We start from the raw sequence: 144,179 nt of genomic DNA, 5'->3' as shown, positions 1-144,179 counted from the left end.
TGTTTTGTTGCATTTTTACCGAGAATCGGGGCAAAACACAATAAAATCGCAGCCCTGCTGATGCACTGGGAACTGCGGAAGCAGGGCAGAGACCGCAACCTAAGGGTTTCATTTATTGTAGAAGGGGGGGGGGGGAGCCAAAACACTTATTGTACCAGGGCAGCACTTTCCAAGAGAAATTCCCCAAACTGCCAGCAAGGGAAGGACACAAAAAAGGTGCAGGGTGTGCTCCAAAAGGGGTATAAGGAGGCAGTGTGACACGTGTCCCAATAAACCAGTACTATGTATGCAGAACTGTTTTAGAATCTATCACACCTCCCTGGATGTATAATTTCTTTATTTTCCTGATGCACTCTCCACAGCTTATATATCATGCTGCATGCCGCACCTTCCCTTCTGAGCCCTGCGTGTGCCCACCCTGTAAATTATCGCTTTATATAGGGTATTCCCGTACCCAGGAGAAGCAGCATTAGGATTTTGGGGGTGTTTGTCTCCCATGGCAGGAGCTAGGCACAAGATGACATAATGGATATTTTGTACTATGCACCATCAATTATGCCTTAACCCTGGGGGCCCCTGTGGGGTTAAAATGCTCACTACACCCCTAGATTAATGGAGATTCATGGAGGGGTGTAGTTTCCAAAATAGGTTCAGTTTTCAGGGATTTCTACTGTACGGATCTCTAGGGGCATCTACAAATGTTTCATGATGCCAAAAAGTATGTATAATATCTGTGCTCCAAATGCCAGTTATTCTCTTCCGAGCACTGCTGTCTCCATCTTCTAGATCAGTGATGGCAAACCTTTTAGAGACCGAGTGCCCAAACTACAACAAAGATCTGCTTATTTATCGCAAAGTGCCAACACAGAAATTTAATTTGTGATTTATACTCGCTTCTCTGTCACAGTTTTCATTGATACCAGCACCTGAGGACACCAATAAAGCAGAAAATAGTCCAAGGTAGAGCTGTCACTTTAAAATAGCTCTGTGCACAGCAAGTCCTGGGCTTTCTGGGACTGCAGGACGATACCTGGAGTCATCTCTGGTGATGGCCTGAGTGCCCACAGAAAGGGCTCTGAGTGCCACCTCTGGCACCAGTGCCATAGGTTAGCCATCACTGTTCTAGATTATTGCCATACCTGTAATAACCCACAGAATTATTTTTGGGATGTTTATCCACAGTGGCATGAATTGGTCTGAATACATTTCTCACTACAATGGCACATTTGAGACAATGCAATGTTTACGCTGCCCAATTCACTTTGTATTACATTTAGGTAGATAAATTCTTTAACCCCTTAACGACCTGGCCCTTTTTAGTTTTTTCACTTCCATTTTTAACTCACCACCTTCAAAAATCTATAACTTTTTTATTTTTCCACATAAAGAGCTCTGTGATGGCTTTTTTTGCATACCGAATTGCACTTCATAGTGACTGTATTTAATATTCCATGCTGTGTACTGGGAAGCGGGAAAAAAATTCCAAATGCTGTGAAAATGGTGAAAAAACGCATTTGCGCCGTATTCTTGTTGACTTGGATTTTACAGCTTTCACTGTGCACCACAAATAACATGTCTACTTCATTCTTTGGGTCAGTCAATCATGGGGATACAAAATTTGTATAGGTTTTATAATGTTTTCATACATTTACAAAAATTAAAACCTCCTGTACAAAATTTTTTTTTTATTTTGCCATCTTCTGGCACCAATAACTTTTTCATTCTTTGGTGTACGGAGCTGTGGGTGGTGCCATTTTTTGCCACTTTTGATGGTGTTTTCATTGCTATAATTTTTAGGACTGTGTGATGTGGTGGATGTAAGTCGTGCAAGTACATTAGAACTGGAAACACGTTTAGAAGCACGAACACTGGAAGGATCTTTAACATAAAACATTTTTCCAACTGCAAGACAATGGGGGTGATTTATCTAATCACATGCATCTGTTCGGCACAATACGTGGGACAAACCACGAGACAAGCAAGAAGACGCTTTAGAGAATACATCAACAATGTGAAGAACAGGGATGATACAACAGTATCTAGACATGTGTGGCAAGAACACCAGGGGGACCACAAAACCTTGCATTTCCAAATCATTGAGGTGGTGGAGCCCTCACCTAGAGGTGGGGACTTTGAGAGAAAACTGTCCCAACGGGAATCCAGATGGATTTTCAATCTTGGGACCCTACAGCCCGAAGGGCTTAATGAGCACATAGCATACTCTTGCTTTCTGTCGTCTCTCTGCTGAGTTGATGAGATCACAGACATGTGCATGTAGATATATCAAAATCATATGTCCCCCCGTCACGGCCCCCCGTCATAATCATCTATGACGGGGGCGTGGTTTGGCCATGGAAGCGTGAGGCTGTGTCTCCTGAGAGCTCCCGCGCTAGGCCCAGAGAAACCGGCATAAAACCACCCACATCACCCCAAATCTTACCTCCTGCATGGGTGCTAAGAGGAGGAGAGGTGCCAGGGCTGCTTCTACCCCGCTATCCCGGCCAGCGACTCGTCACATCGCGACCTACATGACGGGCCGCTCCTCCACTGCAGCTGCGGCCGGCGCCCCGGCTATGGCGGCGGACCTAATTGATCTTGCCACATCGGAGGCAGGGACCACTGCGCGGCCAGGAGCTCCAGAGGCCCCGCAATCTGAACGCTCCATCCTGGACTCACCTAACCCGGGTCGGGGAACACGGCCGCTAACGCCCGCTACACCTGGCGCTTCAGGATCTCCACGTGGCACAGCCAAGATGGCGCCACAGAGCGCCGAAGAGCGCGACAGTCGCGCGCCTCAAGATGGGACCGGGAGTGCTGGCGCACGATCCCCTGCACCAACAAGCAGCCGGGTAAGAGACTCAGCCCTGGCTATTACAGAGGCTGCAACCTCTGACAGGTCTCCCAGGGACACAGTGCAGATAGCCACATCATCCGCAGCACTGTGCTCCCCACGGGCAGTTGGGCAGCTACCCTCACCATGCCAATCACTGGCTTTATCACCCCACTGGGGATCCTCACAGGATTCGCTCTCTCCCCCTGTGGATGGGGTGCCCCCGAATATGTGGCCCATGTCACCTCAGGGACTGAACCCGCTGGCTCCTGCGTGGTCAGGACAACAAGCCAACTATGAGGTGTCCTTGCCCTCTCCAGCTTCGTGCCCTTCCTCAACGCATGCTGCAGGCTCCATTTCAACTACCCCAGTACAGTGTGGCATTCCTGTAATTGATCAAGCGTCCCAACATCATATGTATCCTCAGAGAATCTCATTGGATATGGAAGTGTTGGCTGACATTAGAGCCCTGCGAGCACACATCCGCACCATACCTACTAGAGAGGACATGGAGTCCTATGTCTCCAGGCTCGAACAATCCTACAGATCTGAAATATCTACCCTCAGAGACGAAGTACATCATATTGAAGAAAGAGTGTCCACAGCAGAGACTTCCCAACGTAATGTTGAAGAAAGGCTGGCTGCTCACTCGGCACAGCTGGCTTCTCAATCCTCCCAGCTTCAGGCGTTATCTGACCATCTTGATGACCTGGAAAATCGTGGCCGGAGGAATAATATTAGGATCAGGGGTCTCCCCGAATCCATTGAACCCTCTGCTATACATTCAAGCTTGCAAGAGCTCTTTAATGTGGTCCTGGGCGTCCCAACAGATACACCATTAGAGCTTGATCGTGCACACAGGTCCCTTGGCCCTAAATCCCCTGACCCGAATAGACCACGGGACATAATCTGCAGGGTCCATCGATACCAACTCAAGGAGTCCATTATGAACTGTGCCAGGGAACAAGGGGAAATACGCTTTAAAGGTTCGGTGGTGCAGTTTCTCCCTGATCTATCCAGGCTAACCTTGATGAAGCGCAAAGCATTGCGTCCTGTGTTGGACTCTCTCCGACAGAAAGCACTTCAATATTCTTGGGGATTCCCCTTTCGCCTACAAGTCCGTCATAATGGCCAGCTGCATGTTCTTCGCCATCCTAGCGATATGCCGGCTTTTACTGAGGCCTTGGGTCTCCCTCCCGTCAACATTTCAGATTGGCCGGTTGAAACCTGGGGGGCACCACCCCCGAGACCCCAGAGGAACCCACGGCGAAGACAACGTAGGAGATCCATGGACCACCGGGATAATCGTCAAGCGGGCCCAGACCCGCAACCTCCAAGATGAGGCTTCTTCTGGTAAGAGTTGGAGTTACTTTCTTCTGGCCTCTTGGCCCCTACATCCAGATGACCCATCCTGCTTCAGCTATGGACGTTGTAAGTTGTTTCACAGTGTTGTTAATGGCTGATTTATTTACTGTTCCTTACTTCCATGGCGGGTTTCGGGTATTGGACTGTCTTTGATGATACCTTCTCGAGAGGTTCTATTTCTGCCTTTGTATTTGATGGTGTTTATTCTCTTTAAATGTCTTTATAATTTGCATGTATAATAACTGATGTTGGGTATAGATACCTGGTTATTTTTGGGTGATGACTAACTAAGAAGGGGGGAGAGGGGGGGACGATTATTTCTTCCTCACTTATCTCCTTCCTGTGTTCTTCCAAGATATACGGGCTGGTGGCTTCTGGGCCCCGGGAGCACCTTCCGTGGAAACTCACCGTCCCTTAGGGGTGTTACGAGCAGCTGGTCTGATCGTGACGTAAATTACTGCTACCCCGATTTCTCTGTACTTAGGTGCAGATTTATACTTTTCCCCTCCCCCTACCTTCTGTTTATCTCTGTGTCTCTGTCTCCTTTATTTCATCCCTTTCCCTCCCTTTTCTTGCAAACTTTACCCCCCCCCTTTTTTTTTTTTTTTTTTTTTTTTTCTCTTCTTTCTTTCCCTCCCTTCTATCCTCCTGTCTCTGTAGCAAGTGATCCTTTGTGACCCAATACCTTGGTAGTAGAAAAACACCGCATGGCTACATTAAAGGTGGGGTCCCTCAATGTTAGGGGGTTCAATGTCCCGCAGAAAAGATCGCAAATCTTATACGGGATGCATAAGCAACGGGTGCAGATACTCTTCCTTCAGGAGACCCACTTTAAAGTGGGGCACATTCCCACCATGCGCGACCGGTATTTCACAAGCTGGTATCACAGTGCCAATCCAGACGCTCGCTCTAAAGGCGTATCAATTGGCCTTCATAGGTCTCTTCAGCACACAGTCGTGGACACTAGAATAGACCCCAACGGGAGGTACGTCTTTATTAAATTGGGCATTCAAAATACGACTTTCACAGTGGCCAACTGGTATCTGCCAAACGCCCAGGCCATACCTGCCTGTCGATCTATCCTGCGTTGTCTGTCAGAATTCGCTGAGGGCACACTCATTACAGGGGGAGACTTTAATTTCCCAATGGATCCCATCTTAGATACTTCGTCGGGGCGTAGTAATGTCTCTGCTAGGCATATGCACTCCTTGAAACGAGACCTTCACGCTCTACGTCTCATAGATGTGTGGCGTATCCTACACCCTGTAGACAGAAACTACTCTTTTTACTCCTCTGCTCATGGTTCATATAGTAGAATTGATGCATTTCTAGTTAGCCACAGAGTGCTGGAATGGCAGCCCACTGCGACAATAGGCAACATAGTTCTCTCCGACCACGCTCCCATCTTCTTCACGGTGTCACTGCCTAATTCAATGCGCCGTTCTTGGAACTGGCGACTTAATGATAACTTGCTAAAGGATCCTCTATGTGTTGCCGAACTTAAGTCCTCTATGGATAATTTTCTAGCAACACATTCGGATGACTCAATACCTCTTCCCTTGGTGTGGGAAACCCTTAAAGGGGAATTTCGCGGTGTATTCATTAGGCATGGCACCCGTTTGAAGAGGGAAAAGGCTGCAAAAATTACATCCCTAGCACAGGAGATCAGTGAGTTGGAATCCCGCCATAAATCCTCCCTGGCTCATGACCTCCTGGCGCAACTTACAGGGAAGAGGGAGACATTGAGGGGCCTCCTTGACCAGGCCCACCTTCATCATAGAACTCAATTTTCCCGCTATTTGTATGAATATGCCGACAAATGTGGGCGGCCACTGGCGAGGCTCCTGCATCCGCGCAGCGCGGCAACATTTATGCCTAAAATAAAGACCTCTAATGGGGGGCTCACATATAACCCAAGGGAGATTGTAGAGACCTTTCGTAGCTATTATGATGAGTTATACAACATCCGGCCACAGTTTGCAGATATGGGAGAGGGGGCCCTTCTAGACCGCATGCAGGATTATATTTCAGATACCGCGCTACCGGTGATCACTAGTGAGTCTACTGAATCATTGGAGCAACCTATAGAGGAGGGGGAGGTGCATCATGCTATCAGGGAAACCCCTTCAGGCAAGAGTCCTGGGCCAGATGGGTTCACGCCTGCCTTTTACAAACTCATGAGAGAATCCCTCACCCCCTTTCTCACCAGGGTGTTTAACTCTATATCTACTGGCACCCCCTTTGCCCCTCAGTCATTGGAGGCTCATATAAGTGTATTACCAAAGCCGGGCAAAGACCCTACGGCCCCTAGTAGCTACAGGCCCATCTCTTTGATAAATGTGGACATCAAATTATACTCCAAGATCCTGGCCAACAGACTAGGCCCACTTCTGCCATCAGTAATACATAACGACCAAGTCGGCTTTGTGCCTGGGCGTGAAGCACGGGATAATCTCAATAAAACAGCCTTGCTGATCTCTTGGGCCAAAACATCTAAAACCCCATTATGCCTCTTGTCTATCGATGCTGAGAAGGCATTTGATAGGGTCCACTGGGGGTTCATGAACGAGGCACTAAAGCAAATGGGCCTAGGACCGGGATTTGTGGGCAAGGTAGCCGCTCTGTATACTAGTCCATCAGCCAGAGTTCGGGTTAATGGATCTCTTTCGGATCCTTTGTTAATTAACAATGGCACTAGACAGGGATGCCCATTATCCCCCTTGTTATACGCCATCGTGATGGAACATCTGGCGGTAGCAATAAGGAAGAACCCGAACATCCATGGCGCATGCATAGGGGACGCGCAGTACAAGGCGGCCCTATACGCCGATGACCTATTATTATACGTCTCACAGCCACGAATCACTCTCCCGGCCCTTCTCCATGAGTTTGAAAGGTACGGTCACTTGAGTAGCTTCAAGATAAACTACACTAAATCAGAAGCATTAAATATTTCTCTGCCGCCAGATGAAGCACAACATGTGGCTGATAGCTTCCCATTCCGATGGCGTACCGACCATATTACATACTTGGGAATACAGATCTCCCCTTCCTATGATGAGATATATAATCTTAACTACGCCCCCCTATTGGAGCGCACCCTGCGAGATCTTAATAATTATGATAAAAAGAGGCTATCCTGGTTTGGAAGGATAAATGCACTCAAAATGGATATTCTTCCTAGGTTTTTGTATCTCTTCCAGGGCGCCCCAATAGCACCCCCTTCTTCCTTTTTTAAGAAGTTGAGATCAGCTATGACTCGGTTTGTATGGGGAACCAGCAGACCAAGGATAGGGTGGCGGGTACTTACTAGGCCTAAATCGGCTGGGGGGGCAGGCCTCCCGGATCTACAGATATACCATTGGGCTGTTACTCTCCAACGCCTAGTGGATTGGCAATTTCATTCCAAGACAAAGCAGTGGGTCGCTTTAGAACAGAAATTCTCTTCAGTTCCCCTGGGATACCTTCCCTGGATAGGTAAACATGCACTTCAATCCCTAGCAAAACATGCAAGGTTTTCCCGTGTAGCAATTGAAGCCTGGCACAAAATTATACGCAAGGGCCTTTTGTCTCGTAATCGTGGTCCCCTCACACCACTTCTCCACAACCCCGCGTTCGCCCCGGGAAAGGATAGGGACTCCTTCTTACTTTGGCACTATGCAGATGATCCCCGTATGGGTAGCATAGTTGAGAACGGCTCCCTTCCGACGTTCGAGGCATTGCAGCTCAAATGTCCGGGTGCTCAGTTGTCCTGGTTCGAGTACACTCAGCTGCGATCGTTTGTCGACAGCGAACGGGGTGCATTCGACTCGAGCAAGACGCCTTTTGAGGATTTCCTCAGCTCACAGTCTCCCCAGCCCCACGCTATCTCACAAATTTATTCCCTATTACAGTCGGAGAGATTCACAGGCGACCCGGGGTATGTCGGCAGGTGGGAACGGGAGCTGGATACAGAGCTTACTCCCCAAGATACGGAAAAGATGTACACCTTCACACATAAACTCTCTGTTGCTTGTGCTGCACAAGAAAAAAACTACAAAATACTCACCCGATGGTATCGTGTACCTGAGACGCTGCATAGGTACTATCCTAGTGTTCCAGATGTCTGCTGGCGCTGCGGGAATGATGGTGGATCCATGCTTCACGTGTGGTGGGAGTGTGATAAAATTAAGCCTTATTGGGAGAGAGTATCTAGCACCTACACTGCGATCACTAAACGTACGGTCACTTTAACTCCTAAGATAGGTCTGTTGTCCATTCTTCCGGGAACTTTCCGGTCCCAAAAAAAGGGGCTTCTGCGCTTTTTTCTGACTGCGGCCCGCTCGGTTATTCCACGCTATTGGAGGTCTCCCCTTACCCCACCATTTGTTGATTGGGTGCGGGAGATGAGTCACATATGCCGTATGGAGGAACTCACCGCAGAAGTTAACCAGACAACAGGGAAGTTTGTGGAACTATGGCAGCCGTGGTTCCTTTTCAAAGATACCCCGGAGTATAATAATTTATTCATCTAATGACTGGGCCATTCCGTAATCTATGTCGCCTAGGTATTTGTCTGAGTCAACCCCCAGCCCTGGATGTGTGTCCCTGCCCCCCTCCTTCTCTCCACTCTTTTTTTTCCTTCTCCCAAACCTCTTCTTTATCCTTTCTTTTTTCCTTTCCTCTTCCCTCTTCTTTTTTCTTTTTCTTTTTCCAAAAGTTGTTTTACTGTGTGTTTATAGTTCTTACATATTTGTTGGCGTATCAAGGCCATGGGGGTTAATATCATTAGAAAGTAGCATAATGACTAGGGCCATATGACAATTTTACATATGGCTTCCTCCGCTGCTACCCACAACTTAGAAACAATGTTATTTCCCCGTTATGGCTTTAGTAATGAAAAATGTTTTAAATTCCGCATGTTTCAATGCCTCAATAACTCTTGTTAATCTTTAGGTCGGGAGTCAAGCTTGACCTCATATTCACAAATATACTATCCACAAATATCTCAGAACGGACCTGCGAGTCCGAAATAGGATATGTCTCCAATGTCTATATACTGTGTGGTCCTGCGCGACCCCGGACTCAGGGTTTTGTCTCTTCCTTATTACATGCTGAATACTTTCCTTTGCATAATTGTATATGTTTCCTATGTTGTTATAATCGGAAAAAAAAAAAAAAAAATCTAATAAAAATATTTTGAATATAATCATCTATGACATTTGAATCAGCCTTAATACAAACATCTGACTATTTGATCTGGATCAGCAACTTATGATCTATACTATATAGGTTTCCAGAAATAAGTTGGTGCATGCATAAGTATCTAGGTGACGGTGTTCACCAAATGTAAACATCTCTATGTCCAAATCTATGGAGACAGTGTACCTTACGTTCTTTGTTGACAGCTGCAACTATGACCCTCAGTTACCATGGTCGCGACGCAGCGACGCTTTGTGGGAGGCATTGTCCAATACATTGCAGGGATGGTTTCTTGGTCGAGCCCCCTGAGTCTGATTGGAACTCGGTGCAATGACGCATCAGAACCGTCTGCTGGTTAGGGAGTATCCATTGACCTGTGCCGCTCTGGGACTCCGCCCCTGTATACACCCCTCGGGGTGGTGCTTAATCTTGAAATAGACTCGGACGCCAGCGGCACACGCGGCTGTCATCAATGCCGGCGTGTGTGTGCATCACGAGAGGAGGCAGGTCCTCTGTATCATATAGCTAGCAGATTGGGAATCAATCCCTATAAGAATAGCTAGGGGCGGTAGCTCAATGACACTATAGGGCAGTGATGGCGAACCTTTTACAGATCGAGTGCCCAAACTACATCCAAAATCCATTTATTTACCGTGAAGTGCCAGCATGGAATTTTATACTTTAACTTGCTGCTACCTGTTCTTCCACATCTTTCAATTGTATCGGCCGCCTGAGGCCACCAATATAGTTGACAGAAGGAAGACAAATTTAGACTATTGTTGTAGCTTCTTTCCAGGGTCTCTCTGTACAGGAAGAAATGGTGGGTCCAGCAAGATGACCTCCAAAGATAATGCAGTTCTGTCAACACATTCTTACTTTCCCCGCAGTTGCAAACACCCAATAAAGTGTCACTTTAAAATAGCGCTGAGAGCAGCATCTCTTAAGTTGCAGATTCAGTGTTTGGTGAATTCTGTCCTTGGGCAATGCCCTGAGTGCCCGCAGAAAGGGCTCCGAGTGCCACCTCTGGCACCCGTGCCATAGGTTCACCATCACTGCTATAGGGTGATCCCTTAACTTAGCAATTGAGGGTTGAATCATTGTACACCATACTAACGAGGTGGATACCTACTGGGTTGAAAGCAGGGCCGATTCTAGCATATTTGCTGCCTGAGGCGAATATTAAAATGCTGCCCCCCCCCCCCGCTCCCTGTTAAGTAAATGCTGAAAACTTTACTAACAAGTAACAGTAACAAGTAACTGTGTGACTGACTACAGGATCTGAGAGGCATTAGTGGCATCTAGTACCTTATGGATGACAATCTCTTCCATCAGGAGGACTTTATTCCGGGTTCTCCAATCCATGACGTATCAAGGCTGAGTTCACGGCCGGATATCTTCAGCTCCGTGTAGCATCTCCACCCGGCGTTCCCTAAAAATACCACAGTCACTTACAGTATAAAGTCTCCTGGATAACAACACTGTGCTCCTAATTTATATATACCCCTCACAACACAACTGATCGCACGCTACCCCACTTATAAAACATCCCTTCATTATATATATTCTACTGGAATTATAGCATACACAGCACCAATCAATATACAACACCCCAATTTATTAATTCAGACCCCTAACATTTAGTTTAAATTATGCAAAGTAATCTATTGTATCCTATAACTAATATATCCCACCCTGTTATTACGTTACATGATTTTACATACAGTGCTCCCCTGACCAATGTGAATATATAGCACCCTCTAATATACAGCCCCCCCAGCTTATTTATATACTGTATCCTATACAGCCCCCTCCCAGCTTAGGAGTATACTGTATCCCATATACAGCCCCAGCTAAGTAATATACTGTATCCCGTATACATCCCCCAGCTTAGTAATATACTGTACCACATATACAGCCCTCCCAGCTTAGTAATATACTGTACCCCATATACAGTCCCCCAGCTTAGTAATATACTATATCCCATATACACCCCCCCAGCTTAGTAATATACTGTATCCCATATACAGCCCCCCAGCTGTAATATAATATATAGAGCACCCCCCCCCCCGCCCCAGTTTAAATGAATCTGGCCCCATATAATATATACTGCATCCCCCCAGTATAAAACAATTCTGGCCCCACAAAATATATACAGTACCCCCCCCCAGTATAAAACAATTCTGGCCCCATAAAATATATACAGTACCCCCCCCCAGTATAAAACAATTCTGGCCCCACAAAATATATACAGTACCCCCCCCCCCCATCCCAGTATAAAACAATTCTGTCCCCATAATACAATATATACAGTAACCCCCCCCCCCCCCCCCAGTATAAAACAATTCTGGCCCCATAATACAATATATACAGTAGAAGTATAAAACTATTCTGGCCCCATAATACAATATATACAGTAACCAAACCCCCCCAGTATAAAATAATTCTGGCCCCATAATACAATATATACAGTAACCCCCCCCCCCCAGTATAAAACAATTCTGGCCCCATAATACAATATATACAGTAACCAACCCCCCCCCCCCAGTATAAAATAATTCTGGACCCATACAATATATACAGTAACCCCCCCCCCCCAGTATAAAACAATTCTGGCCCCATAATACAATATATACAGTAACCAACCCCCCCCCCCCAGTATAAAATAATTCTGGACCCATACAATATATACAGTAACCCCCCCCCCCAGTATAAAACAATTCTGGCCCCATAATACAATATATACAGTAACCAACCCCCCCCCCCCCCCAGTATAAAATAATTCTGGACCCATACAATATATACAGTAACCAACCCCCCCCCCCCCCGCCCCCAGTATAAAACAATTCTGGCCCCATGTAATGTATACCCCCCCCCCACAGTATACATCAATTATGGCCACATATAATGTATACAGTACTCCCCCCCCCCCTCCCACGATAACGACACCTCCCCACTCCACCACATAAAATAAATGACAGTACATGAAAAATAATAAAATCACACTCACCTGCAGGCAGCTGCTCCCTCGGCGCGGGTCCCGTCTTCACTGTGGCGGCGTGACGTCATGACGCCTGTGTCACTAATTAGAACGGAGCGACGCAGCGCTCCGCATATAAATCGCGCCTGTGTCTTAAAGAGACAGGCCCGATTTATTTAGCTGGTGGGCGATTCGGGCGTAATGGACGCCCGAATCGCCCACTTTCACCGCCCTTTACAGGGACCCGCATTCTGCCGCCTGAGGCGAGATGAAAATCTCGCCTCAGATGCGGCCCTGGTTGAAAGTGTTAACAACCTTGGTAGTATATCCCCTCTACTTGTTGTCAAAACGAAACCTCTGATGAACCGCTGGATGAACTCCAGTGGGGAAACGAGTCAGGCATCTATTTGACAAAATGGCATTAGGCTAGTGAATGGTTCTCCAGTGAACAATAAACGGAGAAATCACTGGTGTACATACTTGTGGGTATAATGGAAAATATCTGAAAAATTATACTTGATCAGAAAAGCACCGTGTAGTATATATACAAAAAGTGACAGTACAGGTATAACAATTGAGATACAGTTACTGTCCACGCACGCTCATTTTGATCCCCAGAGGTTTTCCTACCCAGCCTGTAATTGAGTCTGACTATTTTTCATAGACAGCTCTGGAATCCCTGTTGTTTCTGTTTTAATGAAATACAAATAAAGTTATTTTGTTTTAAATGTCCCTACTTACAGGCAGTACTTTACATAACAATACGTGGACATAAACAAGAGCATTTTATATCAGTTTTTTGAGAAGTATCCTCTTAGTTACATTTTGATCAAATTGTATAAGCCCACCAACCACTTCACGGTGACCTTTTTATAGTGGGTCTCTACGCTATTATTTTGTTTTTCCTGGTACCAGCACTTCGCCCCATTCGACCTAGGTGTTTTTAAATTAGCAGGAGACTGCATATAGGGGCCGCCTACTTCCTCTGAGCTAGTGTCTGAGACCACATGGAACAGCGAGTATTCAACACATGGTGCGGTATTGCATGGCGTCCGCTGCTTCTGTGGTGCGGTGCTGGTGGGGACCCGGGGCCCGGAGCCATGGGGGCGATGTCGGCCAGTATGAGTGCTGGGGGCAACCGGGTCTTGGTCCCTGCCGGCGCTGTGCTGCAGCAGTGGCGGACGCCATGTGATGCTTCACACAATAGCGTAGGTCACCATGAAGTGGTTGGTGGGCTCATACAATTTGATCAAAATTTAACTAAGAACCTCGAGTTCGTTATATAATGTTACCTAACTGCAGTAGATCATTGTGTGATGTGTGGATGTGTGGTCCAGTTCTTTTTCTCTCCCCATGGTGGTAAATGGCAAAAAGGTTTTTTTAAAAAATTTTCCAAAATTATTGAATTTTTACCTCCCAAAAACCCTAACTTATCAGCAAAACTATACCACTAACATAGACTACAACGTTGCACAAGAAAATAAACACAAAATCACAGTGATATGTTAAGGGGGTTATCTGGTCACTATATGTACTATTTTTTTTTTTAATTATAGTTACACACACTTACCTCACCACCCTGGGCTGTATACTTTCTTTTCCTACACTTGTCACTTCACAGCTCACTGCTGCAGCTGCATCATTCCAAGATGGCTGCCCCCATTCTGCTAAAAGATTACATCTCCCACAATCCCGCTGGTCTTCATACAGAGGAAGGTGCAGCCACACCCCCACAGCTGGGAACAAGGAGATAACAGCACATGCCCAATTGGAGAGCAGAGAAAGTATACAGGTCGTTTCTGTGGAAACTGTAAGTGTAGAAGGAGCTGCCAGGGCACAAGGATGACTTTGATTTCATGAAAATGGGGCAGAATTTTTAATGACACTGAATTAGTGAAGTGATAAGTGTGGGGAGATAAGTTGTAGTGAGGTCAATCTTTGACCTGTGTCTTTTCGAGGGATTATCCAGTGATAATGGGCTGAGCCTTAAAGAGGACCTGTCACCCATAACAAAAGCACTTACTTTAGTAAACAGCTCCTAGCACCGTCTCCGATGCAGTAGTATTACCCTGCTAGCATTATCGGAACCCTCCAATAACAAACACTGTTGCAAAGAACGCCGGACCGCGCTCAAAGCAACAAACACTACTGCAAAGCGGTGAGTGAAGTCTGGCATATTCATGAGGGTACGGTCCCTCTTCCACGGACTGCCCTGCCCACTCCATAGGCTGGCGTATACTGCCGACCTTCATGCGGCAGTCACCGCCCCTAGCCCTGCACCCTCATAAATACGCTGGACTGTTTTGAGCGCATTTGTTAGCTCTATTGGAGGGTTTTGATTTAGCGGAAATAGCACTAGAAGCTGCTTACTTTAGTACATCCTTTAGGGCTACATCCTTAAAGGAAACCTACCACTTCGGATTGGGCTTATAAGCAGCACATGCCGTACACCAGCTCAAGGTGAGCTGGTACCGGTGCTTATCTTCGTTATGATTTTAAACTGTTTTAAAGCGTTTTAAAACTTTATTAATATTTATATCCGAACTAGCTTCCCCGCACCGAGGTCAGGGCTCTGCGCACCATGCGCGCTACCACTTCCTAGTTCGGATATAAACATTAATAAAGTGTTAAAATGCTTTAAAAAACATAACGAAGATAAACACTGGCGCCAGCTCACCCTGTGCTGGTGCACGGCATGTGCTGCTTATAAGCCCTATCCGAAGTGGTAGGTTTCCTTTAAGGGGTTAAAAGGAACCTACCACATTATTTACCACTACAAACTGCTGTTGTAACGGCTGGACATGTGAATCCAGTAGGGGGGATAGGTATCTGTACGTCACGGGTCAGCTGCAGGTGCTTGGAGAGGGCTCACAGGCTGAGCCCTTTCCATAGATGGTAAGTGTTGCTGCATATTCAAAACTCACCTTTCCAGTGCCCCACGCTATATACTGGCTGTGACCAATGCATTTCCCACCCTAGGCCTATATTCAAGTCAATAGGTTTCCCAGTTTTTTGTGGCAAAATAAGGGAGCTCGGCTTATATCTGGGTCGGCTTATACCAGATTATTTACGGTAGGTTTTATTAGGTTTTAATAGATTTTTAAAAATGTTATCTTTTGTACATAAAAAATATTCTCTATTTTGCCAAATTTTGAGGCAATAGCTTTTTCACACTTTGGTGTACGGACCTATGTAAGGTGTCATTTTCTGCGGTATGTTCATTGTCACAGTCTATGGGGATTAGTCCCTTAGGACTAAGTAAGTGGACTCCCTGGACCACCGCGGGAGATAACAACCTTAGCCACACCCGGGAGCGGAGTCTAAGTGAACTCCTGGTCTTCGCCAGAGCCCGCCGCAAAGCGGGATGGTCTTGCTGCGGCAGGGAGTCACCAGGTCGCTCCACGGGTGCGACTAGGCCCACGGTGGCAGCCAAGGTAGGGACACGGGGACCACGGATGGCAGGCGGGACCACGGGAAGGCAGGTAGGCAGGACCACGGGAAGGCAGGTAGGCAGGACCACGGGAAGGCAGGTAGGCAGGACCACGGGAAGGCAGGCAGGACCACGGGAAGGCAGGCAGGCAGGACCACGGGAAGGCAGGCAGGACCACGGGAAGGCAGGCAGGCCCCCTGAAGGACGGCAGGCAGGACCCCTGAAGGACGGCAGGCAGGACCCCTGGAGGACGGCAGGCAGGACCCCTGAAGGACGGCAGGCAGGACCCCTGAAGGACGGCAGGCTGGACCCCTGAAGGACGGCAGGCTGGACCCCTGAAGGATGGCAGGCTGGATCTCTGAAGGACACTAGGATACTGGACCGCCACAGGATTGCAGGACCGCCACAGGATTGCAGGACCGCCACAGGATTGCAGGACCGCCACAGGAATAACACAGAACAAGGGAACACAGGAACCAGGAACACGGGAATCACAGAATCCACAGAGGCGTCTGGAAACGCTCGTGAACACGGAGGACATGAAGATCCGGCAGGGGATGCTGGGAGTCGCCAGGCTATATAGCCGAGCCAGGAATGCCAGAGCCCAATAAGGAGGATGCTGGCCCTTTAAGGCTGGGAGAAGTCTGCGCGCGCCCCCTCTAGTGGCAGGAGCACGCGACTGCATGGAAACAGAGCAAGAGTGCAGGCCAGAGCCAGGAGAGGTAAGTGAGAGTTGGGGGAGCGGGGACCGCGGCAGCAGGCACTGGTACACCCTCAATCCGTACCGAGGATCGCGGGTGTAACCGTGACATTCATATATATTCATGGATGGAAAATGGGAAAAAGTGGCGATTTGTACATTTTGGCACTATTTTCCACTAAGGTGTTCAGGTCCAAGACCTAAGGTGTTCAGGTACCCTACCTATCATGTTTATTATTTTTACTGTTGATTTATTTTTAAATGTAATCTAGTGAAAGGGGGGATTTAAATGTTTACCTTTTTTACATATATTATATTACAAATGTTTTTAAAAAAAATGTACCATTATTTTAGGCCCTCCAGGGTACTTTAACCCTACAGGGTCTGATTGCCAATACTATATACTAATACTGCTGATCTCTAGTAGCCTACCATGGCTATTAGAGATCACTACACATGTCAAGCCTACGAGTCTCAATAAGACTGTAGATTGCCATGGCAACCGATATGGCGGCACCCATGAAATGGTAAGGTAGGAGCCATGGTCGTGCTCAACCGCGGCACTTAACAGATTAACTGTCGCAACCGGTGCCAGCATACATATTGGTGTATTATACAGCTGACACCCGCTGTGTATGGAGAGAGTTCAGCCCGTGAGCTCTCTCCATACACCCCCTGCAGCACCAGGATGTTATTGTACGTCCAGGTGCACAAAGGGGGTTAAAGGAAATCTACTATCAAAATCAAGAATGATAAACCAGGGATACTTACCTATTCACAAATCCAGGCACTGTGACGGTGGTAATCTTCTTATACGTGTTATCCATGGCACAGGGAGACGGAAGTTCTGACGGAGCAGGGGGGATACAGTATAACAGCCTATGAAGCTGCAGCATAGAAGGGTCCCCAGAGCCCTTCTGCCTCATAAGCATCATTTTAAAAGTTGATATTAGAATGAAGGAGCCCATGGATAATAACCTTAAGAAGATTACCACAGTCACTGACAAGGCTGCCCAAATGAGAGCCGCTGAAACATGAAGAAAACAGCTCACATAATGACCAGAAATGCTGTATAACTCAAGTACACACTATAATTCTTACTGATGCAAAATTTGTTAAGCATCTCACTTGCACAATGTATTTTATCTTTTAACAGAAAAACTTTCTTTTACCATAATAAGAAGCAGGTGAGTTGTCAATAAAATATTATGTGCCCTCACCAGCTTTGCTACCCAATTTTAAGCAAAACTGTAGTATTTGGAGCTTCACTGACAAATTGTTAAAATGTGCTTGTACTGTAAAACCAAAGGTAGCATGAGAAAAGTCAGCGCTTTTATGTAAATATGCACTTGTGGGATTGGCATGGGAAAAACGTGGGATTCAAAGTTGGCATGGTCAGGTCTAAATTTTTCTGTACACTTTCTCTAATAAAGTCCCTATTGTTTTCAAGGCTTACAGTGTAGACAGATGGACAACCCATATGTCTACTACACATGGATGTCTGTACTAACGAGGAAGGCAGATCTTGCAATAGGGATTTTTGGAACCTTGAAATGGATCACAAAGTGAGCATAAGTACACAAAACCAGCTGCAACAAAAAAACAACACATTTTATTTTTAAATATATTTTATAGTGTTTTTTTTGTCCTGACAACCAGCACAAGGGCCAAGGGATTACCTTCTTAGATTGTGCAGTAGCATTCCCTGGCTGTCTACAGTAACATCAGAATGAGGTGGGAAATTCCTATCACAAACCATAAGCTGTAACAGAATTGCCGAAAGTAGAAAATGACACCTAGCTACTAGCCCACAAAAATAAAGCACTTAACTAAATTACTTGACTACATCTTAAAATAATGCTTGCACATAACTTCTATTAAACTGGATATACATTGGCATTTCATGCACATTTGTAGCCAAAGCAAGAAGAGGATCCATATGGAAGAAGTTTAGACTTGGACTCAAAAACTTTATGCAAATGACATGTCCAAATTTAATCCTTAAAGGAAACCTACCATTTGATTTAATGCATTATGAAGCAAACATACCTTGAGAATGCTGTAGCTACACTGATGTAGAATCATATCTTGGTTAATCCCTGTTCTTAGGTGTTTTGCTGATAAAACAGATATATCATTATACTAATGAAGCTCTGTCGCTTCTATGGCTGCTTCAGCACTTCTCCTAGCACGTGATTTTTTCTCTACAGGAGAGGATGATGTAATCCCTGGGTTGTGCCCAAAGGCAGAATTATCAATTAGTGCACCATCTGCTGTGTATGAGTGATTCAGCTCAGGTTAATTAATCATGCTTCACTAACCTTCATTTGTAATTACAAGCTCGGTGTCTGATGTGTTAATCTAGGCAGCCAGCCTTACCCAGCTTTCCCAAGGTCCTGAATGTTATAATTGTTTTTTCAGCAAAACCACTCAGCTCAGGGATTAACCAAGATATTATCCTGCATCAGTGTAGCTACAGCATTCTCAAGGTATGTTTGCTTCTTAATGCATCAAATGAAATGGTAGGTTTCCTTTAAAGCCAGCCTGTCATCACCTTTAAGCCCTTAATGATTTTACCATTTAGCGCCTTCCTCACACAGAACATTTTTTCAAATCTGAGGTGTCACAAGTGGTTAGAACTTTGAAAGGCTTTGACATATCCAGGTGATTTTGAGATTATGTTACTTGAAAAATTCAGTTGATATTTTTTTGTATTGATTTTTTTTAATTAAAAATGTTCTAGTTTTCTGACACATAGTCATAACACCAAAAAAACTTGATACCTAATATTTATCAAATATCTGCTTTATGTTTGAATTCTTTTTTTAACCCCTTAACGCTCTGCGCCGTAGCTCTATGGCGCAGAGGTATAAGGAGTGTATGAAGAGGGCTCACGGGCTGAGTCCTCTTCATGCAAAGGTGGGGTTTTTTGCATTTTGCAGAAAACCCCCACCGCTAATAACTGCGGTCGGTGCTTGCACCGATCGCGGCTATTAACCCTGTCATTGCAGCGTGCGGGCGCCGCCATCTTTTTTACGATCGCCGCGCCCCCGAACGTCATAGGGGGGCGGCGATTGGTTGCCATGGTAGCCTCGGGTCTTCTTTTGACACGAGGCTACATGGCTTCTGCAGATTCGTTACAATGAGCCAGTGGCTCATTGTAATGAATGACCTGCAAAAATGCCATATATTGCAATACAGAAGTATTGCAGTATATGGTAGGAGCGATCTGACCATCTAGGGTTAATGTACCCTAGATGGTCTAAGAAATAGTGGGAAAAAAAGAAAAAAGTTTAAAAAATAAAAAAAATTAATAAAATATGAAAAATTCAAATCACCCCCTTTCCCTAGAACTGATGTAAAACATAATAAACAGTAAAAATCACAGACACATTAGGTATCGCTGCGTCCCAAAATGCCCGATCTATCAAAATATAAAAACGGTTACGGGCGGCGGTGACCTCCGAGGCGGGAAATGGCGCCCAAATTGCGACTTTTACACCTTTTTACATCACCTAACAAATGAAATAAAAAATGATCAAAATGTCGCACAGACCTCAGAATGGTAGCAATGAAAACGTCGCCTCATTTCGCAAAAAATGACACCTCACACATCTCCGTGCACCAAAGTATGAAAAAGTTATTAGTGTCAGAAGATGGAAATTTTTTTTTTTCTTTTTTGTACACATTCGTTTAATTTTTGAAAATGTATTAAAACACAATAAAACCTATATAAATTATCACCGCGATTGCACTGAACCAAAGAATATTTTGAGTGCACAGTCAAGGTCGAAAAAACGGAGCCCACAAGAACGTGACGCACGTGCGTTTTTTTTTCAATTTTTCCACATTTGGAATTTTTTTTCAGCTTTGCAGTACACGGCATGTTAAAATAAATAACATTACGGGAAAGTAAAATTTGTTACGCACAAAATAAGCCCTCACACAGGTCTGTACACTTAAAAATGAAAAAGTTATGGATTTTTGAAGTTGGAGAGCGAGAAATGAGCGGAAAAACCCTGCGTCCTTAAGGGGTTAAACACCTTATTTTTGTAGGATGTTATGAGGCTTAGAACTTAAGTACGATTTTTCACATTTTCATTCAAAAAGCAAAATTATACTTTAGAGGGACCTGTTCAGGATTCAAGTGAGTTTGAGAGGCCTATATAATAGAAACTACAACAGAAACTACAGCATATGTAAAACAACATTCTTGAAGTTTGTTAATCCTTTACATATTTACAGGGATTAAAAGAAAATGGAGATTCAATTTTGAAAATTTTTTGGGCGATATGAGAGCTTAATTTTTGAGGGATGAGATGTACTTTACAAATACTTCATTTTAGGACACTTTAGCCTATGTATGTAATCTCATTAACTCTTTCATTTGTGGAGAAAAAGAAAATCATCAATTCTTGTTTTGTATTTTTATCATTTAGCGGTGTGTGTGTGTGGGGGGGGGGGTCATTCATTGTGCTATAAAAATAATATATTATTTTTATTCTAAGGATCACTATGATTTAAATTTATATAGTTTTCTTTATATTTGTCCAATTTTACTGAAGAAAAACTAAGAAAGAGAAAATCACAATTGTTCTAGCATTGCCATTTTTTCAGACGCATAACATTATTAGTATTTTTTGGATGATAGAGCTGGTTGAGCAATTTTATTGCAGTCCGTTATGTAACTCACTGAGCATGCTGCACATGAGTTAGTCGGGTCCTGCCCGTAAGAAGGGCCTCATGTGCGTGGCCATCGGGCAGCCTCGGGGTCAGAGGATTCTGGCCCTCCCCTGGTAAGTAGCACGGATGGGTCCAATCCACATTGAGAATGGCCACATACCCTTTACATGCTGCGGTCAGAATCTCTGATCCATAACTTGGACCCAAAGTACTTTCCCTCCATGTCCACGAAGGTGTTAAACCTAATGGCATGTTGATGTTGCCACAATATTCAAATGGTTTATAAAGTTGTTTTTATCATTAAAAGTTTATATTCACATACAAAATACAAAAAAGGAACATGCACCCTGGCAAATCGATCACCCAGTCCAGTCCCTTAATAGAGCAAAGCCATGCACCTAATTTATGTTGATGTCTGCTCTTTGTCATGTAATAGTCACTCACTGCAGCGGGGTAGGGGAATATCAAGACAAACGCCAGTCTTGATATATCACTCCAGAGAATATTTATCCACTGTAGATACAACATTTAAGTATAGAGTAATACAATTATTTCTATCAAAACAATACTAACCACAATGTAGCCCAGACGGACCACATAATAAGTCAATGGGGTTTACTTATTACTGCTGGGGTCTATTATGTGAGGGTCCACACTCCCGCCATGGTTTTTGTAACCATGACAGCAGTGCAAACAAAGTATCATACATCCACATCTAATAATCACATTCACCTAACTATATACACAATTGTACATACACACACCTATTTATGTTCAATCAATTTTATTAGGCATATATATATACTGCCATATATATACACACATAATTTATTTACATATGCATATACTAGTACACATCATTCTCTTACAGTTTACACATATAACAAACCTAAACACACATATCATGCACTTATATACAGATATACAACCACACATATATGCACCTATAAATATCACTAACACACGCAAACACTCATACACATACACACACCATCCACTTACAGTTTGCACACTGAAGGGGGAAACAGTGTTGACCTGTACTTACTCCTTGCTCTTCATACAGAGCCTGTGCAGTGAGTGCTCCCCTCCCTCTCCATCACCACTGACAGCAGCAGGAGGAGGAGGGAGACTATTAGAGCCCTCTCTTGCTTCACAACCCTTCAGATTGTACTGCCTGCTTCTGCTCTGATACAATAGTGTTTCACATGGGTTAAAACAATATGGACCTGCGATTTAGTAACTTTAGAATTTTTTGGAAAATACATTCATTTAGGCTAAAAATGACACTTTCATAATGAATAAAATAATGAAATGCTCTGCAAAGTTTGATGCCCAACTTCTCCTGAGTGTACTGATACCCCATATGTGGTAGTAAACTTCTGTGCATGGGTGCATGGCGGGCATAGAATGGAAGCAGTGCCATTCACAGCAGATTTGTATTGTCACAATGTATTCGCTGTCACAACGTACATGCTGATCATGCTCAGTTACATACAGGCGGGTCCAGCCAGGAGGCGGAACCTGGCACGGAGAGGAGTCAGCCGCCTTGGGGCACTTGCCGAACGCCGGGGCTGCGGCAGGAGGGATTGCATCACCTGGTAAGCTCACCGGGGGTGGGGTGGGGGGGGTCCGATCCATGGGGGGCATACAAGTACAAGCATGACCGCGGCGTGTAAGGGGTTAAACACCCAGGATTGGGTGTATCACAGCTTAACACCGGCACCAGCGAGACCGATGTCTTCTTTTGATGCGCCGCCATAGAAATGTGTCGCGTCAGAAGATGTACCTTCAATGACCATCGTAGGATCCCGATCAATCTGAGACAGATCATAAATCAAGTTCACAATACCAATAAGACATAACCAAAAGACCTACATCAACCTCACACATTATTACCTACCCCCAAAAAGAAAGAAAAACTGATCATCTCATTCAACCCTCTTGGGGACCCTATACATCAGCGGTGGCAAACTTGTGGCCCGGTTGCCAGAGGTGGCAACCAGAGCCCTCATTGTGGGCACCCAGGTCTTCAGCATAGAGTTCATAAGACATAGACATAGAGTCTATGTCCAAGCAACACATCCTTGGCTGCCTGAGGCTGCAGAAGTGGAAAGACAGTGCTTAAAATTTGAGCTCCTGCCATGGGCCTTGCATTCTTCCTGTACAAGGGACTCTGGAGGACTGCTACAATAATAATCTGAATTTCTCCTCTTTCTACTGTATTGATGTCCTCAGAACGCCAATACGATTGAAAGCTTTGACAAAGCAGTAAGCAATAAGTTATTGCTTAAATTGCCATGTTGGCACTTTGTAATAAATAAATGGGTTTTTGCTGTCGTTTGGGCACTCGCTTTCTAAAAGGTTCGTCATCACTGCTTTACATGATACATATGCATTCTCTTTGGGCTAGACTTTGATCATTTCCACCACAGTTTCCCAAAGATATTGGGGTACATTTACTAAAACAGTGCAAACTGCACTATGTGTTTCCTGTGTAGTGTGCAAAGGGTGCCAAATTCAGGAATAGTGGTGCCCAGTCTTCATGAATCTGGCACCCTCTGCACTCACCCGACAGAGTGCACCACTTTTTTTTTTCTGCACCTTTAACATGGGGCATGTAACACACTTCTGACGTTCCAACTGAGCACCGGAATGGTCATTTCAGTGCAGAATTTTGTGTAGTATGAAGTATAGTGATGTGTGCGGCACAACTGTGTCCGAGACACTTCTTAAATACATGTGCAAGCAGTTTGCACAAGAAGGAACAAATTCCACCAGAAAACACAGTGCAGGAGCTTTAGTACATGTGGGGCATTTTGTCAATCCTCCAGAAGTTAAGAGGGTGCTAATTTTCTCTCTGGTGGAATGTGGTCAAGTGTCTAGGAATGTTTTTTAATTAGCAAATTTTATCTGCATCAATAAGTGCATTCTTGACACAATTCTCTCGATGTGAAGCCAATGTAAATCTATTGGCCAGGACATTGTGCATAGTACATGACATTAGGTATGTAACACATGATGTAGCATCTTAATTCATTTGGATGTTGATCAAATGACTGCTCTGTTGATTCCTTTTATCCCAAAGGAATTAGCCAGTTTGAATTGAATTGATTATTTAGCACATAAAAATGAATTGACAGGTGTGTCCTGACAGCGGTGCCAGTTGTTGGCAAAGCTGGCAAAGTCACGTCATCGGGGAGCAATGATAAATCACAATGATAGACTTGGGTCATTATAAGACCTGAGGACTTGTCATTGCTGAGGACCTATTACAATCTGCCAGTGGCACATGGTAACAGATCATGTGCAATATCCCCATATACTGCCATACTGTAGTATTCCAGTACAGGCGGTCCCCTACTTAAGGACACCCGACTTACAGACAACCCATAGTTACAGACGGACCCCTCAGCCCACTGTGACCTCTGGTGAAGCTCTCTGGAAGCTTTACTATAGTCCCGGGCTGCAATTATCAGCTGTAAGGTGTCTGTAATGAAGTTTTATTGATAATCCTTGGCTCCATTACAGCAAAAAATTTGGAAACTCCAATTGTCACTGGGACAAAAGAAAAAAATTTGTCTAGATCATCAATTATAAAATATACAGTTTCGACTTCCATACAAATTCAACTTAAGAACAAACCTCTGGACCCTATCTTGTATGTAACCCGGGGACAGCCTGTATATGGTAGGATCGATTAAACAACCTAGGGCTCAAGTTCGGCAGTGATTCAAAACCTTTACGATAATGAATGGCCAAACTACAAGAAAAAACAATGAAGTGCGAAGTGCCAACATTGCAAGTTAAGCAGTGACTTACTTCCTGTTTTGTCACAGCTTTCAAGCGTATTGGTGTCCAGAGGACACAGTAGAAAGAGGAGTTCTGTCTTGTAAACTCTATGCCGAGGTGACGGCCAAAGTGCCCTCAGAAAGGACTCTTAGTGCCTTCTCTGGCACCCTTGCCATAGGTTTCCAACTACTGCACTAGGAGGTCTGAAAAAAAGTAAAACAGCTAAATAGCACCCAAATGTCCGAATTGCCACTTTTTTGCAATTTTGCTAATTTTATAAAAAGTGATCAAAGGGTCATACAGTCCCATGAATGATATGAATTTAACCCCTTCGCGCTCCGCGGCGGATATATCCGCCACGGAGCGCAGTGACTTAGCGCTCAGTGGCGGATATATCCGCCACGGCTCCTATGCCGGCTCGGCTCTGGATCAGAGCCGAACCGGCATCGGGAAACACGGGGTGCCGGCTGTAACTAATAGCCGGCACCCCAGTGTAACACCCGCGATCGGAGTTGTCTCCGATCGCGGGTGCTTAACCCGTTAGATACCGCGGTCAGCGCGACCGCGGCATCTAACAAGTATCTGGGGGGTCTTTCCCCCACGATCGGCCCCCCGAACCGTTTTCGGGGGGCGCCGATCGTTGCTATAGTAACTCTGGGGTCCGATCTGGACCCCAGAGTTACTAGCAAGAATTGCCAGTAAGATGGCGTCTGTGACGTCATCTTACTGGCAAAGTGCCAGCCTATGCAAGTGCATAGGCTGACACTGATAATACTCTGCAATACATCAGTATTGCAGAATATTATCATGAACAAGCAATCAGAAGATTGCTTCTTCATGTCCCATGGTATAAAAGTGAAAAAGTAAAAAAAAAAGTTATTCAATAAAAAAATAAAGTCATAAATCACTAAAAATGCCCCAAACCCCCAAAACATATAAAGAGACATATAACTCAAAAAAAAAGTCTAAATCATAACACAAACCCCACATATATAGTATCACCGCGTCCGTAACAACCCGTAGAATAAAAGTAAATCATTATTGAACCCCCACGATAAACGCCGTAAAAAAAAACTGTTATAAACCCTCCAAAAATTATGATTTTTACCTTTTCAATCCCACAAAAAATGATATAAAATGCGACCAAAAAACCATATGTACTCAGACATGATACTGGTGCAAAGTACAACATGTCCCGCAAAAAACAAGCCATCAACCAGCTCCGTAGCCAAAAACGTAACAAAGTTATGCCACTTGGAAGATGGCAATACAAAAATTATAGATTTTTCCCCACATTAGGGTTTTGTTTGACAAATTTAGTAAAACGTAAGAAAATATATTCATGTCTGGTATCCCCGTAATCGTATCAACCCATAGAATAAAGATAACATGACTATTAGTCTATACGGTGAACACCAAAAAAAAAAAAGTCAAAAATCCAGTACAGAATTGATGCTTTTCTACTCCTGCCCTCAAAAAAAGTTCCTAAATTTTCAACAATAGGTGATACCAACCCCAAAATGGTAACAATGGAAAAAGCATCTCATCCCGCAAAAAAAATGCCGTCACATGGCCCCAATAACGAAAAAGCGAAAATTTTATAGCCTTCAAAAGGGGCCAATGAGGAAACTAAATTCCTGGCAGCTGCAGCGCCCTCCTTCCCTTCTGCGCCTCGCTGTGCCCCCATAAAACAAGTAACGGCCACATGTGGGGGGTCTTTGTACTCAGGAGAAATTGCAGAACAAATTGTATGGTGGGTTTTCTCTTTTTATATTTTGGAAATGTGTAAATTTTGGTGCTAAATGAACGTATAAGGGAACAATATGACCATTCTAAATTTCACCTCCATTTTGATTCAATTACTATGAAGATCTCAAGGGGTTAACAATCTTCGTAAAAGCTGTTTCTGATAGCTTGAGGGGTGCAGATTTGAAAATGGGTTGGTTATATAGGGGGTTTTGATGCTAAATATGTAAAATTTCATTCAAAACTGTATTTATCCCCAAAATAGTCAATTCTGAAAATCCGGAAAAGCGATATTCTATTTGCAAGCCGCGTAACATCAAAATAAATTATCCAGACATTTCAGAAATTATGAAAATGTAAAGTAGACAAATGGGAAATGTTATTCAGCAACTTATTTAGCTGGTAAATCTATCTGCCTGAAAACGTGATGATTTAGAATTTCGAAAATGGCAAATTTTTCAAAAAATTCATCACATTTTCTTTTTTTTGTAAATAAACGCAAAACTTATCTGCCAAAATTTACCACTAAAATGAAGTACAACATGTGGGGAAAAAACAATCTCAGAATCGTTTTGATAAGTAACAGTGTTCAAAAGTTATAACCATATAAAGCGAAGCAAGTCAGAATCCAAAAAATCGGGCTGAGCCTTAAGCTGTAAAATGGCTGCGTCCTTAAGGGGTTAAACATCATCACATCCTGCAAACAGTGATACCTTACACAGCTCCATATGCAAAAGTACGAAAAAGTTATTCACATTAGAACATGGTAAAATAAAGAATTTTAATTTTCTAAAACCGATTAACCCCTTCCCAATTCTTGATGTAATTGTACGTCATAAGGTGCGGGTAGTTACCACACTATGACGTATAGTTACATCATAGAGATTGCCCAGGCTCAAATGCTAAACCTGTGCGGTCTCTGCAGCTTGTCTGTGTGTGAAAGCCGGCCTCCCGCAGTAACAGCTGGGATCACCAGGCTGTTTATCCCTATAGACTCATGGTGACTGCAGTGTATATGGGGCAGCAGGGGGTACTTACCCGGCTCATTGGCACCCTCTGTGCCAAGCCACGGTCGTGCTTATCATCGTTTTCATGGCTGCTTTAACAGATGCCTGTTAGATTGTGCTTTTAGCATGATCTAACAGTGTGCATGTCAGCCTATACAGAAAGATCACATTCAGACAAAGTAAAATAGTTTTAAAAAAAAGTGCAAAAAATTTTTTTATAAAAAGAATGAACGTCCCTTAACCTTTATTTGACAGATGGTAATTGGTGCCTGAATGTCCAGATCCATTTTTGTTTTTCTGCTGTGGGCTTCTTTAAATGATGACATTTGTGGAAAAGCTTTACACATCATAACACAATTTTTACTTTGTTTTTTTCATGATATGGGAGACTTTAACATAATATAATAGTTTTATTACTAACATATTTTTTCCTTTATTATTAATTTTTTTTTAATAAGTAGTAGATTTTTCCAAAATATATTTAAAATAGGTACAGCATTATTCATTCAACCTTCCCCAGGTTGAGCTACAGTTACAGAGGATGCATGTACTTCTGCTTAGTGAAAGTATAAGACTCCTGCAGATGCAGGGCCGGTTCTAGACAAAGTGGGGCCCTGGGCAAAACTAAAAGTGCGGCCCCAAAATAAAACTATTTTATGACCAGTCAGTAAGAGGCTCCCTTTAGTATGGTAAAACAAACTGTAATATGGGAAAATGTTATAGGAGATAGATAGAAAAATAGATAGATGATAGTGACATTGATGGGTAGCACGGTGGCTCAGTGGTTAGCACTACAGCCTTGCAGCGCTGGTCATCTGCAAAGAGTTTGCATGTTCTCTCGGTGTTTGCGTGAGTTTCCTCTGGGTCCTCCGGTTTCCTCCCACACTCCAAAAATTACTTGTAGGTTGAATAGATTGTGAGCCCCATTGGGGACAGGGACTGATTTGGTAAGCTCTGTGCAGGGCTGTGTAATCCGTGTGCTCTATATAAATAAGGAATTATTAATTATAATTATTATGATAAAAGATAAATATGAAAGATGAAGAGAAATAGAAGATTGATTAATAAATAGAGAAAAATATGAAATATGTAAAGGGTCAGATTGTAGGAGATGATAACTAGACAGATGATAAGCATCTTCACCTGAGAATTCAACCAAGGGGTATTAACCCTTTCACCGCCCGGCATTTCTGGATATTTTGTCGCGTTATTGACCAGAGCAATTTTTACAATTTTGACGTTTAAAAATTAAAATTGAAATTACAGCAAATAGAATTAAAAGAAAAACCCAACAAAACACATAATTTGAAAGCAGACACTTGCCCCATTTTCAAAATTGAATTAAAGAGTTTATAGACATAGGCGCCTTCATGCAATTTTGAATCACACTGAAACATTTTATTAAAAAAACCTAAAATTTGACTTTGATGTAAAAAAAATGTGCTCCAAACAGAAAATTTATTTACCTTTACATCTCCTTTATGTTATAGATGGACATTTGTAGAGTTCACAAATGCTCCATATTGATATGTTCACATAAATAAATCCACATAATATCACTAAGTCTGAAATTAACTAGATATCTGCTTTTCAGCTAGAAATTTTAAGACGGTCAAAACCTGCAAAATATATCAATAAAGCAAATGAAAAAGTAAAGGCGCCATAAAACCTATATACCTTATATACTCGAGTATAAGCCTAGTTTATGTGCTGAAAAACTCAAACTCGGCTTATACTCGAGTCAAAAAATAAATAAATTAAAACTCGCCTTTCTGGCGGCACCCGTAGATCTTCTGTGCGATCCATCCGGTATTGTTGTGCTGCACAACGGGGAAGGGGGGGGCTATATACACTGGGGCAGGGGCTGGCAGGCTATATACACTGGGGCAGGGGCTGTCAGGCTATATACACGGGGGCAGGGGCTGGCAAGCTATATACACTGGGGCAGGGGCTGGCTACATACTGGAGAGGCTGTGACCAATGCATTTCCCACCCTCGGCTTATACTCGAGTCAATAGGTTTTCCCAGTTTTGTGGTAAAATTAGGGGCCTCGGCTTATACTCGGGTCGGCTTATACTCAAGTATATACGGTAATATTGAAAGCAGACAACCAGGCAATGAATTTGCAATTAACATGTAAAATTTCCTCTAAAATGTGTACAAATCCAGAATACTTATATAAAGAAAATATATTTTCCTAAAACAGCAAGATGTATATTCACCAAAATATGCAGCAAAGGGAATGTTAAATCCACAGGGGCACCAGAAAAGTCAGGAAAACTGATATATTAACTGTTAAAGGAAACCTACCACTTGAAGTGGCAGGTTTCAGATTGAAATACCGTGCACCAGCTCAGGGTGAGCTGGTGCCGGAGCTTATTCTTGTTAGTGTTTTAAACCGCGGTATAAAACACTTTTTAAACTTTATAGCCGGTGCAGGCAGTAGGAAGTGATGGCAGTAGTGATGCAAAAACAAGCAAGTTTCTCACCAATTGTGTTCTGTATTCTGCAAAACTAGTCACTCATAAAAAGCTATATAAATTGGGTATTGCCGTAATCCTGGAGCTCGATAGAATAAAGAAAACATATTATTTTTATTGCATGGTGAACATTCAACAGAAAAAAAACTAAAAACCCTAAACCAATGCTTTTCTTAACCCCCACCAAGAAAGACTTAATAAAATCTCAGCAATTAGTTATTGAATCCCCATAAATTATGTACCTGAAAAGTGGATCTCATTTCACACAAAATAAACCCCCATTTGTCCAAATCACAAAATTTTCTAAAATGTGACCATACAAATCTGTTCTGAAGGGTGCGCCTTTCATTCTAAGCCTGGCCGTGCACTCATACGGCAGTTTACCTACACATATGGGGGTATCAGCATACTCGGGAGAAATTGGGTATCAAACTTTGTGGAGCTTTTTGTGAATGTTTAATTTTTGGCCAAAACTAATCCATTATCTAAAACAATTACAATTGTACAATTGTAAATTGCACCTCCATTATGTTTTAACCCCTGTAAAGCACCTAAAGGGTTAACAAACTTCTTAAAGTAGTTTTTTCATACGTTGAGGGGGTAAGTTTCTACAATGGGGTAACTTAAGGGGTTTTACTATTATCTAGGCCTCTCAAAGTCAATTACAGCTCCACAAGTCCCTGTAAATCTAGTTCTGGGCGGTTTTCATAAAAATTTGAACAATTGCACCCAAATTTCTGTCAAAACCTAGCACAGATGCTTTCAAATGATTTAAATGAAAAGTTGTATTTTAATAATTAAATAGAGGTGCTGATCTTGAAGAACTACCTTACGTCTATAAAATCCCCATGTAGATCATAGGATCTCAAAAAAAGGAAAAAAAGAATTCTCTGGTACTCTCTTGGGCTAATCCGACTAAACAGGTATATCTTTAACAAAGCTGTGCCTGTAGTATTTGGGTTTGCCACTAGATGGAAGTATCACACTACTACTATTACAAAACTCTTAAACATGGCAGGTTTGAACTTGGTGCTCTAAAATAACCTCACGAAGCACAAAGGTGAATGTAGAAAGTGGTTGTGAAGTTAATTTATTTATTTTGCAACTCATATTTAACTCCCCCCAACTGAAAAAAACACAGCAAAATTGATGCCACTTTTATACTTATAATAAAATAAATGCATTGATAATTTCACAATGTTTCTAAAAATATATTTTTTAATAATATCATACTGGTGACTTATAGGTAAAATGATAACTTAAATTTGTATTGGATATCCAGGATTGCAAACAACAGTATGAGTAAGAACTGATTAACAAACTCCGAAACGCATAGGTCCACAGGGGGACCAAGTAATCTTTTGCTATTTTAATCAACATTAAATAAATGTTGATTTTGACTGCATGCACAGTACCCCTGGCTTTGCGGAACAGTGCGCACAGCTCCTTGTAGCTGAATCGCTGAAGATGTCTAGGTAGGGGGATCAAAGAGGCTACATATTGCCAGATTGGCAGCCAATTTGGTAAATTGATGCTCTTTTCCCTAGCAACTAAGTGTATATGTGCTTAAGGCCCGTTCCATGAACTCGCATCACACTCGCAACGCAAGCTCCCGGGAACGCACGGCCCGAACGCTGCACACCGGGAGTGAACTGACATGCTGAGTTCACTAAAGTGAAGCAGCGTTCGGGCCGTGCGTTCCCGGCAGCTTGCGTTGCGAGTGTGATGCGAGTTCATCGCATCACACTCGCAAGTGTGGAACGGGCCTTAGCTGATCAAATTGCCTGTCTGAGTTGGAGGTCTGTACTCCACCGTGGAAATATAAGCCGTCTGCCTCTCCGCAGTTGTCTACACCTTGTTTCCCTCAAGACGAGTGGTGACAAACTCCCAAAACACAACTGGAACCCGATAAGTCTGACACCAGGTTGCAGGTTTTTTCGGTATTGTTGGATATTAACAGGAAGGCTGTCGCCATTTAAAAGACAAACCCCTGAGACTGCGGTTCATATATCCCATGGTTCGCATCAGCATTAATGGGGTAAACATACCCGTTCTGGTCGATACTGGCTTCCAGGTGACTACTATTTGCAGCTTGACCTTGGAAAATTGTCAACAAGGAGTTCCGCTGTTACAGCCACCATAGGCTTACTTCAACATCATTGAAGCTATCATTAAAACTATCAAACCAACATGATTGGTGAAGGCATTTGAATGCCACTTGTACACCCAGTATAAAGTACCTCGGTCATGTGGTAAGCACTGATGGGATTAAGCTGGACCCATCAAGACTGAAGTCATACTTGACTGTGCCACTCCTACCTCCATCAGTCAAGAACTTCCTGGGATTCGCCAGCTACTACCAGAGATTTATTACAAAGTTTGCTCAGCTGCCATCCCTAGCTCTAGTGTGGGCCTTGTCATTCATGGTCTATTCCAGTGATGGCCAACCTTTTGGAGATAGAGTGCCCAAAGTACAACCAAAGCCCATTTATATGTTGCAAAGTGCCAACATGACAATTTAAGCAACCTGATGTTTTTCAACTGCTGACGATTCCACAAATCCAAGTTACTGTCTCCATGCCTGCAAGCCCACAATCTCAGGAGCTATTACCTATCTTCTTCGTTATAAAGGATAATCCTGTCCCTGAGCCTGAGGACCTGCCCAGCTCAGAGGTGCCTGAAACCATTAACTCTATGCCAATTCTTGACAATGAAAGAGATCTGTCACGGCTGTCCCTGCCATCCATGTCTCGGATCACAGGCACACCCGTGCCCCTCTCCATGGCGGCATGGCCCCCCCTGGCCCTCACTTACCTTCCCAAGAGGTGGCTCCCATCCAGCCTAGGCTGGTCCCAGGTATTGGCTAGTACCATTACAGGTGCTATGTTCCAGATTGACTGACTATTTTATTCTCCACAGGTTAAATAATCCCCTTTCTTTAGAAATCTTTATCAAGCATGATAATGGCTCTATGGATGAGCTGAAACGTTGCACCTTATTTTTCTATGGCTGAATAAAGATCACTTTTATACTTACTGGAGTGCTGCCTCATTGCATTTTTTGGATATCTGACCTTACAAACCGGTGTATCGGGTTTGTTGGAGGTGTGCACCCACCACTGAACTTGATCCATTATACTCGCTGTGCTGCTCTAGAATCGGACTGTTTGTTATATTTGTCAGGTGTAAATACACCACTGTAAGCCCAATAGCAGAAGATGCAGAGTTAAATGCATCACTACAATAGATTTATCATTGAGCATCACACAATGTAAAATATCTGCTGGACAGATTTATCAAAAGTGTTGTAGGTAATACAGTGCAGAGTTAGACTAGACAGTCTTATTCCGCACCAGGTTTATCACTGCACCTGATGCTGGATGATATATATGGTGAAGTGACTAGTCTTACTTTGCACCACCGATTGGTTAATTTAGTTTACGCCAGAAACCTGTGCCTAAATTTTGGCGCATAAACATTATTTTTGATGCATGAACTTTTTGAAACAAAGCCACAACACTATGCATAAGCTGCTCTACTTTGTCACACCAGACACAAAAGTGCCTGAAAACTGTTTAAAACCCTTGATAAATGTAGTGCAGACAGTCTTTTGCTGCAAATTACAACATAATTTTGTTGTAAACAGATTGATAAATCAGCCCCACCGCCATTTTACTGTTAGTAACTATGGTATTTTTAGGGTTACACTTTGGATATGTGCTGCCCCAATGGGGCCCGAAGTCTGCTATGGGCCTGCCTCTCCTTGTTACGCCACGGCACTTTTTCCCACTGTATTTTGAGATTTTGTTGAAATATTCATCCATGGAGTGATCTCCGCTTGTGGGGGTCAACACCACAGCCCCACTGGGTTCAAGCAGTTAACAGCCCTCGGTAGTACTTACACATCCCCCCTCTCCCCAATGCATTCTCCCTTCCTCCAGCAGCCTTTCTCACAGTGCTGCTCCTGTGATGATGTGTTATAGCTTATTTCTGCTTTCCCCTTTTGTTGCAGGAAATTTTGAGGAAGGTGTGTCTTTATTATGTTGTCTCCTGTGTTTGTGTTTAGTTGTGTGCTTGTCTGGTGTTGGTATGTCTACGGTACTCTCACTCTCATTACGGAATAACATGTGACAAAAGCATGTATACTGGTCCATATGATGTCTATTATTATGAGAACCTATACTTATTAAGTATGGTGCCTATTTGTCACAAATATGGTACTGTAGTCTGCTGTTTTATATCTAGTTATTTTTTTAATGTTGGGCAAAATTCCCAATGGGGCCGCCCCTCATTATACACTAAGCATTGAACCCTATATGCCCATTTCAGTTTTCTTTATAGTGCAATACTTTATAGAAGCCGGAGGGGGTCAGTTTTGCAACCTGTCATTGGCAAGTAAGGACCTTCTCTGTCTTTTGTGGCTCAGGCAGTCAGCTCATGCAGAGGATCATGGAATTCATGGCCATGTGCATAAGCCATAGAAAGTAGTAAGTCTATGTGTTAGCCACAGTCCCAAAATGTGTTTGTGTGTATGAGACCTTAGGTTGTGTCCTCATTTCTGTATTTCTGTACACTTTCTTAGTAAATGTTCCTTTCATTTGCCCTAGTGCATACAAACACTGATATGACAAAACTTGCTGCATAGAAACTATAACGTAACTTAATCATTACATCGGGAGAGAACCAGAACCAGTTTTACTACATAGATAAAACACCAGAACCAAGATTACTACATATAAACCACACCAGAACCAAGATTACTATACAGGCGATCCCCTACTTAAGAAGACCCGACTTACAGACGACCCCTAGTTACAAACGGATGTCTGTTAATTGGTAATTTACTGTACTTTAGTCCCAGGCTAAAATAAACAGCTATAACAGTTATTAAAGATGTCTGTAATTAAGCTTTATTGTTAATCCTGGTTCTTATGACAATCCAACATTTTAAAGATTTAATTGTCACAGAGACAACAAAAAAATTGTCTAGAGCTACAATTATAAAATATACAGTTCCGACTTACATAAAAATTCAACTTAAGAACAAACCTACAGAACCTATCTTGTGCGTAACCCGGGACTGCCTGTATAGATAAACTACCAGAATTAAGATTACTACATATATTGATTACCAGAACCAAGATTGTTACATAAATACACAAATTTAAACAGGATTACTACATAGAAACAGGACTTATATTACAGCAAATTTATCACATTGATGCTGGATGATAAATCTGGCGCTGTATAAGACTGTCCACAAGAAATTTCCCTCATAGGAGAAGATAACAGAGACTCATAGCACAAGGAATTGTGAGCTCATTAGAGATGGGCGAATTTGGCAAAATTCGATTCAACCAGGTTCGCCGAATCTTTCGAAAAAATTTGATTTGACCCGAATCGAATCATGACGAATCTTGTTAACAGGTATATCCTGGCTTCAGAGAGCCTGTAGGGTGTTGTAGAACGTTGTGCCATTCTGAAATATGCATAGAGAGCGTGATTTGGTCTTCAAAGAATGCTGTGTTTTAGTATGACACATACATGACAGCCGCCGCTGTCTCTCTCGCTTCACTCTTCAATTCCATGTGCACTTACAGGGGCCAACTTGACCAAATAAGTAAAGCGGGAACATAGCCTGACAAGGTAACGTCTGTGCCAGCTCGAAAGGACTGAGCTGAGGGAGAAGATCCTACTATAACATCAAAGAGTGCACTCTTTTTACACTGACATCAGCCGATTCCATAGATGACGACAGAACCTGTTCTGTTAAATGCGGATATATGTAGAAACCCCCCAAAAGAGTGTAGATTGTGTCGGCAGTAATTCTGCATTGACATCACTGATCATTTTTCCCTTCTTTTCATCCGTCAGTGTCCACTTTCAATCGGTCAACAATCCAACAGTATTGCTAAAGCCAAAAACAAACAGGACTTGATCCAGAACAGAGATGACCAGTAAATGGGATATTTTTATGTCCTCTGTGTTCTGTATCCACTCCTGCTTTTGGCTATCAATCGGAGGCTTTTCATTCCTTCAGACAATTGAAATGAAGGGGAAAACCAAACATAGTGGCAATGTCAGAGTGGAGGAGGGTGAAAACAGCATTATGGAAATCACAGAGTGTTCCAGGGAGACAGCGGTTAGTTGGTAGCAGCATGAGTTGGCCGCAGAGTGGCACAATGACAAATTATAGAGGTGGCAGCAACATCGTAGGCCACAGAGTGGCAAAATGACAAATTCTGGAGGTGGCAGCAGCAGCATGAGGTCAGATAGTGGCACAAAGACAAATTCTGGAGCTGGCAGCAACATGGTAGGCCACAGTATGGAGGTGGAGGTGCCGGCAGCAGCAGCAGGAGGTCAGAAAGTGGCACAATGACAGAGTGTTGAGGTGGGTGACAATTCCAGTCCCTGGAAAAGATGGTGGAAGGCAGATGGAGCAACTGGTAGCAGATGTGTGGCATCAGGAGGATGGCAGCATCAGAATAGTGGCTGAGGCAGGTAGTTAGAATCCAGACTCATTTCACGTTTGGGAGAGGCGTCATGGCTAAGCTAATCTGATGCATAAGGCATTGCTGTGTTGAAATCCTGGACAATCCACGCCTGATTCATCTTGACACAGGTCAGTCTCTCCATAAGCGGGTTCTCCTTGGGATAACGATGGCCCCGCCGCACTGAACACCCACACTGGTGGCTGGGCAGGACAGCTTCTCTACTGCAAACTCTGCAAGTTGCGGCCACACATCAAGTTTGGCTGCCCAGTAGTCCAGGGGATCCTCTACCTGGGGTGGTAGAGTGCTGTCCAAGTAGGCCACCACCTGCTGGTGCAGGGTCTGCTCCATGTCCTGCTTCTGGTGGCGGCTACCCTCCTCACTAGGCGGGTGAAGGAAGCTGCTCATTAAGGACTCCTGACTTAAGATGCTGCTGGTGGAGCTGCTACTGCTCCTACCCCAGCCCCCATCTCCCCACAGCAGCTGTGGCAGTAGTACTTGAGCAATGACTGCCAGGAATCCCATTTTGGACCTGGAGCGAGGGTCCAAGAGGGTGGAGAGCCAAAATTCATCCCTATACTGGATATTGACTAGTCACTAGTTAGGCAAAACAGCATGCTGCGGGCTATCTGCGCAAGTGACTCTGAGGGACTCCCGGCCTCCATCTCCACTGTATACTGCCACGGTGCTTCTGTGTCATCTGCCTTGTCTTCTACCTCCTCCAGATGCTCCTGCTCCTCCTCTCCTGTCACCTAAGTAGAAAAACCACTAATTTCACCAGACTCTGCTTGTGCTCCAATGTCCTCCTCCTCCTCCAGTTCATCCCCCACCGGACTCATGAGATGTAGTCGCCACTTCTCCAGTGCCCTGACCAGACAGATTTTGCAGCATGAGTTCCAGGACATGAAGCAGTGGAATGACATTATTCATCCCGCAGTCCTGGTGACTGACAAATAACGTGGACTCTTCAAAGGACTTGAGCAAACGGCAGGTGTCACGCATGAGTTGGCAGTGGCTTACATCAAGGTTACACAGGGGAGTACTCCTGTCTGCTTGCATCATCAAAAAATCATTAATGGATTTTCTCTGTTCATACAGGCGGTATAACATTTGGAGGCTGGAATTCCAACGGGTGGAAACATCGCATATCAGCCTATGTTGGGGGAGGACGTTCTTCCACTGCAACTCGAGGAGGGTGTGCTTGGCTTTGTAAGAATGGCTGAAGTGCATGCACAGTTTCCTGGGCATTTTTAGAATGTCTTGCAGATGGGTGGAAGACTTCAGGAACCTGTTGACAACCAGATTGAACAAGTGCACCATGCAGGGCGCATGGACCATCCCTCCTTGGTGCAGCGCAGACACCATGTTCCTCCCATTGTCTGTCACCATGGTTCTAATTTGCAGTTGTAGCGGAGAAAGCCACAGATTGATTTCTTCTTGCATGACACGGAGCAGTTCCTCCCCTGTGTGACTTTGTTCACCCAGGCAAACCAGGTGTAGAACTGCGGCACCGCTGTGCCCTGCACATGTGGTATGACGGAGCAGCACTTAGACTGGTGGAGACTGAGGTGGTGGTGGATGTTATAGGACGCTGGTACTTCTATAAATTATTATGCACTATAATGATTAATATCACTACCTTCCTTGTACTGTTTACTATATTCTATATCTTCTGTTTCTAGTCTCTGTATTGTACACTATAATTTACCACACTCAGGGTTAATACTAATAATATTTATTAACACGTGAGAAGTATACAATGTTAATCACAATACCCACAAACCCACAGAATCCAACCCACAACAATGCATATAAACACACACATACACACATATAATAATCCTTACACCTAACTATCCCTATTATTACAGAGAACGAAGGGGAACAGGGAGATTAACAGGGAAGCAGGGGTATAGAGATAGGTTAGGTAAACAGGGAAGCAGGGGTACAGAGATAGGTTAATAGATGGATAGGTAAACAAGGAAGCAGGTGTACAGAGATACAGGTACTCAGCCAATCTGGGAAACTGATATAGTCTGGGGTGATCCTCCTAGCTCCTTCTCCCTTCCTCGCTGGTATTCAGGGCAGATTCCTTCACAAAAATCTGCCACACCGCTGAGTTGGTAATTTTACCGCCAACACTCTACAATGCTGCTGCTTCACTGAGCCCCTGTGCCACAGCTTACTTGGACCCGCGAAGCGGGTTCTGTACCCAGCGGCCGTTTGGCTCCCATCCTTGAACTGCTGCCACCCTGCTGACTCACGGCCACAGTAGTGACTTGCTGCCTGCTTCGCTGCCTGACGTGCTAGCTGACACCCTCTTCTTCCGAAATAATGATGAAGCCCTTGCTTCACCCAGCTCCCAAGTGTGATTGGCTACATCATCATCAATTTGTGTTTCCCTGTCACTGCTATTCTCCTCAACGGTATCAGTATGCACAGCCTAACTACTTGCAAATGCAACATAACCTCCGGAGCCACTCTCCACATCTCTACTTTCCCCACCTCTTCACTGCCAAGCAGCTGCTGACTGTCCTCAAAGACTTCGTCCTCACTGTATAGTGGCGCTGAGCCCAGACCACCTAGTAGATCTGTAGCTGAGGGAAATGAACAGGACAGAGGCTGGTTGAGGAAAGGTGAGGGCCGCTGAACTGCTCCTGGGCGATGCCAACTAAGTGTTGTATCTGACGAACCCACAGACTCTTGGCTGGGGTTTTCAGATGTTATTTGGGAGGAAGTGGATGACCTGTTCAACCAATTGACAACCTTTGGGTTGTTGATCAACACACTTGCACTAGATGAGAACAGCAGTTCTGGCCTCACAGACTGATGCCTGCTGTGACGCCCCCTTACTGTGCTGCGACCTCTGCCTGCTCCATCTGCCTCCTGTCTGACATAGTGGTTAATCAACTACGTGGATTTGACAAGTATTTCATGCTCTCAACTTTAGCAACAAAAAAATATATTGAAATTTGCGGTATACAGATACCCCAAAACGGACACCCTGGAATTAGAGCAAAAATCACTCCAGCAACTACGTGGATTTTACACATATTTCTTGCTCTCAACTTTAGCAACAAAAAAATATAGAAATTTGCGGTATACAGATACCTCAAAACGGACACTCTGGAATTGGAGCAAAAAATCACTCCAGAAACTATGTGGATTTTACACAGATTTCTTCCTATTCACTTCAGCAACAAAAAAGAACTGCTATTTGGGGTATACAGATCGCCCAAAACGGAAACCCAGGGATTTGAGCAGAAATCGCTACAGCACAGCACAGTACAGTTCAAACAGCTAGACGCTGGAGACAGCACATTCAGTGTGAAATGCCGCGATTGGAAATGGCTGCCTGTTTTTATCACATAAGCCTGCCGGTCGCTGATTGGCTTACAGGTCTGCACAAAGGGTGTTCCTTTCTTCTTCCCAGTGTCTCTGCAGATTTAGCAACACCAAAACTATACAACAATAACTAACAAAATAGCAAATATAGTAGCATGGACTGCAAAATAGACAATATAATCACAGGTGTCCAATTTAGTAACAGGGGCACCTCAGTACCCTACAGAGTTACAGTGCCCAAACAGCAGCGAAAAGTCATATTTCTCACCAATGTCCCCAAGTCACAATGCTCCCACAGTAGACAAGTCACAGTGTTTCCACAGTAGCCATTATTCATGTTGCCTCCTTTGACTCGTTTTTTTCTTCCTCAAAAAATTGGTCACCTTTCATAGCGCATCTGTAATACATATAAGTCTTTCAAATCCATTTTGTCAGCTTTCCTAGATCTCAGCACCAGAGTTACTACGCATGCGCAGAACTTGTAGCTGCGCGCTTAAAATATCTGGTAGGAGGATCAAAGAGGCTACTGGGGCGTGGAGTAGCCGGGCCGTGTAGCCTCAGCTCCAGCTACTCCACACCCCAGTAGTCTCTTTAAAAAATGTGCATATTACCCCGATAAAAGATTATAAAAGGTATATGGTGCATCTCTTAATCGGTAGATCCGTGGTGGTAGGTTTCCTTTAAGGAGAACAAGCCAATAGTGTAGATGATAAGAGACTTAAAATTTGGTTAAAACAACTTTATTATACTCACAAACACATGAATTTTATGCGCTTCATATAAAACCATATACAGTAATAGTCAGCGACTCAAACGCCCGACACTGGGTTTTGTCGTAAGGCTTCTTCCGGTGTATATCTCTGGACGTTTTTTATATCTTTTTATTTTGTTCAAAATGGTCTTCCAACTCTCATAAAACTACACATATGTAACCTCTGCTTTACATTTTCAATGTTTTACATCCTCATAGTAACTTTGTTTTATTTTTTTTCAATAAATTTCATGTTACAAATATTCCATAAAGGTAAAAAATCTTGAAACCTCCTTTTAAATAAATCATATATTCTATTTTACCTAATGCTCACTCACTATATTGTCAATTCAAAACTCCTGCTAAACTGCTATCCAATTAGGAGTCTATTCTGATCCCACAAAAAATTCTATACAAATGTACTTTTTATTCAATGGGGCTCACTTACTAAGGTCTCCACGGACGCACTTTCGCCGGGTTTCCCGAATTTTTCCGTTTTGGTGCACGTGATTGGATTTTGGCACATCGGCGCCGGCTTTCATGCGACAGAAATAGGGGTGCGTAGCCGTCTGACAACCCGACGGATTCGGAAAAACAGCGGAATTTAAAAAACTAAAAGTGCCGCAAGATCAAGCACTTACATGCAGCGGGAAGAAGAAGGTGAACTCCGGCGGACCTCGGCGCAGCAGCGTCACCTACTGGATATCGGGCACACGACCTTAGTGAATCCCGGCACACCCGAATCCTCGTCAGCCGCTGGATCGAGACTGGACCGGGTAAGTAAATGAGCCCCAATGTGTTTTGGCAGATTATTTAGCCAATCACTGCAGCGGCGATGGTCTACGGAAAAATCTACATAAAAATCACATTTGACCCAATCCCTTTATACCAGATTTTATATAGATTTTTCCATAGACCACCAGCGCTGCCATGATTGGCTACATAATCTGTGGTCTGTCTGATGGAGAGCAGCGGAGCACGGGAGCTAAAAACCACAAATGACAGATGGGTTCTGGCCTGGCTTCTTCCTGGATTCTACCAATAATCTGATACAGGAGAGTGGGTGGAGCGGGGGCCCAACAAGGAACAAGTTATGATTATGAATTTTGATAGCTGTGGCCCAACTCATCCAGCCCACAGACTTGCTGCAAAACGGTAGTCCATGTACTGGAACAGGGGGACCTGCTGTCACACTTCAAAATCACAGTAACTGCCCCATGCACAGTGCCGAGTTATCAACGCATGGGTCAGATGCTGTGATTTATGACAGAGAAAGCTGCAAAGCCCTCTTCGTTGCCTCTTAGCTTTAAAGTAACATTGCCCTGGAGTGGACCTCCAAGGTCAGATGGACCAGGAATGCCCTCCCCTCACTATGGTTGTAATCATGCTATTTATATGTAACTGCACATAGGTCATAAAAAGTTCATATTTTACTTACCTTATATACTCGAGTATAAGCCTAGTTTTTCAGCACAAAAATGTGCTGAAAACCCCAAACTCGGCTTATACTCGAGTCAAAAAATAAATAAATCAAAACTAGCCTATCTGGCGGCACCCGTAGATCTCGTGTGCGATCCATCCGGTATTGTTGTGCTGCACGACGGGGAAGGGGGGGGGGCTATATACACTGGGGCAGGGGCTGGCAGGCTATATACACTGGGGCAGGGGCTGGCAAGCTATATACACTGGGGCAGGGGCAGGTTGGCTATATACACTGGGGCAGGGGCTGGCTGGCTACATACTGGAGAGGCTGTGACCAATGCATTTCCCACCCTCGGCTTATACTCGAGTCAATAGGTTTTCCCAGTTTTTGTGGTAAAATTAGGGGTCTCGGCTTATACTCAGGTCGGCTTATACTCGAGTATATACGGTATTTTCCTGTATAAAAGGAATCGACCATTTAATAAAAAAAACCTGGTGATACTCACCTCCATTGCTCTTCATCTTACATTGACATTGTCCGTCGCTAGTCTTGAATCGCTGGGATCACCTATATAATAAGTTTATAATTAGCAGCACAGAACGAAGGAACAAGACGTCCAGCGCTCTGGGCTGCTAATTATGCACTCCCCAGCGCCATGGTGGCAGGGCAGACGTAGGCTTCTTTTCTAGGTGATCCCAACGTGTCAAGAGTAGCTACAGACAATGCTGGGACCAAGTTGAAGAGGAGCAGAGGTATTTCTAGGTTTTTTTTGTATTTTTCCCCCGTTAATATGGGCTCCTCAGATGCTCATAAATCTTTTAAATAAGTATTGGCTAATTATGGGATACTAATGTTTATGTGCGTGTATATGATACACATAATACTATAATATATAATACATAATACTATAATATAATGTATATTATAGTAAATAATTCATTATGTTATTTTTACTTCCTTATTCATATCAGAACCAAATCTTTTCTTCTGTTCTTCTTATGCAAGTAATCTTAATAATTTATATAAGGAATAATAATGAAAACATCCATACTGACACCCATTTATAAGAAGTCAATTCTTTTCACAGGTCTGACTGTTATGATAAATTTAAGGAAGTTGAATGCATCCTGAGCAGCAGGAAGGAGCCAGGCATGGGAACCTAAAAAAAAACTAATATAAACAGTAGTCTTAATGTGACTAACCCCACCCTGTCCTAGAACCTTCTCCTAGATAAAATGTAAAGACTGCCAAATGCAGCAAATCTCCAATTCAGGAGGAGCACAGATTACTGACTGGGGACAGAGAGGGAACTTTACCTGAGAACCAACCATGGACCCCAACTATGCAATGGCAAAGTTTGGAATAGAGTCCAAGAATATGCTGAAATCTAAGCATCGAGGTTGTTGGTATTATACCAAATATTTCTTCTTTTTCCTATCTATTATACAGTTCCTCATTATCCTTGGTCTGGTTCTGTTCATGTTGTATGGAAATGCACATGTTACCACAGAAGAACGACTTAAACGTTTACAGGATCGCTTCAAAAACCTGACAGATGATCACAACTCGCTGAAAGACAGTTTCATTCAGATGAAGAGTAAGCTTACCAGTGTGGAAAAGGCAAATCTAAACTGCTCAGTGCTATTAGGTACAGCATTAAGACAGCTACAAAACAGAACAGTTCCAAGAGTTGCAATACCCTTAGTAAGTACCCAAATTCTATTCCGATTCAAGCTGTGTTGTGTTTGACTGATGTAAGATGACATGCTGGTAACAAATGTACATAAATGTCACATTCGTTCATTTTCATACAATTTCAAAAGTGTCTAGAAAACATATGGGTTCCAGAGGATATAAAATTTTTAATATTTAGTACTGTATATAAGGATTGTGTAGATTTTTACAAATGACCATGCATTAATCTTATGCATTGGTATCACCCTTTAATTGTAATAAATTGTCGTATGGCCTGATTAACATATTAAAAAAAAGAATCCATGATAAAATATAAGTATAAGATGGTCGTAGAAACATTGACCATGAGTTAATTCACAAGCATTTCATATTAAATTTTTTATATTAATTAAACAAAGCTGGGGATGGAAACTAAATACACTGGGCTGTTAGTCTGGCTTCAGTGATTTTTCACTGATACCTTACTGGGCTTTTTCACAATTCTGTTTCTTTCACTTATCAGTGATCATATTAGAACCTGTTCTTTCTGTGTTCAATGACAACATTGGATCAGTGGAAAAAAACTTAAATGTGAAAAAGCCCATTGAGAAATCACTGAAGCCAGAAAGAGAAACCAGTCTGTATGTGTAAAAATGGGTTCAGTGAAATAACACTGATGTGAAAAATATGCCAATGTGAACCCCCCCCCCCCTTACTGAAAGTAGTTTATCTTCCATTTAATGGCCACCGTTGGGTTTCCAGATTCAGGCTTCTGCATGCAGTTTTTGCTGCTAAACTAGGGGTAGATTAAAAAAATCTTCCTTTCCTTTTTTTAACGATACCTAGTTTTGGCTTTAAAACCTGAACATGGAAACACAGCCTTAAAATAAAAAATGCTGCAGGTTTAGTTACCCTTTGACTTTAAGACATGAATAAAGCAGGTGACAATAGTAACCATTGTTATACACTTCAATAGAGAAAGAAGCTTCTCTGTGTATCTGAAACTCTTCTGAGGTCGGTTTACTTCTAATAGATAAGGAGGCTAATGATGAACTCATTTCATGAGAGATTAGACTATCCAGAGAGATCTGTAAAGACTTTAGCAATTAGACACATTGGGGCAGATTTACTTACCCGGTCCGTTCGCAATCCAGCGGCGCATTCTATGAGGTGGATTCGGGTCCGGCCGGGATTCACTAAGGTAGTTCCTCCGCCGTCCACCAGGTGGCACTGCTGCGCTGAAGTGCCCCGGAGGCGCGCCCTGAAATTCACCGGCAAATACCTAGTGAAGGTAAGTGTAATTTTCGCAACACATTTTTTGTTTTAAATGCGGCGGTTTTTCCGAATCCGTTGGGTTTTCGTTCGGCCACGCCCCCCCGATTTCCGTCGCGTGCATGCCAGTGCCGATGCGCCAAAATCCGATCGCGTGTGCCAAAATCCTGGGGCAATACAGGGAAAATCGGCGCAAATCGGAAATATTCGGGTAACACGTCGGGAAAACGCGAATCGGGCCCTTAGTAAATGACCCCCATTACCCGGGTCCCTCATCTCTCAGCTGTCAGTGGATACAGGACAGAAAGCTCATTTACGGATACTTAATAAGGAAGAAAGGCAAGGGAAAAAGAAGGACACAGGAACATATTTCTTTTAATGGAACCTTTCAGCAAAAACAACCTAATAAACCACTACTAGCATATTGTCAAGCAGCTTTCAGATCACTTTTCTGTCAATTCATAAATCTGGCTTTTGCCATTTTGTCACTCAATGGTATTGTCTATCAGATCAGATATTAGTACCCATTTTCATTACCAACCATAGCCGTACATTTCATTTCCTGGGTTTCTCACTACACAACAGAAATTGCTAGCAGAGGTTGCTCAAAAATGTAGGTTCACCACTCTAGCCAGTGATTGGCTGTGCGGCCTCTACCAGTATTTCCTGTGATGTTGCAATCCAACCAGTGAGTCTAGAGCATTGGTGACCGCTAATGGAGTGGCGGTGGAATAGGAAGTGATATATAATAATTTACTATTTTCAAGGCCCCCTGTAAATTCCAATTGTCTGTTACTGGAAAACTCATTTAATTCTTTTCTATAATAAATATAATATGTTTCCAAATTTTAATAGCCATATGTTTATCTTTAATGGAAAATAAGTAAGATTAAATAATGTTTGTCCTTAAATATTTACTGCATCTCTTCTTTTTAGCCACCATATAATGATGTCTGTAGAGTCTACCAAGGTGCTCTAGAAAAGATTAACACAACCTACATAAGTAAGTAATTACTTCAAATTATATAGATATAAGATTCTATTACATTATTATAGATTATATATGTGAATGATTACATCCTTCAGGGAGCAGACACATACAGACTGGTTTTCTCTTCCTGGCGTCAGTGATTTTCCACTGATCCTTTACTGAATCTGTTTTTTTATTTGCTTTTTCACAGTTTAGTGTTTTTCCACTGATCCAATGTTGTCCGTGAAAACATAAATGGACAGGTTCTACATTTTATTTTTCCCACTGATCAGCGAAAAAAAGTCCATAGAAAATAATGGTTCAGTAAGGCATCAGTGACCAATCACTGAAGAGAAAACAAATCTGTATGTGTCCATAAGCCGAAATGACTTCAGTGAAAATCCACGGCAATGTGAATCTGCACTTACTGTTATACTGTTAATCAGCTGTAATATATATAATATATATGTATATATATATATTTCTATGGACCGATCTCCGTTTGTAATTTAAAATTTTGGGTGTCGGTAGCTATTTATCCAGGTTGCAGGGATCCTTAATTCCGTTATAAAAATAAGAAAAAAAAGTGGCGTTGGATTATCACTATGCTGGGTGAGATTCTTTTTTCCCATTTATCGAATGTTGCTGCTGCTTTTTGTCATTTTTGAAATAAATGTATTTATTTATTCATTTATTTATGATTATAAATTTTTTTATGATTATTAAAATAAATCTACTATCAAAATTAAGTATGATAAACCAAAGACACTCAGGGACCGTCCATGGGGGTGTTACCAGAGCCCCTCCGTGCTGCACATTCACAGGCTAATATATTGTGGTGGAGGAGCTCCTAAGGTATCAACAGGGTAGACAGTCTCATATGTGCCGCAGTGTGCTGCAGCAGGTATGGGCTCTGTTAAAACCCTCAGGAGCCCTTCTGGCTATTTAGCTTAATTTTGAAGGTTGATTTTAAAAAGATGGATTCCATGGATAACAAATATAAGAAGATTACCATAGTTACTGTACCTGGATATATGACCAAGTGCCCCTGGTTTATTATGGTGGATTTTGATTGTAGATTTCCTTTGAAGGGAACCTGTCAGGACAATTTGGGTCCAATTTGGATTTCATTATGGACCAGTGGTTTACGGTTCCAAATCTTGAAAAATCCCAAAAACTGATTTTTAGGAATTGAGTAAAAAAATTATAAAACTTATATACTCACCTCCTCCATCGTTCTCTCAGTGCCTGTGTTTTCAGGCAAATGAAGCTGGAGTATCACAACCCCAGCTTCGCTGCCCAAGCGCTTTATGTATGACCAGGAGCTAGTAGCTGCTACGGAGCCTGCATTGTAAAGGGGCCCATGACAGATGGCTGAATTATAATTTTCTGCTCCCAGGCCGTCCCTCTGTCCCTACTGACCGGGGTGTAATCATGGGCTCCTGCTACAACTGTAGTTATACCCCTGTCAGCGGGGCACTGCTTCATGAAAAGCACAATAAAAGCAATGACATGATTGAACCATATTGTACCACTGCTCCTCTCCTCTAGGCCACTGCCTCTGACATGTTGTGTATGGCAGTAAGTAGTGGCATTGATGGGAAAGGCACCTATATGGGTTTCTACGTCGGTCACTAAGTTCTGCACGGCCCCCCCCATGCAGAGAAGAGCAGCGCCCCAGCTGTCTTATGACAGCCGGGACTCCGTTCCTATCTGGCTGTTAACCCGTTCAATCCCGCGGTCAATGTTAACCCGACACCCCACGGTGTACATAGGACTTCTTCACCTGCCCCCACCTCGATCACTAGCACAGGGATGGCGAAAATCGTTACTGAACCCATATGGTGAATAGCATAACAAAAATAATTTAAAAAATTAGGATTATACGGTGTATAAAACAAAAAATAAAATTAAAAAATTCAGAATAGATTTTTTTTTTTTTGCATTCCCACCAAAAAAGTTAATAAAATGTAATCAATGGGGTATAGCCACTCCAAAATAATGTTACTATACTCTTTAGTTTTCAAATGGGGGTGACTGTTTAGAAGTGCTACACAGAGCCTGAAATTTGTTATAGCAAAATTTGCCCTCCAAAAGCGTGATGGCGCTCCTTCCCTACTGAGCTCTGTTATGGGCTCATAAAGTGGTTTACATCTACATGAGGGTTTTACCAGACTTGAGAGAAAGTGCACAAAACAATCTGAGATGTGTTTTCTCATTTTATCCTGCATGAGCATATAAATTTTAGGGCCAAATAAATATTTTGTCAAAATGTTCAAATTACATATAGAGCCTCCATTTAATTTTAGTTCATATTCTAAGCTTAACCCCTTAAACCACCATGACATTGGGGAATGTCATGGTGAGCTTCTGTTTGGGCCACCATGATCTTCCCCAACATCATGTGGATCGCACAGGCCTAGAAGCAGAGCCTATATGATCCATCCAGGAGGCCGGCTATATGTGACATCAGAGCTTCTCAAGCAGCCGAGATCACAATAGTCAGGATCCTGACTATTTTTCCTAATTTTTGTCAGAAGCTTAAAGGGATAATAATCTTACCAAAGGGAATAGTTTGAAGGGTGCAGTTTTAAAAATTGGGCAGTTTGTGAGGAGTTTCTAATAAATAGAACTTTGAAAACCCTTATGAAGATGAATTGTCCTCTAAAAATATTGAATTTGAAATTTGCATGAAAATTTGGAAAATCATTGTCCGAACTGTAAGCCTCCTAACATCCTAATAAAATAAATTAACATATAACACATTATGTCAGCATAAAGCATACATATGGTAATGTTAGTCAGCAACCAATTCAGGTGGTTAGACTAATTGTAAAATGTGTATAACATTTAAAAATCAGAAAAATAGGAACATTTTAAAAACGTTCACCAAATTTCCATATTTTTTTTTACAAATAAGTGCAATATATTTCAACTAAAATATAGCATTAATGTGAAGTATAACATGTCATGAAAAAAACTGTCTGAAAATAAACTTAAGTAAGTTATAACTGCATATCGTGACATAGGCAGATTTGAAAAATTGGGCTGTGTTCTAAAGGTGTAAATGAGCTTAGTCCTTAAGGGGTTAAAAAGCTGGGCTGTGGTGCAAAAATGTGGTACTGTGTGGAATGATTCTAACAAATAGAACTTTTAAAACCCCTATAAATATGAATCATAAATTTTCGTTAAAAAATCTGGAAAATTGTTGATCGATTTTTACACCTCCTAACATGCTAATAAAAAACCATAAAAAATTACATAAGCATAAAGCAGACATATGGTTAATGTATCTGGGCGTTAGACTAACAGTATGATGAGCATTGTGAATCGTGAATTTTTGAAAATGTTCACGAAATTTTTCATAAATAAATGCAAAACATTTCAAACAAAATATAACAACATGTCATGAAAATCTAACAATGAAAATCAAATCAAAATTGAAAAATCAGAGTGGGTCCTTAAGGGGTTAATCTAATGGAGTGACTGGGAAGTTTGGGGTTTTTTTTTTTTTACAGCCCCTCAGCTTGATATATTGTTTTTTATAAAGGCTGGACAACCCCTAAACTAATAATTAATTGTATTATTTATTCAGTTTAGGACAGTGATGGCAAACCTTTTAGATGCCGAGTGCCCAAGTTCCCTTCTCTGTCATAGTTTTCATTGATACCAGCACCCTGAGGACACCAATAAAGCAGAAAATAGTCCCAGGTAGAGCTGTCACTTTAAAATACCTCTGTGCACAGCAAGTCCTGGGCTGTCTGGGACTGCAGGAAGATACCTGGAGCCATCTCTGGTGATGGCCTGAGTGCCCACAGAAAGGGCTCTGAGTGCCACCTCTGGCACTAGTGCCATAGGTTAGCCATCACTGGTCTAGGAGGTGTGATACTTCAATTTTGTGCTGTACAGAGTGGGAACTGTCTCTGTATATATTTAAAGGAAATCTACCACCATGGATCTACCAATTAAGGTAGATTGGATGGTACATGCCTCTATTGTACATGAGGATAGCCTTTTTAAGGGCTAATCCTCAGGTCCCTGGTATCTTTTTCTAACTTTTATTTCCCTAATATGCTAATTTTCTAAAGAGGCTACTGGGGTGTGGAGTAGCCGGAGCTGGGCTACACTGCGCGGCTACTCCATTCGCCAGTAGCCTCTTTGATCGTTCTACCGGCATATCTTTGGCACGCAGCTGCGAGGAGCTACATGCCCCCGTTTGTGAAGCCGGAGTTCTGAGCATGCGCAGTAGCTCTGGCTTAGAGCAGTGACCGTGCAGCCATGGGCATGCGTTCTGCGCATGCACAGAATGCCGGATTCGCAGATGAGGGTGCACAGCTCCTCGTAGCTGCGCAACAAAAATATGGCGGTAGGTGGATCAAAGAGGCTTCTGGGGCGTGGAGTAAACGCGCAGTGTAGCCTCAGCTCTGGCTACTCCACGCCCCAGTAGCCTCTTTAGAAAATTAACATATTAGGGCAATAAAAGTTAGAAGAAGATAGAGGGGAAGTGAGGATACCTACATACAATAAAGGCACCTACCATCCAATCTACCTTAATAGGTAGATCCGTGGTGGTAGGTTTCCTTTAAAAAGTCTGATAGGTACTTTGACCTGAAAGACTCTCTGTGAATGTATCAATATCAGATCCATATTTTTAACCTTGAAAACTTTGTAATATAAAGTGCATCACATTTATGACTCTATGTTATTATTTAATCACCACAAAGCTATACTGCAGGATACAATACAACTTTATTGATCCCCTAGGGGGAAATTGTTTGGTACATAGTGTTCCAGCAATTGTCCACTTAGGTCCCAAGTACAGATTGTGATAGGTGGCACTTTTTATGTCCTTACCATCAACCCAGGCATTAGAATATACTGTAGCAACAACCTAGTGCCAGACTAGGGCCACCAAGGCTGTGAATACCAACAGGGCATAGTTAACTATAACAACTATAACAATAGTTATTTATGTTTTATAGTAATGTCTATCGTGTGCTGTTATCTAATTGTCTTTTTTGTGAACAGTTGAAACACTTCAGTTAAAGCACAAGATATTAACTCTTCAGGGAGAGTTCAACAGGATAACAGAGAAATGTTACCAGACAAATGCTACACTTAACAGCAAACTCATCGAGATCACTTTAGAGAAGGAGAAGCTTAAAAACATGAAGGAAGATTTGGAAACTCAAGCTAAAATTTCCCTATCTGGTTGTACTAGCATCAACCAGAGGTTTGAGATGGAGTTGGAACGTATGAGAAGTCGATTTGAAAACCATTTCAGCGGCCAAGATAACTTGCGCTATTCTAATTGCTGGTCCATTAGCACTGACACTAAAAACAATATTGACCAGACTATAGTGAGGATGAAGCAAGATGTGAACAATGTCATGTTTGAGAACAGCCGACTGCAAACAGAAAATGCAAGAATGACTGATAATTTTCAGAAATGCAGTCAGGAAAAGACCAATGTTATTGCAGACAAGAATAATCTCTCCAAAGATAAAGGCGCACTGGAAAAGCAGTTGTCGGAAAATAAGGAGGAATTGAATAAGTATGCTACAAAATATATGAAAAAGGAAGAAGAATTGGAAAACTGCCGTAAGATGCAGGTGAGTATAGCCTTATAAAAATGATGCTGATCTGTATGTGCCAAATGTATTACCTTTCACATACTATAAATATCTAGAGTTTTGCCACAAACAGTTGGAGAACAGAATTAAATTTCATTCTAATGAAATAAGTGATCATTTGTACGTGGTTGCCTACGTATCCTAAGTTGTGCTTGTTGGTGGGGGGACACCTGAATGTTGACATTTATTAATACTTTAAACTAATATCTGCTTGTAGACAGCTTTCTGCTTGCCAGTCTTAATAACCTCAAGACCAGCGCACAATACTCTGACCTCTAAGTAATTAAGATGCAGCATTTCCCCAGAAGTGAGTCTATACCAGGTCCAGCTATTAATTCCGCCAGTATTATGGCAGAGTTTATTGTAAATTTGGTGGGATAGCGCTTCCCACACCATTTTTTCTGAGCTTGACAGAACCCACTATGCAAAAACTACATATTTACTGAAGAAATAGTTCAATCTGTAGATTTGCTTTAATAAAGATGGTTGATCATATAGAAACCCTTTATATACTATTGACTCACTAGCTTCTTTTACTACCCAGAAACACTTTACATGGCATTTGTTACTGTAACTCCTTAAGGCATCACTTTTGTGGCCTTTTACATGTATTATCTGTATGGAGCAAGCATTATCACATGTACAATATTTACCTGCTTTTCAATGTTTATCCTTCACAATATGTCAAAATCTACAACATATTTGGAATATTCATATTTTAAGATTTCTGTACATTGTAAACCTGTAACAAATGTCTTTAAATATTTCATAGTTTAGATGTTAGTGTACAATAATAATATGTACTCTTTTATGTTTCTTCTTCAGACTATGGGACGAATGTCTGGTGGTTATTTTCCACGGACTTAAAAATTAGGTAAGAAAAGAAGAATATTTTTTGTGAATATCCTTTATTTTTTTAATAGTGTAATGCATACATGTATTGTTAAGTGATGTTTTTACAGTAACAAAACACATTATCTGGTATGAGATTATCACACAGTTGAAGTCATATATACAACTGGTCTAAATAACTGGCAAAAACAAATATGACAGCTCATGTATGTATCATATATTCAGATGATAAATGCATATTATATGTTAGACTGCAATGAGTACAAGGTTCTAGGCACCAGTATTACAATCTTAGTGCTGTCCGTATGAATATGATGCTTGTATACATGCAGAGGTAAGTAGCAGAAGGATGTGTTGTGGGACACAAGATCTAGGTCTGGGCTATTGATGTAACTGGAGCTAGTATAATAAATATCCTCATATCATACTTATGGTTTCCTGATTGTTTTTTATGCAGATTTTTAAAAGAGGTGAAGAAAGGTGTGATGATAAACTGAAGATGCTTGCAACCTCTGCTAGAAGCATTTCCAATTGCAGAAGATTGTTAATCTTGCTATATTTATCAGTAACTAAGTAGTAACATTGATCATTTAAAAAAAAAACAAAGATATCTTTCGAATATTATTTTAGTCTTACTTACACTACAATATGTATTAAGTTGATATATTTATATATACCAGCTATACTTTACTCATTCATCATTGACAATGACTGTAATCTGTATAGTGTTTGTAAATAATATTAACATAATCAGATAAGAGTCTTGTGTTAGATTAAGAGCCCAGTACATTGTATGTTGGCTTATTCTATTGTTACAAGATGTCATATAGATTAAGAGAAATAATATATTGGGATATCTCTAGATTTTATTAAAGAGCAGGTTGGTTTTGAAATTGAAACCTTTGTGCAAGTGTGACACAGGCTATTTTTTTAAAGAAATTGAGCCTTTGTTAAAAATGCCTTTACACAACTTACTTACAACATTAATCAGTGGGTTTTTTTTTTTTTAGCATTTATTAAGAACTAATAGTCCCAGCTGACATACTGTAAGTCATGTATTTAATGGGGTATTCCCACAAAGACAAAATTCTTAAATCAGGATAGCAAAATAACACATTCTCTAATTCACTGTTATTAATAAAAATACAGCATTTCACAGATATAATTCCCACCTGTCTCTATCTATCTTTTGACTATAAATGGATTTTTCTTATGCATAAATTATCTTGTCTTTTGACTGTAGTGCTCTTCCCTCCTCCCCCAGAGCCAACTGTGTGTCTTATTGATTAGGCGAGGGAGCAAAGCTGGCTGTGTTTTCTATCCATCTCATGGATCTCATCATTTCTGATCTGTCTCATCTCTCTTTTTATATGTACTAGTACAATGTTCAGAAGCTAAATAAAAGTGCTGATAAACCCTGCACTATGACAATTTAAGCACATTGTCAGCATACAGCATCTCATAGCACAGAGGAATCATAATGTGTCTGCAGAGAGTTCCCTCCCACACCCTGCAATTTTACACTGACCTTTCTAGGCAGTGCTAGGAACAAAAACAGCAACAAAACTGAGTAAAATTGTAAAGTAAATTAAAATGATCTTTATTTTGTAAGCATCACTAGGAATTAAAATTTTAGAACTTTCTTTCATGGGAAACCCCTTTAAGAAGTAAATAGAAAGTACAGAATAATGTGTAATGTTTATTATATTCGCTGTCTTTATGTTGCAATGTGAACTAAGATTTATTGAGATACTTGATATTTCTATGTGAACAACTTTTATATAATTTCTAAAAGTTTTAAGAAAGTGTTTCAAATCTTTTCTGGTCTAATAAAGGTGGTAAGCCGTGATGGGTGCGTTCTTCCACATGGATGTTATCTTTCCGTCGATAGGAATACTATGGCACAGTTGATATATTTTGATGAAAAGACTGAAAGCATCCGCATATTTTGAAGAAACCTGTTTCCCCTTATGATGCCAAGAACTTTCCTGGATATTTCTTAGAAACTTAGTGATTAATTTGCTGATTATTACAGGAAACCCCTGCCACTGGCCTTCATGCGTTGCTGCTGTTGTTTTCTTAACAGGGCACATAAACATACATTGTTCTTTTTGTAAATATTTCTTTGCTTCTGCGGATATGGAGAATAAATGTGCAAGTGTTCAAGTTGTTGCTGTCATGAATTAATGTCATGGGAAAGCCACAAATTAAGACACCCAAAAAGGGTGGAAACAAGGTCACACAAGGAAAAAAAAAGTTATGTACTACACTGTGATAGCTGGTGGCATTATGCTCCATAACACAAATTGTAAAGTCAGATTCACACACATATTTTGTATCATATGTTTACATTTTATATGCATAGATAAACACACTTTAGAATATCGACTGATCAATATTTTTTAATAATTTCTTATAACTTTATTGCAGCCCAGCTCTATTTTTTCTGATACACATTACCCGGGTAAAATTATCTGATCAGCTTATCTGGTCAGCTTATAGCATAATGTTATATTACAGACTTGTAATAGTGGGGGATTTATCAAGGCTTGAACATATCAAGGCATATGTTCTACAGTCATTGCTGTTCTCCAATTATGATCATCACTTTTTCTGCATAATAAAAGTTTAAATGTTGCTATACCTACATTGGAGCTACGGGCAGTGTCTCTTATGCCGAACCAATAGCAGCACACCACTTATTTACTGCAATCACAGCAGTACTGGCACCCCTTCTGTAATACCCCTATGTATGTCTGTCTAGCTTGTATTTGTTATTGTCACTATTGTACTTCGTACTGTAATTGTTTCACCTTATGTAATGTCATGTAGCAGGGGCGTTGCTAGGGTCATAAAAGATCCGGGGCACGGGCCCTAAGTCGCACGTTTCAAATTCTCTGCAGCATCCACTCATACAGAATACCCCCACATGCTTTTGCTGCATAAAATAACAAATTTTATCATATGCAGCTATAGAAAGATCTCCCCATTTCTTATATCCAGTCATTGTTGCCCCAAAACTTAAAAGTGTAGGGTATTCTCTAGTATTTATAACATATGCACAGGATATGTCATTAATACATGATAGGTTGGGTTCCACCTCTGGGACCCATATCCCCAGCCAGACAGAATGCAGAAATTCGAACCCACTATAAGGCACCTCCTCCAGGAGACACAATGTAATGACTTTACCTTCCCCTGCAGAGCTCTCAGCCCCATTGTGCAGCGTTGTAAGGTTTGTAGTGGAGCAAGGAGCTGACAGCACTGTGCACCGTCACATTACTCATCTCTGGATCTCTGAATTTTCCATGCCGTGTACTGGGAAGCGGGAGAAACATTCCAAATGCAGTGAACTTCAACAAAAAAATTCTTTTGCACCATTTTTTTGTGGGCTCTGTTATACGGATTTTACCTAACGATGCCTCCCCTTTTTGCTTTGGGTTGGTGAAATTATGGGGATTCCAAATTATACATGTTTTGTTAGGTTTTAATAAACTTTAGAAAACCTTTTGTACAAAAAAGATTTCTTCAACTTGACATATTCTGACACTAATAACATTTCCATTCTGTGGCATACAGAACTGCATCAGGTGTCATTTTTTGCAGGAGGTGACGACATATACATTGATACCATTTGTGGGACTGTACAACTTTTTCATCACTTTTTATTTGCAAAATTGCAAATAAATGGTGTTTTGGGACGTTGCAATACCTGACATGTTTGTGACTTTTACTGTGTCTTATATCTGTTCTTGGGAAAGGGAGCCGATTAGAACTTATTTGTTTTTTACTATTTTTTAGACTACTTTAACCCTAGTTGGTCTTGCCGATATCATCATATACTGCCATACTACAGCATAGCAGTATATGGCATTTTTGAACATGATTTGTTACAATGTTCACTGGTACATTGTAACAGATCTGCATGGATGACAAATTCTCAGATCTAATAAAGACCTGAGGCGGTCATGGAGACAGATCATTGATACCTGATGATGTTACAGGGAGCGGTGATCCCAGCCAAGATTGCGGCGCATGTCACAGCTTAACCGGTGCCATGTAAAGGGTTAAACCCCACGGTAGGGGCCAGCATTGATTGATTGATGGGTGTTTGCTGCAATATACACCTGCATGTTCATGGCATGACACACGCTGCACACAGCAGGAATATGTACTGGAGCCCACTGAAAGTAATGGGGCTGGGACTTTACATGGTGATTGAAAAAAGAATGAAGCTCACAGTAACCTTACACATTGTGTGCACAAGACCTTATACACCCTATATACAAGTTCACTCATAAATATACAGAAACATCTGAATACTAAACTGTGTATATAGATGAACACACACACATACATACATTATATACATGGACTACATTGTGGGAATCCTCCTATAAGCCACTTACTATGTTATATGAAGAGGAATGTTTATGTGGTAGCTCCTCTGCTGTGTGGTGCAGCAGGCAGGGCTGAGGTAATGGCTGCAGCCTCCTCCCTCACCCTCCGACACTGGAGCCTGCACAGTCATAGACAGGTGTGAGGAGCTGCAGCTTGTGTGAGGAGCTGCTGGGGGAAGGGCTGCAGCAGAGAGGAGAGCTGACAGCCTGTGGAAGGGGTATAAGAAGCTGGAGGAGAAGGTTCTTGTGCTGTGGGGATGACGAGAACTATTTCCCCTCACTGCCCCTACTATTGCCCTGAAGCAGGAGTCTCCGGCAGAGCTGGGGGCGGGGCCTCTGTGATGAGTGCTTCTCTCTGCTCCGGCTCTCATGTTCCTGCTCACAGACATCCGGGGCACAAGACAAAATATCCGGGGCCTGTGCCCCGAATCTTTCCACCTAGTGACGCCCCTGTCATTTAGTCTTGTTAACCTATATTGTCCTCTACCTGTTTGTTAACAACTAAAGAACTAGCAACATCTAAGAACATGCCTGTTGTAGTGTATGTATCTATGTAACGTTAAGCCTGTCTCTGTGTGTAACCACTGCTGCAACACTATGTACAAAACATTTTCCACCCAGGGATCAATAAAGTACTATCGTATAAGATAAATGAGCTGGTTATGTTGTAAAGATGCAATATTGTAGAAATCACAGACTTGAAACAACAAACTTCTCTTGCAATGCCTGAATGGCCTTCGTGTGGACAACCTGCTGCTGGAGAGTTTGTCACTTTTGAATGGCAGTCAGAGTAAACTGGAAAGTTAGTCTGCCAGTTAAATTGGGTGTCAGATATTTAAAGAAATTAGCACTAGGTGCCAGAATAACACCAATAATTTGCAGTTATCCAAGGCGGTGATCACACGTTGCAGTTACAACTGCATCACAATGAGTTTTGAGGTGGTTTTAGGTGCAGTTTTGCTAATTTAACAGGTGAAACACATGAACTGAACGAGTGAATTTGATTTTGAAGGGGAAATCTGTTCCACAAATGTCTTTCACCTTTTAAATCAACAAAACTGGACCTAATATCACCTCCAAGCTGATTGTGATGCAGTTATAACTGCAACATGTGACTGCACCCTGAAAGAGTTCTCTAATTTTTTTTTTAACTGTTTTGAGTTCTCTAATATTGATTAGTGTTCTTTTACACGTATCTCATTGACATTTCTATTCTGTGCTTTCTAATATATACAATTTATGAAATAAGCTTAAAATACTGCTGTTTTACAATATAGGATATATTCACATAGGATTGGATCTATCAGGAGGCTTTGACCTCTGACCTGGAGTAGAATTGCACCATAGCCTGCGCCTGAACAGACAGGGGTTATATGTAGTGCATCTTCTCCTCATAATGTGGCTCCCTTCATGCTGTTGTCCCCCATCGCCCCTCCCTCATATATTGTGGCACCCCCATCTCCTCCTCATAGTGTGGCCCCTCTCAAATTCTGCCCCACTCAGCTCCTCATATTGTGGCCCCCCTATACCCACTCCATATTGTAGCTCTATCTCCTCCCGCCTCATATCGTGGCCCCTCACTGCCCATATTGTGGACCTGCAGTGGTAAAGTGATAATCAAATGGAGTTTTTTAAACTACCAATCATAAATTTTTCTTATGCCTCTACTTGTATTTAATGTTGTTTTAGCCATATTAATCAATGGAAATGCAACCACAACAATTTGCAATGTGCTCACCCTGCCGACTAGTGTTTGGCCTGCTTGCTGCCAATGTAGATTCAAATACAACATTGTTCCAACTTTGACCGTACTTTCTAGGACCATTTTTCTAGGTTTCTAATCTGTTTGTACAAACCTCGATGCAAAACTCCATTCAGTTATGAAATGTTATATTTTGTCAAAATAATATGTATCTGATTTGCTCACTTCTATTTTCCTCTTGATACCTCTGTTTCTATACAAGGTGTACTCAACAAGGACTGCCGCAGTGCCCAGATCATTCCCCCATCATTCTCAGTAGCCCGTCCATCACTATATTTTATGCAGTATATGTTCTTGCTTTAAATACTCCATAATAAAGACTTTGACAATTATACAACTTTACCAAGAAATCACAGTGTTCTTTAAAGAGTGATAGAAACATGGGGGCAGATTTATTTACCCGGTCCGTTCGCGATCCAGCGGCGCGTTCTCTGCGCTGGATTCGGGTCCGGCCGGGATTCACTAAGGTAGCTCCTCCGCCGTCCACCAGGTGGCGCTGCTGCGCTGAAGTTCCCCGGAGGCGCGCTGGAATGCCCTGAAATTCATCGGCCTATACCTGGTGAAGGTAAGTGTAATTTTCGCCACACATTTTTTGTCTTAAATGCGGCGGTTTTTCCGAATACGTCAGGTTTTCATTCGGCCACGCCCCCCCGATTTCCGTCGCGTGCATGCCAGCGCCGATGCACCACAATCCGATCGCGTGCGCCAAATTCCCGGGGCAATTCAGGTACAATCGGCGCAAATCGGAAATATTCGGGTAACACGTCGGGAAAACGCGAATCGGGCCCTTAGTAAATGACCCCCATTGTGTGCAGCACTATGAAACATTTCCATATTGGAGATTTTGCAGATCTCACTGTTTATGTAAAATATTATCTTTTGACTATAAATAAGTGAAAAAACAATTAATGTTTACGTAGGAAGGCAATAGTTGGTGCACCAAGATATGCCTATTAAAAAATGGACAGGTTCTGGAATTCATTGGAGAACAGAACATTTTCACAAATGAAAATGGAAACAATTGCTGTTGCTTTCTATTAAAAAAAAAGGAAGGAAAAAACAAGAATTCTTTAATAAAATATGGTTTATAGGTAAAAAATAACATGAAAAATCACAATAACCAGGTATTCACCCTCAATTTGTCAGGGAGTTTTATAGTAATTTTCCTTCTTTTATATATATTCCAGCTTTTGTTGTTTTCTGAGGTACAAGGCATGAAAAAGTCGCAGTTCCTGGTGCATGGACAGGAATTGCAACTTTTTTTACACTCTTGCCACCCTCATATAGCCTTATGTGTGGTGGTCCAGGGAGTATTAAGATTTAGTGCAGGACGTGCTAAGTACACCCCCCCCCAATTAATGTATTTTTTACACCAAGAATGCCTTTGGATGGAGCACCATCGTTGACTGTTTTTTGAAAAATATGACAAATGGCTCCTATTAAGGTAGGGGGGATTTATTATCATGTGCCAGTCTTGATTTCTCCTGGCCAGCTCACAAAGCGCTGCACATACTATTAGGGCCAGATAATAGGTTGGAGCTCTGAGGTTCCCCCAAATCCATCCTCCCATACACATAAACTATCGGCTTGTATATATGAGCATCCTCAGGACACCAAAATATAAATGAGCTTTACGGCAGAGCAGTGACAGGAGGAGAGCCATACCACTAGAGAGAGGGGAATAGAAACCCACTGACTCTGGCCAATCCCTGCTCAGCTTGTAAGTAGAAGCGGGAGGCTCAGAGTGAAGACCAAAGATGAAGGCTTCAAGGCTGCATCTGGCCTGTAACTTCTCTCAGGCAGATAAGATCAGATAAGTCCTCCCCTCCCCCCACTGCTCTCACACTCTTAACTTTTTGTTGCCTGGCATGTAGTGGCTGCTGCCTGGTTAAGGTACCTTATTTTATTTTGGCCAGCATTTCCTATTGTTACAAGTGTACCTGAGTAAAGCCCATCCCTGTGTACATCTCCAAACCCCCCCCCCCCTCCCTTCCTCATCTGATTCTCCCGCACTGTACACCCAGTCTGGATCTGTGATTTTTTAAAATAGGGCTTATTCACATGAACATGGGCTATTCACAGACTGTGTGGATGCCACATTTCACAAAACTAAACACTGGTTCTGGTTCTGTGAAATGCAGCCATCACATGGTGTGTGTGTACTTGACATGATCTGTAGATTTTAGAAAATAGCAGACTATCAATTATTTCTTTAGGACTAATCATGATTCCTGGCTGTGCACCAGGAATTGCAATTATTTCAAACCTTGTGCAACACAAAACTGCCTACAAGCCTTGATAAATCTCCCCCATTTTTGGGGTCATTTAAAGAGAGCCTGTTACCTCAAACATCAATACTAAACATAGCACAATACCTTAAAGACCAGTGTAGAGGCATTCCAATGTTTTGTAACCAGTTTCTGTACTTTTCTGATTGTTCTAAAAAAAACAAAACAAAACATACCATATATACTCGAGTATAAGCCGACCCAAGTATAAGCCGAGGGCCCTAATTTTACCACAAAAACCTGGTAAAATCTATATTTTTTTTACTCGAGTATAAGCAGAGTTGGGTTTTTACTAGGCTTTTACTCGAGTATATATGGTAAATTTCATGACAGTATGAAGTCAAAGAGGCGGGATAGCACACTAAAACTGCAACCACCGCTAACCACCATCACTGCCCGCAGGTTCGTAATATCGGCACATGCGCAATGCATGGAAGGAGGAAGCCGAGGCCAACAGGTTTCCTCAGCACATGTGTTGACATTACAAACTTTCAGGCAGTGCCGTTAAGTAGAGGGCAGGGCGGTTCCCGGTTGCCTCCTTCCATGCACTGTGCATGCGCTGACATTACAAACCTGCAGACAGTGACAGTGCATGGGTTAACGAGAAGGACAGAGTGGCAGTGCGGTAGTGAGGTACACATCAGACATTTTCATACAGTCATGAAAGCAAGAGGAATGTAAGTGGTTAAGAATAAAACTGGTTAAGAAACACTGGAATGCCTCTTCACCAGCCTTTAAGGTATGTTTGAGTTAGCAGGTTCCCTTTAAGGCTACTTTAACTACTTTAGCTCCTGTAGCTTAGGTTTCTGTTTGCAGGCTATTACAGGCCCCCGCGCTGTTATTTATCCAAACACAGACAAACTATTTAAACTGAGGTCTGAATTATGAGGCTTTCCAGGAGTTGAGTCTTGTACTGTGATTTTCTTTTGCAGGAGGGTCTCCGGCACTGGCTAAGTGAATGTGAGGCTACAATTTCATATAAAATCAATCTTCTTATTCAAACATGTAAAAAATGTTCTAAAAAGCAATCCATCTAGATGGCAATATGCACAAGTAAAGGTGATGGAGGGGTATCACTCTTAATCCTACCTGAGACTGTGATGTTCTGCAGTGGCTGAGGTCACTGCTGACACTTGTGAATGGGAACTGTAGACAAAGAGAATGAGCAAGTGTTGCTGGAAGAAGAGCATACTTTTATTTATTTTCTTTTTCTTGCTATCTGCAGGTCCAAAGTGATTTCCAATCATCTTGTATCTCTATTATAGGAACTGTCCAGTTAAAAGGATATATTGGGGGATATTTATCATACGATATCATATGATAGCCCCGCCGCTGCAAATTCGCAGCCCGATACATGAAGAGGCTTCTGCCTCTTGATGAATCGGGCTGCCAGTTGCGCAGCGTTTTTCCTACGCCAGGTAGGGCCTGGTGTAGAAAAAGAGACGCGACCGGCGACTTTTCACGTATGAAAAGTCGCCGGCAGTAGCGAGTGCGCAGGCGCGGGGACAGTAACGCCCCGCACCGGCCCACTCCAGTCCGGCCGCGCCCCCCGCTCGGCCGTCCGCGCCCCCCGCTCGGCCGTCCGCGCCCCCCCCCTTCACGCCCCACTGGCGTGAAGGTGGAGGATTGTGAAAAATAATCGCAAAAGCTAGCAATAAGCTAGCATTTGCGATTATTTCAGGGCCTCTGCGCCACTGGCGGTGCGCAGAGGTCCTGATAAATATCCCCCAAAGAGTGGACTTTAGTGGTCAATAATATCCATGTGCCTGTTTTAGATACTTGTAAATGAGAATTTAGTGATTATTACATTTGCCCAAACTAGCGCCACTTTTACATGAATGTTATTGGGCAGTAGCTTTTCACATCCTCAGGTCATTTTGGTCACCTTTTTCCAAGGAGAACTAGAATAGAAATGATGATAATGAATTGAAAATTTGTATTTACACCCTCAGGGAGTGTCATTTGCCAATGATATAATTTAATCATTATTACTAAATCGCCCAGATACCAAGAATATATTGAACTCCCCTTGTAGTATGTGATTTGCATATATTTTTTTAGGATACACTACTGATGCACATTACTAAGTAAATACTATTTGTGTGAAAGTTGCCATAGAATATAAAGGTTAAACCAATCAATCATTCATAATGCATTTTATTCTTTCATTAATATATTTTTACAAAAGCATTTCAGAAAATAACTCCCTTTTCTATCCCATTAAGTGAGGATGCGGAAATCCTCCTGGCAATGGCATGCAACAGGACACTGGGTTTTAAATGGAGGGAGGAAATGCTGTTAGACATTAATATAACATCAAAATGACAGAAAAGTCCTTAGCTTTATCTACTTCCTATTTAATATACCTTATCTCTTCCTTGCTAGACATATGTTAAAGTAGCTTTACATTTTTACACAATGAGCATGTGATTATGATACATGTATATGGTATTTTAACCACCCCCTGTATTTCCATCAGTGATAAAATAAAAATGAAAAACTAAGTTACCATAGCCAAGTGAATAGTTTTTCTTTAATAATGGTAAAGGAGATCCATTTTAGGACAAGCCTATAGAAAGTACATTTACAACAAGCAGGCCAATGTGGTAGATTTAAGACTTTACTATGTTGTATTGTTAAATGGTGATGCCCCTATGATCAAGGTTCTGGGTCATTTCATTGGTAAGATCTGTGCCACAAACCCTCTCCCACTGAAATATATGGGAGGCGGCCAAGTCTTTCATGCTCTGTATATCACAATCCGCATTGGAAACCCCAAAAGTGGATTTTGAACATACCCTTTGGGTGCAGTCACATGTCGTGCCTAACACATGCATTTCAAAACGTATTGCACCAGCTGGAAGGAGACTTGCCTAATTAAACATCTATTAACTCATGCATTTACAAAATGCTAATGTTGACACTTGTGTTAACGTGTTTACATTGCATTCACAAACACATGTGTTAACATTGGGTTAATGGTTGTGCTTTGTAAAATGAGTTGCAAACTGAACAGAAAATATAGTCCAGACATTGACAAGGTTGGAAATAATTTTTTTAATTCAAAAAATATAAATTATATAAAATAATATAAAATATAATTTTTAAACTTTGCTTTCAAAGAATACTCCCTTTTCTGCAACTACTGCATTTCAGACCTTTGGCATTCTAGCGGTTAATTTGCTGAGGTAATCTGGAGAAATTTCACCCCATGCTTCCAGAAGCCCCTCCCACGAGTTGGATTGGCTTGATGGGCAATATCTGCGTACCATACGGTCAAGCCGCTCCCACAACAGCTCAATGGCGTTTATATCTGGTGATTGGGCTGGCCACTCCATTACTGATAGAATACCAGCTGCCTGCTTCTTCCCTGAATAGTTCAGACCTAATTTGGAGGTGTGCTTTGGTCATTGTCCTGTTGTAGGAGGAAATTGGCTCCAATAAAGCGCTGTCCACAGGATATAGCATGGTGTTTTAAAATGGAGTGATAAACTTCCTTATTCATAATCCCCTTGATCTTGTACAAATCTCACATTGTACCAGCGCCAAAGCAGCCCCAGATCATCACATTACCTCCACCGTGCTTGACAGATGGCGTCAGGCACTCTTCCAGCATCTTTTCAGTTGTTCTGCGTCTCACAAGTGTTCTTCTGTGTGATCCAAACGCCTTAAACTTAGATTTGTCTGTCGATAACACTTTTTCCAATCTTCCTCTGTCCAATATCTGTGTCTTTTGCCCATATTAATCTTTTCCTTTTATTAGCCAGTCTCAGATATGGCTTTTTCTTTGTCCTGAAGGCCAGCCTTCAGGCCTTCTACCGCCTCACTGTAGAAGTTGACACAAGCATTTGGCGGGTACTATTTAATGAAGCTGCCAGTTGTGGACTTGTGAGGCATCGGTTTCTCAAACTAGAGTCTCTAATGTACTTGTCTTGTTGCTTAGTTGTGGAGAAGGGCCTCCCACTTCTCTCTACTCTGGTTAGAGCCTGCTTCTTCTCACCTATGAATGGAGCAGCACCCACTGTTGTAGGAAATCTTTAGTTTCTGCTTTTGAAGCATGGAATGGCCTTCATTTCTAAAAAAAAAAAAAAAAAAAGAACAGACCATCGAGTTTCACATAAAAGTTCTTTTTTCATAGAACAAACAAATGTGATGCTCCAGATTCTCAACCAGCTCAAAGGAAGGGAAGTTTTATAGCATTTTTAATCAGCCAAAATGTTTTCAGCTGTACTAGCATACTTGCACTAGGGTTTTCAATTAGCCGCCTTACACAGTTAGCAAACACCATTAAACCACTGGAGTGGTGGTTGTTGGAAATGGGCCTATATACACCTTAGTAGATATTGCATTAAAAACCAGACGTTTGCAGTTAGAATAGTCATGTATCATATTAACAAGGTATATTTATGTGTATTTCTTATTAATTTATTTATAGGCACATATAAATGCACACATACAGGCTCACTCTCACATATAGATTGATAGATAACAACATGGCTGATAAGATGCTAGATGACCCTAGCCACCTAAATGATTGGGAACTTTCCAATAGCCTGTCTTCTATAGGCAGTCCGAGGACTAAATTGTCAAACCCCACAACATCAAGGGGCTGCATTAGGAACCAGAAACCTAGATGCTCCACAAACCACAGTACAGCATGCATTCACTGGAAAAGAACCCAAAGTATCCTTGCAGTTGTGGTGCACCAGCCGTAGCAACTACTCGTACTTAGCAGAGTTTTCGATGCCATCTGGGATGCCGGTGTAATGGGGTATATATAACGCACCACTTTGTGCAGTAAGTCAATCTATCTCCGTGGATCTAATTAGTGACCGACACCAAAAATTCTAGAATTTATTAATAGATCTGGCCTAGATAAATGTTTTAATTTAAATTCCATAACTTTTTTATTTTTCTGTGTAACACTTTGCACTTCCTAGTGATGGTATTTAATATTCCATACCGTCTACAGGGAAACAGAAAAAAATCTGGTGAAACTGATAAACACCATTTGCACCATTTTCTTTGGGGCCTTGTTTGTTACAGCTTTAATTGTGCAATCCAAATTACACCTCCCCTTTATTCTTTGTGTAGTACGATCATGGAGATACTATAATATATATATATATATATATATATATATATATATATATATATGACAATCTCCTGCAGTTCAAACTGAGCATCAGTATGGGGAAGAAAGGTGATTTGAGTGCCTTTGAACGTGGCATGGTTGTTGGTGTCAGAAGGGCTGGTCTGAGTATTTCAGAAACTGCTGATTTACTGGGATTTTTACGCACAACCATCTCTAGGGTTTACAGAGAATGGTCCGAAAAAGAAAAAACATCCAGTGAGCGGCAGTTCTGTGGGCGGAAATGCCTTGTTGATGCCAGAGGAGAATGGGCAGACTGGTTCGAGCTGATAGAAAGGCAACAGTGACTCAAATCGCCACCCGTTACAACCAAGGTAGGCAGAAGAGCATCTCTGAACGCACAGTACGTCGAACTTTGAGGCAGATGGGCTACAGCAGCAGAAGACCACACCGGGAGCCACTCCTTTCAGCTAAGAACAGGAAACTGAGGCTACAATTTGCACAAGCTCATCGAAATTGGACAGTAGAAGATTGGAAAAATGATGCCTGGTCTGAGGAGTCTCAATTTTTGCTGCGACATTCAGATGGTAGGGTCAGAATTTGGCGTCAACAACATGAAAGCATGGATCCATCCTGCCTTGTAGCAACGGTTCAGGCTGGTGGTGGTGGTGTCATGGTGTGGGGAATATTTTCTTGGCACTCTTTGGGCCCCTTGGTACCAATTGAGCATCGTTGCAACGCCACAGCCTACCTGAGTATTGTTGCTGACCATGTCCATCTCTTTATGACCACAATGTACCCAACATCTGATAGCTACTTTCAGCAGGATAATGCGCCATGTCATAAAACTGGAATCATCTCAGACTGGTTTCTTGAACAGGACAATGAGTTCACTGTACTCAAATGGTCTCCACAGTCACCAGATCTCAATCAAATAGAGCATCTTGGGATGTGGTGGAACGCGAGATTCGCATCAAGGTTGTGCAGCCGACAAATCTGCGGCAACTGTGTGATGCCATCATGTCAATATGGAACAAAATCTCTGAGGAATGCTTCCAGCACCTTGTTTAATCTATGCCACGAAGAATTGAGGCAGTTCTGAAGGCAAAAGGGGGTCCAACCCGTTACTAGCATGGTGTACCTTATATAGTGGCCGGTGAGTGTATATATATATATATATATATAGGTTTTAGTAGATTTAAAAAAAATTTAATTCTTAGGCCAATAACTATTTCGTACATCAGAGCTGTGTAAGGTGCATTTTTTTGCGGAATGAGTTGGTACTAATTTGGGGACAGAACAACCATATGACCACTTTTTATTAAAATAATTATGTCTTGGAAAATGGCAAAAACGTGGCGTTCAAATATTTGGGGGCTATTTTCTGGGGATCACAGCCGGTAATAACCTTTTTCAACCAACATGTTTATGATTTCATTTATTTATTTTTATGTCAGTTCTAAAGGGAATGAGGGCGATTTGAACTTTTTATTTAAAATGGTCTGGACCAAGATGGCGGCGACCATGCACTTCTGGCTCCTTGACGCTTTGCCAGGTCATTTAAATGGTTAACACACACGATTGGTGGGTGTTTGCTGCATTATTACACCTTAGGTGTATGAAGAGGGCTCAGCCCATGAGGGTTAAATAGATATCGTTCATCGTTATCAGTTTTAAATATGATATATTTTATATCTATGCATCAGACCAGGTGTATACAAAGAAAAGTATAGATGTTATTTATATATTAACATATTGTTACTAATATATCAACATATTGTTGATCTGATGTAATACCTATAGGAGTACACCTTAACCCCTTTGCGTTGCAGCGTTTTTTTCCCGCTCTCAACAGCTTTCTCATTTTTCTGTGTATAAAGATGTGTGAGGGGTTATTTTCTGCGTTACAAATTCTAGTTCTTAGTGATGTTATTTATTATTCCATGCTGTGCACTGGGAAGCTGGAAAAAAATTCCAATTGTGGTGAAATTGGTAAAAAAAAAATGCATTTGCGTTACTTTGTGGGCTCAGTTTTTACGACTTTTACTGTACGCTCCAAATGATACATCAAATTTTTCTTTGGTTCGGTATGAACTATACAAAATTTATATAGGTTTTTATTTTCAAAAATGAAAACAATGTTTAAGAAAAAAAAAGGTTATTTCGCCAGCTTCTGAAGCTAATATCTTTTTTATACTTTGATGTGCGGAGCTGTTAAATATTTTTTAGACCCCTTGGCAACAGATCGCTGCTCCCAAATGATGCTGTATTTTTCCAGCATCAGTCAGGGCAGTAATACAGGTGGGTGTTTGCTCTTCATACAGACGTAGCAGCAAGGTTAATATACAGAACCGTATACTTTATAATTGGAACCCCAGCCAAATTTTTTTTAGTCTTTGTAACCTTTGGATTTTAAAAATGTTGGGTTGCCATAAGAACCAGGATTAACAATAAAACTTAATTGCAGACACCTTTAGTAACTGTTACAGCTGTTTACTGAGGTCTAGGGCCAAAGTAGAGTAAATTACCAATTGCCAGAGAGGCGTTTGTAACTAGGGGTCGTCTGTAAGTCAGGTGTTCTTAAGTAGTAATGTGTAACAGGTGTTTGGGGGCTTTTTGATGTATTAGTTTATTTTCATTTAAAACTTTCAGTTTTTTTACTTGTCCCACTTTGGGACATGAACAAGCAATCGTTTGATTGCTTGTTCATTATAATACCCTGCAATACTGATGTATATCAGGGTATTAGCACTGACAGCCTATGCTGATGCATAGGCTGACACACTGCCTGAAAGGTCCCATATGTAACAGGACCTTACAGGCAATTACTATGGACAGCCCTGGGATCTTAGCTCCGACCATAGCAACGTTTGGCACCCCCCCCGAAAACGATTGAGCAGCCATTTAAATACCTTTGGCTTTTAAAGACTTAACACTGCTGGCACCAAGTGACTCCTGATGCCGGTTCAGCTCTGGTGCAGAGCTGAACTGGCATCGGCTCAGCAATGTAGTACTACAGCACTGAGCGATAACCGCGGGGGTGTGGAGCTCTAAGCTAAGTTAAGGTCCCAGTTAATGCATAACTTCAATGTGACATGGAAGAGCTCATTTCAAAATTCCAGATGCAACAGAACTCAACAGAAAAATTAAACCGATGTGGTGGGAAAAAATTATGACCTGCAGACCAGGTCTTGATTAGGCATTCTTTAAGTTTTGAGTCTGACAGAATGGGCGGATGGCCAGTGCTCAGCAAAATTTGTGAAGCTGTTGTTGTAGCAGCTATTTTCAAATACCTGGGAACCCCCTCTGGGGGAAGCCCACGAGCTCCTGCTACTTGCATGCTGATCTAGAAATACAGGGATGCCACTCTTAAACTTTCTCAACAAACTTGTGTGAATTGGTTTGATAATAATGTAATGGGAGCTGCAGTGACAGAGGACCTCTTCTATCAAAGTCAATAGAAAATTTTGATGCTACAAATTACCTACTCGTTTGTAAATTCTTTGTGGCAGAATCTTCCACGGCAGAAGAATCTTATCATACAAATAGTTATTTTATTTTACTAAAACATCTGCATCATAAAAAATAGAAGAATATCGAATATAAAACAAAAGTAGAAAACGAACATACCATATATACAGGCGGTCCCCTACTTAAGAACACCTGACTTACATACGACCCCTGGTTACATACGGACCTCTGGTTGTTGGCAATTTACTGTACTTAAGCCTAAGGATACAATAAACAACTGTAAGAGTTATCACAGGTGTCTACAATGAAGCTTTATTGTTAATCCTGGTTCTAATGACAATTCAACATTTTTTAAATCCAATTGTCACAGAGACCAAAAAAAATTTGGCTGGGGTTACAATGATAAAGTATACAGTTCCGACTTACATACAAATTCAAGTTAAGAACAAACCTTAAGACCCTATCTTGTATGTAACCCGGGGACTGCCTGTACTCGAGTATAAGCCAAGGAACCTAATTTTACTACCAAAGACTGGGAAAACCTATTGACTTGTGTATAATCTTAAGGTGTGAAATGCATTGTACAATTAAAAAAGTGTAAATCACCATACAAACACCACATATGTAGTATCACCACATCCACATACAATAAATCAAAATTATTATTAACCCCTTAAGGACGCAGGGTATTTTCACCAATTTCTCGCTCTCCATCTTCAAAAATCCATACCTCTTTCATATTTCCGTGTACTTGAAGGACTTATATACTATGATACTATGCTGGTGCAACATGCATACACTCACATCCACTGTTGGTTATGCGTCCCCAGTAACTCTTAATATTCAATTTTTACATTTTTATCACACACCATCTCTGCATTCAGGTCACCGAATTGAATGGCACGCTTATGAATCAGGGTAATTCACATACAAGTCATGTTTGATTATATGTGACCAAGGAGGTGACAGGTTCTTGTTAAATGATTGATCTGGAAATCTGTTGCAGAACAGAATACTTTCAAGTGAACATGTGGCAAATTCAAGACATACTGTATACCAAAAATGTGGAAAGGGTAGAAATTGCATTATAAATAATATTCAAATACTGCATAAGAGTTTTCCAGATTCCTGGTAATACTTATGTTCTCCATAATACTAAAGTTCTCCTAATGAGTCTATTGGGCTTAGGTATAAATATGAAACTAGTGTGAGATGGCTCAGAATGGATGTAGTACATCCAACGTCTGCATTCCAGTACAAAGTCTAGTCTGTGAGCGGTAGACTGATAGAAATACCAACGTTTACAGCAGAAATATTATCCTACTTGCTAGGTCCTTGTTTTGTGTCATAATGTTGTGGTATGCTACATATTATGACGACTTCCAGATGTGTTCCTTCAACGATTTAGGGTTACTAAACAAATGTATGTATGTTATATATGTTTATATATGTATATATAAGGCTCACACCTGAGGGTAAAGGCTTACCAAAACTAAATATTAACCCCTTACTGGTATGTAATGTATTAGTAAATCACGCGTAAGCTGCGGGTGTATGGAGAGGGGCTCACGGACTGAGTCATCTCCATTCAAGGTGAGTGTTTACTGCATATTGCAGCAAACACCCACCGGTAACACATCAAGGGTGTTAACCCTTCAATCGCTGCCAGTAAAGACACAGCCACAGGTCCTTTTAAGTATAGTGTATAGTTTCTGCTCAATTGTAGTAAAGTCCCCATATACTGCCACAGTGTTGTATGGTAGTATATGGTAGGATCAATCAGACAACCTGTGTTAAAGTACTCTAGGGGGCAGAAAAAATAGAAAAACATAAAAACTACAGATTCAAATAATTAGAACTGATAAATAAAAATAAACAGTAAAAATCATAAACAATTTAGGTATCACTATGTCCCAAACTGTCTGGTCTATCAAAATATATTATTCCCAGCGCTTAAATCTGTAATGGAATAAAAAGTGATCAGAAGGCCGAACAGTCCTCAAAATGGTAGCCATGAAAAATGAGCTCATCTTGCAAAAAATGACACAGCTCCCTACAAGTATGAAAAAGTTATTAGCTCCAGAAGATGGCAAAATGAAAAAAACTTTTTGTACAGAATGTTTTTTGAAATGTAACCACAATGTAAAACACAATAAAGCCCATGTACATTCAGTATCCCCATGATCATAACAATGCAAGAAATAAAAGGAGACATGTTATTTGGGGCGCACAGGGAAAGCCGTAATAACCAAGCCCACAAGAAAATGTTGCAAATGTGTTTTTCTACCAATTTCACTGCATTTGGATTTTTTCCCCGCTCCCCAGTACACTGCAGGGAATATTAAAAACTGTTACTATGAAGTGCAATTTGTTATGCAGAAAACAAGCCTTCATTAGAAGGAAAAATAGTTACAGATTTTTGAAGGTGGCAAGTGAAAAACAGAAACACAAAACCAAAAATGGGCCCAGTTGTTAAGGGGTTAAGAATTGTACATAGTTTGCCAAATCCTGAATGATGTTACAAATAGCAGACAGAATATTTTTGAAGTGTGTAACTGCATGGATACTATGATCAATCCAGCCTTGTTGTATTAGCATACATTGGAGAGAATTTATAATGCCTTGTTTGCCAGTTTTCTGGTGAACAAAAACAAAGTTCCACCCCATCAGTTTCCTAGCTTTTCTGCCCTGCACGCCACTTTGGGCAGGCAGGACATTCAAGCCACAGCCCGCTGTATTTACTATAGTCTCCTGCACATGTCATAGATATAGGCTATAGTATATTATAGGCCATGTACATTCCTATAACCAGCTACAAATCCAACAGAGAACGATTGGGATGTGGCGCAATGGAATGTTCATAAAAACAAACATCAATATTAAACCAGGTTTTCCAGTATCATGGCACAAAGAATTTAGGCCTCAAGGGAAGTTATACCAAGTACTACATTTTTTAAGAAGTCTCATCTGGGCTATACTGAGGCTCCTGATATATGGTTTAAAAGCATAATATTAACACTCCCATTTTTATTTCTTAAAAGATCATCACATGGGTTTAGGAAAGAACTTCCATCTTTACAAACTGAATACATTTAGTCTAAACAAAAAAAACATTAATGAAAAACAGTGGTTAAGATTGTTTAATATTTGCAGGTATTTGGTTGTGATTTTCTTGTCCCTAACCAGCCAAGACAGGCTACATACACATGTCCAATTAGCACACAGACAATTTAATCTATACAGGGTCATGCACATCTGCAAGAAAAAAACTTGTATATTTTTTCCAGTTTCCCTGTACATTGTACAAAATATAAGATGGTGTCAATATGATGTACAATTTAAAGGACATCTACCACCTGGAAGAAAGACGGTAGGCAAATGGGCCTGGGGTGCTCCAGGCACCATTAAGACCTACGAAGCCTGGAGCCCCCAAGCTCATTTGCACACAGTTCATCATACTGGTGGTAGATGCCCTTTAAGCCGACAGAAAATAAGCCTGCAAATTGCTCTGCAAATGGTAAATGAAAAAATAAGGAATAAAAAATTTTAAAACATACACAAACAGAAAATACAAAAATCAAAACATTGTTGCATCCTGTATTATTGTTGCATCCACTATTATCTAGGCAATAATAGTTAAGTTCCACTAGTTTAACTAAAAAAAAAAAAAATTTGGTGCAAATAAAGTTATGACCAATGATCATCAGTCATGCAAAAGAAATCATGAAGTTTCCTTCTGCTAACCCCAGACAGCCTTTCTGTCCTCTTTCCAATGTATCATCTTTGCAGGAAGTCTATTTTTTTAAATCCACCACCCATTGTGTAAAGTAGTATTTCCTTTCTTTTCCCTGGGGTCTGCTGAATTTGGACAACCTCTTGCATGTATAATAAAAATATTTATTCTGCTATTGTTTGCTATAAAAAGGAACGTTCCAATGAAAGCATGCATCAGCTGGACAGATGACATGTCTCTGTACAGGCCAATATCATTGTCAGAGAGGCAAACAAACAGTTTTACCCCGTTCATATTATGACTTTTTACATCGACGCAGACAAGAAAAAATGAAGGAAAAAAAATGGGTTTTTTTGTTTCTTTTACAGTGTTTTATACCTCCTCTAGATTGCCTATAGCAAAGATTAAAGGGGTTATCAGAGTTTAATTTAGGGCAGTGCCGGGGTGGGCTATTTAAAAATAATAAACGTGTACTTACCTCGTCCGGCGCTGCTGATGTCCCATCAGTCTTATCTTAAATCCCTTTGGAAGATTTCTAGAAGTAAAAACACAATCTAGCAAGCTGACATTCATTAAAAGGGCTATGCTGAATGGGTTAAAAAGTTTAGATTCCTCTTTATCAACCAAAGAACAAAATGCCAGGAGAGGCCCAAGATTAAATACTAAAACTGGTACCAAAATGAGCTGCATTTAGTGTTCAGATATGTTTCGGGCTAGGGCAGACAGAGGGGCTTGAGAGGAATTAGTGCAGTAGGACTTATTACATGACAAAGTGTAGGATTTGGTTATGTGGACAAAAGTAACCTTTAAAAGGTTCTCTGGCTGTAGAGATGATCTGACAAAAACGTTATATTTATATAGAAGTTGTTGCAAAAGCACAAACATTCCCGCCGGCAGCTCTTGTTCACCTGTATCACTTGTGAACACACCCGCACGCCCGACGTAGAAGAGAGCATATGGGAAGAGTAAAAGGATGAAAGTTCTGAGGGGGCACGGCATCACCATCTTTTTCAATAGGAGCTGCATCAAAGAGATCAAAGGTAAGAATAAAATGTAAATGCAATAAGAGGGAAGCTTTAGAATGCCCTTTTAAGAGCATATCCATCAACAAAAATATATTAAGCAAAGGAGAAATGTTTCAGAGTGGTTTATTCATATCTTATGCTTTAGAAGTAAACATACTGTGTGCCCAAAAAAGCATAACAAACCTCACTTTCCAATGCAGAAGTCACTAAATATAATGTCTAGAATCTCCTCAGCGTTCACCCTTCCTGTGATAACACCAAGGTGTCTGTGCGCAATCCGCAGCTCTTCTGCTGAGAGAACCAAGTCCTGTTGTCTGTGGACATTATAGCGCCTGAGGGCATCTAGGCATTCTGTTAAATGGTGTCTGTGGCGGGTCTGGGTTATTGTAGGAGCTCCCTGTAGAGGATCACCACAGCTAAATGAAAACGAAAAATATATTGGTGAAAAAAAGAAGAGTTCCAAAGAAAACATCACTTCAAACATAAAGGAAAATAGACAGTGCTAGGAGCGTCTGAGCAGCATAAAGATAAATTAAAACAGGGGCACAAGCAGGCAAAATATGTACAGAACAGCAACCGTAAGCTTATTTGTATCAGCAGTAAGTGTTTCTAGGTGTGAATTTCATGTTATCTAGTGTTATATCTAGTTACATACGCAAGATGGTCACTGTAATGGTGTTGCTCTTAAATCCAGTCTCAGTAGTTTATTTAGATACTATTCATGATGTGACTATATTAACCGGTTGGCTGGATTTATGAGCCAATTTTATTGACTTGTATATGCAGGTAAAATAAAAATACTGAAAACTGCATCTCACATTGCTTCCAAGTGGTCCCTGAGGATTCTCAAGAAGTTGCTGATTCCTTCACCAGTGTGGCAAGACATAAGGCATAGAGTCGGTAGCCTATGTTCTTGGCATAGCTTCTCTAAGTTTACAATTCTTTCCTGGCTCAGCAGGTCCACTTTGTTCAGTGCCACAATAATACTCCTGGGCCCATCTTCTTGCAAGCTGGGGTAGAGGTTTTGAAGATTGGCAAGAATCATTTCTTGAGATAGTAAACCATCACTGACATCTATTACTGCTACAAGAATGTCAGCATCTCCAATCCTAGAAAAAGAAAGCATGCATGAAGGACTAAATGTTTCCATCTCAGCAATCTGAAATGAGCAACACGTTTGCCAAATTAAAATTTATTATTTTAGCTCACATTTGGTTATGTTGCTAAAATTATTCCCAGTAACTGTGGAATTTTCCAAAGATCGTTTTGGGTTAGTAATTATTAACAAATGGAAGAACTTTTCTCCCAATCTAGGACATAAGGGGATGTTTAACAGTTGATATATTAAGTCCATGGGGTACAGTCTGCTGAAGAACTGTAAAGACCAAGTCTTGGACCTACAACTAGAATGGCAGCACCATTGGACAATCCTAGAAAATATACACTGTGGCATTTTTTCCTAAATATTACTATTAAAGATCTGCAATAAAGCATGGATGTGAACATACTGAAAGTCAGAATCAATAACCTCAAGAAACAAACTTACTTTCAATCTCATAAGGCCCATATTGTTCACTTATTTTACAAGAAGTTTTAGGAGAAAGTTGACAAGGGTATATTTCCAACATGAAGACATAAAAGCCAAGCCAACTACACATCACTCATAAATAAATAGTCTGAAATCTCACAATAACACTGTGTACAAAGGATGCATCTGTGCGGGTCTGCGCAGGATCATTGTCTCTACCAGGCACTTAGCAGGAACCTATTTCTTCAGAGTAAATTACTTTTTGGCAGAAAGCAAAAGGTGAAGAACAGTTCCATCAAGCTGTTTGTCTTTGTGACGTTCATCCTCTACTTTCATCAGGAAATCTAAAATGACTTTTAGAACAGTAGAAAGGCCAAAGTGAATGTTTGTTATACATGTGACACAACATGAAAAGTGCAAAGAAGATTTTATTCTCTATGGATGTTGGAGTTGAAGTCTGTACCATCTATAGGTTTCTTATTCTTTAAAGGTGTATTTCTGCTCTGTAACCTACTAGCATATCCATATTACAACTGCAATATGACTATAAACTTCCTCTTTGCAAAAAGAAGAGAATCTCCCCTTTGATGTGATATCAGGATTGGGTTTCTAGGTGACACAAAACAGAAGAGAAAAGTTGCCGTAAAATATTAGATTTTTAAATGCAGCTCCAGATTCTCCAGTGCCAGTCTTCTCTTTAACCCCAGGCCCCTTTTCATTTTTGCATTTCCATTTTTCACTCTCCACCTTCAAAAATCAAATCACCTTGCCTTAGCCCGTCTTACACCTTCCTTCTCTATAGGATCTTCAGATTCCCGCAGGCCGGCTGTATCACTCAGGATAATAGGATATCCTCCAATATTCAGGGTTGCCTCAACAACATCTCGAGTAGTGCCAGGGATGGAGGAAACTATGGCAGTTGGTTTCTGGCCTAAAATAAAAAATGTAAAAACAAAAATATAAAAGCCTACTTTTGAGCCAATGATTATTTTAAAGCAGATCTCCTAACAAACTGTATACACCATGAAAAAACTATTCTGTTATTACTCTAGTATTCAATATCTTAGTTTAAAGCTACTACTTTATTAAGAAGTACATTTGTATGTATTTTTATGGTTCAATCATGTTGTCTGCAAGGGGGCTGTTTGGTATGATAACTAGGGAATATTTTAGGGAACAAGAGAGTGTTTTAATTTCTGAATTTTTAATGCCGCCACATGAGTTTACTCCCAGGGGCATACTGAAACCTGAAGCCGGCACTGGGACCATATATATTCAAATTTATGTATCAAAAATAATTGTCCATTTGCCACCAGATTCATGTATTCTAGCTTACTGCATCCCTTAACAGCTCCCACTTATTCAAGGTCTATTTGTCATCCTGGGTGTAAAAATGGAACAGATTTTTTGGCAACGGTGCGAGCTGAGCCAGTGTTGTAGTGTAACTACTATACATTCAGGCAATCACAGACTAAATTTTACCCATCCACACTATGCCATCAATGCCATATCCAGATCAATATTAAATTATAATTTTACCAACTGCCGCTATTTAGAAATACAAGCACCTCGGATTTTAACCGTAAGAATAAAGGGAACCTGCCGTGTTGATTATGGCCCATAAAAAAACCACAGACCTGTTTTGCAGGACTTAGAGATAGATCTTTAAAAGCTAAATACTAATGACCTGTAAGGAGTCACAGGGCTGGAGAAGAGTCATTCTAGCATGTCCTCTCCTCTACATTAATCAAGCCAAGAGTGGTCAGATCAGTGTGACTCCTCTTCTCCGTCCTCGTGACATCTTAGGTCTTTTATATGCAGCTTTTCAAGTGTGTTTCTCATGTAAATTATGAATCTCACAGAATATAAAAAGAATTGTGATCATATCACCGTCCTGCATAGAAGATTGGTGACAGCTTATGGGTCGAAGTCGAAGACATTTAACCTTTTAACCTGTAAGAAATAGGACGGTTGAACCTTTCAGTTTTTCTCAATAGTTCTAAAAGGGTCATATCCTTAAATGTGGAACACATACACACACACAATAGGACACACTTTAAGGACAGGAAACAGAAGAGAGACTGTAACTGATGCTGTGACTGTTTAACCTTTCTTAGAGAAATTTACGGTCATGGAGACTAGATGTAGTTTATTTTTTTATTCCAAAATTCTCCTACCATTTTATCCATTTAAAATTCTCCTACCATTTTATCCATTTAAAATTCTCCTACCAATTTATCCATTTAAAATTCTCCTACCATTTTAAGGTGGTCTAAAATTAGCTCTTTTATTACTATATGGGAATTGACTTGAGGTTGGGGTACTTTTATGTAGTTAATATGGCAGTGAAAATGGCATCACCTATTCGATGTGGCTTTAATGAGTTATACTGGAACTGTACTTCTACTTCAGCAACAAAAGTACAGTTAAAACATAATATTTATTAGTCTAACCACTCAAATGATGGCCTAAACACAAGTTATGAAAAAAGTCCCAAATAAGGATATGAACATAAAATCACAAATAGCCATTAGACCTCCATACAATCAAGCCCAACAGATCTGCCAATGAACCTACAGAGTGCATATACACTTAATTTCCAGCTGAGATACACCATACTTTGAAAACTCCACAAAAAAATTAAAAATAAGGGCATGCCTTACCAGATCTAAATATGAAAAATATATATACAAATGAAAATATAAATACAGCATAAGGACCTTAAATAATCTCGTCAGAGTGAACAAAAAGGAGCCCTATAGAAAAAACTTAAAACACTGGTATATATGAAGGTAAAGGTAAAGTTGGGTAATCTCTTAATGGCCATTCTGCATAAGGAGTGGAGCCTAGGAGGCTCCCAAGAATAGAGCCACTGTTTACACAGGTGTGTGGTCCAATAAATAACTAGTGGTGATATTTTCGAAAGACACAGCCCGGTAACCTAGGTGCCAGGAAGCCCTGAAAATCAGGTGATCTCATGGAGACCGGAAGTACGTCATACCACTTCCAGGGGGTAACTGGGTAAGTAATAAAAAGAGGAGTCGTCTTGGTGATGGATGTGCGCCTGCATGAAAAATCAAACATGAGATATTTCAAGAGCTGGCAATGTTCAATGTCCCCATGGTTATCACCAACCCGCTGTCGAAATTCCTGTTATGGTCTTGTCAATATATTCCACTCCACTCCAGGTGTAGGTTTATGGATCACTATCATGAAACGACAGTTAAACACTTTGATCATACAAGTTTTGTCTATATTGTTACCATGAATGGTTTTACCAGTCTTAAAGGGGTATTCCAGGAATCAGCATAATTCATATACAAGTGGGCACTCAAAATATAAGCAAATGTGTAATTAGTTGTTATTTTAAATTTTGCTCCCCTTAGCAGAAAATGCTGATGACATAGACTGTAATGAAGAATTAAAATGCTACTGGCCCTTTAATCAGTCCGTTAATTTCCTCCGCGCAGTCCGTGGCAGGACAGAAGATGGCTGCTGGTCACATGTCCACGTCACATGTCCTGCACCTGCCTGGGCAGGGTCATGTGATCGCCACTATGTTTGGCTGTAGTCGGTTGGTTGCAGTGCATCCAGTATGGCCAGTGTTTTGGTGATGGCAGTTACACATCATTACTATGGTAACAGAGCAAGAAAACCTGTTAGATCATCACTGGGAGCAGAGCATAAGTGGTGGGAGGAGCTACTGAGAACTAAAGGATCATGGAACTTGTAGTTTCCAGTGGCGGCCATCTTACTGATAACTCCACCTACTTTAGAGAGGCCATAAATTTTGTAAATCATAAAATCAAAATATTTAAGCCCCGTTTTGTGACTAATGACATTTAGTATTATTGAATTTATTTATTTAGATCATCATGGGTTTTTGTGTCAGACCTTCATATTCCCGGAATACCCCTTTAATAAAATGGCACGCAATACACCCACTGCATCTGAAGCATTCTGTGGACCTGTGGTCCAAGCAAGTCCCTGGTGGATTGGGGAAGGTAAAAGGGCTATGTTCTAGTCTATCCCTAATAGACCTCCCTTTTCTGAATGTCACAGATGACTTATCATTAAGGACATCCTTGAGGTCCGGGCCCATCCGGAGGACTGGCCAGTGTTTCGACAAAATTGCCCATGTCTCCTCGGAGCCACTGTCAAATGTGGTTATCATCCTTATCAATTTACTGGCAATCCTAGGGGTCTCAGTTTTACCACTCAAAAGTCACATCTCAGTCTATAACCTCTTTCCGTAAAACGAAAACAGGGATCATCCGAAAACTGTTTAAAATCACTGTTGTTACTACAGTTACGTATCATGCGCAGGTACTGCCCTTTAGGGATTCCCCTTTTTAGGGCCAATGGATGATGAGTCTCCCAGAGTAATAATGCATTAGTGTAAGAAGGGTTCCTGTACACAGATGTTTCCAGAAGACCTTGTGGGCCTTTCTTAATCAGTACATCTTGGAATTGTAGACAGTTATGATGGATTTCACATATGAAGTGTAACCCGACTGGATTATCATCCAGTTGTCTAAAAATGCCCAAAAAGACTCCTCTCCATAGCACAAATATATCATCGATATGTTGTAGAAACAGTTCAACTCTTTCAACAGTAGGGTGTCCCTAAACACCAAAGTTCTCTCCCACCAGCCCAGGAGCAAATTTGTTGGGGAACATGGACTGCCCATCGCACAAATTTGCAGTAGATGACAGATCAGTCGAGGTGGCTAATACTGGAGTCTGTAGGCTTGTATTCAAGGCTTGGGAGTACAAATCAGCAACAATATTGAGTCCCCATTTTGTAAAGCATTACCTGGATTTTTATTAACCAATCACTGTACATGAGTCAAATAAAAAAAATACCACATCCACAATAGTATAGCAGTTATAGCTTATTCTAAAGTACCAGAAGCTGCTGTTTAGCCACTTTTTCTTTAGAGTTCAGAGTTCAATCTTCACAAATATTCCCACCATAATCCCACCATGCAATAACAGTCTAATCACATGCTGCAATTCCCTGCTTTTAAAGGGGAACTGTCCCATATTTTACCCCATTAAACCACAATCTCCTCAGGGTCGTTTACCTATAAAAACTCGCTGTGAAAAGTCCTGTGAAAAAGAGTCATTTATTGAGATGAGCCATTTTAAGGTCCTAGCTTTGGTCTTACAGTTCCCAGAACTATGTTTTTGGAATCATATCAAAAGAATATCATCTTTCAGATCAGAAGTGGAAATACTGTCAGTAAAAGAAATAGGGGGAATTGGATCTTTATATGAATCTTCTCCAGCCTCTTGAAGTGACTAATTTCATGCAAAATATGAGTCTTCTCTGCTCATTTCATATGATATTGTAAGTAATTTTAAATAGATAAATGGGCGAGAGTTCACATAAAAGAGAGTGGTATTAAATAGCCTACCTGAGGGGGCTGGTAGTTTAGTGAAGTAAAAGTCCTTTTAAAAGTTTTCTTTGAGTTAAAACACAGCAGATGAACAGTTTCAGAACATAACTATATATATCTTTTGAGCATGTGTACACTACTGGAGCTTTCTGTAAACAGCAACACCACCCTGTGGACATGTTTAGAATTACACATGACTTGGTGATCAAACTTGTGCATTTATGTCCGACTGACCACATATCTGCGCAAATTAAACTGTATATATGACAATTACTTAAGGTATCACATTCATGCAATGACTGCATGCAGATAGTGCCTTTAGATGTTGTATAGTGAAAAGAACAAACACCACCATACCAATTGTCATTTAACCAAACAAAATTACTTATTAAGCAACACTGAAAAAATGTCACTCCATTGAAAATTCACTACAGACAGTAATAGAACGGTGTCCATGTAGACAGGGAATTCAGCCAGATGCCACTTTGGACCCTCAGATGATCCAGAAGTGTCCTCAACTAGCTATGGTCAGTTGACATCTTTAGTCTACATTCATGCATCACAAGTCATGTCTAACACCATTGGCAGTCTGGCAAACTTGATTCAGTCTTATGAGACTTCCCCATATTCATTTCCATTATAATATAGAAAGACAAAAGGAGATTGGAATTGTCCTTCTTTTCCCAATGTCAAACCAATTATTCAGAATACTGAATTGTTAAACTAAATGAGGCAGGCTTTGACTATCATTTAAAATAAAGTCACTTCCACTTTTCCTTATGCAAGACATACTATAGGCCAAATTTACATCTTAGTAACAATGGCTAAATGATGCAAACATCACATGATTGTAGATCCCTAACATACTGCAAAGTATGGGTCCAGTGATTTATAGTCAGACAGGGATGTACTATAGCAGTGGTAGCGAACCTATGGCACTGGTGCCAGAGGTGGCACTCAGAGCCTTTTCTGTGGGCACTCAGGCCATCACTGCAGGACAGAGTTCACCAAATAGGACCAAATCCACCAAATCTTCCTGCAATCCCAGGCAACTTAAGAGATGCTGCTTTTAAAGTGAAACATCATTGGCTGTTTGGAACTGCGGGGAAAGTGAGAAGGTGTTGACAGAATTGCAATACCTTTGGAGGTCCTCATTCTGGACCCACCATTCTTCCTCTACAGAGAGATCCTGGAGAGAAGCTACAATGAGAGTCTTTCTTTCAACTGTATTGGTGGCCTCAGGTGCCGATACGATTGAAAGATGTAAAACAACAGGTAGAAATAAGTTACTGCTTAAAATGCCATGTTGGCACTTCACCGTAAATAAGTGGATTTTGGGCACTCTGTCTCCAAAAGGTTCGCCATCACTGTACTATAGGTTCACAAATTCCACTTAATTCCCTTGTCTGAAACTGGTGTAAATGTGTATTTTACAACAGATTACCACTTACTTATTACATTCATTAGGCTACTTTTTCCTGCATTTGTAGCTCCTGTGAGTACAACTTGCACTCCTTCTCGCAGCCTCTCTCCTCGCCGGTTGTCCTTAAGATGCTCCTCCAGTCCTCTCATGAGCGTTACAACAACTTCATCAACTGTGATTTTAAAAGAATGAGTAAAACTATAAATAACCTGACAGATTCTTTTTAAACTATACAGGTGCATGTACCTGCTACAATGTTTCACAAAAAGAACACATATTTCTTCCTTTTACATATTTCATACAATACAATAGGGTGGTACATATGCAGCTGCTTTTTCCTGACACTTTCCACATGTGTAGTGGATGAGGACACACGAGGGCTAGGCGAGGGGTAGGCGATCGTCTAGGGCACCACCCTCACCTCTGAAACTAGTAATCATTGGTATGTGCATCTTTAAAGAGGTTTTCCCATGAAAGAAAGTTCCCAAATTATAACCTCCCAATGATGTTTACACAACAAAGAGCATTTTCACCCCTTTATTTTACAATTTTGTTCAGTAATATTGATGTTTTAGCTCCTATCACTCAGTGATGGTCAGTGTAAAATTCCACAGTGTGGGGGCAGGGACTCTCTAAGCAGATACTTCATGATTCTTCTGTGCTATGAGATGCAGTGTACAGACAATGTTCATAGATTATCAGTGTACAAGTTTATCTACAATTTTATTTTGCTTCTGAACATTCTACTAGTACCCAACACAAGTGCCTTTGTCTGAGATGGTCTTGTAATGCAGGGGGAAGAGCATGAGGCTGAGAGCACTGCAATATGCAGAGTATATTTAACAATCTTGTCTTTGTGGGAATACCCCTTTAGGTTGCACACACTGCTGATTAGTGGAAGCAAGTAGCGCGATATTACATCTGCAAGACCCAGGCGACATCATCCACTAAGTAATAAGATTGTTGGCGGAGTCTGTGTCAGAGAGGATGGCGGTATCAGGGTCATCTTCTGCCAGTGTCTTGTGTGAGCGGTGAACCATGGGCCAAGAAGAAAGAGGGGAAGGTGAGTATTAATATTTTTTTTTTACTGTTCACCAAACTGGGAAATGGGTTAGGCAGCAAGGGGACCTGAGGTATCTAAAGGGGACACTGTGCTCGCTGAAGGGGGGGGGGCAACCATCCCAGATCCAGAGGGACAGTCCCGGTTTTCAGGCTCTGTCCTGCTTTCCCGCCAGGCTGGAGGTATGTGCCGGTACATCAGATTTGTTGGCATCAGCTCACAGAGACAGTGTGGATTACAGTGAAAGTGCAGAGAGTCGACAGGTGAGGACATTATGAGAAGATGCCGTACCTGCCTGCTTCACTGTTACATACAGCAGTAGAGAGGAGGTGCTGTGGGAGAATGGGGAAAAGTAAGTATATATGTTTATTATTTTAATGTGGGGGACTGTAAGAGGGGCAACTGCAGGGGGGAGGGGGGGCACCAAAAGAGAACTACCAGAGTGGGGGAAAGATAAAAGAGGAGGAGCTACTTGGATACTGGGGGGACACAATGCCAGGGGGAGATGGAGGCACTAAGGGGGGAATTATATTGTGTGGGGGTGGAGTAATGGGCACAGCAAAATGAGTGCCTTAGGGCAAAAAAAAATACATTTGTGCACCACATGTTTTTTGCTCTTTTTCTACTGAAAAAGGAGATAAGGGGGGGGGGCTGTGCTGTCTGACTAATGGAGGGAGCCCTGTGCTGATTATCTCTAGGAGTACATAGAGCTGTTTATAGAAAGGTTTCAGAAGAGAGGGACTGCTGCTCGCTGCTCATTTAGGAGGAAGGAGGGGGAGGACAGGTGATGTTCTCTGTGTGTAGCTGGGAGGATTGCCGACTATCTGCTGTTTTGTGGTTGCAAAAAAACACAAGACATCATGGGAAATGTGGGCAGCCTGAATTTGACTCAACTACAGGCCAGAAACAGGAAGAGGTTAGTCTCCACCCACTTCACTATTGCGGAGGAGGATTTCTGACAAAACTTCAGAAAATGCCATAACAACAAATATTGTTCCGCTCACCCATTGCTGACTCAGTTTGTTAATGCCAGGTGCACGGTATTAGTCCCGAAACATGTATTAAGATGGAAATGTTGATAAAAAAGAATGATAAAGACACCATTCCCTGCTTATGGTCTATGTGGTACTTTGAAATGTACTAGAAAATGGCATAACTCTGAAAAATTAAGGGCAAGCAGCACAATATGGGCATTGCGCTATTTTTTTAAGTTCTCCTAATATATCACTAGACAATTTTATAATAAATAAATTTCGACAGTTACGCTTTAAAGCATATGTAATGCTCATAAAACTTTGCAGAGAATAGTAGTCAAGTATGTGAACAACAGGAGCAACAATGTTTCTGGGAATTATGTGACCTGTAATCATCATTTACAAACAAGTTTCTCCTTTGATGTGTCTGTCTGTAAAGTTGCTGCTGGGAAGAGCTTTATCTGGTATGAGTCACTGCTCCCCATTGCTAAGAGGTGCCGAGTCAAGGCCATAAACCTCTTTGGTGGCTTTTACACAACTGCAAGTTGTGCACCCACATCACCGGCCACCATACAGTCATAAGAATGGAGCCTAAGTGAGTAAGAAAAGCAGATTAGAAGGAAAGGAGAGAGTATCATAAGAGCAGAGTAAGTGCAGAAAGAAGACCCTTGCTCTGATAAGATATATTACAAATATTCTAGAGGTCACTTGTTCTACTGATTCATGCAAGGTTTGTTAGCAATTATGTGTCCATCTAAGTTGAGTATAATGCTTAAAATTCAAGTTGCAGACAGCACATTATAACTGCACCTAAAAGGCAAAGCCACTTCAAGAAGAACAAGAATATCATTATTATTGATCCAGAGATATGTAATGTACATCAAGATTTAAGTTTCTTGCCTTGTCAGCAGTGTGACATTTTCCAAAACATATTTTTTATTAAACAGTTCATAACATTCATTCAGGGAACATAGCAATAAAATACAATACAATGGTTATAGAAATATGGTTTCTGGAAACCATTACCTGCTAATATAACATGTTCCTCCACATTGTCATCTTCACTAAAATCTATGAAGGCCTCAATGTGAGCAAGAGCCTGGTAAGAGGAAAAGTACAAAAATGAGCTGTACAGTATTTGCTCTATATTATATTATAAGAGCAACAGGTGGATGACTGACAACACAATGATGACACAAACTGTTGTTGCTGAACAGGGCAGGGATAGGGGTAACTACTATGTGATTAAGGGTACATTCACACACGGTATGCCTGCCGTGAAAGCATACCGCCGTTTGCTGGAGATGAGGAGGAGGTGACCCCTCCTCCCTCCATAGAGAATAGCGGCGCGGATCGGTGGATCCAGATCCCAGCCGTGCCGCTATTGCCGTCTATGGGGACGTACATGCGGCCGCATGTACGTCCCCGCAGACAGCCGTGTGAATAAGCCCTAACCCTTTAAGGACCTGGCCCTTTGTTTTTTTCATTTCTATTTTTACTCCTGACAAACTTTTTTTTTTTTTTTTTTTACACATAAAGAGCTGTTTGGCGGCTTGTTTTCTGCAGTAACAAACTGCACTTCATAGTGATGGTATTTATTTTTCCATGCCGCGTACTGGGAAGCAGGAAAAAAAATTCCAAATGCAGTGAAATTGGTGAAAAACCGCATTTGCACCATTTTATTGTGGGCTTGGATTTTACAGCTTTCACTGTGCGCCACAAATGACATGTCTACTTTATTCTTTGGGTCGGTATGAATACGGGGATACCAAATTTGTATAGGTTTTATAATGTTTTCATACATTTACAAAAATGAAAACCTGTACAAATTTTTTTCAGATTTTGCCATCTTCCGGCACTAATAACTTTTTCATATTTTGGCTGCGGGTGGTGTCATTTTTTGTGAGTTCTGTTGAAGTTTTCAATGCTAGCATTGATTTTTTACAGATTTTTTTATATTTTCAAAATGGCCAAAAAAAATTCAAATTTGGGTGCTATTTTCCGTTATAGGGTTAAATAAAGTGAAAACCAGCTATTATATTTTGATAGATCTGACATTTTTGGACACGGCGATACCTGATGTGTTTATGAATTTTACTGTTCATTTATATTTACATCATTTCTAGGGAAAGGGGGGAGATTTGAATTTTTAGGGGTTTTTTATAATTTTTTTTTTTAACTTTTTTTTTTTTCAGACTCCCTGGGGTACTTTAACCCTAGGTTGTCTGATAGATCATCCTATAATATACTGTCATACTACGGCAGTAGAGTCATGACCAAAAGTTTTGAGAATGATACAAATGTTAGTTTTCATAAGTCTAAGGCATCAGGTTTTATAATTGCAATTAATTGCTGTTAAGCTGATCACTCTTTATAACATTCTGGAGTATATGCAAATTGCCAAGTCAATATTTGCCTAGAAAATGAACCTTTTCCTCCAAAGCAAATTTCAACTTCATTGCAAGTCTGCCTTAAAAGGAGCAGCTAACATTGTTTCAGTGATTGCTCCAGTAACACAGTTGTGGGTGTTGATGAGGACAGGGCTGGAGATCAATCTGTCATGATTAAGTAAGAATCACACCACTGGACACTTTAAAAGGAGGCTGGTGCTTGGCATCATTGTTTCTCTTCTGTTAACCATAGTTATCTCTAAAGAAACACGTGCAGTCATCATTGCACTGCACAAAACTGGCCTAACAGGGAAGAGTATCGCAGCTAGAAAGATTGCACCTCAGTCAACAATCTATCGCATCATCAAGGAATTCAAGGAGAGAGGTTCCATTGTTGCCAAAAAGGCTTCAGGGCGGCCAAGAAGGACCAGCCAGCGCCAGGACCGTCTCTTAAAAGTGTTTCAGCTTGGGGATCGGGCTACCAGCAGTGCAGAGCTTGCTCAGGAATGGCAGTAGGCAGGTGTGAGTGCATCTGCACGCACTGTGAGGCGGAGTCTCTTGGAGCAAGGCCTGGTGTCAAGGAGGGCAGCAAAGAAGCCACTTCCCTCCAGAAAAAACAACAGGGACAGACTGATCTTCTGCAAAAGGTACAGGGAGTTGACTGCTGAGGACTGGGGTAAAGTCATTTTCTCTGATGAATCCCCTTTCCGATTGTTTGGAAAATGTGGAAAACAGCTTGTTCAGAGAAGACAAGGTGAGTGATAACACCAGTCTTGTCTCATGCCAACTGTAAAGCATCCTGCAACCATTCATGTGTGGGGTTGCTTCTCAGCCAAGGGAATCGGCTCTCTCACAGCCTTGCCCAAAAACATATCCATGAATATAGATCAACTTCTCCCAACCGTCCAAAAGCAGTTTGGTGATAAACAATGCCTTTTCCAGCATGATGGAGCACCTTGCCATAAAGCAACAGTGATAACTAAATGGCTCAGGGAACAAAACATATTTTGGGACCATGGCCTGTAAACTCCCCAGATCTTAATCCCATTGAGAACTTGTGGACAATCATCAAGAGACGGGTGGACAAACCAAAACCAACAAATTGTGACAAAATGCAAGGATTGATTGTGCAAGACTGGACTGCTATCAGTCAGGATTTGGTCCAGAAGTTGATTGAGAGCATGCCAGGGACTATTGCAGAGGTCCTAAAGAAGGGTCAACACTGCAGATATTGACTTGCTGCATTAACTCATTCTAACTGTCAATAAAAGCTTCTTTACTCATAATATGATTGCACTTGTATTTCTGTATGTGATGGCATGGCAACCGATCACGTCATGGGGAGTGACGCTCTCCAACAAGATGGCAGCTTTGACAGCACCGATGTGCGGGTTAACACCCGCAGTTGGTGCTAGCACCGATCACGGGTGTTACCGGTAAGTCTTTGCTGCGATATGCAGCAGAGACTTACCGGCTATGGAAAGGGCTCAGCCCGTGAGCCATTTCCATGCACCCGCAGCCGTAATGGCACGTCACAGGTCGTGAAAAGGTTAAACAGTGGGATGTACATGTAAAAAATACAAGCATATGTCGTGACAACAGGTTGAATATAAATTTCTAACCCTGATCATTTGTTGGCTCCATGTCTGGTATAGCTGTCCAAGCTCACCAGACATCTGTCGCAGGGCCTGCCTTCTCTGAACCTCAGTTTCTGCATGAATGAGATCTCCCAGACCTTCAACCTCAGTAAGATCCAACTTTCCATTTTGAAAAGCTCTTTTGGTGAATTCACCTGGATCTGCTGGACGAAGCATCTTGAGGCACCCTATAAATAACCAAAGTGAAATGAATACATAAATACATTAAATCAAGGGTGTATTTTCAGCAAAAGCATTTCTGAGCTGCTCAGAGCAGTTTCACACATAGAGGGTTATTTAACATAAGCCAGTGCACAAGTATGATAGCCCCGCCGAGCATGCGGAGTAACTGCTCTGGCCTCTTGATATACCTGGCAGGGGCATGCGCAGCGTCTGGCTTGGAAATAAACATAGCTGGCAAATTTTCACATATGAAAATTTGTCCCCCTGCACAGGAATGCATTGCGTCTGCCCACCCCCCGCCAGCTCCGCACGTACCCCATCCCCCCTTCATGCTCCCCCCTAGCATGGGGAAATAATCGCAAGAGCTAGCAATACACTATCATTTTTAATTATTTCTGGGATACTACACAACTAGCGTGGTGCAGAAGCCGTGATATACACTGCTTAAAAAAGATAAAAGGGAAAACTCAAATAACACATCCTAGATCTGAATGGATGAAATATTGTCACTGAATACTTTGGGGCACATTTACTAAGCGTCCGCGGAGCACATTTTCGACGCATTTAACTGGGGTTTTTGGCGCACGCGATCAGATTTTGGCACAATCGCACCGACTTTCATGTGACACAAATCGGGGGCGTGGCAGTCAAACAACCCTACTGATTCGTACTAAGCGCGGGATTTAACATTGAAAATGGTGTCGCAAGCCATGCACTTACATGCATCGGGAAGAAGAAGGCGAACTCCGCCGGACCTCAGCGGGGAAGCGACACATGCAGGAAATTGGACACATGATCTTAGTGAATCGCGGCAAGCTCTGAATCCGTGTCAAACAACGCACCTCAGGGATCGCAACGGGAATGGGTAAGTAAATGTGCCCCTTTGTTCCTGCACAGAAGGTGAAGAAGGTTCACGCTGGGCACATGCGCCAAACGTGACTAGTCTAGAGCCACGCAGCCCTCCATGTGCTCACCAGAGGTAGCCTGACTGCCATTTGGTACTGAGATAAGATCCTCAGTCCCCTTGTGAGACCAGATTCTGGTGTGGTTGGTCTTGGGTTCCTCCTAAAGCAGGACAATGGTAAACCTCATATGGCTGGAGTGTGTCAGCAGCTCCTGTAAGATGAAGGCATTGAAGCTATGGACTGGCCCGCTCATTCCCCAGACCGGCATCCAATTGAGAACATCATGTCTCACTTCATCCACCAACGTCACGTAGCAGGAGTTGGCAGTTGCTTCAGTCCAGGTCTAGGAGGAGATCCCTCAGGAGACTATTCGCAACCTCATCCAGAGCAGGCCAAGGCAATGTAGGGAGGCCATAATAATCTTCAATTAAAAGAGTAAGCAAGCGGCACTCACCTGTTTGTAACTCCTTTATTTCGGGTGCATAGTACAGGGAGGTGCGGGGCCTGGCAACGGGCCATTTCACGCTTACCAGCGCATCATCAAGCCGTTATGGAGGCCATACACAATACTGAGTCTCATTTTAACTTGCATTAAGGACATTTAATCAAATGTAGATCAGTCTGTAATGTGTTTTTCCATTTTGATATTGTGAGTGACTCCAAATCCAGGCTTCCATTGGTTAATAAATTTAATTTCCATTGATGATTGTTTTGTTGTCAGGACATTTAACGTTGTACAGAACAAAGTATTCAATGGGAATATTTTATTCATTCAGATCTAGAATGTGTCATTTGAGTGTTGCCTAAACTTGGAAAGTTTCCCTATAAAAATGCATTCATATTCTGTGCTTAAAATTGGCATATATGCCTTGACAACATATTCATTAAGCATTTTGCACACTTGCCCCACCCTGCCCATCATAGGGTATAAGATATGACATTGTCCACCAAAAATTGTGCCATAATAACAGCACATTTTCAGCTGTAAACAGATACTATATATACACTCAGGTATAAGCCGAGTTCCTCAGCACAAAAAATGCACTTCGAGTTGGCAGGCAATATAGTGGGGGCTTACAGGCTACATACTGGGGGCAGGTTGAATGGCTATATACTGGGTTAGGGGGCTGGCTATATATTGAGGGTAGGCTAGATGGCTATATACAGGGGACTATATACTTGCTTTATACTTGGGTCAAGAGCAGGCTGGCTATATACTTGGACTAGGGGGCGGTGGCTGGCCATATAATGGAGGCTGAATAGTAAATACTGGGGGGGAGGCTGTGACCAATACATTCCCCACCCTAGGCTTATATTCGAGTCAATAGGTTTTCCCATTTCTTTGTGATAAAATTAGGAGACTCAGCTTATTTTTGGGTCGGCTTATACTCGAGTATATAAGGTTTGTGTGTAAATTTTATAATAGATTATCTAAAAAGATTTAGTATGACTTGACAGTATTAATCTTCTTTATGTCCATAATCTGCGGTTTCTGATTTATTTAGTTGAGCCACCAACTTCCTCTCTGCACTAAAAAACTACATTCGGTGTCAGGCATAAAAAAAAAAAAAATATTACATACCTAATGCCTGAAGTATTCCATTTACCACAGCTGGCCCTCCATGCACATGGTATTCACAGCAGTCTTCTCCTGTGAAGCTATGTGGACCTACAACAATGCAAACCAATAAGTCAGTCAATGTAAATGTGTTATGAAAAAGAAGGCAGTATTGCAACTCTGGCCTCAGTGCCTCCTACAGAATTCCCTATCCTGATGGTCTTAATACAGATAGATAATTCGAGATATATATATATATATATATATATATATATATATATAAATTTACATATGTATTTTTACAGTTTAATACCCTCACGATATATATCAGTGATGGTGAACCTTTTGGAGACCGAGTGCCCAATCGACAACCAAAATCCACTTATTTACCATGAAGTGCCAACATGGCATTCTGGCGGTAACTTGCTACCAGTTCTTCAACATCTTTCAATCGTATCGGCCCCCTGAGGCCACCAATACAGTTGAAAGAAAGTGGGCAGATTCAGCCCTCATTGTAGCTTCTTTCCAGGAAGAATTGTGGGTCCAGCAGGATGACCTTCAAGATTTTTCTGTCAAAACCTTCTCATTTTTCCTGCAGTTCCACACAGTCAATGCAGTGTTGCTTTAAAATAGCGCTGAGGGGAGAATTTCTTAAGTTGCCTGGGAGGAAGGAAGAATCTGTGGATTTTGTCCTGTTTGGTGAACTCTGTCCTGGGATGATTGCCTGAGTACCCACAGAAAGGGCTCTGAGTGCCACCTCTGACACCCGTGCCATAGGTTCGCCACCACTGATAGATACAATATAATGGTACGCTACAGAATACAACCTTATGTGGCTCAGAATAAGGAATAGACAGATCTTCATATTTTCCAGAATTGTGATGTTCCATTGTTACATTCTAATTTCCAATACATTTTTTACAGTTTAGCTCAAACTATACATATATTTTATTTCGGAGCATATTTATTACACAATACCTACATCAAATTATATTGTGAGACAAACATATCTTTCTTTTTTTTTGTATAATACAAATGTGCAGTAATGTAATGAATGTTCCATATTTATTGATATCGTCCCTAGTCTAAATACATAATGGTGAATTGTTATTTTATACCTAATTGTCAATTATTTTGTATTTATTCTATGAATAGTCCATATTAATAATAACCTTCTTTCTCCTAAATACTTAGTGAATAATCCATATTGGTACTAACCTTCTCTCTCCCGAATAAATAGTGATGGATATGGATATTGATTAATGTAGTGTATATATCCCGTATTATAATTCTCATTATTCTTATTTATCCCTCAAAAAACATTTCAATTCAAAATCTATATTCAATCCACCAGCTGCAAGGGTAGCCGACTTATAAATCCATTGTCCTTCTCTCTCATTTAACACAGTGTTCAAATGTTCAACTCTCCAATGTGTCACCACTTTATCAAATGCCCAAAATTTCAATCTCTACGGATTTTAATTGTGTACTTTTTTAAAAAAATGTACCGATAAACTACGTGTCACCAACCCTTTTCTAATATTCCTTATGAGTTCACTTATCCTTGTTTATTAGACCGTTTGAAAATATGAATTGTTATTCCTCCAACGTTATATATTTATTAATGTGTCCATGTGGGTTAGGTTATATAGTCAGAACGGGGCGAAAATTAAAAACAAGGATAGGTGAACATAGGTGAAATATGAAGATCTGTCTATTCCTTATTCTGAGCCACATACGGTTGTACTCTGTAGCTTATCATTATATTGTATATAGTGAGATTATTAAACCGTAAAAATACATACGTAAATTCATATACAGTATTTTTCGGACTATAAGGCTCACCGGAGTATAAGGCGCACCATCAATAAATGCCTGCTAAAATGTCTAGGTTCTTATATAAGGTGCACTGGAGTATAAGGCGCACCTGATTATAAGGATGAATGACCAGCAGGTGGCAGACCTGTGCACAGTTCAAGGCAGCTGTTGTCTGTAAGTACGGTTCATATATAAGGCGCTCTGGACTATAAGGCGCACCTTTGATTTCTGAGACATCAAAATTTATAGGCAAATTTGTAGATTTGTAAAGTTGTGAGAGATTGCAATTTGTTTTCTATGAAACATATGAAATATGAAAACTATAATTTGAGATCTATTAAAATACGATCAATAAGACATAACACTATGTGATAGCTATGATGTGTGAAATATTCTAGGGTCTGCCGGTTGTTCTAGCATAAAGTTATATCTCTTGAATAGAAGATAAATTATGGTAACTGGATAGAATCCTAAATGATTGAGTTTCTCCATGGATATTATCACTATGTGTGAATAACGGTGAACTGCTTGTTGGTGGAGGTAGAAAAAAAACCTACTCAATCTGACGTGCTAGAATAAATCCCTCAGGTTGGAAGTTAATGTCGTGTTAATGGTGTGTCAGGTAATGTGACTCCTGATAGGCTGAGAGGTGTGTCATGGCAGTGTTTTTGGATACATTGACTTTCAAATTTTTTGATTGGTGGAGAGTACAGCTAGAGGATTATAGGTTGGAACCCACGTGGGTTTGAAAATGAGGGAATTTCAAATGTTAGGGAAAGATTATTTGTAGATATATTCTATAAGTCTTACGGTATGTCTATAATATTAAATGTATTTGTGCTTTTTTTCTATTTTGTAATGGAGGACTGACGTCGGTCATGCCCTGGAAGAAGCTGGAAGGCGAAACCCTGGGTCGGGCAATGGCTGGCGTCCTCGTGGATTGATTATATGCGCATTTTTATGTGATTTTATGTGAGTAGAACCAAGAATAAAAAGTTAAAGTCAATGGAAGCGGCGGAGTTAGTGGCCAGAGGCAGAGCCAAAAGGTGTCAGGGCCCACTGGTGTTTTCATCGGTATGCTGGTGGGCCAGGCTGATCCTGGTTCAAACAGTAATGTAAACTTTGGACTTTGCAGAAAGTAATAAAAATGCCTTATTAAAAATTCTCATTATTCAAACTGACCTAAAACAGGAAAGCCTTATTCTGATTTCATGTATAATAGCTCCAAGTAAAACCAGTGTGTCACAGTGACTTTAAACATCCCCTTTTAAGCAATGGGAAGTAAATGGGTTTTTCCACAGGATAGGGCCTAACTTACTGATTGTTGGGGGTCTCAGTGATTAGACCCCCATGAATCACAAGAATGAGGGGTCCGATGGGGTCCCAGGTACCTCCATCAGACCCCTCACTGCTCCCCAAGATTAATAGAGCAGACAGCCGTGCATGAACGTTCTGCTACAATAATCTCTATGAATCCTACATTTCAACTGGAAATTAAATGTAATCTTCAAGGCCATGGCCATATAATCTTCAAGATTTCATGGTCAGTTTTCAGTAACACATGTCTGGTCTCCCATAATAGGACAAAAAGGTTTTTACATTCTCTCCTATAGTGTCTAGATAAAAAATGACCAAGTTGTCTTCTAAAACCTTGTACATTGCAGTTTTCTACAGATGCCTGAAGAGGTCATTATTGCTCTCTGTATATAAGCCGATTCGGAAGCAGTAACCCATAATTCTGTGGATTTCTGCCTAAAACATGAGTATAGTCATCTATTTAATGGGGCTAGAGAGAAAATTAAAAAAATTTTCTCCCATTTAGGACCTTTAAAGCCAATTTCTAGAAAAAGAATGATCAAAACTTTGTTAGTTTATATTTTCTGTAATACAGAGAACTTTTTATCTATGAGAATAAAGATGGAGTACCAAGTGTGAGGTTGCTGGATGAAATTTATTGCATCCAGTGATTTTAACATCTATTGAAAGTAGGTCTCACAGAAAATACTGTGAACAAAAGGTATCCCCCGCCAATTTCATATGTTTCATTTAGGAGGTTTCTGTTGAAGAAACTTACCAACTGTGGACAATGTGTCACAACAATGGTGACTTTGTGCCAAAAAAAAAAGGAATATCCCACACTTTATTTTTTAGCAGGTGATATTAAACATCAAAAGGAAAAGTTTAAAGGGTTATTTCATATCCTACCTAAGCATGAGCCCTTTACTTGGCACCAAAATGTTAAAAATGCATTTCATAAATCAATAATACAGTGTGTGTACATAAGGAATTTACCCTCTGTAGTTTCTACTAATGATTTGCAGTTGCCTCGGATCTGCTAAGTAAAGTCTATAGCTCTTGCTAGGATTGGTAACCATCCACAAAAAGAAGCATGGAAAGCATTGCAGAGGCTCACTACACTACACAACACTGCAGTATAGACTGCCAAAATGTGAAAATAGTACATTTTGTGTGATAACCTGTACTGAAAAATTTACCTGAGAACCATACCACCAGTCCTTTATCCAACAGCTCTCCAGATTTTGGACATAAAATTGACGCAAGTTTTACTTGCCGTGGAGGAGGCAATGAGCGCCACTTAGTAAGGAGGTGCAGAGCTTCTTGGCTAGCTGGGCCACTAGTCCTGATCACTGCTACTCCACATTTCCCACGGCCAGAAGAGAGGGCAAAAATGGTATCTCTTACATTATGATGTATCCACTTCTTTAAGGGACTACAATGTAAAACAGATTAATGAAATTTATAGAATTTAAATTTTTCATATAAAAACATTTCTTTTCTGAGTACCTCAAACAGGCAGTTGTATTTCCTGAAATGGGTATTCCCATGAAGACAATATTCTTAAATGTACTCAGGATAACAAAATAACACATTCTCTAATTAAATGTTATTAACAAAAATACAGCATTTCACAGATATAATTCCAACCTGTCTCTATCAGTCCTGGTGTACACAATTTTGGTTGTCCCTAGACCCTACCCTGTATCTTTTGACTTTAGGGTCAGGTAGACATCTTGCTCTTCTGTCTGACACTGCGCCGAACTGTTCTCTGCTCTCTACCTCCTGCCCCTTGCATTCCAGGATGAGCTCACACAGACACACATACTCCCTTCCTGCCTACGGTTTTGAGGAGAGTAAAGCTACGGACAGACAAGATCTTTATCGGGGAGAGAAACAGAAGATCTAACAGTATGTGTTATAGGTGAGATATAGCAGACTGTGTATGTTATGGCTGCTATAAATATCATATCATACAATAAATCATACAGTGCACAGACCAGACAATAAATAATACTAGAGAACCCAGAGCAGCCAATTGCTAATAATGCAGACAGACAAATAATTGTAACGTAGTCTTCTGTGGAGAAAACAAAGATGGAAAATACTGGATAAACGGATATAAACGTTATAAGCACTAAAATGGTACCATTGAAAAGAACAATTTGTCACGCAAAAAAAAGCCAACAACCAGCTCTGACAGTCAAAAAACTAAAGTTGCAAAAATGGAGATACTTACACAAATGCATTTTTTTCTATTCTAGTTTTTCTTCAGTAAAATTCAGCAAATATAAATAAAACTATATAAAATGAGGTATCACCGTAATCATAGTGATCCATAGAATAAAGATAATATATTATTTTTATACTACAGTGAACGCCCCCCCCCCAAAAAAACGCTAAAAATCCGAAACAAGAATTGATTTTATTCTTCTTCACACAAAGAGTTGGGCTAAATTCACACTGCCGCAAGGGCGACGTATATATGTCCGACGTATATACGGCCGATATACGTCCCCCAAAGACAGCAATGGCCGCACGGCGCCCTACGGGAGCGGTACGGTGCCCCACACGTGCGGCGACACCATACCACTCCGTACCCGGGAAAAAGATAGGACATGTCCTATCTTTTCCCATATTACAGCGCCGTGCACCATACATCTCTATGGAGAGGGGCGGGGGTGAGCAGCGCTCACTCCCTCCACCTCTCCTCGCGCGCTGCCGCTGCCCGCCGTGCTAAGGTGCGGCGAGCAACGGCAGTGTGAATGTAGCCTTATTAAAATCTCATCAATAAGCTGAAGACCTACTAAAATTACGTATTCTTACAGTGTATCTCATTTCGCAAAACAATTACCCTACAAACCCCTTCCCGACGTGCGCTGTAATAGAGCAGTGCGTGGGGAAGTGACTTGTTCAGACACAGTGATCTGGGCAAGATGGCGGCTGTTCCTGACAGCCATCCATCCTGCCCTGTGGACCAGAGGGGTTTCACGTCACGAAACATGGCTTCCTAATCAGGGAGCAGACATTTCACAGTGGCACAAGCTGAGCATCACATAATGGGCGTCACATAATGGGCATTGAATTTCCAGAAATAATTGCAATTTCCATCTTGGGCATCCGTTGCACATCATATTTGGAAACCGCCTGCATGTCCAAAATGCTAATTTCACCACATCACATATAACACCATGCTAAATTCTCCAAGGGGTGTGCATTCAAAAATTAGGGTCATTTTTCGGGTTTTCCTCTGTTTTGTATTACTGGGGCTCTCCAAATTCCTCCTGACACATGTAAAGGAATTCTGTCAAATTTAGCTTCTAAAAGACAAAACATCTCTCTTTCCTTCTACTGTGCACATTTTATATGCACATGTGCAGTATTCCTACACTCGGGAGAAACAGTTTTACAGGTTTGTTGGTTATTTCATATTTTATCCCTTGTGGCTATGAAAAATTAGGGGTGAAAGTGACCTTTATAGGACATTTTTCACCTTTTTCCTTTTTAGGGACTAAATGAATCATTGAAGGGGCAAATACACAGATTACACCTTGCTAAATTTTCCAAAGCGTGTTTTTCCCAAAATGGTTACAACTGTTGCATATTAGGGAAGCAGGAACTCTGTGTATCACATATCAATATAATGCAAGGTCAGCCTATGATCCATGATCACAGGCTTATCACAGCTAGTGTGTGGGAACCCTAAAAGTGATTCATGCAAATCAGGCAAAAGGTTACTCTTCTCATTTGCAAAATTTTTTTTTATATTGATTTAATCGTAAGATTTAACATCAAAGAAGGAATACTATAAAGTATATTTCATAATATTCCTAATGCTGTTAGTTTAGTGGAATAGAAGCTTTAGACAGAATTCATTTAAGCGATTAAAAATGCACATCCACTTTTCCTCCATATCCAAGATCAGCGTTGAGCTAAAATGTATTGCATGAAAAACTACAGCAAAATATGGTTCTATAAATCTTCACAGAATTTTATTTAAACTGCCTAGAGAAAATGGGTTAATTTGCTTGTATTCCCCTTTGGAACTTTAGCTCGAAATAGTTTAATCTACTGCAGTGGGAATTTACACATCCAAATGCTTATCTACATCCTTAATGCCTTGAAAGAGATATTTTCTTAACTTTCTACTGTGGCATCATTTTTTGTGATCATGGTGCTTCATCCTAGCACAGAACATTAAAGGGATTAGTATCAGAGACCTATATTTCCCTCTGCTGACCGACATCTGGCGTGATTGGAAAAACCCAGAAATAGGAATATATGAGGGCAGACAGTGGAGTGCTACAATAAACCTTACATGTACAGTAGATTACAGGAACATCCATTCATTTTACATATAATCTAGATTAATAAAAGTATATATTATCATATTGTCTGTACAGCTTGCTAAAATAAACATGGCACTTAATGGGGCTGTCCGTATAAAAAAAAAAAAAAAAAAAAATTATATGTGGCCCTTCGTCCTGCGCTGACGTCTCTATGGCCCAGTTTCCAGACTATTACGCCTACCCATCTCCATATCTCAGCACATGTTACAGCACTGGGAATAGGGACGGACGGGCATGGGAAGCCAACCTCAGCTCAGCGGAGCTTCCGTGCCAGGGGCATGTACCAGAGAGACATCAGTGAGGGACGCCAGGAGGGACTGCAGAGGTAAGTATCATAGTATATAAGGCTGGAAAAAGACACAAGTCCATCAAGTCCAACCATTAAGAATTAAATAAATGTTTTATCCCCATAACCCGTGATATTTTTCTCTCCAGAAAGTCATCCAGGCCTCTCTTGAACATGTACATAGAGTCCGCCATAACAACCTCCTGCGGCAGAGAGTTCCATAGTCTCACTGCTCGTACAGTAAAGAACCTTTGTCTATGGTGATGGTAGAATCGCCTCTCCTCTAGGCTTAGAGGATGCCCCCTTGTCCTGGTCACAGGCCTAGGTATAAAAAGATATTTGGAGAGATCCTTGTACTGTCCATTCAGGTATTTGTACATTGCAATGACGTCTCCCCTCAGTCGTCTATTTTCTGAACTGAATAATCCCAAATTTTGTAATCTGTCAGTGTATTCTAGTCCCCCCATTCCCTGAATAATCTTGGTTGCTCTCCTCTGCACTCGTTCCAGTTCTACTATGTCCTTTTTTTATACACTGGTGCCCAAAACTGTACACAATGGGGCTCATTTACTAAGGGTCCACGGAGCGCATTTTCGTTGGGTTTCTGGATTTCCGTTGTGCACCGAATTGCCCCGGGATTTTGGTGCACGCGATCGGATTTTGGCGCATCAGCGCCGGCTTGCACGCGGCAGCCCGACGGATTTGCACACCGCGCGGGATTTAACATTAAGAAATGTGTCGCAAGACACGCACTTACAAGCACCGGGAAGAAGCAGGTGAACTCTGGCGGAATTCGGCAGGGGAAGCGACAGATGCAGGAACTCGGGCGCACGATCTTAGGGAATTGCGGCAGACCCGAATCCTCGTCGGACCACGCACCGCGGGATCGCGACAGGACCGGGTAAGTAAATCTGCCCCAATATTCCATGTGTGGTTTGACCAGGGATTTATAGAAGGGCAAAACTATGGCTTTATCATGAGAATCAATTCCTCTCTTGATACATCCCGTGATTTTATTTGCTTTAGCACCAGCTGCCTGGCTCTGGTCACTAAAATTAAGTTTACCAAGTAACTATCGACCTCAGTATTCATTGCTTTACACAGCTTAGCATCATCTACAAATATTGAAACTTGACTTTGTAAGCCTACTACAAGGTCATTAATAAAAATATTAAAAAGAAGTGGCCCCAATACTGACCCCTGTGGCACTCCACTGGTAACATCAACCCAATCTGAAAATGTGCCATTAATGACCACCCTCTGTTTTCTATCACTAAGCCAGTTACTTAGCCAAATACATAGATTTTCCCCCAGTCCCAGCAGTCTCATTTTATATACAGTACCAACCTTTTATGCGGCACAACGTCAAATGCCTTTGAAAAGTCCAGATATACAATATCTACAGCGTCCCCCAGATCCAGTCTGGAACTTACTTCCTTGTAGAAGCCAATCAGATTAGTCTGACAGTACCGATCTCTCATAAAACCCCATGTTGACGCTGGATTATAAGATTATGTACAGTGATATACTCCAGGATAGCAAACCCTTCAAATATTTTCACCACCACAGAAGTTAGACTACCTTTGAAGGACTACTACACTTAGGCGCACAAAAGTGATAATTGTGGCCCATCGTATACAGCCTGCAGCCCCGTCTCTAGTATACAGCCTGCAGCCCCGTCTCTAGTATACAGCCTGCAGCCCCGTCTCTAGTATACAGCCTGCAGCCCCGTCTCTAGTATACAGCCTGCAGCCCCGTCTCTAGTATACAGCCTGCAGCCCCGTCTCTAGTATACAGCCTGCAGCCCCCTCTCTCTTATACAGCCACTCACAAGGAATGCCCAGCCTATAAGGAGATCCTCTTCTGTCCATCGATGCTTCGGCTCCCGTTCTCCGCGCGGTGCCGTCGCTCGAGCTGTGACGTCTGCCACTCGCTGACATCATAGTGTGCCTGAGGCGAATTATAGAAAGACGACCCCCCCCCCGAACGGTAAAAGAGTTATATACTTTGCTTAGTAGTAATAATGAACCCACGGATCACAGAATTGATAGAGAAGCCAGTTAGACATGCTCCCTGGCATATAATGTGCCATTTCCAGCAGCTCTCAGTCTAAAATCTTTTCTATAGCCCCTCCCGATAGTGTTCCTTTTTCTGTTGTTGTCTAAAGAAAAGGGGACACTATAATACCACTATTTCTATAGCCCCACAGACACACATAAAGCTCCCTGGTCTTTGGCCTTTTCACTATAAGGAAAAAACTACACATACTGTACCCAAGTACCCATACCCAAGTATAAGCCGAGGCACCTAACTATACCTCAAAATAAAAAAATAAGTAAAAAAAATGGAAAAAAACTTATTGACTGGAGTAAGGAAGGAAATACAACCGCTACTCATTAATAAAATGTCCAGCAGCCTCCCCTCATTGATAAAATGTCCACAGCTAAGCCCCCCTTTAATAAAATGTCCACAGTGGAGTCCCCCATGTAATGTAACATCCACTGCAGAGTCCCTCTGTAATTTAATCTCCCCTGCAGAGCCCTCCTTCAATTTAATGTCCACAGCGGTGCCCCCATTATTGTAATGTCCATAGCAGAGCTCCCTTTAATGAAATGTCCACAGCGGAGCCCCCCATTATTGTAATGTCCACAACGCAGCCACAGAGGAGGGTCATTTCACAAAAAATGACATATCACACAGCTCGGTGCACCAAAGTATGAAAAAGTTATTAGCGTCAGAAGATTTTTTTTTTCCTTTTTCATACACATTCGTTTAATTTTTGAAAATGTATTAAAACTAAATAAAACCTGTTTTATTTCGGCTGCCGGCACACACAATACCATGTGACGTCGCATGGAGCTGCCACCGCTGCCGGGAGGATCGCACAGAAGACCTGCGGGGGCCACCGGAAAGGTGAGTTTTGAGTTATTTATTTTTTGACTCGAGTATAAGCAGAGTTTGAGTTTTTCAGCACATTTTATGTGCTAAAAAACTCGGCTTATACTCGAGTATATACGGTATCTGCTTAGAAAGTCTTTGCCCACACTCTGGAATTTTACACTGACCATCGCTGAGTTGAATCACGGACATAGTTCAAAGGGAATTAAAATTTTACTTTTATTAATTTATATGATAAAAATATGTAAACCCCCAAAACAAAATTATTATTAAAAAGTACAGATAAGATATAGTCTAGTACACAATAGACGTTATGTGCACTCTTTTTGTTTGTAGATTCACTCAAGGTCTATTGGAGATGCAGAACCTTGATGGCGTTCCACAATTTTAAGGGCTGGATCATTCACACATCTAGCTATAAACATTCTAAAACATTTGCTATAAACATTCTAAAACATTCATAAAGTATTTCTAGAAGTCATTTTTTTTTATCCAAGTGTCAGTGTAACAGTGTCTTTGTTTTTATCTTTTTCACATCACCGCACTCATACCGTCTCTTATTTTATCACTGACAGCCAAGTTGCCCTACTATGCTACTAAGATAAGTCTCACTCAAAGACACATTCTTTCTCTTTGTCTCTCCCTACGCGTTTCGCCCACCAGATAATGGGCTCATCAGGGGAGCGTTATGGAGATATAGGTTTCGTATGAACCTATCAATCATTCATACAAACAAAAATCATAAAGATATTCACACTGCCGTTGCCCGCTACGGTACGGTACGGGCGGGCAACGGCAGTGTGAATATAGCCTAAGAAGAAAAAGTAGTTGGGACGAAAAGATACCATACAGGCTCTACAGTGAATTACCATCGCTGAGTTATAGGAGCTAAAACAGCAATAAAACTGATTAAGTTCGTAAAGTAAGGGAGAAGGGGGGGTGGTTGAAAATTATCTTTATTGTGTAGACATCTCTAGGGGATCAAAATTTGAGAACTTTCATGGACAAACACCTTCAGCTTTTTCAGAATTGGCAATCATACAGCGCAAGGTCTTGCATTCACTGCATAGCGCTACTTCTTCCTAGGGTCATTGGCTATCTCTGACAGCAGGAGAAACAGGAGCAATGTCAAAAGATGTTGCTGCAGACAAGTTTAATTGAACCTGACACCAGGATTGTCATTTTTAGCTGGTGTCAGGTACCAATAGCCAGCGCTATGCCTTTGTCAGCATTCTGAATCATTTCATCACTTATATAGATGCATTCACATTACCTGGATCCCTGTCAGCAGCATGTGGTGAGTGCCCAGGGGGAGGGGCAGCTGCAGCCTGTGTGTGCCGGTGTCTCATGTATTCTTCCTCTCCTATACACCCCCACCCCTCTCCTTCCCCTGCCTGCTCAATGCACATGACAAGTGGAGAGGGAATTTTATGAGTGGGGAGGAGACTGACACTGGCTGCAGCTGCCCCTTCCACAGGGGCTCGCCACACACTGCTGGGAGGGAGCCAGGTAGTGTGAATAAAATTTATATAAACTACTAAAATGATTCAGAATGCTAACAACGGCATATTTTAAATACAGACAGGTTCACTTTAAAGAAAGCCCCCTTCTTCATTGTTCATGTTCTGAGAAGAGGAGATTCGCTCTTATGTGTTATGTTGTCAATGCAGGTGCTGTCCATCACAAACAAAGGCCATGGTACAAAAAATTTTTTATTTTCTTAGGTCAACACATACTTACTCTTGAGAGAACATTTTCAAGCATCTTCTGGAAGACCACATTTCTGCAAAGTAAAGAGCTTACATTACTCCATCACTGATATTTAAAATATGTCTGGAAAAATGTTGAAAATACTTGTATACCCAAACACACGAGGAGTGCTTACCCCTTCTATCTCCAACCAGCCGTGTGCTTGAGGCCTAATCATATATCTAATGAGTATGCAATGTTGAACCATGCTTTAACCCCTTCCTGACAAGCACCGTTATAGTCACAGGCTGAGCCCTCTTCATAGCTGCTAAGTCTTGGCTGCATATGGCAGCAAAAACGTTCCGGTAACACTGGGTGTTAACCCAATGAATGCCTCCAGCAAAGCAGCCAGTGGCTTCAAAAAGATGCCAGTGATTTGCACATTGTAGTGAATGAGGAGGAAAATCCCCATATACTGCCATACTGTAGTACCCTAGGGCAGTGATGGCAAATCTTTTAGACACCGAGTGCCCGAACTACAACCAAAACCCACATATTTTTTGCAAAGTGCCGATGCGACAATTTAAGTAGTAACTTATTACTCCCTGCTCTGTCACATGTTCAAATTATATAGGCACCACAAGGACACCAATACAGTAGAAGGAAGGAGTAGAAGTTTGGATTATCATTGTAGCTTCCTTCTAGGGTCCTGGGCTGCCTAGGACTGCAAGAGGCCTTGAGTCCTGTCTGGCAAACCCTCCCCTGGGGTGATGGTGCAGGTGCCCATAGAAAGGGCTCTGAGTGCCACCTCTGGCACCCATGCCATAGGTTCGCCATCACTGCCCTAGAGGGTCTGAAAAATAGTAAAAGTAAAAATAAAAAAAATTAAAATAAAAAAATCCTAAAAATTCAAATCACCTCTCTTTTCCCTAGAACTGATTAAAATATAAAATAGTGAAAATCATAAACACATTAGGTATATTTGCGTCCGAAAATGACCCATAAAAATATAATAACTTTTTTTTTTTAATGTGCTTAACCACGTAACTGAAAATAGCGTCCAAAGTTGAAAATGGCACATTTTTGCCATTTTGAAAAATATAAACAATTTACTAAAAAGTAATCAAAATTGGGAATAAACCCTCCAGCATTAACAATAGAATCCATAGCTTCATACAGTTTGTAGTTCTGGCAGCTAAAATACATATAGGAGCTAGGTGGCGTAAACCCACTCTATCCAGGGAAGTAGTTTTCAACCGTCATAACCGGATTATGTTTTATGAAAAGATTGAGGCCACAAGGTCTGACAGAATTGAACAGTTTAATAATGTTTGGCAACCATGGATGGCATTCTCTGCTACGCCTACTCTAAATAGAGCATTAAAATCCCCATAGAAGGTCATATTGCTTCTCATTAGGTTTATAAGATAACTAGATTGGTTTTGAATACACAATCTCCATCACACAACCCCCCCCCCTCCTTTTTTTCCCCTTATCCCTAGGTCTGGTATGTCTTAGTGTCTGTTTAGTGTATTTTGTGTACTATACTTCTATTAGAAGGCTACGGGTTGTTTATCTAAAATATTGGAAGAAATAAGAAATATTCAACTTATTATGCAACATCCCGTGTATCTCTTTTACATTTGACCCCCTGCATGATGAAATTGTATCTGTGAGAATTGTACAGCGTAATTTTGGGGTTCTTTTATAAAATATTTAGAAATTAAGAAGTGATCAAAAGATTGTACAGCCCGAAAAATGGTAGCATTGAAAATGTCATCAAAAGTCGCAAAACTTTATACCATCCACAGCTCTGTACACCAAAGTATGTAAGAGTTATTAGCGCCAAATGCCCCAAAAACTGTTTGTACAGGAGGTTTTAATTTTTGTAAATGTATGAAAACATTATAAAACCTATACAAATTTGTTATCTCCATAATCGTACTGCCCCAAAGAATAAAGTAGACATGTCAATTGGGGAGCACAGTGAAAGCCGAAAAAATCCAAGCCCACAAGAAATTGGCGCATATAAGTTTTTTCACCATTTTCGCTGCATTTGGAATTTTTTTCCTGCTTCCCAGTACACGCCATGGAATATTCAATACCATCACTATGTTACGCAGAAAACAAGCCGTCACAGAGCTCTTTACGTGCAAAAAATAAAAAAAGTTATAGATTTTTGAAGGTGGGGAGTAAAAAATGGAAATAAAAAAACAAGAAAGGCCCTGGTCCTTAACCAGTTAAAGAGGAACATTAATACTTCTGAAGGTTCTGGAGCTCCCTGTGCCTGCGCAGTCTAGTTGTGAAGCCAGCGTACTACATCCCAGTTTCACTGTGCCTGTGCAGTGATTGCGATGCTTGCAAAATGAAGCAGGGGCATACAGATCTAGCTTCCTTGAATTACTGTGTAAGCACAAAGAGCACAAGAGATCCGTCCAGTGCCCCTCATGGAACCCATCACTAGGTATATGTATGTTTTTTTCTGATAGCGCAAATGGAGATACTAGCTTTGAAAGGTCCTCTTTAAGGTTGCAGCCATTTTTTAGCTGAAAGGACATCTACCACCAGGATCATGGACTGTTAGTTTATAGAGGCATGGTAGCTGTGCTCAGACAATTTCTGGCTGGGCTCGGCTGGCAACGTCCTGGCAACGTATGGTGACGGTTGGGCATGCCTGGTCGGTCGGAAGTTGTCCGAGTACAGCTTCTGTGCCCCTGTAAAAAAAAAAAAAAAAAACACGGGCATGACGCGGAGAAACCTCGGTGTGGGAGCAGCTGAAGAGGTAAGTATGTGTTTAGCAGCCGCACCGGCCAAGAGGCCTAAGCCTATTGATGTGTCCGCGGGACACGAATGCGCCATGGCTGCTATGGTGCCAGTGTATAATAAATCTCCCCCATAGTGTAGTTCTTGCAGATGTAATATGACCTTAGATGACATTACCCTGGTCACATGACATGAAGTGCTGAATAATTAGAAGAGGCATGGGATGGAGTAGATGGGAGGGGCTGGCTGAGCAGGACACAACCCCCTCTAATGACATGGACAAACAGTTAAATTATAGCAAAAAGAAGGCTGTCAATTAGTTAAAATGGCTCTATGGGAACCTGTCACTAGCTCTATATGAAAGTTGTAATTAATGAATTAGTGTAGTGTAGGTAGACTTGTTTATTTCAGGTCTGTGTGCGACACAAATTGCACCCAAAAAAGGTGTTGGTAAACTAGAAGTGCCAGAAAAGTGTTGGGGATTAAAAGCTGCACCCAACTTGAGGGATTCATTCATTGAAAGCCACAAGCACCAGAAGAAAAAAGGTAATTTTTGTGTCAGTACACATAATAAATAGGTTACAGGTTGTGCACCAGAAAAAAATGCACACGCCAAAAAAAAAAAAAAACAGAAGCAAACAGAATAATAAATGTGCCCCGCTATGTGTGATGCTGGGCAATTAATCTTGTGCAGCATAAGGCCCCATTCACACAGCTGTAGTTGTGGCTGTGAGCTGGCCATAATAGAAGTCTAGAGCATCATGTCATGGTGTGGTAAACGCACAGTGTCTCACCACACCATGAGCGAGATGGGCGCCCACACCACAAAGTAGTAGGCATGTCCTATATTTTGCCAGATTGAGGTGAGAGGTGAGGAGTGAGGTGTGCTCCCTCCCTTCTCCAACTGGCCGCATGCTATTCCCAGGATCTGATCGCCGAGTGAATGAGGGCTAGGATTTAGTGATGTGTGGTGCGCGAACAAGCGGGGTCTTATTCATGAACGACGTGAGGCGGCTCACTTGACCCCGCCCTCAACTATCTGACCATGCCCCTTATAACGCGATACAAAAGGGTTAAAAGTGGAGTGGTGTGACTGGCTGGCCTACAGCTCCCTATTATATATTTAATAGGGAGCAGTTCAGAAGTTGGCTCTTCTTAGTGGGCGGAGCCTAATAATCCAGCTCACTAAGAAGAGATGGAATTCCCATCACTACTAGGATCGGCCAATTGTATTTTGCACCTGCTATTGCTGGTCCAGTTTGCGCAATATTGAACTTTCTAGTGCAGGGGCCATTTTCTGTTGGTCCACGCCCCCTTTTACCAAAGCCACACCCCTTCTTTTTTTTTAAAAAAAAGGCAGAAAACTGCCTAGAACGGTCTAAACTCTCAATAAATGTGGCACAAGGCATTTCAGGTGCAAATGACTCCATAACTTTGGTGTAGAGAGAGAGATACATCGCCCCTGTCTGTCCTGACCTTGAAGAGGCGTGCGACACATTACATAGACATCCTACTCTTCCCAGCCAGCCATCTTGTGATTGCAGATGTAATAACTCGGGCTCTAACATTAGCTGATATAGCAGCCTCCTGTGCACGTTGTCAATGTATTAGGACCCCGCACCATACACCAACATACCTCTGTCACATGGATGCTGCAGGCTCAAAGCCACCAAGCACTCATTGGTCAAGTGACCAATAACCCGCCTCCTCTCCGAGTTTTTCGTCTAGCGATTGGATAGTGATAGATTTAGACGCCTTTCATTTCCTTACTATCCAATCAGCGGCTTATGACAGAATAGAGCCGCACTTCCCGGTAGGCGGGGACAACAATAGGCGCTTTGCACGAAGCAGTTGACATATCTGTAACGCGGGGAGTATTAGACCTTCTGAACAAAGAGCATCAAACGCGTCACCGTTATAACTGCCGTGTGCTCTTACACATACACGCAGGACCTCTGTCTGTGTGTAGCAGTGTACTACCGGATGCGCCCAGACTGGAAAGGAAAGCGCGGGAAAAGTAGGGTCTAATGTCTGGTGCGAGTAGAACTAGCAGTGTGTCTGACACAGTGAGGACATCAGGTGACATTATGAGAATGCAAATTACTGCATGCACCTGCTTACCGCTCTACATGAAACGTGCCCGTACCGTATGTTATATGTCTGCCTACATGCTGCAGCGTCCTCATGCGTGCTACTCTACTGTATGTCTGCCTCCCGTGCTCTATGTGTGCGCCACTCTATGGGATGTTTGTCTCCCCTGTCCTATATACCTCCGCGCATGCTGTATGTGTGCCCCTCTCCTAGATGCAGTATACCTGCCCTCTACTGTGCCTGCCCTATTTTTCCTCCCCTGCCCTATATACTGTATGTGTGCAACATGAGTCCGCGTTAACATGAAAAAAAGTTACAAGCGGATTAATTTGCGTAGAAATCTTCTGCCCTCTCCCTTCTTTCTCCTCTCCTTCTGGCCTCATGCACACGACCGCATGGTCTTTACTGTTCTGTATATACGGCTGTGTTCTGCCCGTAAATACGGGACTATTGCAACAGTATGGCAATGTATTGCACCGTATCTGTACCATATCCGTATAAAATAAGGTGGCCTGGCAAATAATGGATGGATTACTATTGGCTGGCAGAAAGCACCTCCCGCTGGTTCTTGATACTGCACATGTATACGGCAGTATACGGTGTACAGCTGTATGCAGCACATATTTAGCCCGTATTTTATATGTTCCCATTGACTTCTATGAGGCGTTCGGAACTGAAATACGGTGGAAAATAGGACATGGTCTATATTTTTATACTGCTCACTTACGGTACGGTGCAGTGGACTATACAGCCATGTACATGGATGACCTTACTGCCCATTGGAATGCATGGGGCCTTTATCAGAGCCCTAACCTGTAGCTTTACGGCACAGAGGTACGGGGAATGTATGAAGAGGGCTCACGGGCTGAGTCCTCTTCATACAAGGGTGGGGGTTGTTGCATATTGCAGCAACCCCCCACCACTAATAACAGCGGTCGGTGCTTGCACCGATCGAGGCTATTAACCCTTTCATTGCCGCCGCAAAGTCGCCGGCGGCGTTTAAAAGACGGCTGCGCGCGGGTGGCGCCATCTTTATTACAATCGCCACGCCCCCGAACGTCATCGGGGGGCGGCGATCGGTTGCCATGGTAGCCTCGGGTCTTCGTTTGACCCAAGACTATCTGGCATCTGCAGATTCGCTACAATGAGCCAGTGGCTCATTGTAATGAATGTGCTGCAAAAATGCCATATATTGCAATACAGAAGTATTGCAGTATATGGTAGGAGCGATTTGACTATCTAGGGTGGTCTAGATGGTCTAAAAAATAGTGAAAAAAAAAAAGTTTAAAAAATAAAAAAAATTAATAGAATATTAAAAATTCAAATCACCCCCCTTTCCCTAGAACGGATATAAAACATAATAAACAGTAAAAATCACAAAGATATTAGGTATCGCCGCGTCCCAAAATGCCCGATCTATCAAAATATAAAACGGTTACGGGCGCGGTGACCTCCGAGGCGGGAAATGGTGCCCAAATGTCAGAAATGCGACTTTTACACCTTTTTACATAACATAAAAAATGATCAAAATGTCGCACAGACCTCAAAATGGCAGCAATGAAAACATCGCCTCATTTCGCAAAAAAATGACCCCTCACACATCTCCGTGCGCCAAAGTATGAAAAAGGTATTAGCGTCAGAAGATGGCAAAATTTTTTTTTTCTTTTTTGTACACATTCGTTTAATTTTTGAAAATGTATTAAAACACAATAAAACCTATATAAATTTGGTATCACCGCGATCGCACCGAACCAAAGAATAAAGTAGGCGTGTTATTTGGAGCGAAGAGTGAAAGTCGTAAAAACTGAGCCCACAAGAACGTCACGTGCGTTTTTTTTTTTTTTTTTTTTTCCACATTTGGAATTTTTTTTCAGCTTCGCAGTACACGGCATGTTAAAATAAATAACATTACGGGAAAGTAAAATTTGTTACGCACAAAATAAGCCCTCACACAGGTCTGTACACGTAAAAATGAAAAAGTTATGGATTTTTGAAGTTGGAGAGCGAGAAATGAGTCGAAAAACCCTGCGTCCTTAAGGGGTTAAAGGAAACCTACCACTTGAAGTGGCAGGTTTCAGAAGAAAACACCGAGCACCAGCTCAGGCTGAGCTGGTGCCGGAGCTTATTTTTGTTAGTGTTTTAAACCGCTGTATCGCGGTTTAAAACACTTTTTAAACTTTATAGCCGCGCAGTGAGGTACGTGCTCGGCACTTACTGTGCGTGCGGCTACATAGGAAGTGAAGGAGAGCCGCGCGCATGTACATGGATTATTAAATACCATCACACAGCTTTTTACATGGAAAAATAAAAAAAGTTAAAGATTTTTGAAGGTGGGGAGTAAAAACTCAAAACAAAAATGTAAAAGAGCTGCGGTGGGAAGGCGTTAAAATGACTGTCAGATATCTGAATCATTTTAGTAGTTTTATGCAAGTTAAATATACATATCATGGCTTGGAGGGGGGCAGCTACAGCCTGTGCAGGGGGAGGGGGGATTAATACACGATGAACTATACGCTATAATTACTTAATTAAACCATCTATTTACATCTTAAACGCCTAGGAGTTATTTATATGTACTATTGGAAATTTCATACTCCTCATTATCTAAAAATACTCAAAAATGGTAAAAAGTGTATTTTTACTCTTCTGGAAAAAGTTAGTGCCTACGCATGCTTCCCATGCATGCTGTATGCGTACCCTTGCACTAGATACTGTATACCCGCCCATTACTGTGTTTCCATTGCCCTACATGCTGAATGCCTACCCTTTTATATGTCTAATGTATGTCTGCTGCCTAATACTTGGTTTATATTAGTAGAACAATGCTATATGTTTTTGCTGTTATCTTTATGCTCCCAGGATTCCTAAGGGGATCTATCTGCCATACTGAACATGCTAAAGGTAGTTCTGGAGATCTAGGTAACTGTACATCATTTGCATCTTGTTGGAAATTGAAAAACTATGATTATGGTGATATCCTACTTATAATTTTACTAATTTAGTTGAATAGACTATAAATTGGAGAAAATCTAATTTAATTTTGGCATCTGTTCAGAGGTATAACATTATTTTTATTTTATATTACATAGTTGACAATACTGCTATTGTACATAGCACCACCACTTCATTGTTCCATGTGGTCACGTCCTGTTGCATGAGCTGACGTGCAGTATACATGAAGCTATACATACCTACCAGTATGTTTTGGAGTGTGGGAGGAAACCGGAGTACCCGGAGGAAACCCACGCTAACAAGGAGAGAACATACAAACTCTTTACAGATGTTGACCTGGGTGGGACTAGAACCCAGGACTCCAGCGCTGCAAGGCACATTTGTGAAGTAAACATGTAACCTTCCTAATACCTTTTTTTTTTTTTTTTTTTCTTTGTGTAGGTATGGAGGGCCCATCAATGCTGGAGATTGATCTTTATTCTGTCTTCATGTGCAGGAAATGCAACACCATATTGGCAGAAGGAGGCAATGCATGTGAATCTAACGATGTATTGGATTTGATAGCCTTCTTAGCAGTTTCTACAGATGTTGAGGTGGAAGAAGGACAGAGATACGATGTAAGTCCAGACCTGCAAGGCTGCGTTTATTCCTACCTGAGATGCGGAGTTTGCAAAGCTAAAGTAGGATTGTTTCTAACATGTGCAGTTGCAGAAGTTTCACACCTAAGGAAATTGTTTTGTATCTTTAGAAAATCTGTTTTGTGCTATTCCTTGAAAACCAAAAACCTGCTTGAAGGCGAGCGGTTTTATTTTAATGCTGCTAGATGTGTTGCAAAACTGGGACAATTGGAGCAGGATATGTTTCACACATACAGTCGAATAGAGGATTTGGCTAACATAGTGCAGCTCCAGCTACAATCCTCAGAGGATGAAGACTGAACCCAAAGACGTCATGTTATGTTTCTGAACACCTGTCTGGAAAGCTCCAAGAATATTGATTCTGTCTTATTGTGCTTTTTGTGTAGTAAGATGAGTTAATATCTATGTGTCTGTATAATGGACTATTTCATGGATGCCTTCAAATCATGATGGCTCTGCTGATCCTTCTATGTTTCTACTATTCCTGGTCAGTTTGCTTTATTTTATTGTATGGAGCCTTTAGAAGACACAGATTATTTGTTACTGTTTCTAAATTGTTTACTATTGCAGAATCTGTCATGCATAACAATTTTATTGAACCTAATCAGAGTCTTGTTTTATGAGATGTTGTTCACTATAACCTTCTTTAAGAATTGTACAAGTTAATATCTACTAACACTGCAATTATAGAAAATAGAATTATTTTTGCAAGACTTTGTCTTATAAGGGTGCTGTCCCACGTTGCGTTTGCAAACGCAGACAAAGCCGCACCCACCGGGGCGGGCCGCAGCCCGATCACATCGGCGTGTCTATGGAAATGCCTGCGATGAGGAACGAGCCGGCTGATCGTTCCTGATCGCAGGCGTTTCCATAGATAAGCCAATGCGATCGGGCGGCCCCGGTGGGCGTGACTTTGTCTGCGTTTGCAAACGCAACGTGGGACAGCGCCCTAAGAGTTTACATCTGCAGTATCATTAGTCATGGACACACCGTATCTGTCATATTAACCAGTGCTTGACATGAACAATAAAGGTAGAAGAATCTATAATGGAGATTTCTTTTAAAGCCTCAGTCACAAATGTGATTAGAGCCTAAAATAAATAGACACCAATGCAAAGAAATCAACCATAGATGTCCATAAATAAAAGGGGTTAAACCAACTATAATGGTTTTTTGGCTATTATTTCTCATTATTACACTTAACATTACTTGATTTAATTTTAGGGGTGGGTCGCTCCTAGTGAGCATTTTAGGTCAAAAGCACATTTGCAAATATATATTAACCCCTACGGGACTCAGCCTCTTTTGGCCTTAAGGACGCGGCCCCATTTTTCAAATCTGGCCTGTGTCACTATAAATCGTTATAGCTTTGGAACGCTATGAGATTGTTTTCTCGTGACACATTGTACAGGCAGTCCCCGGGTTACATGCAAGATAGGGACTGTAGGTTTGTTCTTAAGTTGAATTTGTATGTAACTCGGAACTGTATACTTTATCATTGTAATCCCAGACAGAACTTTTTTGGTCTCTGTGACAATTGGATTTTAAAAATGTTGGGTTCTCATAAGAATCAATATTAACACTAAAGCTTCATTCCAGACACATTTGATAACTGTTACAGCTGATCATTGTAGCCTAGGACTAAAGTCCAATAAATTACCAATATCCAGAGGTTCGTTTGTAACTAGGGGTTGTATGTAAGTCGAGTGTTCTTAAGTAGGGGACTGCCTGTACTCCAAATTAGTTTAAAAATTTGGATGAAATCTTTTGTTTAGTTATGGGAAAAAAACAAAATTTGGCAAAAGTTATTTTCAACGTTCTAAATTCTCTACATTTGATGCACCCAAATAAATTCATAACTTACATTTCCCAAATGTCTGCTTTATGTTGGCATGGTTTTTTAAGATTCCACATATTTTACTAGAATGTTATGAGGCTCGGAATTTAGATACCATTTTTCACATTTTTAGTAAAATCACCAAAACCCGTATTTAGATGGACCTGCTCAGATTTTAATTGACTGTGAGAGGCCTAAATGATAGCTAGACTTGTAACTTAATCCATTATGGAAACTACACCCCTCAACGAATGAAAAAGCACAGCTAAGAAGTTTGTTAACCCTTTAGGTGTATTATAGGGGTTAAAACAAAATGGAGGTGCAGTCTACAAATTGTAATATTTTTTTCACCATACACTCATTTTGGGTGGAAAATTAAACATTTACAATGGATTAAATGAAAAAAGGCTCCACAAAGTTTGATACCCAATCTCTCCCGAGTACACGGATACTCTATATGTGGTGGTAACCTGCTGTATGGGCGCACGGCCGGCATAGAAGGGAAGGAGGTGCCATCCAGATCAGATTTGCTATGTCACATTGTACAGGCTACAATTCTTTTCTTTTTTTTTAATGTGGACCTATAGGGGCTTATTCCTTTTGCCACATGAGATGCACTTTTCATGTACGTAATTTTGGGGCATCTATAGCTAATTGGTGAGATTTTATTAACTGTTTGTTTTTAGGAAATTTTTCTCATAATGTATTTATTTTTTTGTTTTTGGCTGTTAACCATACCATAAAAATAGTATGTTATTTTTATTCTGTGGGTCGCCACGATTACGAAAATACATCATTTATATAGATTTTTTTTTTTTCCCATTTTTACTGAATAAAAAGTAATTTGGCAAAAATATTGTTAATTTTAGCATCACCATCTTTCATATGCATCACTTTTTTTATTTTTCGCCTCACAAATCTGTTTAAGGGCTTATTTTTTGCGAGAAGGATTGTTCTTTTTAGTGGGCTTTTTTTTTTTTAGAGTGCCTAACATTTTTTAAATCACTTTTTAGAGCATTTTTTTATAGGGTATTAATTAAAAATTATCTTTTTTTGGAGCGTTTTTTTTTTTGTTTTACAGGGTTCACTTTCCGGATCTAATAACGATTCTGTTTTATTATGCAGATTGTTACAGACGCAGGGATACCAAATATGTGGGGGATTTGTGTATTTTATTCAATTGTACTGAATAAAAACTAATTTGGAGAAAATTTTGTTCATTTTAGCATCAACTTCTTTTCATATGTATAACTTTTTTAGTTTTCGGCTGACAAATCTGGTAAGGGGCTTTTTTTTGTGAGAAGAGTTGTTCTTTTTAGTGGGCTTAATTTAGAGTGATTTTTGTTAAATCACTTTTTAGAGTATTTTTTTAAAGATATAAATTAAAAATCGAAACGTTTTTGTTTTTTTTTTTTTCCTCCGGCGTTTACCGTGTGGGTCCAGTAACAATTTCGTTTTATTATACAGATTGTTACAGACGCAGCATATGTGGGGTGTTTTTTTTATACTTTATTAAGTGTTTTTATGGGAAAGTGGCATATTAGGGGCTTATATGTTTATGTATTTATTTTTTTATTTATTCTAATGTGTAGTGTTTTTACATGTTTTTACTTTTCCATACTTGAACTTAAACCAGTGATGCTCTGATAGCTGGTTCACGTTCAATACACTGCTCTACAATACTATTTTAGTAGTTTTATGCAGAGCATGCGCAGACAGTTTACAGTCGGAAGGGGTCTGACTGTACAGAAGATCGGGCAATCCCGGGGCACTTGGCAGTCCTCGGGGCTGCCCAGAAGTGGATCGCATCCCCCGGTAAGCAGCACGGGGGATCCGATCCATAGCAGAAACACCCTTACACCCTTGTAAGTGGTTAACACCCGCAATCGGATTCGGCTCCGATCGCAGGTGTTAGCGCACGCTGTCAGCTGTGTTAGACAGCTAACAGCCGCTGCTTCTGGTGCCGGCTCCGTTCGTGAGCCGGTGCCAGAAGCAGGACTTTATAGCACGTCCCCGTGCGCTTAGCATCTAGCCGCGGGGATGTACTATAACGTCCTGGTGCGCCTAGGGGTTAAATTGATAACATGTTTAATACTTATTTCAACTGCTGTTTTTCTGAGATTTTCACCCATTTTAATTTTGACTTACTGTGGCAGTCAATGCCTCCTAGGACCACCCCCTCCTAATATGGATACTGCTGTCAGGAGCTGTAGCAGATAAGATAAGATAAGATAATCCTTTATTAGTCCCACAGTGGGGAAATTCACAACGTTACAGCAGCAGAGAGGGTACAGAGAGTGAAGTACAAACTATGATAACAACAATATTAGGGATAAATGAACAAAAAGAAAAGGGGGATAAAAAGACAAAAAAAGAGACAAGCAATGATCGTCAGTTTGATGTTTAGCAGCTTCCTGCTGTTGATTTGACGTCACCACTTTGCATCTGTATACTAATATCCTGGCGGTGATGGGTGGCTGGAGCAGAGGGCTGTTAGGAGGTAAGGTTACTTGCACTTTTTAATTTGCTATGTTTTTATTGAAGCCACATTGTTATTTTTCCATTTACTTTACTAGGAGTACAAATTGTACTTACTAGATGCGATATTTACTGGAAAACTGCCATGATGATCAATCATGCTATATAAAGATAACACAGCACCACTTATGGAGTCATGGCAAAAAACAACTTTTTATTATACAGAAAATTCTTAAAATTTGCTCAGTAAAATACATTATTTAAAAAAAAAAAAATCAATAATTTTGCAATAAAAGAAGCATAAGCAATTTTGTTGGTTGTATCATGCAAATTTTTTCCACAACTGTTGGAGAAGAGATGTTATTTAACCCCTTAATGACCGCCCTATCGGGTTTTTACGGCGCTCATTAAGGGTACTTCTTCTGATGCGACGCCTTTCTACGGCGGCGCATCAGAAGAAGTTTTCGGGACACCGGGTCTCGCTGGTGCCGGGCTGTGATATCACAGCCCAGACCCGGCACTAACACCCGGGATCGGAAAAACTCCGATCCCGGGTGTTTAACCCCTTGCACGCCGCGGTCAAGTGTGTCCCCCGTGGATCGGACCCCCCCGGTGTGCTTACCGGGGGATCCGATACCTCCTGCCGCTGCCCCGGGTTCCGACGAGTGACCCGGGGCCATAGGCTCCTCTTCTCACCGGGTCCTGCCTTCCTGGCAGGACCCGGCTGTAAGTAACTGAGCATGCGCAGCATGCTCAGTTACTTTCACTATACACTGCAATACAAGTGTATTGCAGTGTAAAGGCTTGAATAAGCGATCGGATGATCGCTTATTCAAGCCAAGAAGTAGAGAAAGTAAAAAAAAAAAAATTAAATCTTTTTATAATATAATTAAATAAATAAATGTCCCATAATCTCCCCAGTAACACATAAAATGCAAATAAAGTAAATAAAACACAAAAACACGTACATATTTGGTATCACCGCGTCCGTATTAATCTGTACAATAAATCTAAATCAATATTGAACCCGCTCGGTGAACTACGTAAAAAAAAACTCGAAAAACTTCCCATAATATACAATTTTTCATCAAACACCATCACAAAAAATGTTCTAAAAAGTGATCAAAAAAAGTTACGGTACCTAATATGATACGACTGAAAAGAACAACTGTTTTCGCAAAAAATAAGCCCTCAACCAGATCTGACAACAGAAAAATACAGAAGTTATGGCCCTGAAAAGTTGTCAATAGTAAAAACAATGCGATTTTCTCCAATATTGGTTTTGCTCAGGAAAATTGAGCAAAAATAAGAAAAACTATATAAATGAGGTAACACCGCAATCGTAGTGAACCAGAGAATAAAGATAAAATATTATTTTTACGTTACGGTGAGCGGGGGGGAAAAATGCTAACAATCCAAAATAAAAATTGATGATTTTGTTTGTGTCCCCCTTGAAATAGTTAATAAAATCTCATGAATAAGCTTTAGACTCCCAAAATAAATTATTTATACATTGTATCTCATCCCATAAAAAATAAGCCCTCATATGTTTGCATTACCCAAAAAAATAAAAATTTATAGGTCGTACAATGTGACAATACAAATCTGCTGTGAATGGCGCCTCCATTCATTCTATACTCGGCCGTGCATCCGTACAGCAGTCACCACCACATATGGGGTATCAGTACACTCGGGAGGAATTGGGCATCAAGCGTTGCAGTGCGTTTCATCATTTAATTTATTCTGAAAATGTCAGTTTTGGCCTAAATGAATGTATTTTCCAAAAAAATTCTAGTTTCTAAATCGCAGGTCCATATTTTTTAACCCATGTGAAACACTTAAAGGGTTAATGGACTTAATAGAAGTTGTTTTACATATGTTGAGGGGTGAACTTTCTATAGTGGGGTAATTTATGGGGTTTTACTATTATTTAGGCCTCTCAAAGTCACTTGAAAGCTGAGTTGTCCCTCAAAATGTGAGTTATGGCAATTTTCATGAAAATAAGAAAAATCGCACCTAAAGTTCTGCACCTCATAACATCCTAGAAAAATGACCGGAAGCATAAAATATCATCCCAACATAAAGCAGATATTCTGTAAATGTTAATTATTAAACTTTTTGGGTAGTTTTACTTCCTCTCTGGAAACCAGAACATTTCAAACTTGGAAAATGAAGAATTTTTACAAACTTTTGCCAAATTTTCACTTTTTTTCAGAACGAAACGCAAAACTTAGCACTTAAATTTTATAACTAACATGAAGTACAATGTGTCACGAGAAAACATTCTCAAAATCACCTGGATATGTTAAAGCGTTCCGAAGTTATAACCAATTATCGTGAGACATGTCAGATTTGAAAAATCGAGTCTGGTCATTGAGCTGAAAACTAGTGTCGGTGATAAGGGGTTAATTGGGTCTTGTTGGATAATACAGGAACTTGTTGATTTTCAACAGTCCAACAGGTGTATTCTAAGTAATGAGATGTGATGTAGATCATGCAATGTTATCACCCTTTTTCAGACAAGAATTAACGATGCTTTGAGTAAAAATAGGAAAAAAAATAGTATATCCAGGACAGACCGTAACCACAAACTGTTTGTATGGTATAGTTTTACTCACAGTCCCAATTATATCTTCTAGTTCCAGTAGTTGTGCGTGGCCCCAAAACCTGCTTAAAGCATTCCAGCGTCTTGAGGTGTGTGCCTGGGTATTAAAGTTCCTGCAGGTGGTGACTGTTGATAGTGAGGCGCACTACAAAGACTAGGATCCCCCTGGATACTATTGCCATTATTGACTATTACTATTGACCACAATGTGTCAGTTAGTGCAGTTATCCTCTTCACTCTACTCCTTTCAATAAGACCATATAATAGTGATTTAGCATAAGTTAGACCAGCCGGTCATGTCGATTTGGTATAGCAGCGTGACAGGATTTTTAACATTAGTATTAGAGATGAGCGAGCACTAAAATGCTCAAGTGCGCATTATTCGAGACAAACTTTTCCCGATGCTCGAGTGCTCGTCTCGAATAACGAGCCCCATTGAAGTCAATGGGAGACTCGATCATTTTTCACTGAAAGAACAGATTGAAAGAACACATTGCAGATGTTTTCACTGAAAGAACACTAAAGAAGAACACATTGCAGATGTTCCGTACATCTGCTAACTTATCCGAAGACACGCGTGCAGAACTGTGTCCTTCACAATAGTATGTGAAGAACAATATCTGTGAAGAACACATTGCAGATGTTCCGTACATCTGCTAACTTATCCAAAGACACGCGTGCAGAACGGTGTCCTTCACAATAGTATGTGAAGAACAATATCTGTGAAGAACACATTGCAGATGTTTCCATACATCTGCAATGTGTTCTTCACACATATTGTTCTTCACATACTATTGTAAAGAAAACCCTTCCGATGTTCCGATGTTTCCATACATCTGCAATGTGTTCTTCACACATATTGTTCTTCACATACTATTCTAAAGAAAACCCTTCCGATGTTCGGAACATCTGCAATCTGTTCTTCACTGTGTTATTTCTGTCCTGTTGGTCCTGCTTCTGCCTCTGCTTCAGCCTCCGCTCCAGCCCACCTGATCCAGGCATGCTCGTGTCTTCGGCTAAGTGAGCAGATGTTCGGAACATCTGCAATCTGTTCTTCACTGTGTTCTTCACTTAAATGATCCTGTATTCACTGTGTTCACTGTTTTAATTGTATTCTTCACTGTTCTTCACTGTCTTTTCTTAATTAAATGCTCGATCTCGAGCAGGGGAAATACTTGTCCGAGCAACGAGCCGTTCCGAGTACTCTAATACTCGAACGAGCATCAAGCTCGGACGAGTATACTTGCTCATCTCTAATTAGTATCAAACGCATTTTGAAAGCGTCTTGCTTCCTTCATCTGTGATAGTCTTTCTTTGGTGTTTAGTCCTTTTTATACGTAGTGGTGGAATAGACTAAAAATTGGACTGGATAAAACGACTGGACTGGGCAGAAATTGTGGATTGGAGTTAAGTTGTATATATTACTCTCCCTCTATATTTTTCAACTTTTCACAAATATAATTATAAAATAGACCTACAATAGTTTCATATCTCTCATAGTTTAATATCCATCACCATTTAAAATTCATCCTAGTTTGAAATCTATTATTTATTGCATAAACATAAGTGTCCCCATGCACAATGAGCCTGTTCATCATATGCATAAACATTCCTGTAAACATTTTACTTGTTTGTTTATTAATTTGTTATCGATACTTCTTATGGGTATTATTTAACTCCTTAAGGACACAGCCATTTTGTAGCTTAAGGCTCAGCCAGATTTTTTTGGATTCTGACATGCGTCGTTTTATATGGTTATAACTTTTGAACACTGTTACTTATCTAAAGATTTTTTCCCCACGTGTTGTATTTCATTTTAGTGGTAAATTTTAGCTGATAAGTTTTGCATTTATTTACAAAAAAAAGAAAAAATGATGAATTTTTCTAAACAATTGCCGTTTTCGAAATTCGAAATCATTGCGTTTTCAGGTAGATAGATTTACCACCTAAATAAATTGCTGAATAACATTTCCCATATGTCTACTTTACATTTTCATAATCTTTGAAATGTCTGGATAATTTATTTTGATGTCACGCGGCTTACAAGTTGAATATCGCTTTTCTGGATTTTCAGAATTGACTATTTTGGGGATAAATACAGTTTTGAATGAAATTTTACATATTTAGCAGCAAAACCCCCTATATTACCAACCCATTTTCAAATCTGCACCCCTCAAACTATCAGAATCTACTTTTACGAAGAATGTTAACCCCTTGAGATCTTCATAGTAATTGAATCAAAATGGAGGTGAAATTTAGAATGGTCCTCATTGGCTCCTTTTGTAGGCTATAAAATTTTAGCTTTTGCGTTATTGGGGCCATGTGACGGCATTGGGGGGGGGGGGTGATGAGATGCTTTTTCCAGTGTTACCATTTTGGGGTCGGTATCCCCAATTGTTGAAAATTTAGGAACTTTTTTTTGAGGGCAGGAGTAGAAAAGCATCAATCAATTCTGTACTGGATTTTTTTACGTCTTCCAAGTGGCATAACATTGTTACATTTTTGGCTACGGAGCTGGTTGAAGGCTTGTTTTTTGCGGGACATATTGTACTTTGCACCAGTATCATTTTGGAGTACATATGTTTTTTTGATCACTTTTTATAGCATTTTTTGTGGGATTGAGTAGGTAAAAAGCATAAATTTTGGAGGGTTTATAACGGTTTTTTTTTTTTTTTACAACGTTTATCGTGTGGGTTCAATATTTATTTATTGTTATTCTACGGGTTGTTATGGACGCGGTGATACTATATATGTGGGGTTATGATTTAGACTTTTTTTTGCGTTATATGTCTCTGTTTTGGCGCTTTTGGGCATTTTTATTGATTTCTTTCTTTTTTATTGAATGATTTTATTTTTTTTTTTTATAACTTTTTCACTTTTTCCAGCATGGGACATTATCTGATTGCTTGTTCATGATAATACTCTACAATACTCATGTATTAGCAGTGTCAGCCTATGCACTTGCATAGGCTGGCACTGTGCCAGTAAGATGACGTCATAGACGATAAAAATACAAAAAATAACATTAAAGGGTCAGTTGGCAAGGCGGAGCATGTCTGTAAATCCATTGTGTGCTGGTAAAAGCCTGACATCCTTGCAGTCACAGACATGCCCCACCAAACCGAAAAGCCCACCAGGGACAATCACTGGAAAAAAACAAATAGCGCCAACTCTGCATTCAATCCCTTTGGAACCAAGGTTTCGAATTTATACATTTTTGGGGGTTTTCAATGGTATAATGGTAAAAGGACACTTTAAACAGCACTGTGCACCAAAGGATAAAAAAGTTATTGGTCTCAGAATATAATATACATTTTTTTTTTTTGCTGCTGATTAACCCCACTGCCACCAATGTATATTTATGTATATAATTGGAGGGCACAACGAACCCTAACAGTGGGCAATCCCAGCTCAGTAATGGCTGCTGCTGCTTTTTTGTATCTGGCTGATTTGAAAAATAAGGGGTACCCCATGCCGTTTTTTTCGTCCATTTTTTTTAGAAAAATGGGGGAAACAGCCTGGGATCCCCTTATAAAGGGGGATAACATGCGTATTTTTACCATTTTTGACAAAAATTTGAGGGAAAAACGGCATGGGTGCCCCCTATTTTTCAAATCAGTCAGATCCGAAAAAGCAGCAGCAGCCATTACTGAGCTGTGATTGCCCACTGTTAGGGGGCTATTCCAGCACAACAATAACAGCCTGCGGTCGCCCCAGTACCTGACCATCTATAGACGGTAAGGTACTGGTTTGTACCCGGCTCTTCCCAACACCCCTGGTGGCGGTGGGTACCGGGGTAATAGTATGGGTGTTAGTGTGAATTTGCCAAAATTAAGGCAAAGGCCAGCCCTTAGTAATGAGCATTGTCATCTAGCCAGCACCACTACTATGGCAAACTATGAAGAGTGTTGCAAAAAAATGTATTAACAACGTTTTTAACAAATATAAATTTAATTGAACAAAAAAGGCAGACACACCCAAGTTGACCATTTTATTTGTTAGAAATGTCGGTCATCGACGTAATCCTTCGAATCCGAAGTAGTCCACAGCAGGCACGGTCCTGGAAGACACAAATAACACACACACACACACACACACACACTAAAGGGCTTATTGTGGCATATGCTCATTGACATAGGGGGTGGGAAACATGCTTGTTGCAAAGGTGGAGGGGGAGATGCTAGTTGCCAAGGGGGAGGAGGACATGTTTGTTGTCTAGGGGGCAGGGGGACATGCTTGTTGCCAAGGGGGAAAGTGGGACATGTTTGTTGTCTACAGTGCTTTACTGTGGCAGATGCACTGAATTATTGTGACATGCGCCATGCATCTGCTAAATAAAAGGCAGCCTGTGAAACAGCAGAGGATGGAAGCACCGATTGCATTATGAAGCAAATGCCCGGTGAGTATGAAGAGGGCCCGTGAGCCCTCTTCATACTCCCCCATGCGCAGCAAGATGTAAGGGTACGTCTTATTGCGCTATGGGGTTAAAGAGGACCTGGCACCCAGAAATTCGGCACTAAGAGATGTTACGAAAGTAATCAGCTCCTAGCGCTAAACCAAACGCAGCAGTGTTACACAGAAACCTCTGATAATGCTAACACTGCCGCGCTGTACACTACAAACGCCGGACCGCTCTCAAAGTGGCGTATTTCTGAGGGGGCGGGATTGGGGGCGATGACTGCCATGACACACGGCAGTCACCGCCGACCTATGGAACAAGTGGGGCGGTCAGGGGAATACGTTGGACCCCTTTGAGAGAGGTCTGGCGTTTCTAGGGTACAGCGCAGCAGTGTTTGTTAGCGTTACCGGAAACCTCCAATAACACTATCAGTATAACACTGCTGCGTCTGTCGTAGCACTAGGAACTGCTTACTTTAGTAACATCTCTGGGCGCGTTCACATGGTGCGCTTTGGCTGCGTTTTCATTGCGTTTGGAACGCATTACAACAGCTGAGGAGAGGTGATTTGCTTAATTACATTACTGTTTACGCTTATTAACGCATGCGTTGACATTGCGTTTAGAGTGTGTTCTGTAAACGGAAATGTTAACAGTAATGTAATTGGGCAAATCACCTCTCCTCAGCTGTTGTAATGCATTTCAAACGCAATGAAAATGCAGGCAAAACGCACCATGTGATCGCGCCCTCCTAGTACCGTTTTTCAGGGTGACAGGTCCTCTTTAAACAGCTCCACACACCGACGTATAGAAAAGTTATTGGCCTCAAAGTATGGCAAAATTAAGAATTTTTTTTCTACAAAAGATTTACATCATAATAATTCTTCCATAAATTTGGTATCTCTGTGATTGTACCGGCCAAAGAATAAAGCAGAGATGTCATTTGGGGCACACAGTGAAATCTGTAAAAACAGGGCACAAAAGAAAATGGCGCAAATGTTTTTTCACCAATATCACTGCATTTGGATTTTTTCCCCACTTTCCTGTACATGGCGCAGAATATTTAAAGGAAACCTACCATTTCAAATGGTAGGGGTAAGCTGTAAATACCGAGCACTAGCTCAGGGTGAGCTGGTGCCGGTGCTTACTTTCATTAGTGTTATTAACCACTGTATTGCGGTTTTAACACTTTTTAAATTTTATAGCTGTAGCTGCTTCGGCACTACATAGGAAATGCTGGAGACGTTGCGCGCGCACGGTCGCGCGCAGCGCCGAAGCAGCTTCTGCTATAAACTTTAAAAAGTGTTAAAACCGCGATACAGCGGTTAATAACACTAACGAAAGTAAGTACCGGCACCCCCTGAGCTGGTGCTCGGTATTTACAGCTTACCCCCACCATTTGAAATGGTAGGTTTCCTTTAACCCCTGTGACAAAGTCAATGTTGAATTGGCCAGAAATTGAAGGTTTTTGTGTATTACAGCGACCACAATGTGAATTGGGTCAAACTGGAAGCTGTTTTCCATGTGTCTCTTGGAAGATCTGGTACAGGACTCTAATTGCAGGAGTGGAGACAAGTGTGATCACTGCTCCAGACCAAAGCTTCCACACTACAATGGGTCTAACCAGGTGTGCGATCCCTTAACCCCTTAACGCTCTGCGCCGTAGCTCTACGGCGCAGAGGTATAAGGGATGTATGAAGAGGGCTCACGGGCTGAGTCCTCTTCATACAGAGGTGGGGGTTTTTGCATTTTGCACAAAACCCCCACCGCTAATAACCGCGGTCGGTGCTTGCACCGATCGCGGCTATTAACCCTCTAAACGCCGCCCGCAAAGTCGCGGGCGGCGTTTAAAAGACGGCGGCGCGCGGGCGCCGCCATCTTTTTTTCGATCGCCACGCCCCCGAACGTCATCGGGGGGCGGCGATCGGTTACCATGGTAGCCTCGGGTCTTCTCTTGACACGAGGCTACATGGTTTATGCAGGTTCGTTACAATGAGCCAGTGGCTCATTGTAATGTAAGACCTGCAAAAACGCCATATATTGCAATACTGTAGTATTGCAGTATATGGTAGGAGCGATCTGATCATCTAGGGTTATTGTACCCTAGATGGTCTAAAAAATAGTGAAAAAAAAAAGAAAAAAAAAAGTTTAAAAAATAAAAAAAATTAATAAAATATTAAAAGTTCAAATCACCCCCCTTTCCCTAGAACGGATATAAAACATAACAAACAGTAAAAATCACAGACATATTAGGTATCGCCGCGTCCCAAAATGCCCGATCTATCAAAATATAAAAACGGTTACAGCCGGCGGTGACCTCCGAGGCGGGAAATGGCGCCCAAATGTCCGAAATGCGACTTTTACACCTTTTTACATAACATAAAAAATGAAATAAAAAATGATCAAAATGTCGCACAGACCTCAAAATGGTAGCAATGAAAACGTCGCCTCATTTCGCAAAAAATGACCCCTCATTTCCGTGCGCTAAAGTATGAAAAAGTTATTAGCGTCAGAAGATGGCAAAAAATTTTTTTTCTTTTTTGTACACATTCGTTTAATTTTTGAAAATGTAGTAAAACACAATAAAACCTATATAAATTTGGTATCACCGCGATCGCACCGAACCAAAGAATAAAGTAGGCGTGTTATTTGGAGCGAAGAGTGAAAGTCGTAAAAACTGAGCCCACAAGAACGTGACGCACGTGCGGTTTTTTTTCAATTTTTCCACATTTGGAATTTTTTTTCAGCTTCGCAGTACACGGCATGTTAAAATAAATAACATTACGGGAAAGTAAAATTTGTTACGCACAAAATAAGCCCTCACACAGGTCTGTACACGTAAAAATGAAAAAGTTATGGATTTTTGAAGTTGGAGAGCGAGAAATGAGCCGAAAAACCCTCCGTCCTTAAGGGGTTAAAGAAGGGTGTGAAGCAGTCAGAAGTCGCTCTCTACCTGGAGACACAGAAGCTGGACTGTGAGAGCCACACGTGAGTGACACGGGGTTACTGAACTTATGTTTCATGCTGGCAGGGAGAAGCCCTCCAGTGGCTAGTGAGGGCCGCCATGTGTTTAGTTGGAGCCGGACAGGCAATGATTTTATTTGATGTTTTGTTTGTTACTGCTGTTTTTGCTGGAATAAATGCACAGTTTCAACTTTAATCCTGCTGTCCAAGAGAGCTTTGTCATTGCCGACCCCCACATTTGAGCTGAACCCCTACAACAACACATCGGTTGCCATGGTAGCTTCGGGTCTTCGTTTGATCCGAGGCTTAATGGCTTCTGCAGATTCGTTACAATAAGCCAGTGGCTCATTGTAATGAATGAGCTGCAAAAATGCCATATATTGCAATACAGAAGTAGGAACGATCTGACCATCTAGGGTTAATGTACCCTAGATAGTCTAAGTCAGTGATGGCTAACCTATGGCACTGGTGCCAGAGGTGGCACTCAGAGCCCTTTCTGTGGGCACTCAGGCCATCACCAGAGATGACTCCAGGTATCTTCCTGCAGTCCCAGACAGCCCAGGACTTGCTGTGCACAGAGCTATTTTAAAGTGACAGCTCGACCTGGGACTATTTTCTGCTTTATTGGTGCCTCAGGTGCTGGTATCAATGAAAACTGTGACAGAGAAGGGAGTATAAATCATAAATTAAATTTCTGTGCTGGCACTTTACGATAAATAAGTGGGTCTTTGTTGTAGTTTGGGCACTCGGCCTCTAAAAGGTTCGCCATCACTGGTCTAAGATATAGTGAAAAAAAGTTTTAAAAAAATTAATAAAATATTAAAAATTCAAATCACCCCCCATTCGCTAGAACTGATATAAAACATAATAAACAGTAAAAATCACAGACACATTAGGTATCGCCGCGTCCCAAAATGCCCGATCTATCAAAATATAAAAACGGTTAGGGCCTGCGGTGACCTCCGAGACGGGAAATGGCGCCCAAATGTCCGAAATGCGACTTTTACACATTTTTAGATCACATAAAAAATGGAATAAAAAATGATCAAAATGTCGCACAGACTTCAAAATGGTAGCAATAAAAACATTGGCTCATTTCGCAAATAATGACACCTCACAAAGCTCCGTGCGCCAAAGTATGAAACAGTTATTAGCCTCAGAAGATGGCAAAAACACAATAAAACCTATATAAATTTGGTATCACATAATTTTTCCACATTTGGAATTTTTTTTCAGCTTCGCCGTACACGGCATGTTAAAATAAATAACATTACGGGAAAGTAAAATTTGTTATGCACAAAGTAAGCCTTCACACGGGTCTGTATTCTTAAAAATGAAAAAGTTATGGATTTTTGAAGGTTGAGAGCGAGAAATGAGCGAAAAAACTCTGCGTCCTTAAAGTGGTTAATACCATTACTGGAAAGGACAATTTGAAAACAAGCCTCACACAGCTCTGTACATGGAAAAATAAAAAGTTATGGAATATTGAAAGTGGGGAATGGAAACGCAAAAATAAATAAGGGCCTGGTGGTTAAGGGGTTAAGTCACATCTAGTAAAATAAAGCAGTATAGCAGGCACTGGGGGGAGGGGGGGTTGGGGGTCCTATTTGGCAGGGGGTCTATGAGAGTTAAAGTATTTAACACTTTAGCTGCCACAGATACCTGACATCACGACTGCTGTTGCTGCACACTCCTAAAGACAGGAGGAAGAAGGAGGCGGTGCTGGGGGCAGGACATGGCACCGGGACAACCACAGGTACCGCGGGGAAGGGAGGGGCTAATCGGGACTTTATCTTAGCCACCCATGCCAGTGGGACAGGGGTTAAAAACCGGGACTGTCACGCTGAAATCGGGACGGTTGGGAGGTATGAAACTGTCCAGAAATTGGACCTAAAGGGGTGCTCCCGCCTACGTATTTCTTCAATCTGATGCTACTTTTAAAAAAAAATGTACCGGTGTGAAGATAATATTTCATAAATGCAGCAATGTTGTAACAACACTGTGTCCTTGGTCATGACCACTGCACTCTCTAGCAGCTGTGGCCAGAAATGCACTACTGAGTGCTATGTGACCACCTGGATTCAGTGCTACAGGACAATTTATATGCCAAAACAATTAGTTTCTTTGTGCAATTATTTCCGCAGAGATGGTCGTATACAAGGACAACATGGCTACATTTATGGGAATTTATCTGCACTCCGGTACATTTTATTTAATGGCATCCAATTTAGGAAATGTATGTATATGGCCGGTGAATTAAATGTCAGTGCCCAGATTTGAATACCGTGACGCCACTCCAGCAGCTGATTGGTTTGGTCCATCACTCAACCCACATCTGATGAACACTAAGGCTACATTCACACGAACGTATGGGGGACGTATATACGGCCGACGTATATACGGCCGATATACGTCCCCCATACACTCCTATGGGCGCACGGCACCCTACGGGAGCAGTACGGTGCCGCACACGTGCGGCACCGTACCGTTCCGTACCCGGGAGAAAGATAGGACCTGTCCTATCTTTCCCCGTAATACGGCGCCGTGCGCCATAGGTTGCTATGGAGAGGGGCGGGGGTGAGCTGCGCTCACCTCCTCCTCCTCTCCCCGTACACTGCCGTTGCCCGCTACGGTACGGTACGGGCGGGCAACGGCAGTGTGAATATAGCCTAAGGTGAAAACCCCCTGCTTTGCATAGAGCACACACCCAGTTCAGTCAAGGTATCTAAACTGCAAAGCAAGCTGTCAATCACAGCCCCAAGCAGAGCAGCCCTGGATGAGGTTCACAAGCTCCAGCACCCTGCAACAAGAGCCCACAGTGAGTTCTGACAGCTCCATGGAAAGCAGATCATCTTCCAAGCTGCAATAGTGTCTCTAAAGACCAGAATCCTTAAAGAGAACCCGTCATGCAAAATAACCCCCCTAAACTAAATATATTTTCATAAACTGCCATTAGAGAGCATTGCCTCTATCCCTTCATTGTCCCTCTACATGCCTGTAAACCTAAGCAATGAGGTCCTAAAGCTGTATGCAAATGACCTGTGAAATGTCCAATGAAGCATTAGCATATTCAAGCTGTCCACTCTATTCATGAGTGGGAGGCACAGCCACACCCCCAGTGATTGACTGACAGCCTGTATAATGATGTGAGGCTGTATTATGATGTGCTTCCTGGTGCTGGCGCCCCCTGCAGCCTGTGTGTGTATATAGGAGAGATACAGCAGCTCCAGGCAGCCATGTTACAGCAGAACATGTCAGATTCATGTGTAGCTGATGTCTGTGTCTCTCACCTGTATATTAGGAGGATGCAGCATGTCAGCAGATGCAGCACAGATACCAGCAATACTTTCCTATACATTACACACAGACATGAGCAGGGGGAGGAGAGGGGAGGGGGAACAGGGGTGACATCACTGCCTCTGACCATGTGACCAGCCTCATTTACAGGATAAAGAATAGATGATTTTATAATGAATAATGTATGAAATAACTAGATAAAGGCTGGGATGGGATCCTTGTGAGCTGCTCCAACAGGTAGTAGTGACAGGACTAGTGACACAGACCTGATGACAGGTGTCCTTTAATAGCCTGGGGTAACTTTACTAATGTATGAAGCTCCCATGAGAGGCAAAATGCAGATTCAAGTGACAGGTCGGAGAAGAAACTAGTACCTTTCAGCCAATCTGTCATATGGCGTAAAAGACTAGCTGAATTGTAACAAATTATATCTAGGACACATTGTTTGTTTGTCATCTGCAAACCGATCTAAGGCTGTTAAAGGACACCTGTCATCAGGTATGTGTCACTATTTCTGTCACCTCTACCTGTTGGAGCAGCTCACAAGGATCCCACCCCAGTCTTTATCCAGTTATTTCATACATTAATCATTATAAAATCATCTTTTCTTTATTATGTAAATGAGGCTGGTCACATAGTCAGAGGCAGTGATGTCACCCCTGTTCCCCCTCCCCCTGCTCATGTCTGTGTGTAATGTATAGTAAAGCATTGCTAGTGTGTGTGTGCTGCATCCTCCTAATACACAGAGACACAGACATCAGCTACACAAGTACCTGACATGTTCTGCTATAACATGGCTGCATCCTGGAGCAGTTTAATCTCTCCTATACACATACACACACATGCACACACATATGCTGCAGGGGGTGTGGCCACCAGCAAGCACATGGAGCAGCCAATTCTATTATCATACAGGCTGTCAGTCAAGCAGTGGGGGTGTGGCTGTGCCTCCCACTCATGAATAAGCCTGACAGCTTGGATATGCTAATGACTCATTGGACATTTCACAGGTCATTAGCTTTAGGACCTCTGTGCTTAAGTTTACAGGCATATAGAGGGACAATGAATGGAGGCAATGCACTCTAATGGCAGTTTATGAAAATATATTTAGATTAGGGGATTATTTTGCATGACGGGTTCTCTTTAACATCTCCATAACAATGTTTACATTGTGGGGAAGGTGGTGCTATTCACCCTTAACGTAAACAGTTGCTTCCTTTACCAATCAGGTAAATGCTATGGTGCGCTCATGATCTGATACAGAGGAACAAAGGGAAGAGTATGGGCTAAAGTGATAGACCAAATGTTTGCTGTATTTCTTGCAGTGTATGCACTTATTGCATATAATTGGATCGTAGCTCTGGTACCTAAAACTGGCTGTTGTTTGTTCATTTTGACTTAACACAGCCTGCTTGTACTCTGACTGTCCCATGTCATATTGTTTCATACTCAAATTCAATAAAACACTTGCATCAGGTATAGCAGCTTGGAGATACTCATTTTTGGGGGGGGGGATTTATCAAATGTGCATCTTTTTGTGAGGAATATCACAGAGAGTAAGATTCTCAGGTTCCCATAGCTTAGAGTCCCGTTACTACTTCTGTCAATTGAGCAGAAAATTGGATGGAAGCTGCAGCACTATTTTTACAGTGTTAAATAGCAGAAGCCTAATGGCAGTGATGTTAATTCACACAATTGGAAACCAATAAAAGTTTATTCAAATCAGTGGACATTTTAACAAATCTATTCCACTTTTGTTATTATAGTGTAAGGGATGGAACATAATAGCAGATTTGACCTGGGCCCATAATGGAATAACCCATAAGTAATTACAAGTTTTGTTTCTCAAAACTCTGTTGTAGCATTAAATTGTCAACTGGACTTCCCATTCCTCTTCTTGCAGAATGGGTTCTGACACAATAAACAGTGATTGTATAATGTCAGACTGGGACACCCTACCCCAACTGTGTGTGTGTGTGTGTGTGTGTGTGTGTGTGTGTGTGTATGTATGTATATACACTCACCGGCCACTTTATTAGGTACACCTGTCCAACTGCTCGTTAACACTTAATTTCTAATCAGCCAATCACATGGCGGCAACTCAGTGCATTTAGGCATGTAGACATGGTCAAGACAATCTCCTGCAGTTCAAACCGAGCATCAGTATGGGGAAGAAAGGTGATTTGAGTGCCTTTGAACGTGGCATGGTTGTTGGTGCCAGAAGGGCTGGTGTGAGTATTTCAGAAACTGCTGATCTACTGGGATTTTCACGCACAACCATCTCTAGGGTTTACAGAGAATGGTCCGAAAAAGAAAAAACATCCAGTGAGCGGCAGTTCTGTGGGCGGAAATGCCTTGTTGATGCCAGAGGTCAGAGGAGAATGGGCAGACTGGTTCGAGCTGATAGAAAGGCAACAGTGACTCAAATCGCCACCCGTTACAACCAAGGTAGGCAGAAGAGCATCTCTGAACACTCAGTACGTCGAACTTTGAGGCAGATGGGCTACAGCAGCAGAAGACCACACCGGGTGCCACTCCTTTCAGCTAAGAACAGGAAACTGAGGCTACAATTTGCACAAGCTCATCGAAATTGGACAGTAGAAGATTGGAAAAAACGTTGCCTGGTCTGATGAGTCTCGATTTCTGCTGCGTCATTCGGATGGTAGGGTCAGAATTTGGCGTCAACAACATGAAAGCATGGATCCATCCTGCCTTGTATCAACGGTTCAGGCTGGTGGTGGTGGTGTCATGGTGTGGGGAATATTTTCTTGGCACTCTTTGGGCCCCTTGGTACCAATTGAGCATCGTTGCAACGCCACAGCCTACCTGAGTATTGTTGCTGACCATGTCCATCCCTTTATGACCACAATGTACCCAACATCTGATGGCTACTTTCAGCAGGATAATGCGCCATGTCATAAAGCTGGAATCATCTCAGACTGGTTTCTTGAACATGACAATGAGTTCACTGTACTCAAATGGCCTCCACAGTCACCAGATCTCAATCCAATAGAGCATCTTTGGGATGTGGTGGAACAGGAGATTCGCATCATGGATGTGCAGCCGACAAATCTGTGGCAACTGTGTGATGCCATCATGTCAATATGGACCAAAATCTCTGAGGAATGCTTCCAGCACCTTGTTGAATCTATGCCACGAAGAATTGAGGCAGTTCTGAAGGCAAAAGGGGGTCCAACCCGTTACTAGCATGGTGTACCTAATAAAGTGGCCGGTGAGTGTATATATATACCTGTATAAGTTTTTTTTACAGCCCATTTTTTTTTTTAGGAAATGAATTGTTCACCAGTTCTTCTGTCCTGTATGTACAAGAGCAGTACACCGCGCATACAATATATTCTGGTGCACAGCAATGTTCATAAGTGCTTACATCTCCATGCACACAATACTGAGCATTTCATGACAGATTTCCTTTAATCACATACTGGCCTGCTGTGAAAGGATCATTAGTATGGCACCTCTGAAAGGTCACAGAAATCACTGGCTGTGAGGCAGCCTAAAGTAACTTGTTACAATTTCATTTAGTAGAATTATAGCTTGTGTTTTGATATGTGAAATTGGACATCTCTTGAATATGACTTCAGCTTGTCAGGCTATTAGCACGCTGATCTTTATGGCTTGAAGTTAAATTGATAAAATAAAATGAAATTGATAGTCCAGGAACTGCAGTTCAGAATCAATCAATCAGCTTTGAAGTAAACAATTTTGTAGCTTTGTAAGTTTGGGCAACTCATTTTTAAGCATAGCAAAGTATCAGCAAACCATTTTGAATTTTCACATGTTACAAAGATTAATTTAAAATATTGTGAAAAATATTTTATCTAAGAGCATAGGATTGCTGAGGATTGTTAGTCACTAAGTCCTCGAAACTCAACCATGAACCATGGGGTTATAAGCAATGCTTTTAAACAAGAGTAACTATACATACAGCATCCATTGGTTTTTGATATAGGCCAAACCATTGTGAACATGTTTCTTTATTAAATAATAGCAGTACAGAGGAATGGCAAAGACTGTACTTCTGTGGATGCCCTAATACATCTTTGTATAAAATCATGGAAATAGGGAACTGTGTATTAAGCCAGGCAATATTTGTCATCAGGGACTTGAGGGCTAGTGCCTAGGGTATTTATTTGCATAGGGGGTGCCCTCATGGGCAAGAGCATTTCCTTTTTCATTTTGAACGCTTTAACAAGCCACTTTTTGAATATTTCTTCTTGTTTACTTTAACTATGAATGTAACCATATTCATATTTGTTTTTTGCAGGCCTTACGTTTGGTTTCCTGTACCTCTTTATGCAGAGAATTAAAGGAAACCTACCATTTGATTTCATACATTATGAAGCAAACATACAGTACCTTGAGAATGCTGTAGCTACACTGATGCAGGATCATATTTTGTTTTAATCCCGGAGCTGAGTGGTTTTGCTGAAAAAACTATTATAAAATTCAGGACCTTGGGAAAGATGGGTCAGGCTGGCTGCCTAGATCAACACATTACACACTAAGCTTCTAATTACAAATGGAAGTTAGTCAGAACCAGGATCCAATCCAGTGTCAGTGAAAGACATTGGGGCTCATTTACTAAGGGTCCGAACGCCGGACTTTCGTCGGGTTCCCCGAATATTTCCGTTTTGCGCCGCATTGACCCTGGATTTTGGCGCTCTTGATCGGATTGTGCTGCATTGGGGGTGTGGAAAAAATGCGGAATTTAAAAAACAAAATGTGTCGCAAGATCAAGCACTCACATGCACCAGGAAGAATGTGAACTCCAGCGGACCTCGGCGCAGCAGCGGCACCTGCAGGAACTCGGGCGTCCGATGTTAGTGAACCACTGCAGACCCGAATCCTCATTGGACAACGCACCGGGTAAGTAAATTTTCCCCTATTGTCACTTGGAAAGTCTCAAACTACTGTATAATGCATAGCAATTGCAGGTATTAGCGGTGGGTATTTAATAATAATTCCTTTATTTATATAGTGCCTACACATTCTGCAGCCTGCACAGAACTTTCAATATTCGTAGTTACATGAATTGCAACAGTACATATGTTTTTTACTGAATTACTTGCAAAAAGTGTAGTGTACAATATGTGGGATGTACCACATGTGCCCTCAAAGTGAGGATCAGATGTCAATTGTCAGACGCCCACAAGAAACAAGCATTGAATATATCTATGGCATCTAAGCATTTTCTATCTGTACATGATGGGGATTGCACACATTTTTCTGTGATTTGCAATTAGGAGGTGGAGGCGATCATAGACTTACTTAATAAAGAAAATATCCAAAAGCTCTCTTTAAGTACCGGATTCTCCAAGGTCTATCAAATTTAATGCAAATTAACTCTACTTGTAATATGTATTATGTACTCAGATATTGTCTTTCATCCCAGTTGTTTTTTATGGGTAAATGTGAATATTAGTATGAGTTTTTAACCTCTATTGAGTGTTCATAGTGATCATAGAGTTTGAGTGGTCATGTGATCGCCAGTGCGGGTAATTTAAATACACCTGTGTATGTACAATGCTAGGTCATGATTAAGGAATCTTTCTGAAACGCGTTAAAACGAGAGCTGTGGTTGTGAGTTTCACATGTTTGTCTGCTATGGATTTTAAAAGGATGAAATAAAAAATATATATTTTTTTTACGATTCATCTGGATTGCGTTGTGAGCTGGATTTTGGTACACCACCACAGTTTATGTTATAACTATTTAATATAGGTTGTCCTTCACATTTCTGGAGAACAGAGGCCCCAGATCCCTCCCCATGGGCAGGCTAAAGGGAAAGTTGTATGATATACATAGCCCTGCAGTGTGCAGGGACACTTAACTATACACCTAAACTAGATGTTTTGTTGTGTTGGTAATGTGCTCTCAATTGGGCAGCCCAATATACACTCACCGGCCACTTTATTAGGTACACCTGTCCAACTGCTCGTTAACACTTAATTTCTAATCAGCCAATCACATGGCGGCAACTCAGTGCATTTAGGCATGTAGACATGGTCAAGACAATCTCCTGCAGTTCAAACCGAGCATCAGTATGGGGAAGAAAGGTGATTTGAGTGCCTTTGAACGTGGCATGGTTGTTGGTGCCAGAAGGGCTGGTCTGAGTATTTCAGAAACTGCTGATCTACTGGGATTTTCACGCACAACCATCTCTAGGGTTTACAGAGAATGGTCCGAAAAAGAAAAAACATCCAGTGAGCGGCAGTTCTGTGGGTGGAAATGCCTTGTTGATGCCAGAGGACCAAAATCTCTGAGGAATGCTTCCAGCACCTTGTTGAATCTATGCCACAAAGAATTGAGGCAGTTCTGAAGGCAAAAGGGGGTCCAACCCGTTACTAGCATGGTGTACCTAAGTACACCATGCTAGTAACGGGTTGGACCCCCTTTTGCCTTCAGAACTGCCTCAATTCTTTGTGGCATAGATTCAACAAGGTGCTGGAAGCATTCCTCAGAGATTTTGGTCCATATTGACATGATGGCATCACACAGTTCCAAAGATGCTCTATTGGATTGAGATCTGGTGACTGTGGAGGCCATTTGAGTACAGTGAACTCATTGTCATATTCAAGAAACCAGTCTGAGATGATTCCAGCTTTATGACATGGCGCATTATCCTGCTGAAAGTAGCCATCATATGTTGGGTACATTGTGGTCATAAAGGGATGGACATGGTCAGCAACAATACTCAGGTAGGCTGTGGCGTTGCTACGATGCTCAATTGGTACCAAGGGGCCCAAAGAGTGCCAAGAAAATATTCCCCACACCATGACACCACCACCACCCTGAACCGTTGATACAAGGCAGGATGGATCCATGCTTTCATGTTGTTGACGCCAAATTCTGACCCTACCATCCGAATGTCGCAGCAGAAATCGAGACACATCAGACCAAGCAACGTTTTTCCAATCTTCTACTGTCCAATTTCGATGAGCTTGTGCAAATTGTAGCCTCAGTTTCCTGTTCTTAGCTGAAAGGAGTGGCACCCGGTGTGGTCTTCTGCTGCTGTAGCCCATCTGCCTCAAAGTTCGTCGTACTGTGCGTACGTTCAGAGATGCTCTTCTGCCTACCTTGGTTGTAACGGGTGGCGATTTGAGTCACTGTTGTCTTTCTATCAGCTCGAACCAGTCTGCCCATTCTCCTCTGACCTCTGGCATCAACAAGGCATTTCCACCCACAGAACTGCCGCTCACTGGATGTTTTTTCTTTTTCGGACCATTCTCTGTAAACCCTAGAGATGGTTGTGCGTGAAAATCCCAGTAGATCAGCAGTTTCTGAAATACTCAGACCAGCCCTTCTGGCACCAACAACCATGCCACGTTCAAAGGCACTCAAATCACCTTTCTTCCCCATACTGATGCTCGGTTTGAACTGCAGGAGATTGTCTTGACCATGTCTACATGCCTAAATGCACTGAGTTGCCGCCATGTGATTGGCTGATTAGAAATTAAGTGTTAACGAGCAGTTGGACAGGTGTACCTAATAAAGTGGCCGGTGAGTGTATATTGGGCTGCCCAATTGAGAGCACATTACCAACACAACAAAACATCTAGTTTAGGTGTATAGTTAAGTGTCCCTGCACACTGCAGGGCTATGTATATCATACAACTTTCCCTTTAGCCTGCCCATGGGGAGGGATCTGGGGCCTCTGTTCTCCAGAAATGTGAAGGACAACCTATATTAAATAGTTATAACATAAACTGTGGATATTTCAAAAATATTGGGAATAGTCATTTCCTCCTTGGGAAAGTGTTTCAGTTCCTCAATATTTCCGGGGTGCCTTGTGTGCTCAACGCTCTTCAGCTCATACCAAACCATCTCTGTAGGGTTCATTCTCCTCTTTTATCACCCATCATCTTAGACACCATGGACTGTGCCCATATCATTCATCACATAGAGTTACAACTCATTAAAGATTGCAAAGACATGGAGTCAGCGGAGGTGATGAAGGCTTCTCTTTACCTTTACTGATTAATTTATCAGTGTATAGGCAAGTCTCCTTTTTAGGCTTTTTTCTGTTTAAAAGCATTTGTACAGAATAATAATACATGTTATTAAGGCTTCTAAAAATTTTATTTGCATCAATGCATGGTTTAAGCTAACCAATTGTTTTGGAGAAAAAATGTCTAAAACCTTCTGAACATGCTCTCAATCAGTTTCACTAACAAATTGAGGTCCCATGTCTCTTCTACATGTTCCAAATGTACATTTATTCTGGTCTATTCTTTTGAGTATGAATACAGGTTTTTCATATCCAACCACAAGCATTTGATTGGAATGAGGTCTGGGGACTGTGGTGGCCAGCAACTCTCCTTCATTGTCACTGAATCATCTATCTCCACCAAACTGGATGTATGCTTCAGGTAATTGTTCTCCTTGAACCACATCATTTCATTTGGCTTTCGGAAAAAGCATCATGCTCAATGTCAAGGGGGCTGCCTTACAAGGTAAATAAGAGGCATTGTGTTACTTTTCCATCCTGAAAAATATATTAGCATTTTTCCAAGAATCCCCCAGTGGAGCATCAATGGCTGTAAGTATCCAGATGCCTGCAAGGTGGCCTTAAAAGGCAAAGTCTCCTGACCCTAGTCAAAAGCCTCTCACTCATCTACATTGTACTGAGGAGATGCAACAACATGCAAACAGTGCTGTCCACAGTTGGGAATCTGTTCTTTCTGGAATAGATATAATGGTTTGGCTTTTATCCTGCATCATGTTATTAGGCTTCCTGAAAGTCATCCTTGATGTTGCCTTACAGGGTAAATAAGAGGCAATGTTTTAATTATCCCATCCTGGAAAACGTATTTGCAAATTTTTCTTTAAACCATATGTCATCCTTTTCATACCCATAGTTCTCAAGTGTATAAAGCTACTCATCTTGTAGGAAACTCTTGTAGCACAGCATATTCAACGTCTTTGAAATAACCCCATATCATGAGGCCTCCTCCATCAAACTTGACAGTCACTTCAAGTTCAAAACATGGTAACTCTTATTTAGATATTACTACTCCAATAAGAGCTGCCTCCAAACTGGAGGACTGTTGGGTCACATCCATGCCTCACAGTCTCATTAATGTAAAGGGGCCAACCTGCAATATTAAGCACAACCACAATATTTTGTACAGTGCTGTACTAGTAAGTAATAAATAACTTACATATTTCTGAAAAACACCTACAAATCTGATATTAGCTCCTTCAACAAATATATAGAGAACATGTAAATTTTCCATTTTTTGAAAGTCACATTATAAAAATCTATTTTATCCCCTTCTCCTTTGTGTAGCATACTTTGAGAGCATAGTTCTCATAGTTCTTTCTGTATCTTTTTTTGTACCAATCTCATGTTTACCTTGCATGTAGTAGATCTCGCATACTATCTCGTGACCAGCCTGGGACTGAGCCATCCATGCTCTCTGTGATTATAATTCCATTGTTATTTTCCTGGATGAGCTGAGATATTACAGATATACAGATTCTTCATATTTATAACTTTGTGGATGGAACCTGTATACTAATTAGAGGCTTCGGTCACGGTTTCTTCTCCCCCTTCTCGGTGGTAAAGTCCATGCAATTTTAGCAGGGGCGTATATTTCTGCTGCTTTTAACCTGCAGTTTCAAGACCTTTGGTGCACCATTAGCTGAGTGTTGAGCAAACCTGTAAAAAATCAGTTGTTAATGCCCGATACAAATCTAGTTTGTATGACCAAGGTGAGATAAACAAGGCAAGGGCAAGGATTTTCAAGTATTGACCACACAGTAACTTTCTTCTAGCAGGAGGTTACCAGAGAATCGAACTAAAATGTTTGCACATTAAAAGAAATAATTCTGGTATGATACTTTTGTCTTAATTCTCCTTCCCCTACAGCAGGAACGTCATATGAGGGAACAGCAAGAATATTGTTAAGATTGGTACACAAAAGACAGGGGATAGTGTGCCCTGAGCTTGCCCCAACCTCTGTCCCTTCCTATAGCCCCCCCACGCTAAACCGTGGGGCGACTACTTGAAGACTTCGAGATACGCTGGAATAAGTGTGGGAAGGAAAACAAACAGACTGACAACATAAAACACAAAAGAATGGTAAACAGGCCGGAATCACAACGAGAGGGTACGTCAATAGCAAAATCAGTAAGCAGAGAGTCAAAGTCAAAAACTAGCCGAGGTAACAACAATACAGATAAAGATACTGAGCAATACAACCTAGAGCAGCGAGTGGAGAAAGGGATTTTCAAACACTGGCACAGGTGACTAGTGAAGCTGCAATTATGCAGCCAGAACTCCACCTCCAGAACCTGATAGGAGCTGGACAGCATCTGGGAATTAACCCCTCATGGTGCAGAAACAACCAGGCACCAAGCAGAGGTTCAAAGTCCCAGCCACTCCTAGACAGCGCGAGATCTTAGCAGCCGCTGCCCAGGACGAGAGGTGGAGTTTGCGCGGATACGCGCCGGGGTTCGGAGAACGCTGCTGGTACCACCAGAAGAACCAGAAGTCCCAGCAATCTCCCTAGCGAACCTGACAAATATACAATGAGGGAAAAGTCGTAACATTAAATGAGGGAACAGCAGGAATATAACATGCAGGGAAAAGCAGGAATATAACACTAGGGAACAGCAGGAATATAAAACAAGGGGACAGCAGAAATATTACATTACAGGAATATGGACAGGAGGAATATTATATGGGTGGTGCAACAGGAACATTACTTTATGACAACAGAAATATTAAATTAGGAAATAGAAGAAGATTCTATTTGGAAAAAGCAGGACCATCACATGAAGGAACAGCAGGAATATAACATGAAAGGAAAGCAAGAATATAACAACAGGACATGAGGGGTATATGGGGGCATAAGGGTTATATGTTGGGCATATGGGGTATATGGGGGACATGAGGGGTATATGGAGAACATGAGTGGTATATGAGTGGCATATGGCGTATATGGTAGGGAATAAGGGGTTTATGGGGGCATAAGAGGTATATGGGCTACATGAGGGGTATATGGGGGCATAAAGGTTATATAGAGAACATGAGGGGTATATTAAGGACATATTAAGGGGTATATGGGGGGAATGTGTAGGGCAGTTTCAGTTACCAGCGCTGTGTTTCTCTTTTAGGATACTAACAGTAAAAAAATTTATACTTTTTGACCTATTTGATACCTTGTGAGTATAGAAATTGTTTTGAACATTTCCTTTTCCTATTAAGTTATAGAATAATATAGAACAAATGTCCTACAATCATTTCCCACCAGTCTCCATATTATCTGCTCCCAGAATATAACACAGAATATGTACTATTCTGTGTCATATATCAAGGAGGGAGATGAACCTGCAGAAGAGGAGAAGGAGGAATGGACAGATCTGGAAGTGGAGGAGAAGGATCAGGTACTGTAGACTAACAGAAAGCAGAGGATGATGTAAAGGGGAAAGACCTTGAAGTAGCAGGGGAAGATGAGGTAGACCATCAGAAAGTAGAGGACCTTGTGGAGGGGAACGACCTGGAAGTGGAGGAGGAAGATGAGGTAGACCATCAGAAAGCAGAGGACGATGTGGAGGGGAAATACCTTGAAGTAGAGGGGGAAGATGAGGTAGACCATAAGAAAGTAGAGGACCATGAAGAGGAGAAAGACCTGGAAGTGGAAGAGGAGGATGCGGTAGACCATCAAAAAGCTGAGGACGATGTGGAGGGGAAAGACCTAGAAGTGGAAGTAGAGGAGAATGTGAAGGATGAGGTGGAACATCTGGAGGAGAAGATAGAAGATCAGGATGTGGAGGAAATATAAGTGGATGAGACCAACATCACAGAGAGTCATAAAAGGTAAATGTAGAGCCCAAATACAGCTGATTACACACGGATATTATGAGTATATACAGTCTTCATCACTGCTTTTTAGTTTTTATATTGATTGATTGATTTATTATTGATTGATTTTAAGTGATTGAGGCCTGGGCAAGCAAGGAGTCCCTACAGTAAGTATGAGGAATTAGTAGGACTGAATTTACATGACTGGAGTCCACAATGGGGGGGTCACATACTCTTCTGCATTAACCTCTGACCCTACCCGTAACAATATTCATATATAGAACCTTATGGACTGATCTTAAGAAAGCCTCCTCCACATTGAAGATCAATATGAAGGCAGCTAAGATACAACAGTAGATGGACGGCACTCTGCAGGTGTGCGGTGCTCCGGGTACGGCCTGGGCCTCAGTATCGTAGCAAAGAAGATCCCGGCACTCGCAGAATAAATGCAAATCGTGTTTAATAGTAAGATAAACTTACTTGCATTTATTCTGTGAGTGCCGGGATCTTCTTTGCTACAATATGAAGGCAGCAACCACAAGAGGTGAGCGACAATTTACCTTCTGCTTACCCATAGTGGTCACTAGAGGGCCCTCATTCAAAGGAGGCATCTACAAAATTTTGAAAATATATTTAATGCTCCCTCATGTCAAGTCATTTCAAGGACAGGGGCGTAACTTGAGGGGGTGTGGAGGGTGTGGTTGCAACTGGGCGCAAGGGGCTTAGGGGGCCTATAAGTGGGGGCCACTTTCTTGGCTCCAGGGTCACCCTCTAATTTTGCATTAGTGACATTAATTAATCTTTTATCTTTCTGCAGCAGAAGCAGCAGTAGAGGTGACAGAAAACTCTCAAGGTAAGTACATGACATGTAAAATCCTCTTATTTCTACCCTATGACATCAAGAAGAGGACTCAGCAGTCTCTGACACAATCCTTCCTGCTCTTGTATGCTACAGGTTTCTCAGATTCCTCTTATGCTGCTGTGCCCCTAAAACAATGGAATAGATGAAACATCAGACCTTGTCCAACCATCCTGGCAGAAGATAGAAGCATCAGGATCTCCATAAGTGTTGGCTAGACAGTTATCAAGGAGGGATGTGCCACCTTGACTCCCATTACACTGAACGCCATTGAGCTATCCCACTAGCAAGATTGTCTTGAAAACACCATTACTACAAAAGTTTCCAAGGGACATCTCTGTGACCTTCTACAACATAATGGTTGTGCATTTTTTGGCAGAATTAATCCCTGCAGACAGCCCCCAGCAAGAGGAGGCCATCTATATCTAACTTATCCCCCTAATGTTCCACTACTCCCCACCCAAATAGTAGACCATATAAAATAAAATAAAAAAATAATAATAATTAAAATAAACAAATAAAAATAAAATAAAAAATAATCAGTTTTATTCTGTGTTTACCAGGATTGTCCCTTACCAGACCAACCCTGTCTGACATACCATCTGCCAGCCAAGCCACCTCATAAGGTGGAGTACAGAAATAAGGCTCCAGAACTCGTGCCCTCTGTACAGAATTAGTGACCCCTCTGTGCCCCTGTATAGAACTATTGCCCCCACTGTACCCCTGTACAGAACTAGTACCCCCCTCTGTGCACCCTGTACAGAACTAGTGGCCCTGTCTGTGCCCCTGTACAGAACATGTGCCCCCTGGACAGAACTAGTGGCCCCCTCTGTGCCCCTGTACAGAACATGTGCCCTCTGTACAGAACTAGTGCCCCCTGTACAGAACTAGTGCCCCCGTCTGTGCCCCTGTACAGAAAAAGTTTTCCCTCTTTGCCCATGTACAGAAAATGTGCCCCCTGTAAAGAACTTGTTGAAAGTGTGCCACCCTGTGCCCCCTGTATGGAACTAGTGTCCTCTCTGTGCCCCTGTACAGAACGCAAGCCCCCTGTACAGAACTAGTTCCCCCTCTGTGCAACTGCACAGAACTAGTGCCCCCCTCTGTGCCCCCTGTACAGAACATGTGCCCCCTGTACAGAACTAGTGCCCCCCTCTGTGCCCCTGTACAAAACTAGTGCCCATGTCTGTGTCCCCTGTACAGAACTAGTTTTCCCTCTTTGCCCCTGTACAGAAAATTGTGGAAATAGTGCCCCCTGTACGGAACTATTGTCCCCCTATGTGCCCCTTGTACAGAACTAGTGTCCTCTCTGTGCTCCTGTACAGAACGCAAGCCCCCTGTACAGAACTAGTTCCCCCTCTGTGCAACTGTACAGAACTAGTGCTCCCCTCTGTACCCCTGTAGAGAACACGTCCCCCATGTACAGAGCCGGATCATAGGGGGGACTCCCCCACCACTTTGCCTTTGCATGACCGCCCGAATCGCCAGAAATGTATTTGGCGCCAGGCTCCCCGGCCGCGGGCCAAATCCCGCCGATGTTTCTGCCTTTAGTCTATGGCAGAGCGAGGGAACAATAAGTTCCCTGCTCTGCCATAGACGACCCAATGTAAATAAAGATGGCAACGTCACGGTGCAGGCTGTAGCAGGGCGGCGCCATCTTTGTTTACATCCGATCTCTGTATATAGTTATTATTGGGGGGGGTTGTG

The 144,179-nt window shown here is 41.5% G+C and overlaps 2 protein-coding genes across 4 annotated transcripts; one reads left to right on the top strand and one right to left on the bottom strand.

Annotated features, from left to right (window-relative positions):
- Positions 1-43,420: 43,420 nt before the first annotated feature.
- PLVAP (plasmalemma vesicle associated protein) lies at positions 43,421-54,179 on the top strand. The gene is made up of 5 exons (XM_072155704.1): positions 43,421-43,901; positions 46,080-46,146; positions 51,142-51,725; positions 52,572-52,620; positions 53,056-54,179. Exons 1-4 carry the CDS (start codon positions 43,527-43,529, stop codon positions 52,611-52,613), a joined length of 1,068 nt encoding a protein of 355 aa, XP_072011805.1. The 5' UTR covers positions 43,421-43,526; the 3' UTR covers positions 52,614-52,620; positions 53,056-54,179.
- Positions 54,180-64,166: 9,987 nt separating this feature from the next.
- Positions 64,167-108,384, bottom strand: GTPBP3 (GTP binding protein 3, mitochondrial). Of its 3 annotated transcripts, none has more exons than XM_072155684.1 (11): positions 108,165-108,384; positions 103,817-103,859; positions 95,743-95,978; positions 91,454-91,540; positions 88,769-88,971; positions 85,783-85,855; positions 82,751-82,894; positions 76,663-76,828; positions 75,188-75,478; positions 74,558-74,785; positions 64,167-65,123 (listed from the first exon to the last, which is right to left on the bottom strand). In XM_072155684.1, exons 2-11 carry the CDS (start codon positions 103,855-103,857, stop codon positions 65,045-65,047), a joined length of 1,548 nt encoding a protein of 515 aa, XP_072011785.1. In that variant the 5' UTR covers positions 103,858-103,859; positions 108,165-108,384; the 3' UTR covers positions 64,167-65,044. The 3 variants fall into 3 exon arrangements, with proteins under 3 accessions (XP_072011785.1, XP_072011776.1, XP_072011794.1); XM_072155675.1 differs by lacking the exon at positions 108,165-108,384 and adding an exon at positions 108,005-108,055; XM_072155693.1 differs by lacking the exon at positions 108,165-108,384 and adding an exon at positions 108,005-108,048 and having other exon boundaries at positions 74,553-74,785.
- Positions 108,385-144,179: the final 35,795 nt, after the last annotated feature.

The sequence above is a fragment of the Engystomops pustulosus genome, chromosome 1 (genome assembly GCF_040894005.1).
Source record: "Engystomops pustulosus chromosome 1, aEngPut4.maternal, whole genome shotgun sequence".
Lineage (NCBI taxonomy): Eukaryota > Metazoa > Chordata > Amphibia > Anura > Leptodactylidae > Engystomops > Engystomops pustulosus.
Note: the sequence above shows the minus strand (reverse complement) of the source record. Positions and strands in the feature narration are given on the sequence as shown.

Coding starts and splice junctions, on each gene's coding strand:
- PLVAP (XM_072155704.1), top strand. CDS start 43,527: ATGGACCCCAACTATGCAATGGCAAAGTTTGGAATAGAGTCCAAGAAT. Junction 46,147..51,141: donor GATTAACACAACCTACATAA/GTAAGTAATTAC, acceptor TTTTGTGAACAG/TTGAAACACTTCAGTTAAAG. Junction 51,726..52,571: donor AAAACTGCCGTAAGATGCAG/GTGAGTATAGCC, acceptor TTTCTTCTTCAG/ACTATGGGACGAATGTCTGG.
- GTPBP3 (XM_072155675.1), bottom strand. CDS start 108,026: ATGTGTCGCACGCCTCTTCAAG. Junction 95,979..103,816: donor TTGAAAATGTTCTCTCAAGA/GTAAGTATGTGT, acceptor TTTACATTGTAG/TCCCTTAAAGAAGTGGATAC. Junction 82,895..85,782: donor GGAACATGTTATATTAGCAG/GTAATGGTTTCC, acceptor TTAAAATCACAG/TTGATGAAGTTGTTGTAACG.